The following is a 144,179-nucleotide window of genomic DNA, read 5'->3' as shown; positions in this document are numbered from 1 at the left end:
ATGAGGTCTGCTCTGGGATTCACCCTGACCAAACCTGCATTATACTGGGCAGGAAGATTTCAGAGAGTCTCATCCTCCTCAGGGATACAATCGCCTATGTGCAGGATACTGGGAGTGGACCCCTGTCTGGACCGGAAGGAGGCATTAACAGGATATCACACACTTCCACAAGACATATGCTCTCCAAAATGGACTTGGGGGAGGGAATCCACAATTGGATCTAACTGCTGAACACAAACATCAATGCAGTCTCCATGAATGGGTGAGGATCACAAAGCTTCCCAATCAGATCTAGAGTCAGGCAGGGCTGCCTGCTCTCTGTCTCATTTGTGTGTTGCATAGATCTCTTTGCCAAGTCCATTAGGACGGATGCAAGCCTGAGAGGCCTGACAAAGCCTCCTTGGACATGAATGGTGTCTCTGTTTTCTGCTTGGATCCACTGTCAGTGCACAAAGTCATAAGCAACTGTGAGTAGTTCAAACTGGCCTTGGGAGCCAAGATAAATTGAGGCAACAACGAGGCCATGTTCTTTGGGAATGACTGATCCTTTATCCCCTTCACTGTTAGGTCAGTCTATCTGTGTTTATGGTTTGGAGGGGTGGGATATGTGCTGAAAATTGGGAGGTGTATATCACCAAGGTGAGGCAGAAACTGGGCTTGTGGGAGCACTGGTCACTCTCCATTGCAGGTAAAAAACCTGGTCACCAGGTGGAAAGTACTTTCAATGTTGCTGTATGTGGCGCAGGCGTGGCCTATTCCATAAACATGCATCTCAGCAGTCAACCAACCTTTATTAAAAAGATGATCTGTGTCCACAGAGATACCATGTATACAACTCTGAATAAGGAGGGGGGAAGGATGGACCTCATGCCACCCTTACCCTGATGGCCACCTTGGTGTGTGGCTACATCAAGCTGTGCATGGACCTTCAGTACATAAACACCAAGTCTCACTATGTACTGAGGTTCTATCTGTCCCTGATGGTTCAAAGGAGGGGTCTGGCCCCATTGCCAAAGAATGCTCCAAATAGTTAGACCATTCTGTATCTCCTGTCCTGCGTGGAAAAATTTGCAAACCCCTTTGACCACAATGGTGAGCCTTCTAACTCCTGCAGGAAAAGGAGAGTGTTGATCCTGTCAGGTGGTTCCCTGAGCAGACGTTCAAAGCCATTTGTTTGAATGATGATTAGATTAGATTCCATAAGTGTGGAAACAGGCTCTTTGGCTCAACAAGTCCACACCAACCCTCTGAAGAGCAATCCACCCAGAACCATTCCCCTACATTTACCCCTGACTATTGCACCTAACACTATAGGCAATTTAGCATGGCCTGCACATCTTTGGACTGTGGGAGGAAAACAGAGCGCTCAGAGGAAACCCACACAGACACAGGGGAGAATGTGCAAACTCCACACAGACAGTTGCCCAAGGTGGTCCCTGGCACTGCGAGGCAGCAGTGCTAACTACTGAGCCACCGTGCCACCTCACCACCAGAACTTTCCAACAACACCAAAACACAGAAAGGTGGTGAGAAGGACACTCCTCGTCAGATTGTTCATATATAACCAGCCTCTATGCACTACTACATGCTGCCCTTGAAACGGATGCCAGGCGGATGAAACTGTCACATATCACCTTTTGGAATTTGCCTTTTCAAACAAAGTCTGCAGTTTTTTTTTGTCAAGGATCATGCCAAGCAGCTCTGTGACACAAGACCCTGTGCTCTACGAGCTGATCTCCAGGAGGCACACAGAGACAAGCATCAACTGCACCCGGAGGGCCATCAACTCAGTGAAAGATACTCTTTAACTGTGAAGAAATTACCTCAACCAAGTGTTGCAGACTGGCACATTCCAAGTTCCAGGACTAATTGCTGAGGGACGCAGTAAAGCTTGGGGCAGCTGATGCCAAGATGCAGTGGGGAAAGGCCATCATCTCAGGTCTTTCTGCCAAAGTACAATGAGGATCTGTCAGTTGTTAGACACTAGTTGCCTCAAAATGGATGTAAATAATTTCCTGCCTGCATAGAACACTCCTGTTTTGCAATAGAGGGAAGCTCTGAAGAATGTCAAATTCCAATATGTTGTTCGTGTTTTTCTCTGCAAAGACTGTAAAGAACTGCACGGGTTTCCTTCGGGCACTCCAATTTCCTCCCACAGTCCAAAGATGTGCAGGTCAGGTATTGGCCATGCTAAATTGCCCATAGTGTTAGGTACATTAGTCAAAGGGAAATGGGTCTGGGTGGGTTAATCTTCGGAGGGTCGGTGTGGACTGGTTGGGCCGAAGGGCCTGTTTCCACACAACAGGTAATCTAATCTAATCTAATCTAAACAGTTTTAGGACCTTTTGTATGTGCACATAGGAAAAAAAGATATTTTGAAATAAAAAGGATAAGGGCAGGGGAATTCTCCCTGATCTTCTGACCAATATTTATCCCTTACCCAACACCATGAAAACAGATTGTCTGGTCATTATCACATGTGACAGTTTGCAGCATTTAAATTGGCTGCCATTCATCTTATATTATCGAAATGACTCACTTCAAAATAACTCAATTATTGTGAAGCACTTTGGGAAATCCTGAAGTTCTAAAAGATGACATCATTTGAACTGTAACCCAGAATGAATTACAATCTTGATGAACACAGATAAACAGAAAGAAAGCAAGGAAATTATTTCTTCTTCAAGTAACAGTCATAGGAACAGCTTCATACATTGGTTACAGTACATAATAATTTGGATCAAATAACTCTGACTTCAAGTTACACAACCTTTCTGAGAAGCTGTTCCAAAACTCAGTTGTGAAATCTGTCTCGTGAAGCATTAACACAAACAAACCTGTTTGGCAGGATGTCTTAAAGTCGTGGGTGCTAACTTCTGACCTCCTCACTACCTCTTTATTTCTCTAGCTTTTCGCCTCCCTCCCAACCACAGCACAGAGTAAGGGTAACTCTATAGAGATCAATGAGTGGAAACCGTATTCTGGCCTGATCGGTTAACGCTAAGTTCATCAGCCACGTGGCATTCCAAATAATAGCATCCCCAAATTGTAGAAGCAGGCCATTTGACCCATCAAGTCCACACTAATCCTCTGAAGAGCAGCCCACCCAATCCACCTCACCCTACCTTATCCCTACAACCTACATAACTGTAACCAATCCCACGGCTAATCCATCTCCCTTACACATCCCTTGACATTATGAGCAATTTAATACATACTAACTTGCACATCTTTGAACTGTGGGAGTAAGCTGGAGCATACTCATATAGACACAGAGAGAATGTGCAAACTCCATACAGATAGTCACCTGAGGGTTGAATCGAACCCAGTGCTAACCACTGAGCCAACGTGCCACTCCTATATTTAATAGTCTCTGTTGTCAGTGTTTTTTTTGTTATCTGCCTCATTGAAGGTAAGCAGGAAAAGTAAACCCAGACTCTACAAAATATGAAGAATTCCTCCATGTATGTGGTTAAAAATCACACAACACCAGGTTATAGTCCAAGAAGTTTAATTGGAAGCATTAGCTTTCGGAGCGCTGCTGATGAAGGAGCAGCGCTCCTAAAGCTAGTGCTTCCAATTAAATCTGTTGGACTATAACCTGGTGTTGTGTGATTTTTAACTTTGTCCACCCCAGTCCAACACCGGCATCTCCAAATTATGACTTCCATGTATGGGGCTTCATATCAGTTGAAACCCTGTGGAGCTCAGGAAACTGTTACAAAATATATCGAAATATATCATGTGGTTACAAAATGGAAATCAACATGACCTTTTCCCACTCTAGTGACCAAGCAGTTCTCCATGTGGTAAAACAATCCAGCAACTGGGTGAATGGATGTAAAAATCAATCGTGGGTTACAAATTCAGGTTTGTTGCGTGTGTAGGCTGCCTGCCTTGCATTGAGTGTAAAAAGTTTCAGATGGCAACACGTGTCAACATATTCACTCATTGGCAGTAGACTGCAACTGATGTGGAAATGTCCTCAGCAATTTCATTTTGAGGGTCAACTGCTATTACTCCTTTTCCAAAGTAAAATACTGCAGTTGCTAGAAATCCTAAATTAAAACAGAAAACGCTGAAAATGCTCAACAGCATGGACAGTATCGAGGGGTGAACCGATTTTTCACTTTAGGTTAGTTCATCAGGACTGTTACAAGATGTAATAAGTTTTAGGTAAGTGAAAGGTGGAGGATGAGAAAAAGGAGCAAAAGGGAAGGTCTAGGAAGGATCAGGGCAGGGAGATTAAAGCCAAAAGTGATGATGGTGCAAAGAAGTCCAAAGAAAGTGGTAATCGGACCGAGAAAGGGACAAACTATAATTCTAGAGGTTGGGGTGAATGACAGATCATGAATAGCTATAATCCAAAAGCAAAGAAATTGTTCATAAAACAACAGAGAAAAATCAAAACCAGCAACCTGCAAAAGGAAATAAAAGGAAAGGGTAGAAATTAAAAACTGAAATTGTTAAACTTAGCATTGATTTTGGAAGACTGTAAAGTGTCTGACTTTGAGATGAAATTCCATTCCTTAAGGTTATGTTGAGCTTCTCTAATACAGCGAAAGGGATCAAAGTTGAAGAGGTTAAAGTAGGAACAAGAGTGAGGAATAAAATGGTAGGCAATTAGAAAGCTCAGAGTGGCACTTACAGAAAGAAAAGAGTTTTCTGCAAAGCTGTCATCCAACCTGCCTGCACCCTTCACTGTACAGGCGATTGTACAATGTGTATGCATTAAGGACACTACAATGAAGAGTTAAAGTAAATTGCTGATTCAAATAGAAGACATGGTGAGAAGGGCAGAGGTAAAAGGACAGGTATTGCATCCTCTGTTCTTGCATGGAAAAGTGTAATGGGATTGGGAGGAGTTTTGAGGGCGAGGTTGTGGGGAGTTTAGAAGGATGAGGGCAGATCTTATTGAAAGTTACTGAGAGCCCTGGATAGGGTAGCAATGGAGAAGATTCTTCCACAAGTAGGAGAGGATGGAACCCAAAGGCACAATCTCAGAGTGAAGGGTTGATAGTTTGGAACTGAGAAGAGGAGGGTTTCTTCGGTCAGAGGGTGGTTAATCTGTGGAACTCATAGCCACAGAAGGCTCTGGAAGCTAAGTCATTGAGTGTACATAAGGCAGAGATAGTGAGGGGTTCAAGGGTGACAGGGAGAAGGCAGGAGAATTGGGTTGAGAAACATATCAATCCTGATCAAATGGTAGAGCAGATTCAATGGGCCAAATGGTCAAATTCTGCTAATATATATTAAGGAACTAATGGAGTTGCTGGAGAGGTGATTTATAAAGTGTAAATTACTGGTGCCAGGGGTTCCAGGCTCAAGTCATCCTTTTCTATATAAAAGTCAATGCCATGTTAATTATTTAAAAGTAAAATGTTATTCCCTATCACTTTTCGGTTATCTCCTCTGCCAGTGATGACTGAGTGTGAGGAGTAGAAAGCCACAGAAAGCATAGATAGGGAAACTGTGAGTTATCATTGGTCTATGGCACTGTCCATCAATCAAATACCTTCACTGATTGGTTGGACTGGTGCAACAGGTTCCCAGCAGGCAGAAGTGTTAAGGACTAGGTCCACAGCATGTAGCACAGGGAAGGTTAGATGTTACCATAAGTCAATAAAGCTGTTAACTAAAGTAACATTTGAATTAATATTATTAAATTAAGGATATACCAGCTCAGTTAAGGGGGGTGGCAATACAGAGACAGTGGAGCTGTAGTGAGAGTTGGTAGAGAGGACACGGTTGCTTAACTTCTATATACATGTTTACTAATGTCCTTCAGGGAAGGAAATGTCATCCTTGTCTGGTTTGGCCTACATGTGACTCCAGCACCCTTCACTGTACTGGTGATTGTACAATGTGTATGCATTAAGGACACTACAATGAAAAGTTAAAGTGAATTGCTGATTCAAATAGAAGACACAGCAGTATGGTTCACTCTGATTAGGGACCAGGCCAGACCCCCTCAAAACATTTCAAGTTAGTGGCTTAGGCTCTAAAAGGCATCTGAATAAGAAGGGTTTGGAGAAATATGGGGTGGGTGCTGGCAGGTGGGACTAGATTGGGTTGGGATATCTGGTCAGCATGGACAGGTTGGACCGAAGGAACTGTTTCTGCGCTGTACATCTCTTAAGACTCAATAACTCTGAAAGAGAACAGAACATGGTATAACTTAACCTATCCTTGGCAAAAAAGGAAATATTAAACACAGGTTCTTACAGGAGAGAGAAAATGGCAGAGAGATTCAATATGGAACACCTTCTTCCATGTAGCTGTTTCTTTGACCAGCAGCCTCAAAAAAACTGACTGATTAGCTGCTCTCTGAACACCTAGACCAAAACAGACCAGAGAAAAGCTGGGCTGGGAGAACTGGCCACTCTCCTTTCATTGTACAAGTGTTTTTTTAAAACTTAAAAGCTCCCTCAAGTAGATCAACCCAGACATTTCAGAGCCTGAAATGTCTGGGTTGATCTACTTGAGGCAGCTTTTAAGGTGTCTTTACAAGCTCTTGAAACAAAAAAACCAGGACAGCATAACCTTGTTAAAGGAGTAGCATCAGCATAGATTAGATTACTTACAGTGTGGAAACAGGCCCTTCGGCCCAACAAGTCCACACCGACCCGCCGAAGCGAAACCCACTCATTCCCCTACATTTACCCCGTTTACCTAACACTATGGCAATTTAGCATGGCCAATCTTAACTGCCCACTGGGCAATTAGGTATGGACAATAAATGTTAGCCTAACCATATCCTATGAGTGATTTTTTTGAAAAATGTGAAAGCTGATATGTGTATGAATAGGAAGTCACTGTAAGCAAAGCTCTGTCTGTGATCCAATAGGAAAGACTGGGACCAAGTAAAGGAGACCTCACTGAGCTGGATGGCAGCAAAGATGAACTAGAGAAAGGATGAACTGAAGGAACCATGTCAAAAGCTGCAAGAAGATCAAGGCCAGGTAATCACCTTTGTCACAGTCACAAAGGGTCTCACTGTGACTTGGCCAGGAGTGGTTGCAGTGCTGTGGCATTGAAAGAATTCTGTTGGAAAAGTTTCAAAAACAGTCCTAAGGGAAGAATGGAGGCAACAACATGTTGAAAGGAAAGCGACAATGGAGACAGAGTGGGAATTCGTAAGGAAAAAGGAGTTGAGATGAGACTTGTTTTCTTTCAGAGAGGAATTTCAAATGTGGAATGAGACAGTACCTAAGGATCGTGAACTTTTTAAGACACTCCAGCTAACATGGGGACCAAGAAAGGATGTCAGGTGGTCTGAGATGTGCGGAATAAAGTGTGAAAGTCAGATCAGTGGGTCTGGAAGCAGGAGAAGCAACAGGTTTCATGATTTTTCTCCCTACCCCCAGTTGGAGATGAGAGAGAATCATGAAATCATTACAGAAAAGAGGGAGGCCTGTGCTGAGTTCTGTGCTGATTCTATGCAAGAGGGACTTGCTTAGTTCTACTTCCCTGCCTATTTCCCTAGCCTGTATTATTATTCCCTCACAGACTTCTTGAATTCCCCTTTGAAAGACATATTTGAATCTGACTCCAGCAGACTCTCAGGCAGTCCATTCCAGCTCGCAAACCTTGCTCAATAAGATATAATTTGCCAGAGATTTCATTCATACCTTATCAGGACATGCTGCAAGAATCCAAATCCAAGGGGATTATCAGCATTTATAGTGCATGAAAGGAGAATAGAGTCATCAAATCATATAGATGTACAGCATGGAAATAAACCCTTTGGTCCAACCCGTCCATGTCGACCAGATGTCCCACCTGCCAGCACCCGGCCCATATCCTTCCAAACGCTTCCTATTCATATACCCATCCAAATGCCTCTTAAATGTTGCAACTGTACCAGCCTCCACCACATCCTCTGGCAGTTCATTCCATACACATCCCATCCTTAGGTCTCTTTTATATCTTTCCCCTCTCACCCTAAACATATGCCCTCTAGTTCTGGACTCCCTGGCCCCAGGGAAAAGACTTTGTCTATTTATCCTATCCATGCCCCTCATGATTTTGTAAACCTCTTTAAGGTCACCCCTCAGCCTCCGACGTTCTAGGGAAAACAGCCCCAGCCTGTACAACCCCTCCCTGTAGCTCAGATCCTCCAACCCTGGCAACATCCTTGTAAATCTTTTCTCAACCTTCTCAAGTTTCACAACATCTTTCCGATAGGAAGGAGACCAGAATTGCACGCGATATTCCAACAGTGGCCTAACCAATGTCCTGTACAGCTGCAACATAACCTGCCAACTCCCGTACTCAATACTCTGACCAATAAAGGAAAGCATACCAAACGCCTCCTTCACTATCCTATCTACCTGCAAGTCCACTTTCAAGGAGCTATGAACCTGCACTCCAAGGTCTCTTTGTTCAGCAACACTCCCTAGGATCTTACCATTAAGTGTATAAGTCCTGCTAAGATTTGCTTTCCCAAAATGCAGCACCTCGCATTTATCTGAATTAAACTCCATCTACCACTTCTCAGCCCATTGGCCCATCTGGTCCAGATCCTGTTGTAATCTGAGGTAATCCTCTTTGCTGTCCACTACACCTCCAATTTTGGTGTCATCTGCAAACTTACTATCTGTACCTCTTATGCTCACATCCAAATCATGTATGTAAATGACAAAAAGTAGAGGGCCCAGCACCGATCCTTGTGGCACTCCACTGGTCACAGGCCTCCAGTCTGAAAAACAACCTTCCACCACCACCCTCTGTCTTGTACCTTTGAGCCAGTTCTGTATCCAAATGGCTAGTTCTCCCTGTATTTCATGAGATCTAAGCTTACTAATCAGTCTCCCATGGGGAACCTTGTCGAACGCCTTACTGAAATCCATTTGGATCACATCTACTACTCTGCCCTCATCAATCTTCTTTGTTACTTCTCCAAAAAACTCAATCAAGTTTGTGAGACATGATTTCCCACGCACAAAGCCATGTTGACTATCCTGAATAAGTCCTTGCCTTTCCAAATACATGTACATCCTGTCCCTCAGGATTCCCTCCAACAACTTGCCCACCTCCGAGGTCAAGCTCACTGGTTTATAGTTCCCTGGCTTGTCTTTACCACCCTTCTTAAACAGTGGCACCATGTTTGCCAACCTCCAGTTTTTCGACACCTCACCTGTGACTATGAATGATACAAATATCTCAGCGAGAGGCCCAACAATCACTTCTCTAGCTTCCCACAGAGTTCTTGGATACACCTGATCAGGTCCTGGGGATTTATCTGATGGATTGGCAAATAAACTCTGATTGGTAGAATATTGCCTTGAAGAATGCAACAATAAATGATGACTAACACTTTACTGTTGTTATGGACCAGATCAGACCCAGTCAATATTTTTTTTAAAAAGTAGTGCTGTGTTCCAGATGCAATGTGACTGGTCAAACTACTCCACGTTAAGCAAAATACTCTTTATTTAAACACTACAGTTAAAATACAAACAAAAGAAAGAGAAATTTAGAATAATGTAACTATAGGAAAACGTAACTGAATAATAGATCCAGTTCCTATTTCTAATTGACTACTCCAATACAGTCTCATCCCATTTGCAAAAAGGCAAATTCTCACATGCAGTTCTCTAATCCAGGAAGAAAAAACATCTAGAGAAAAATCAGAGAAAGTTGCAGCCAGGAAAGCTTCCAATTTATTTGCGACCCCAAAGGCTACTGCTTAAAACTAAACCTAAAAACTAAAAACAACCAGACTGCCTGGTCTGTGAGACCTGGCCACATTGTTCCACATGGTTCCTGTTTCCATTGTTCCAACTTGAAAAAACCTAACGCCTCACAGAATGTTTACATTCTGAGAGACAGCTCCATACCTCTGCCTTAAAAACTCTCTTCAAAGAAAACCAGGACAGAGCAACCTCTTAAAGTGACAGCATTGTCTCACCATCAAACTTAAATTTAATTTTAAATTAGACAGGGTTACCCTTATTTGTAAAAGCATTATCTGAGAAATTAACCAGTGAATGCTCCCACCTATTTTGTTGAGTTGAAACAGTTGCAGTGTGTGTACATGTTCTCTCTGTCTGCAATGCATGCAATAAATTCACCAAACCTCAAGCTAAAGTGACAATTCTAAATTGATTTTCAGCATAATTCTTCATAAATCCAGGATTATTAAGCAAATATTGTCCAACTGCAGAATCCAAGGGCGGACACTGTGCTGCGCTGTTTGCTGGTTGGCTACAAATATAACCTTGCATGTTGTGAAAAGCCATTGTTTGATCATAAACATTCACTGCATAAAAATGCTTTGCCTTCTTTCTGCTTTGGTATTTTTGCCATTTGCCTTAATTTGATGTTACCCAGTTCTTCACTCTTCTGCCTTTGCGAATGGGTTCTTTCTATGCACTCTCTGGAGAGGCTACTTATGACTTTGAACATCAATATTAAAAAAGGGTGCAAGTACATTGCTTGATGTAATCTATAGAATAGCTCAGATGGTAAAGTTACCATAGTCTGACTTACCATTGGACTACCTTCTCATTAGAGAGAGGTGACTGGTGGTGGTTTAACCTGAGGGTCACCATGCCTCAGGCAAGGGGAGAAATTGAGAATGACAATCAGTCTTTTTAATCTCTCAATTGCTCATTAATGAGAAAGATGTAGTGGAATAAATTTTCAAGGAAAATACAGATAGATGCAAACGTTGTAGAGTCATTATAATGGGGGATAATGGTAAAAGGCAGTGAGGGACATGTATTCTTAGACTGTGTTCAGGAGAATTTCCTATAGCAATATGTTTCCAATCCAAAAAAAAAGGAGGCACTTCTGGACTTGGTCCTTGGGAGTGAGGTGGGTCAGATAGATCAAGTGTCGATGGTGGAACATTTAGGGGGAAAGTGGTAATCATACGTTAAGGTTAAGGATATCGGTGAAAAGTGGCAATGACCAATCCAGAGTAAGAATAAGCAATTAGCAGAGAGTGTACTTCATCAGAGAAAGAATAGTGCTAAGCCAGTTAAACTGGAAACAAAGGTTGATGGGAAAATCAGTAGCTGAGAAATGGGCTACCTCCAACAGCAGATGGATTGGGCACAGTCAAGATTTTACACTTCTAAAGGAAAGGATAGGGCACACACTGGAGCTCTCTTGATCAGAAAGGAGAGAAAAAAAAGTTAAGTTAAAGAAGAGGAACAAGTTCATGAGAGGTGTAAGGTACAAACACAATTGAAGACAAAGCTGAATACAAAATGTACAGAAGGGAGGTGAAAAAGCAAATAAGAAGCAATGAGTGATTATGAAAAAAACACTGGCACATGGGAATTTTTTGGGCTGAAGGAGTGTTTGTACTTGGGTATTCCAGGGGTCATTACTGTCTGCGATCTTTGTTTTTTTGCCATAGAATGATCAAGATCTTCAAGTGCAGGGAAAAGTTTCAAAGATTACAGGAGATACAAAACGTGAGTGCATTGTAAACTGTGAAGACAGTATAGAGTTTCAAAGAGATATTGAAAAGTTGTTGGAGTGAGTGGACAGGTGGCAGATGATATTCAATGCAGAGAAGTGCGATGTGATACGTTGTTATACAAAGAACAAGGAAAGACGGCATAAGTAAAAGGTGATCAGATTAACCTGGCTGTATATGTCTATAAGTCAATATATGTGGCAAGACATCAGAGGGAGCATTTAGTAAAACTTGCAATACTCTGGGCTTAATTATTATGTACTTAGCAGATAAAACCCTGAAGGCTATGCTATACTTATACAGGATATTAGTTGGACCTCAGTTGGAGTGTTGTGTACAGTTCAAAGTTTGCACACTTCAGGAAGGATAGAATGCATGGAAGACGGTGCAGAAGAGTTTCATGAGAATAGGTCCGGGAATGAGGAATTTCAGTTACGAAGATAGACTAGAGAAGTTAGGTTTGCTTTGCTTGAAGAGGGGAAAGCTAACTGGAGATCTCATAGAAGTTTTCAAAATCGTGAAGGGTCTGGACAGAGTAGATCGGGAGAAGTTGTTCCTGATCAGAAGAGGAATAGAGTGGCACGGTGGCACAGTGATTAGCAGCACCAGGGTAAAAAGTGAGCTCTGCAGATGCTGGAGATCAGAGCTGAAAATGTGTTGCTGGTTAAAGCACAGCAGGTCAGGCAGCATCCAAGGAACAGGAAATTTGACGTTTCAGGCCAGATGAAGGGCTCTGGCCCGAAACGTCGAATTTCCTGTTCCTTGGATGCTGCCTGACCTGCTGTGCTTTAACCAGCAACACATTTTCAGCAGCACCAGGGTACCGGGTTTGATTCCAGCCTTGGGTGACTGTCTGTGTGGAGTTTGCACATTCTCCTCGTGTCTGTGTGGGTTTCCTTCAACAATCCAAAGATGTGCAGACAGGTGAATTGACCATGTTAAATTGCCCATAGTGTTAGGTGCATTAGTCAGAGGGAAATGGGTCTGGATGGGTTACTCTTTGGAGGGTCGTTGTGGACTGGTTGGGCCGAAGGGCCTGTTCCCACACTGTAGGAAATCTAATTAAAAACCAGAGAGCATGGATTTAAAGTGTTTTGCAAAAGAAGCACATGTGAGGTGAGTAAAAAGCTCCTTTACCCAGTGAGAAGTTGGGAATTGGAATGTACTGTCTGAAAGTGTGCTGGATGCAGGTTCAATTGAAACATTGAAAAGGAAATTGGAGGAATATTACATAAATACAACATACAGGTCTAAGGGGAAAAGGCAGAAGATTGACACTAAGTCAATATGCTCAGAGAGCCAGAATGGGCCTGGTGGCCTCCTGCACAGTAACAATTCAGAACAGAATCGAAAACCAGAGGGCTTGGATTTAAAGTATTTTACAAAAGAAGCAAATGTGAGGTGAGTAAACTCCTCTCAGCTTTCTCTTCTCTAAGGAGATCAGCCTCCTTCAATTTGTCCATTTAGCTGAACTCTCTCATCCCCAGAACCATCCTCTCAAATGACTTGTGATCAGCCTTTCTTCAGTGGGTGGGGGAAACAAGCAGAAATTCCCATCCCAAGTTCCCACCCTCCCAAGCCCAGCACATGCAACAGTGAAATTTAGCCCATGATCAAGACAATTCTGGGGAATCCACTTGTTCCAGGCTGAAAATTATTAGATTTCTGAATGGACCTCTCAAATTTAAAATTTAATGTTGATCCTGCTGTTTGTGCAACTTCTCTGCAGCCGTAATATTGTCTTCTTCATTCTGTTCTGTTACCCTAATAAACATTATATGGTATGATCTGCCTGTACTGCATGCAAAACAAATCATTTCACTGTACCTAGTTAGATGTGACAGTAATAAATCAAATCAAATCAGAAAATCTCCCATCTCTCCTGTACTCCTCCTGGTATGTGTCCCTTTCATTTCACAGGGTGTAATTTTGCTGACAACCCTGTCATGTGAACTTTATCAAACACGCTTTGGAAGTTCATGTACATGGGCTGCTGTAGCCTCATCAATCCTCTCTATCACCATATCAAAAAGCTCAAGTATGCTATGTAAACGTGACCTTAACAACTCTTTTATTAACGCCAACGTCATGAAGAGAATAGGCTAATCTGGACATGGAAAGGAGCAAAGAGGGGAAGAAGTGTTGATGGCTCCATCACACTGGAGGTGGCAGAAGTGGTGGGAGTTGATACATTTAATACAAGGGCTGGTTGAGTGGCAGGAATTCTGTATCAGGCTGTAGGGGATATATCAACCAAAGTGTTTGAAATAAAGTTAATATACTCGAGAGCCCTGTTAATCAAGGTACAGGGAACCCTTGGTTGCGCAGAAAGGAAATGTACTGGAAACAGTGGTGTGCAAGGCAGCATCATTAAAACAGATGGAGCAGTGAAATTAGAAGAATGGAATATAATTCTTATAGATACAGGGTGTAAGGAAATATAGACAAATAGTAGCTGAGGATGTCAGTGAACATATAGTGAATATTAGTTGATAACCTATCCTCACAAATAGATACTGCAGTACAGGAACGGAAGTGAGGGGACCATGTGAAGGCAAGAGAGGGACAATAACTGCAAGTAATGAACCGTTCTCAGTTCTAGACAAGAGCAGGAAATGTCATTTGGACAGTCAGCAATGGAACAGAAAAATTGAAGAGAGAGAGGACCTGAATAGGACTAGAACAGGGAATATACCACATATCCCACAAAATGAAAGGACCCATGAAGGTTCCAATAGCAACATCTTTGTTTGGAGGATGTGAGTGGGGTTAAAGGAGCTGTTTTTGAATTGGAGGATGGTGGTTAATGGTAACCCTTTGGGCCTACATTTAGGGAGAAGGAGAGGGTATTCAGACCATCATGATGCTGATGGTGTAGCGAAATTAGAAATTCTAGTGAAAAGAAGAAGACTAGGACTAGGAAAATGAAAATTACTAAAGTGACAGAGGCATTGGAAGACACCTAGATGTAGATGGGAAAGGACTGGCTGTTGGGGAGAATAAAAGTCAAAGTAGGAAGAAATTAAGTCATTGGGGCAGAAACAGGCTGAACTGATAAATCTACAAGGGCTGTTCTATTACAAAAACAGATATTGCCAGAGAAACTCAGCAGATCTGGCAGTATCTGTGGAGAGAAAGCAGAGTTAACATTTTGGGTCCAGTGACCCTTCTTATTTTAGGACAGTTCTATTTGTGGTTCTTGGGAAAGAGGTAGAATTGAATTATGTGGGGCTTGGGAGACATGTCATTGGCCGATTATTCTTGTTCTGTTTTCTCTCACAAATTCGTAAACTGACCACCTTTCCCCAGTGTAAATTGAGCTTCTAATTTCTTTTAAAAAATCATGAGATATGGGCATCGCCATCTGTGCCAGGATTGATTGTTCATCCCTTGAGAAAGTGGTTGTAAGCTGCCTTCTTGAACCACTGCAGTTCAGGTGCTGTAAGTTGACCCACAATGCTATTAGGGAGGGAATTCCAGATTCTGACCCAGTGACACTGAAAGAACACATATTTCCAAACCAGGACTGTGAGTGGCTTGGAGGGGAACTTGCAAGTGGTTGTATTCCCATGTACCTGTTACCCTTTTCTTGAGTTTAGAGGGTGCTTCTAATGAGCTTTGGTGTATGGAGATTAGATCGGCCATGATCTTGTTGAATGGGCTTGAGGGGCTGAATGGCTTGCACCTCTTCCTATTTCCCTATGTTCCTAGGAATTTCTGCAAAGCATCTTGCAAATGGTACATAGTGCTGCTACTGAGCAACGGTGGCAGAGACAGTAACTGTTTGTGGATGTGGTGATGATTAAGTGAACTGCTTTATCCTGGATGGTATCGAGATTCTTGAAGGATTTTAGAAGCTGCATTCATACAGATAAGTGGAGAGTATTCCATAACACTAATGCCTTGTAAATGGTGGACAGGCTTTGGGGAGACTGGAGAAGACCTACTTGACATAAAATTTCCAGCCTTTGACTTGATCTTGTAGCCACAGTATTTATATGATTAGTTCAGTTCATTGGTTAATCCCAGGATGATGCCAAAAAGTGAATGTGGGTGATGAAAGCCATTATGAACAATTCTCGGAGTCATAACTAAGCCATAGGAAGATGGTTGTTGTTGGCCACCAGTCATCATCTCAGCTCCAGGACATCTCTGCAGGAATTCCTTAGGATAGTGTCCTAGGCCTGGCCTTCCAACTGCTTCATCAATGACCTTCCCTCTGTCATAAGGTCGGAAGTAGGGATGTTCATTGATGATCACACAATGTTCAGCATCATTTATGTCTCCTCAGATACTGAAGTCGTCCAAGTTCAAATGCAGAAAGACCAGGACAACATCTAGGCTTGGGCTGACAAGTGGCAAATACCAAGCAATGACATCTTCAGTAACAGACAATTGAACCACCACTTCTTGACATTCAATGGACTTACCATCACTGAATCCCCCACCACCAATATCCTTGGGATACTTTTGACCAGAAACTCAGCTGAAATACACTAAACAGGACTGGGAACTCACTGTGGGAAAACCAGACCCTTATATTCCTCAATAACATCTAAAAGCTATATACAACATGTAAATACAGTGGCTCCAAGAGCGGGACAGATGCTAGGAATACTGTGATAATTATTTCATTTCCTGACTCCCTAATGCGTGTCAATCATCTACAAAGTACAAGTCAAAAGGGTGATATTCCTCATTTGCCTGGATTAATGCAGCTCCAAGGAAACCCAAAAGACCTGACACCACTGAGGACAAAGCAGCCTACTTGGTCAGCACTACACACCACAAACATCAAAGCCCTCCACCAATACTCAGTAGCAGCAATCACACTGCAGAAGTTCACCAAATATCCTTCAACAGCATCTTCCAAACCCACAACCACTTCCATCTAGAAGGACAGGAGTAGCAGACACATGGGAATACCATCACTTGCAAGCTTCCCTCTGAGCCACACATCATTGTGACTTGGAAGTATATCACTGTTCTTTCAGTGTTTCTAGGTCAAAATCCTCTAATTCCTGGATGTAGTTTGCTCACTGAGCTGGAAGGTTCAGTTTCAGACATTTTGTCACTATACTAGGTAACATCTTCAGTGAGCCTATGGACGAAGCACTGCTCATGTTTCCTGCTTTCTATTTATATGTTTGGGGTTTCTTGGGTTGGTGATGTCATTTCCTGTGGTGACGTCATTTTGTCCAGAGGCCCACTGAAGATGTTTACCTAATATGGTGATGAAATGTCTGAAAATGAACCTTCCAGCTCAGCGAGCAAACCTACATCTAGAACCTCAACCTGAGCTACAAATCTTCTCAAAACTTGCTAACCTCTAATTCCTTCCTAACAGTATATGGCCTACAGCAGTTCAAGAAGGCAGCTCACCACGACTTTCTCAAAGGCAACTAAGGGTGGACAATAAATGATGACCAGCCTGCGACAACCACATTCCCTGAATGAAGAAAAAATATTCTTTCCAGTCCATACGAAAATGCTTGCTATCAATTATTGATGTTAAGACTATATCGGATTAGTTTTCTATGTATAACTTTACAAATGTCATGTTTTCATATCAGTTACAGAGATATCCTTCACATTTTTGCATGAGACCGGCATTCTGGAAGAAGAAAGAAACACTTGAGGTAATTGAACTAACGCTCTTTGTTCGTTTAAACAATTCCACTCACAGATTAGCCTAGTATGTTAATGAATTCTACAGCTCACAGTTGCAGTTAGAAACTGTGTTGATGACTCCATTAGGTGGAACTTTACAGATTAGAGGAAATCTAATAATCATGATGAGCAGAAGTTCTGTGTAGCTGTAACCCATCTTAACTGATTTTACCAGGAGCAGTTTCTTAATTATTCAGATCTTGATTCTGATCTGACTATTTGGAAACAGGGTCTCCTCTAATCACAGCATGCAAATGCGAATTAATACACTGGGATTTTAATCACAAGACACATCTAACTCCCATATCCCTCCGTGTCAAATGAATATTCAGTGATGCTGAGGAGAAGCTTCAGGCCATGGTGATGGATGTAAGACTATAGTTCTCACACTGAGTTCCTAATCCTGATGACAACATTGCAGGGAGCATTGAGTAGAGGCAAAACACTTCCCAGATATTAAAAGGGAAGTATACTGCTAAGTAAAAACTTGTACTTAAGTTCTGTCTTTAGTACAAAGGAAATTCAGAAATTGTTTCACATTTGAAGAAAGAAATAGAAGAACCTTCTGTGGGAGATTCAATTATCTGACTGAAGAGTGGATTGAAGAGATGAGTTGAAGGAGTCAGAAAGAAAATGGAGCTTCCGACTTCAAGATTATCTGTCTTCTTGAACAACTGAGCTCTCTTCAGTGAGCTTCATTCTTACCTCTGTCCTGAAAAAGGGATGAAAAAGGTATGTTTCGAAATACCCATGAATGGAAGCCATCTTTAGCATTGGAATTTGCTGGTGGGTGCCCTTTGTGAACTATTCTCAACATTTAGCGCAATGAAGTTGCGATTTTGATGGTTCATCATTCCTTTAGCAACAACAGCATACTGATCAAATTTATGTCAGCGGTGATTCCCATTGATCAAGGGACTACAAATAAGTCAGTGAATAAGCAGCAAGGTGAGAGATTTTCATGACACTGAGCATTTCATTCATTGTAAATATTCCCTTTTAATCAGAATTATATTATTGGTCCTCAGTATAAGCCAAAGATTGCCAATTCTTCTCTTACTTCAAGCCTACAATTCCTCACCTGCTTCTTGAACATTCTGATTTTAGACATTGCAAAACAGAGACATGAAGTCAGAACTTTTTTGTCTTCCACTTATTAGGAAGGATGCTTAAGAAACTAAGCTTTGTGAGAGAGCACTGATTTACACAGCATTGAGGACAGGATGCTGATTGGTTAGCGCATGGTTGGCATTGAGATGCAGAAGACGCTGTTAACTGTCAATCTTTGCCGAAAAGACTCAGACCACGAGACTGGACTCTGATTGGTCAGGGTGTTGTCTTGGAGAATACAGCAGAAATTGACACCCTCCATGTCCCTTTCCTGAGTGAGAAAGGTATCCCATATAGACAAATGCCTAAAAAAGAACATTGTCCTGTGTATTAAGTTCTATCAAATGGAAAAATACATGAATAGTGTAGGATAGATGGGCTTTGGATTGGTTTAACAGGTCGGCACAACATCAAGGGCCAAGGGGCCTATACTGCACTGCAATGTTTTCTGTTCTAAATGTTAATATATGTGGTTTCTAGCATGCAAAAATGGATCAAACTGCAGACCAACTGGTAATCTTATATTGGTTTCTGGTGTACATACTTAGCACAGGTGGGATTGTTTAGTAAATGTTATCCATTAACAGGATCATATCAAGGACCCTGTATTTTAATGTCTGCAATTGTAGGGTGGTTGACCATGAACTGGAGTAATGTGTATGGTACTGGTCATCTTGTTTAAGAAATGATGCTATTGCGTTAGAAGCAGGTCAGCATAGATTTACGATGCCTGGAATGGATGGACAAGTTTTGCTTGTATTGGTTGGAATCTAGAAGAGTAAGAGGAAACTTGATTAAAATGTATAAGATTTTGAGGGGTCTGGGCATGGTGGATATGGAAAAGTTCAGAGAATCTAGAACCAGGATCACTGCTTAAAATTAAGGAGTCACCCAAATAAGTCAGAGAATAGGTGAATATTTTACCCATAGAAGAGTGAGTCTTTGGAACTGTCTTCCTGAAAAAGCAGAGGCTTTGAATATTTTTAAGTCACAGATGGATACACTTTTGGTAAAGATGGGGTTGAAATGATATTGGAGGCAGGAATGTGGATTTGAGGCTATAATTAGATCAGCCGTCATTTTATTAAATGGTGGAACAATCTGAGGGATCGAATTAGTTACTTCCTACTTCTTGTTCCTATGTTTGTATGGTCAGCACACTGCCCACAACAAATGATCAAAGCAGCATGTTGTTTGACGCAGTCCTCCAAACCTTGATGAAGGGCTTTTGCCCCAAACGTCGATTTTGCTGCTCCTCGGATGCTGCCTGAACTGCTGTGCTCTTCCAGCACAACTAATCCAAAATCTGGTTTCCAGCATCTGCAGTCATTGTTTTTACCTACCTTGAAATGTTACAGTCTACATTACACTGGCACTCACTCAGATATCACTTGTCTGGTCAGAGAATATCATTCATGTGTCCATTGCAAAGTAGCAGCATGATTAGCTAGCTTCACCTGATGCTCATATAGATGAACATCTTTCCCTTCCAGAAGAATTTAAAACAGACTGAGTAGTTTTAAGGAAACAATTTGAAACCATTAGCCCTTTCATGAGTTTGCACGATATACAGAGAGTGATGATATGATCAGGGTAACCATTGTCATGCAGTCCAGTTTCGATACACCATACCTCAGCATTCAGCTTGTACAGTGACCACATAGCTAGACTCCTAATCATTAAGTTGCCAGTGAAGTAGACCTTGTAGCACATGTAGAACTGTAGAATTTCAACATACATATTGACTGGCAAATATGGAGTTACAGTAGATGACCCATTGGCAGATTTTTGAACTAAATATATTGTGGAAAGGGAATCATTTTGATTGCTCCATTTCAACAATAAAAAGGTTATTAAGATGCATATGGAAATTATTTGATACATCTGCCCATACAAATATTATAATATGTATCAGATATATACAAGGGCTGGGAGGTTAGTGGTTATTCTATTGGAGACACATTTCTCGCTTAAAGCAATTAAGATGTAAGAACTGGGTCTCAAAGGGATCCCCTCATGGGTCATTGGAACTGAACTCAACTGCATGAATTGCTAAGTTCAAGAGTTCACTAAAGACAGATTCAGACGCGATTGCACATCTGGCTAGCTTTTGACGTAATTCGAATGTCAATGGCTTCCTTGAGTGGTACATTGATGAATAATCAGCAATGTTGAGACAGCATTTAAACATAGCATTAGTCTTGATGTATAAATCTTGCATTGTTTTCGTGAAAATACTTCTTCACAGTTATGTGGATGACTAAGTTAACACTGGTAGCAACAGCTCACTCATTCCAATTCATTTTGTGCAGAGCTAACACTAGATAGAACAGAGCAGAAAGGGACATTGCTTCTGTGGGTCTTAGACTGGCCAGACATGTGTCGAAACAGTGAGAAGTGAGGACAAATCTTGTCATGTATATCACCACTCAGGTAACCTGTCTTATCCAAGTCCAACAAAACACCTCATGAAAACGTGAACAACCATCCTTTCTTCTCTGTGTTTGTTGAGAAATTTGCCAATGTGTTCTCTAATATCATTTACTGAAAGCTTGCATTCACTGGTCGATATACACATTGGAATGTTGATGGTTCCACTTTCAATCAATCTTAGTAATAACTTTATGAAAGAGCTCTAGCTATTTACTCAGCCTGTAAGCTTAAAAGGTTGGTGGGAAGTTCCTGTCCAGAACATAATTCAGGTGGATGGGTTTCACCCTTCCAGCCTCCAAGCAGATGTATCAAATAATTCTAAATGGATCTTAGTAACCTCCATCTGCACTCAAATATATTGTTGAAATGGAGCAATCAAAATAGTTTCCTTTCCATCATGTATTTACTTCAGAAAACTGCCAATGGGTCGTCTATTATAAGCAAGAGCAGAGGGTTCCAAGCAATGTTTCAGGTTGATGATGACCTTTCAACAAAATATTAAGTGTTACTCTTCATTGATTTTCACGTGGATTAATAAGGTGGCATGGTGGTTCAGTGGTTAGCACTAGTGTCTCACAGTACCAGGGACCTGGGTTCATTTCTACCCTCTGGCAACTATCTGTTTGGAGTTGGCCCATTCTCCCAATGTCTGTGTTGGCTTCTTCTCAGTCCAATGACGTACAGATTAGGTGGATTGGCCACGCTAATTTGTGCAGGTTAGGTGGGTTAGATATGGCAAAAATGTGGAAATAGGGTGGGATCCTGTTCAGAGGATTGGTATGGGCTTAATGTCTTCTTTTTCCACGAAATTCGATTGGGTTTTAAACTTAATTCCTGATCAGTGGGTTTGGGTAAAATTGGCTCCCAGGATTTGATCTAGAAATGTTCAAAATCTGCAAAACCAATTTACACTGACTCTGACAGCCACAGTGAGGGAAAGACCAAGCTGGGCAGCACCGATGTGAGGTCCAGGGAAAGAATGAGCTTGAGTAGGAAGTGATCGTGATGATTTCAAAGAGTGAACCAGATGTCACACAATAATCACAAAGCCTGCACATTCCCTTTCGTCACATTCAGAACTCAATGACAGAACAATTTCATTTTTAGTTTCTGTAGTCCTGTATTTGCATCTCATAGAGGAAAGAAAAAGTGCAAATAAAATGATGGCTTTGCTAGACAAGCTTTTTTTCCCCTAATGACAAAGGTCTTATGGAACCTAACTGCGGCTGTTACATTAGTTGTAGTGAAAGAAAAACTTGATTCACTTGAAATTGTTTCACTTAAAAGAAATTCAACCAGAACTTAGTGAAGAGCTGGAGTGTAGAATTCATGCCTAATGTTAAAATGTTAAATGGCACCATCAAGTGGCAGAAGTGAGTATTGCCACACCACGTGTTTAAACTCACTCTGCTCCAGATATTGCCCTTTGCTACCAGAGAAAAATGGGATAAAATAAGGATAAATAGAGAGATTAAAAATATGTAAGAATACAATCCTGCCATCTAAATTATATTTTAGATTCCAAACAGATGAATAGTTTGGTAGTGTGCAACATTTGCATTTATTTGATGATCTCATTGTAGTATTAACTTCAAGAGAGTCAAGATGTTTCTCCGAACTTCTTTTAAGATATACAAACAAAAAGAATGTAAAACTTCAAATGTAATCAATGGTCAGCCTCACAAGCTTCTGTACGGTACTTACTCAAAGACATCTATAAACATGAGCAGACCCTCACACTACCTGCACTTGGATGGAATAGCTTTTGAGATATTACTCAGTTCAAACATTTTTAGTTTCGTAGAATCATAGAATCCCTACAGTGTGGAAACAGGCCATTTGGCCCAACAAGTCCACACCAGCGCTCCAAAGAGTATCCCACTCAGACCCATTCCCCTACTCTATTACTCCACATTTCCCATGACTAATGCACCTAACCTGATTGACAGATTACATCCAATAAAATTGCACACAGTCTGGGATGTGTATTCATCAGAATTTGCTGAACCACTTCAATCAATTGTAGCCTAGTCTGATACTACTAAGACTGAAAGCAATAAATGATGCATCATAAATAAAGAAAAAAGTAATTTTCCAACAGCAGTGAGCAAGGATGCTAAATTCCAGGATGAGAACTTGCAGTTTCAAAAATAAGATACTAATCAAAGAAGTGTGCATTTTATTCATTGAACAAGTGAGGACAGAATGGTCAGTTCTTTTTATTGATTTTTGTTAAATCTTTTATCTTCTTTTCCAAAATCTTAACATAAAAATGTGACCTACTTCAGAAGCAAAATAATATACAAGTGTTTGGATTTTAGATCAATCAGGACAAATGTTTGATAGGGTGAAGTAACTGTCCCTGGCAGAGTCTACCTAAGTTGTCCTTAAGCTCCAATCAAAGCCGGAAACTGTCTAGTTATGCTTATTCTTGCAAGGATGCCTGTCTTGAAGAAGTTTTCCTCCTCTCTCTACAAGAATCTCAGGGAGTCCCTCTCCCACTGCAACTCCCAGGTCATTTCTTTCTCCCCACCCCCCCACCCCTCCTCTAGCTTATCTCTCCACGCTTCAGGCTCACTGCCTTTATTCCTGATGAAGGGCTTTTGCCCGAAACGTTGATTTCGCTGCACTTTGCATGCTGCCTGAACTGCTGTGCTCTTCCAGCACCACTAATCCAGAATCTGGTTTCCAGCATCTGCAGTCATTGTTTTTACCTGGTTAGAGGAAGCAGCCAATTGTGTATGATCTGGCCACATGCTTCCCTGTGTGATATAAGGCTGGGTTTATGACAAAACCGGCACTAGGTGGAGCAGTGAACACATGTGTGCAGTAATACAGTGCGTCACAGCAACATTAACAATTACATTCTGTCTTGCTTCAAAGCAAAATCTTCCCTAACAACATACGGCATGTGCAGAGAGTTTTGTAGGGGAAATTTATCAGACTGGCATATCCAAGTTTGTTCATGTTCTTGGTCTTGAAGATTGGCAAAGTTCCTACTGAGCGAAACATCAGTTCATTTAAGTCCATGTCCTTGTCATCGTATGCGATTTGTAAACAAAATTGTTTTCCTCATGATTATGAGGTTGGGTATTTTGGCTATGAGAGGCAGGTTCTGAACAAGAAGAATATGTGTTTGTACTTGTTAAAGCTGCATTGCAAGTGTATCTGTGTATGCTCAGACAGATTACGGTGGTCATTTTTAATGGTGCTGTGCTATTGTGTGCATTAGGGCACACTGTCTTGGTATAATGAAAGAATTTGCATTGATATGGCACTTTGATTGACCTCAGGACATCCCAACTGGCTTTTAAGCCAATGATGTATATTCCCTTTTGTCATGTAGGAAACAAAGCAGCCAATCTGCACACAGCAAGGTCCCACAGGCAGCAATGATTTTTAGTTATACTGGTTGAGGGATAGATGCTTGTTAGGGGCAACTCACCAGCTCTTCTAAAAATAATTCCATGAAATTGTTTCACATCAACCCAAGAGAGTTGATTGACATCTCATCTAAAAATGGTAGCTCCAACATTTTATGTTCACATTCCTGAGCGACATTGAGATCTGTAAATGTCTGACTTGGAGGAGAAAGTGTTTCCCAAAGGGCCACAGCTGTTATGCATACAGAACAAAGAGTATGGGGACAAGTCACTTGGACCAACCTGTCTGTGTTGGAGCTGTGGAAAGTGGATCAAAGGCAGGTAAATGTGGTTGAGGTCCAGACTAGCCAAGACCTAACTGAATGGCAGACGGGCTCGAGGGAATGAGGAACTTTCTCCAGTTGTTATGCTCCCAATGAAACTCACTGCTGTGGTTTGTGCACTAGTCAGTTGCTGTTGCATCAGCTGGTAGCCAGGCCAGTATAGCTTATGTTATACTGGCTCCATATAAGCAAACAGCAGTCCCCACAGAGGTAGCTTTAATTTAACATCACTCTCAAGAAGTCTGTCATGTAAATCATTACCATCATATAACAATAATAACTTGCATTTATATGGCTCTATTCACTTCATGAAAGGTACTTTTAGAGGATCACAATCAGACAAAGGTCAAATTAGGACAAAGAAGTAAGCAAGAAGATAGGTTCTAGAACAAAGAAAATTTACAGGAACAGGCCCTTTGGCCCTCCAAACCTGAGCCGATCCAAATGTACTGTCTAAACCTGTCGGTCAATTCCTAAGCATCTGTATCCCTCTGCTCCCCACCTACTCATGCATCTGTCCAGACGCATCTTAAATGAATCTACCGTGCCTACCTCTACCACCTCTGCTGGCAACGTGTTCCGGATGCCCACCACCCTCTGTGGGAAGTACTTGCCACGTGTATCCCCCTTAAACTTTCTACCTCTCACCTTGAAAGCATGACCTCTCATTATTGAATCCTTCACCCTGGGAAAAAGCTTGTCTCTATCCACCCTGTCTATACCCTTCATGATTTTGTAAACCTCAATCAGGTCCCCTAAGGAGCATCTTCATAGGGAGGGAGAGATGGAGGGTACAACATGAGGAGTGACTTCCTGATCCTGTACTGCCAGCAGAAAAGCTGGGCTCACACGACCTGTTCATCAGAGATAGAGTGACTACAGTGAAGCACCAAATCTCTGAACCAGGAACACTGGGAATGTAGTAGTTAGCGAGACTGCAGGAACACTGATTGATGTACTTTATCTACAGCTGGCATTTTGTGTTGAGATAAATTAAATTAACAGAAATAAAATAAGACCAATATCGTATATTTTACATTCTTTTCCAATCAAAGAAAATGGCCTTCAATTTGTCCTGGCACTTGTTGTACTGATAATTCTTCATGGCTTGCCTGAAGCAAGAAAAAAATAAGTAATGTTGGTCTGTTAGCATTTTTGGAATCAGATAAAACCATAAGGAGGCTACAGCTTTCAGAATCCGTCCAAATCAGCTTAAGGGCAAGTGAATGGGCACTGGATCTTCATTTAAGTACACCACAATCTAAACATACACAGAACAAATGGCAGAAGGTCTGTCATAGCAGAAATCACTTGTGAGTCAGTAATTTTCTCTTTTATATATATTCCAAAACAATCCCCCCCCCCCCCCCAATCCATGTTGATCTCCTTGGCCCAATTACACAAAGAGTATGAGTGGATGGGAGAGGGTAGACAGGGCAATGGGAATGTAATTAACATTTTCACTCCTTTACTCATGTGGCACACACTATGATATACTCGTGAGAGTGGCTTGATTCAACATGCTGACAATTTTTGTTCTTTCTTTATGACAGTGTACTTACTGGGTGAAAATATTTGGTTATCAAACTGTAATTCGTTGGTACACTTTTCTTTATTATAATCTAATCAAGGAGTCACAGAGTCATACAGCACGGAAACAGCCCTGCCAGTCCAATAATCCCAAACTAAACTAGTCCCGCCTGCCTGCACTCAGCCCATATGCCTCCAAACATTTCTTATTCATGTATTTATCTAAATGTCTTTTAAACATTGTAACTGTACCCACATCCACCACTTCCTCTGGAAGTTCATTCCATACACATACCACTCTCTGTGTGCCTCTCATGTCTTTTTAAAATCTTTCTCCTCCCACCTTAAAAGTATGCCCCCTAGTTTTGCACTCCCCCACTTTAGGGAAAAGACCTTTACCATTCACCTTATCTACGCCCCTCATGATTTTATAATCCTCCATAAGAGTACACTTCGACCTCCCGCGCTCCAGGGAAAAATGTCCCAGCCTATCCAGCTTCTCCTTATAACTCAAACCCTCCATTCCCTGTAACATCCTGGTAAGTCTCTTCTGAACCCTGTCCAGCTTAATAATATCCTTTCTACAACAGGCTGACCAGGCTGGACTCAGTACTCCAGAGGAGACCTCACCAATGTCCTGTATGACCACATTGTACCACATTCAGAGTCATACAGTTTCAAATACCAACTAATTTTTCAGAGATTTTTGATATCCATGCTGGCACACGCACCCCTTGATTCAGACAGTTTTGAGTTCAAATTCCACCCTCAGATAACTGAACACAAAATCCAGCCTTATGTTTCAGTGCAGTACTGTGGGAGTGCCACATAGTCAGAGCTGCTGCTGTTCAGATACAATGTTAAATTAAAGCCCCAACATCTCTCTGGGATTGATGTAAAAAATCCCATGGGACCATGTGAAGAATGAATGGCATTCTTTCCTGAAGAAGAGCTCATGCCCGAAACATCGACTCTCCTGCTCCTTAGATGCTGCCTGACCTGCTGCGCTTTTCCAGCAACACATTTTCAACCATGTGAAGAAAACCAAAGGAGTTCTCCTAAGTTTATCAATTAACACATATCTTCAATCAATGTAATGAAAATGAACAATGAGATCATTCCTTCTTTTATGGAAGTTTGCTGATGTAATTGACTACTGATGTTTCCAATTTTACATCAATGCCCTCATATCCAAAGTCAGTATTCTACTGAATGAAAATTGTTTTGGAATGTCCTGAGTTTGTGCAAGGTGCCATATAAATGTAAGCTTTAGATTATTTTCTGAAATTCGTTTGTGGGATGTGAATGTTGCTGGCAAGGCCAACATTTATTACCCACTCTCTAATTATCCCCAAGAAGGTGACGGTGAGGCACTACCTTGAACCATTGCAGTTTCATGGTGTGGGTATAATCTCAGTGCTACTCAGCAAGGAGTTCTGGGGTTTTGTACCAGCAATACTGAAGGAAGGCCAATATATTTCCAAGTCAAAACAATGAGTGTTTTGGAGGGGAAGTTACAGATGGTGGTATTCTCATATATCTGCTGCTCTTGCTCCCCTGGCTATGAGAAGCATGGGCTTTGGTAGGGCATACTGGAGGAGGCTTGGCAGGGTGCTCTAGGAAAGACCAAAGACTAGGAAGAGAAGTCAGTCATTCAGTCCATTGAGCCTTGTCTACAATTCAATGGGATCATAGTTGATCTGATAATCCCCAGCTCCGCTTTCCTACCTTACCTCCATAATCCTTGATTCCCTTACTGACTAAAAATCTGTCTCTCTCAGCTTGAATATACTCAATGACACAACCTCTATAGTCCCCTGTGGCAAAGAATTCCACAAATTCACCACCGTCTGAAAGAAGAAGCCCCTCCTCCTCATTGTTTTCTGAAATGTGCGGGCCCTTATTCTGAAATTATATCCTTTGGTCCTAGTCTCTGGCACATGGAGGAACCAATCTACCTCCCCCTCCACATTTACCCCATCAAGTACCCTAACAATCTTCCATGTTTCCATGGGTCAACTCTCATTCTTTTAAACTCCAATGAGCATAAGCCCAACCCACTAAACATCTTCTCAAAGGAAAGAGTCAAACTATCAATCCTTCTTTGGACTGAATCCAATGCCAGTACCTGTTCATCTTTTCTTAGGTATGGGCCCAAAAACTGTCCACAGCATTCAGCTGTGGTCTGATTAGCGCATTGTATGGTTTTGGCAAGACTTTCTATTTTTATACTGCACTCTTTTTGAAGTAAAGGCCATTGGTTTACTTGTCTTCGATTAGCTGATCTTCAATGTTAATTGTTTGTGATTCATTCACGAGAATCTCAAATCCATCTGTGCTGCAACTTCCTGCAGTCTTTCGCCATTTAACTAACATTCAGCCCTTATATTCTTTCAGTCAACATTATATTCCATCTATGTCATTTGAAAATACAGCTGTAGTACATCACTTGCCTCATCCACATCTTTAACATATATTGCAAATAACTGTTGCCTCGGCACTAATCCCTGTGGCATTGTTGCAAGTATTGGATAAAGTGTCATTTTAAGGTGGTCGATGGGATGCCAATCCAGCTGTCTGCTTTGCTCTGGATAGTGTCAGAGTTCTTGGTCTGTATTTCTTAGTTGTGCTCATTTGTAGATGTAGAATGGGAAGGCTTGAAGAGGCAGGTAGTGAGTTTATTCACTATGTAGTTACCAAAGTTCCTGGTCTTCTAGTCCTGGTATTTCAATAAATAGCGGTCAAAATTAGTTTCTGGTCAACCACCAGAGGATTGAAGAGTAATTCAGCAATGTAAATTCATTAAGTTCTTTCCTGTTGGTGATGATCATGTCCTGCCAGTTGTTATAGACCAGACCTACCCCCCCGAAAATATATTAATAAGAAGGTAAGTGTAAGGCGTTGTGTTCCGAATGCAACTTGATTGGTCATGTTACCAGGCTTGCAAAAAAACACACTTTATTCATACACTTTAATTAAACTACAGACAAAATAAAAAGAAACAAATTGGTGCTAGATGTCTTGAAATGGGTAACGGTAGATAAATCAGGTGTACCCGAGAACTCTGTAGGAAGCTAGAGAAGTGATTGCTGGGCCTCTTGTTGAGATATTTGTATCATCGATAGTCACAGGTGAGGTGCCAGAAGACTGGAGGTTGGCAAACGTGGTGCCACTGTTTAAGAAGGGCGGTAAGGACAAGCCAGGGAACTATAGACCGGTGAGCCTGACCTCGGTGGTGGGCAAGTTGTTGGAGGGAATCCTGAGGGACAGGATGGACATGTATTTGGAAAGGCAAGGACTGATTAGGTATGGTCAACATGGCTTTGTGCATGGGAAATCATGTCTCACAAACTTGAGTTTTTTGAAGAAGTAACAAAGAGGATTGATGAGGGTAGATGTGATCTATATGGATTTCAGTAAGGCGTTCGACAAGGTTCCCCATGGGAGACTGATTAGCAAGCTTAGATCTCATGGAATACAGGGAGAACTAGCCATTTGGATACAGAACTGGCTCAAAGGTAAAAGAAAGAGGGTGGTGGTGGAGGGTTGTTTTTCAGACTGGAGGCCTGTGACCAGTGGAGTGCCACAAGGATCGGTGTTGGGTCCTCTACTTTTTGTCATTTACATAAATGATTTGGATGCGAGCATAAGAGGTACAGTTAGTAAGTTTGCAAATGACATCAAAATTGGAGGTGTAGTGGACAGTGAGGAGAGTTACCTCAGATTACAACCTCAGATTGACCAGATGAGCCAATGGGCTGAGAAGTGGCAGATGGAGTTTAATTCAGATAAATGTGAAGTGCTGCATTTTAGGAAAGCAAATCTTAGCAGGATTTATACACTTAATGGTAAGATCCTAGGGAGTGTTGCTGAACAAAGAGACCTTGGAGTGCAGGTTCATAGCTCCTTGAAAGTGGAGTCGCAGGTAGATAGGATAATGAAGAAGGCGTTTGGTATGCTTTCCATTATTGGTCAGAGTATTGAGTACAGGAGTTGGCAGGCCATGTTGCATGTTGTGGCTACAGGATATTGGTTAGGCCGCTATTGGAATATTGTGTGCAATTCTGGTCTTCTTCCTATCAGAAAGATGTTGTGAAACTTGAAAGGGTTCAGAAAAGATTTACAAGGATGTTGGAGGAGTTGAGCTATAGGGAGAGGCTGAACAGGCTGGGGCTGTTTTCCCTGGAGCATCGGAGGTTGAGGGGTGACCTTATAGAGGTTTACAAAGATATAAGGGGCATGGATAGAATAAATAGGCAAAATCTTTTCCCTAGGGCAGGAGAGTCCAAACGAGAGGGCATAGTTTTAAGGTGAAAGGGGAAAGATATAAAAGAGACCTAAGGGGCAACTTTTTCATTTAGATGGTGGGACATTAATGGAATGAGCTGCCGGAGGAAGTGGTGGAGGCTGGCACAATTGCAACATTTAAGAGGCATTTGGATGGGTATATGAATAGGAAGGGTTTGGAAGGATATTGGGTTGGGATATCTGGTCGGCATGGACAGGTTGGACCGAAGGGTCTGTTTCCATGTTGTACATCTCTATGACTCTAGGCTTAGCTAACTATATAAAAATGCTTAACAAAATAATATATATATTCGCTCCTACTTAATAAGTGTTTGGATATAGTAATGTCCCATAAACACACCATTGACAATGGCAAATTCAGTAAAACAGATTGTCTCACATACAATTCTAGCAGCAGAAAGAGAACCCCAGTTTTTAGCTGTAACCGAGAGAGCATTATGAGCTTCTACATCCAGCTTCAAGACCCCAGCAACCGCAGAAAGCTAAAACCAAAAATCCTGGTTCTCGACCCCACACATTCAGGCTGCTTCTGTTGTTCCAACTTTAAAAAAAAGCCTAAGGTCTCACAAGCTGTCTACTTTATTGGCTTTGAAGTATACGGTTCGATCCCTCTGTCTCAACTTTTCTTCATAAGAGAAACCAGGACAGAATACACGTCTTAAAGTCATAGTATTGTCACACACGAGTGTCACTGGCCACTTACCGATGTGAGCTTGATTGCTGCATGCACACACGAACTGCTTCGGTACCTCAGGAATCGTAATGGTGCTAAAATGTTGTATAATAATACAATAATCAGCAAACATCCCCACTTCTGACCTTATAATGGAGGGAAGGTCAGTGACAAAGCAGTTGAAGAAGGCTGGAGCTAGGATACTGCGGTAATCCTGCAATGATATTCTGGGCTGCATTATTATTCTACAACAACCACAGAGATGACCCCAGCCAGTGGAAAACTTTCCCCTTGATTCACATTCACAGAGGAACCTCAATTATTCGAACGAGATGGGCAGGCACTATTTCGTTCGGATAATTGATTATTCGGTTAATTGAATCAATGCCTCTCCTCTGGGGCTCGGAGTTTTCTGTTAAGTCCACTCCCTGCTCAGGAGACAAGACAGCAGCAGACCGCGCGCGAGCCCCCGCCCGCCCTCCAACCCCATCCAACACTGCCCCACCCCATTCCCCCAAACCCATCCAACAACATCCCCCTTCCACCCCCAACCCCATCCAACCCCACTCCCCCTGTCCTTGGAGTACAAATATTCACGACTTGTTAATCTTTTTCCAACATCTTGTATGTTGTTTGTTGATATGCCACCAGGAGGTGTGTAAAATCAGGTCAGAGCAGGTCCCAGGTCTCAGGTCCCAGGAGCAGTTGAGGACTCTGGGTCTATACTTGATGGAAGTTAGAAGGAAACGGGGGAGTCTCATAGAAACTTACAAAGTACTGAGACACCTGGATAGAATCAACATGGAAAAGAGGTTTCCACAAGTAGCAGAGCCTGGAACCCAAAGGCACAACCTCAGAATGAAGGGATGGTCTTTTAGAACTGAGATGAAGAGGAATTTCTTCAGCCAGAGAGTGATGAATCTGTGGAACTCATTGCCACAGAAGGCTTTGGACGCCAGGTCATTGCGTGTATGTAAAACAGAGATAGATAGTTTCTATATTAGTAAGGGGATTAAGGGATATGGGAAGAAGGCAGGAGAATGGGGTTACATAGAAACATAGAAAATCTGAGCAGCAAGAGGCCATTCGGCCCTTTGAGCCTGCTTTACCATTCATTGTGATAATGGCTGATCGTCCAACTCTATAGCTTAATCCTGCTTTCTCCCTATATTCTTTGATCCTATTCGCTTCAAGTGCTATGTCTAGCTGACTCTTGAACACATTCAATGTTTTGGCATCAACTACTTCCTGTGGGAATGAATTCCACAGACTCACCATTCTTTGGGTGAAGAAATGTCTCCTCATCTCCATTCTAAATGGTCTACCCCGAATCATCAGATTGTGACCCCTGGTTCTGGACACACCCACAATCAGGAACTTCTACCTTGTCTCGTCATGAGATTGAGAAATATCAACCATGATGGACTAATTCTGCTCCTATATCTTATGGTCTTACAGAGTGCAGGCCCCCACTGCTGTCTCAGTCAGCCATCAATGTGTGGTGTGGAAACGTGAAGAGCAGGGAAAATGGAAAGGGATTTTATGAGGATAAAGGAAACACAATCATATATACTACTCATTACGAACAAAACCTTCCTTAAACTCCTGTAAACTGAATTTAATCTTCCCTGAATGCTATTCCCATGAACAGAAACACTGTCCCTTTAAATTCCAGCAAAAGAAAAAGACCTTTCCTGACTTGTAAAGGATTAGAAGTTGTAAGTAATGACAGGATTCAAGTGATATTTATAAATGGCCCATGTTCCCCTTTCACTAATTCTGATTCTACTACTCTCTTACAATTAGGCCACATAGAGAAAAATTCAACAGCTAAATCTGAACAATTTATCACTGTCACAACAAGTTATGGATCACCCTGGACTGACATCACAGTGCTGTACTGAGGGAGTGCTGTCCAACTGGCTGCATTGTTTTTGCATGAAATATTAAATCAATCTGCCCTCTCAGGTGGACTAGAAAGATCCCATGGCTCTATTTGATAGAAAGACAGGGGAGTTCTCCATGATATCCTAGCCAACATTTGTCCCCTCAATCAACATTACTGAAGCATTTTCCAGTTATGATCGCATTGCTCTCTGGGGAATCTAGCTGTGCACAAATTGGTAGCTGTACTTTCACACTGCAACAGTGACAGCTTCTAAAATAATTCATGCTGTGGGATATTCTGAAACTATGAGCAGCAGGTTGCAAACAAAAGATGCCACCCTGGACCTGTCAGTCGATGTCCAGCATTGGATGAGGTGTGGGACCAGTGCATCATGATGGTCTCCAGCTCAGAGCTGAACATGCAAGTGATGGTACTGGTGGCAGCAGCAAAGGAGCACAATGCCAGGACCTCTGCTGACAATGTCAGACAGAAGTGAATGGAGGAGCAGAGAGGGTGAGAGAGAAAGATGAACTTTTGAAGCTGTTTCAGCTTTAGTAATATCAATTTATTCAGTATCCTACCATTTAGACATTAATTTATTCTGGAATCCAAGATGGCACCGGAACATTGTGACATTATCCACTTCTCACTCCAAGTGACAATATATTCAATAAATCTACTGAGAAAATGGAAAATAAATCCATTGATTGGGAATCCTCTGCATATGCAAATTGTTTCTTGCACCTCTTCAATACTGACCTTCTTTGGTGTAGTGAATGATTGATTTTTTTTTGAAAATGGCTTTTTCAACCTGACATTTCAAACACATGATTCGGTTGGAATGTGTAGCTAATTTTTGTGTGTCCAAAAGACCAATAATGTTTGTGGTCACTGGGTTATCAACAAATCCTGCAAATGATATGGAGTCAAATGCGAACATTTTAAAGAACACTGCTGTATTCTTATTACTAAAATTGAAGATGTTGGGACAATCCAAAAATTTTCATTCGAAGAATCAAAATCCACAGTGATATTGCACGGAAAAGTTATCCATGAATTTGGATAGAGTTATCGCAGAGCACAGATATAATTTCGGTCCGTGGACCATAATTTATAAGGACTCCAATACCACTTCGTTACGAAAGGGTAACAAGCGTTTTTGAAGGCATCCTGATTTCAAAGGAAAATCAAAAGAGGATCAAAGTGAAATGAATCTGCCGGTCACCCAGCCACTCCTCGCTTTAAATAGCGGTTCAGATCTGGTCCATTCTATTCTAACAACCCTCCCGCCCCCCCCCCCCCCCCCCTCACAATCCCCACCTTCCGTGTGTGTTTTTTTTAATAGCTGGTATTTAAAGTGACCCATTTATGGGAAATACACAGGAAGGGATGCTATCCCCGTACGGTTGCGATACATACAAGACTTCCGGATCAACATTAAATTGTGGAGAAATGTGCTGATTTCTGTCCAGTCCAATTTCTCCTTAGCAACTAGCAGCAAAAAGAATCTTTTGGAGGATGGAACAGCGCGGCTAAAGTCCATTGTGTCTCTGCACAGATCGCCCTGCAGCATTCTCTGGAAAACTGTTGCTTGTTTTTTTTATTGTGTTTTACTTTCAGCTACAATTGGTAAGTGTCCAAACCCTGAGACCTTTGTACGACACCAGATTTGCAATTGAACAAATGTAAATTTTGTGTTTTGTAACTAACAGTCTGGTTACTTTCATTTATAAAACAAATGTTATTAATCTTGACCGAAACAGTGGGGATGTCCATCTGGGAACAGTTGTCAATATGCTCAGTTTTAAAAAAAAGGCTTAAAAAAAATCACTCGGATGTGATATCTCAAACTGTATTTGCAGGGAGGGGGTACACCGGACGGTGTTTGAGATATCAGAGCTGGAGGGAAGGAGGAGACGGAAGGGTCTGACCGGTATTGAGCTCCGGAAGGTGGACGCGATGGAACTGAGAGAGCAGGTACTCCTCAGTCTGTGAGGAGAGATGCTGAAGGCAGTACACATGCTGCTCCATTCGGTACAAACCTCAAAAATGATGAATTTTCGGAAGACCAAATTTGCAAGGTAACATGATTTTGGAGTTAATTGTTGCTAAGGAATGACAATGCCTGAGTGTTCAATGCTCATTTAAATGGTGATCCGTTTTGCAGCTCTCTTTGTTTGTAAAACGTACTGCTTTGAAAATATTGCAAATGAGAAGGTATATGTGTAACCATATCGTTTGTAAAGGTAGAACCTGACCTCAACACTTCTAATAGAAAGAAAGCAGCTTCTTCCTGAAGCACCTCCCAGAGCATCCCCAAGTGTTTCCCTTTCCCGTACGTGAAACTGAAGTGGTCACTGTTGTAAGCTTGGGAACCAGACAGCTAGTGTCTGTAGAGCAAACTTTTACAGGCAGCTGTGTGACCATCAGCCTGTATGATGCTCATGGAGGGATAAATATGGACGGGAACAACTCTTGTTCCAAATAGTGGCACAGGATTATTGGTGCCAAAAGTGTAATGCTGGAAAAACACAACAGGGGTCAGGCAGCATCCGAGGAACATGAGAATCGACACTTTGGGCACAAGCCCCTCGTCAGGAATCTTGTAGAGAGAGGAGGAGAATTTATTCAAGGTGGGCATCCTTGGGAAAGGCTTCACAGTCAGATTGAAATCAACTCGGAAAAAGTGAGGACTGCAGATGGTGGAGATCAGATGTGGTGCTGGAAAAGCGCAGCAGGTCAGGCAGCATCCGAGGAGCAGGAGAATCGACACTCTGGGCATAAGCCCCTCATCAGGAATGTTTGAGATTATTGGTAACAATTTGGTAAAGAGAGCAAATGGAGCCTCAATTTAAGAAAGATAGCAAGGCTAACAGTGTAGCACTCATTTAGATTCCCTACAGTGTGGAAACAGGTCCTTCGGCCCAACAAGTCCACACCGACCCTCCGAAGAGTAACCCACCCAAGCCCATTTCCCTCTGACTAATGCACCTAACACTATGGGCAATCTAGAATGGCCAATTCACCTGACCTGCACACCTTTGGACTGTTGGAGGAAACCAGAGCACCTGGAGGAAACCCACGCAGACACAGGGAGGATGTACAAACTCCACACAGACAGTTGCCCAAGGCCGGAATCAAACCTGGGTCCCTGGTACTGTGAGGCAACAGTGCTAACCACTGAGCCACTGGTATGGTACTGGAGTAGCAGCTGATATTGTGCTCAAGTCCCTGGTCTTTTACGGAGTTGAAATCCACAACCTAATAACACTGAAGATAAGCGTGGTTTCTAATGAGCCAGTGTTGATGGATAGATAGAATAATTATGTGGCATAACAAAGAATTTTAGAACCCAGGTTCAATTCCAGCCTTGGGCGACTGTGTGGAGTTTGCACATTCTCCCTGTGTCTGCGTGGGTTTCCTCCGGGTGCTCTGGTTTCCTCCTACAGTCCAAAGGTGTGCAGGTTAGGTGAATTGGCCATTCTAAATTGCCCATAGTGTGAGGTGCATTAGTCAGAGGGAAATGGGTCTGGGTGGGTTACTCTTTGGAGGGTCGGTGTACACTTGTTGGGCCGGGGGGCATATTTCCACACTGTAGGGAATCTAAAAAAAATCTAAATTTTCCATTTCCAGCACCAACAGGGACTGAAAGTAGTATATTCACCATGAAGATTCATTCTCATGCCTGCCTGATTTCCCATCTATTTAAAATAATGTCTGAGAAACCTGGCTTTGCAAAATGGGCATATTACTTTTGCCAACCACCGAGCAATCTGTACATTAACCCAACCTTGCACACCAGAATACAAAACTTAAAATTACCCCTGTTTTCCTTCCTCTGAAAGACATCAGTAAGCCAGATGGGATTTTAAAACCATCTATGTTAGTTTCATGGTCACTGTTACTACGACAAGCTTTCCACTCTAGATTTTTATTTTAAAAGATTAATTGAACTTAAATTTCTTCAGCTGATGTGATGGGATTTGAACCTATGACCCTCAGCCAGTGGAGTATTAGTCCAGGGACACTTCCGTTATGCTATTATCTTCCCATGTAAATGAGCCCTGAAATGAAATGAATGTAATTTTATATTCATCCTTCCATGGGTTCCAATTTTGGTGTGCTTTTTCATCTCTAAATATCATGTGTCATTCATGAAACTTATTAAGTTACTTTTCAATTCAATTATGACAACACATAAAGTGCCTTAAATCTCTCTGTTTAAGTACATTATATATAGCATCGTAGCCTGATTCCATTCACAATGCAGGTTGCTTTTATATTTACAGAACAAGTAAGTATTTTCTGATACATTCTGAATGAACCCAAGAGATTTTGCTCTGTTTCCAGCAGCTTGGAAAGGTACTACACTGTGACCCTTCCCAGTCGAGTCTTTATGGTAGCTGCCCCAAGCTTCATTGCTTTCCCCAACATAAAGTCTTGGATGTAGGTTTGCTCGCTGAGCTGGAAGGTTCATTTTCAGACATTTCGTCACCATAATAGGTAACATCTTCAGTGAGCCTCCGAATGAAGCACTGGTGGTGTAGCCCGCTTCACATTTATATTTTCGAGTTTTCTAGGGTTGGTGATGTCATTTCCTGTGGGGACATAATTTCCAAAACATATAAATAGAAAGCGGGCTATGCCACCAGAGCTTCATCCGGAAGCTCCCTGAAGATGTTACCTAGTGTGGTGACGAAATGTCTGAAAATGAACCTTCCAGCTCAGCGAGCAAACCTACATCCAGAACCTCAGCCTAAGTTACAAATCTTCTCGAAACTTGCTATGAAGTCTTAGACTTTAAAATATACCAGACTGTAATATTTGGCTATGAACAGCTCCTTGCAATGGGAGACCATTGATTTGATGAATATCCAACAACAGTTGATATTTATCTTTGTGTGTGACCCTCAGAACAGGGTGTCAGACACAAAGTGCTGTGTTATGGAGCTGTTCTGGTACAGTTACAACACTAGCATCCTACTGACAATGTAGAAAATTGCCCAGCTATGTCCTGTACACAAAACGCAAGAAATATTGAACCCAGCTAATTCATGCCCCTTTGGTCTACTCTTGATCATCAGTGAAGTGATAGAAGGGGTCAGCAGTGCTATGAAGCAGCACCTGCTCAGCAATAACCTGCTCACTGACTCTCGGTTTGGAGTCCACAGAGGCCACCCAGATCCTGACCTCATTTTGGCCTTAATTCAAAGATGGAAAAAGAGCTTAATACCAGAGGTCAGGTGAGATTGACAGCCCTTGACTTAAAGGCTGCATTTGCCGAGAGTGACATCAAGGAGCCTGAACAAAACTTGACTCAAGGAGCATCAGGGAGCAAACTCTCTGCAGGTTAGAGTCGTACCTGGCACATGGACAGATGGCTGTGCATGTTGGAGGTCAGTCATCTCAGCTCCACTACATCTCTGCAAGAGTTCCTCAGGTTAACGTCCGAGGCCCAACTATCTTCAACCCTCCCTCCATCATAAGGTCAGAAGTGGAGATGTTCACCGATGATTGCACAATGTTCAGCACCAATCACAACTCCTCAGATACTGAAGCAATCTGTGCCAATGCAGCAAGACCTGGACAACATTCAAGCTTGGTTTGGTAAATAGCAAGTAATAATCACGTCACACTAGTGCCAGGCAGTAATCATATGGAAAAGAGAGAATGTAATCATCTACTCTTGATATTCAATAACATAATTTTAATCACTTTAACTCCCAGTATCAAAGCCTGGGGGTTACCATTGACCAGAAACTGAATTGGCCCAGCAATGCTTAACTGTGGCTACAAGAGTAGATCAAAGACTAGGAATCCTACAGCGAGTAACTCACCTCCTGACTCCCCAAACCCCTCTATAAGGCACAATCAGGGGCGTGCTGGAATGCTCTCCCCTTGTCTGGATGATACAGCTCCATAGCACTCAGAAAACTTGGTGCCATCCAGAACAAAGCAGCCTGCTTGACTGGCACTACATCCACAAAACCTCACTGTCTCCAACACTGATATTCAGTAGCAACAGTGTGTAACTTCTACAAGATGCACTGTATTAACTCACCTGTGCTCCTTCCTCAGTAGCTTCCAAAGCCATATCCTCTACTATCTAGGACATGTACAGTCTTTGAACAAATAAATAGAATAAGATTTACACATGGCACAGTATTACGTTCTTGGTTTTACAAAACAGTATGTTAAATCCTTGGAGTTGTGCAATGGGAGATCTAGTAATATTGAAATGTTTTGCATTAGTCTGTGGCCATTGCACAACAGATAATAAGTTTGCCTTTGTCATACTTTGTTACAAAGCCAAAACAATCTTTTAAAAAAAACACAAGAAAACTACTCACTGACCTTGAGCCTGAAAGTTACAGTATATTACAACTGCTTAGTTTAGGCATAGCTGCAATTGCCTAGATTTACCATCAGCCACAGTTAGTTTAGCATTTCAACATCACAACCATCAAGTGTCAGAGGTACCAGATGCAGTATTTCTCTGATCATTTCTTATAGCTGGCATTTATCATGCATTCAAGTTGTCAGAAGAAAAGTATAATCCCATAAATATCTTCAACTTCAATTATGTAACATCTACTTTGTAGGTGAGCTGGATTGTGGTGTACGATACAGGCCGCAAACATATCTCTGATCTGAAGAGCATAGAGGGAGAAAGATGAGAGGCTGAATATGAGAGTGGTGGAATAGTTAGGTTGAAAGTGACGAAAACATGACTTAGGGTTTCAACTGAAACAATAACAATGAAGGGCAAAGTTGTGCATGTGGAACGATGTGGTCTTTGCAGTGGTGATGAAATGAGGATCAAGAGTTCAGGTCTAAGTTGAAAGTAAGATGCTGAAGTTCGTAAATTGATTTAGTCTGACACTATGGCCATAAATGGGAATTATGACGATGGATTCCTTAGCAGGGACTGAAGACAGTGTTTGATTGGAAGAAATTAGGGCTTCTTCATGACTGGATGTTGACCAAGCAGTCAGACAACAAGGGGGCAGAGGCAGTTCCTGTATTATGCATGGAGAGGTAAAGCTGGGTGTCACCAACATTAACATGGACCCTGGTTACATGTCTTCAAATGGTATCTGCAAGGGGCTGCCTATGTAGTCAAGAAAGAATTGATTGATTGTCACGTGTACGAAAGTACAATGAAAAGCTTTGCTTACAGACAGATTGTAGTAAGCAAGGAAGTACAGATTCAAAGTTGTAAGAAAGACCTAGACAGAGGCATTCAGGTTACATTGCACAAGGCATGCACTAGGTGACAACGACATTAGCAAGATCAGCATTATTTGAGGTGAGAGAGTCCATTCATCAGTTGGAAGAAACTGTTTCTGAACCTGCTAGTGCATGTGTTTAAGCTTCTGTAACTTCTGCCTGATGGAAGAGGTTGTAGGGGAGCTTTACCAGGTTGTGATGGGTTTTTGGCTCGGTTGGCAGCATTTCTGTGGCAATGAGCCTTGTAAATAGAGTCCATGGATGGAAGGTTGGCTTCCATGATGGTCTGGGCTGTGCACACAATCTTCTGTAGTTTTTTTATGGTCCTGGGCACAACAGTTGCTATACCAAGCCATTATGCACCTGAACAGTACGCTTCCAGTGGTGTATCTATAGAAGTTGGTGAGGGTCGTTATGGACATGCTGAATTTCCTACGACTCCAGAGAAAGAAGAGGCATTGTTGTGCCTTCTTGATTGTCGCATCTACTTGGGAAGTCCAAAATAGGTTGTCAGTCTTCATCACTTTGAGGGCGGCACGGTGGTACAGTGGTTAGCACTGCTGCCTCACAGCGCCAGGGACCTGGGTTCAATTCCCACCTCAGTCGACTGACTGTGTGGAGTTTGCACGTTCTCCCCGTGTCTGCGTGGGTTTCCTCCGGGTGCTCCGGTTTCCTCCCACAGTCCAAAGATGTGCGGGTCAGGTGAATTGGCCATGCTAAATTGTCCGTAGTGTTAGGTAAGGGGTATATGTAGGGGTATGGGTGGTTTGCGCTTCAGCGGGTCGGTGTGGACTTGTTGGGCCGAAGGGCCTGTTTCCACACTGCAAGTAATCTAATCTAATCACTCCGGGGAACTTGATGCTCTCCACCATCTCAACCTCAGCTCTGGTGGGGTCGGCATGGGAAGCAGTTAAGGAGATAACCATGGAAATAAGAGACTGGAATGCTGTGGACATGGTCTTGTTGGTAAGAGTGGAATCAAACAAGGGCAACATCACTGAGCTGGATCATCGAGGATAGACGTTGGTGTGGTCAACCTCATCAACAGTTGCTTATGTATTGAGAAAGGTCAGGAGTCGTAGTGCAGCACAGGCACAGCTATTTGTGCTGTCAAATGGTAGCATTTTTGCTTTTGAGGCTGAATTTCTGAACTGAAGTGCAAAATCAAAAGCTGAGGTGCAGTGTAGTGCTGCACTGTCAAATATGTGTCTGTGGATGAGATGTTAAACTGAGGCCCTGTTTGCCTTTATAGGTGGATATATTCGATCCTATGGTACTTTTTCAAAAAGACTGAGGGAGTTATCTCTGAGTCCTGACCAATATTTATCTCTTAATTGACATCAGATTTTCTGTTTAATGTCTCCTTACTGTTTGTGGGAGCGTGCACATCAATTAGCTGTCATATTTCTTACATTATTACAGTAGCCACACTTCAGAAACATTTCCTTGGCTGTAAAATTATTTGAAACAAGTGGTGGGCCTGAAAGGTGCCTTATGAATGCAAGTCCCCTTTGTTGATTTGTGACTTTGAGTAATTTTAGCAAAGGACAGGACACTTGGTTTGGAGAGATTCGAATAATCCTGCAGGAGAGATATGCACTACAACAACACATTCCAGGACTTTGAGAGGAAAGGGAGGTTGCAATGGGAGTAGTAATTTTCAAGTAGACAATTGTGGAGGTGGGTTTATTGAAATGATGACAACAGTTTTGAGTGGACGAGGATAAAACATTCAGGGAGGGAACAACTTACAGAGTCAGCGAGCATGGGGATCGGGTTGGGTGGTTGGTCATTCAGTGGAAATTGGGTCAAGGGAGCAGGTAGTGGATTGTGTGACCAAGCTAACTCCAAAGATGGGAAGAGAGACTAAAAACGTTGGAGGATGATGCACTGTAAGGAACACCCTTAAGTGTTGCGTGGCTTGTTGGGAAAGGGAAAGTGGGAATGCAGGAAAGGTTACTGAATAGAACCAAGAGTTTCCACAAGCTTAGCTCATTTTTTTGCTGGAGAGGACGGGGAAGGGGGTCTCAGAAGATGGTAGGTAATAGCGAAAAGAAGCTGGAGATTGGTTTTGCTCTTCAGGATGTTTCTGAAGTATCATAGAATCATATTGTACAGAAGAGGCATTTTGGCTCATCAGGTCTGTGCTTGATCGAGTACATCAAGCAGTCAAAATATATCACAACCTATACTAATAGATTTAGTGAGCAGACAGGAACTACAAATGACAACTTGTTGTATATTAAGGGGCATTTTTTGATAAAATCTTCCTGTTGTGCAGGCTGTTGTCTCCCTAGCTGGTTGAGTAATGTTGTGATCCAGAGCTGTTTGTCATTGTGCCTCTGTTTGTATGACATGAATAGTGCTTGCTTCGTTGTTGACTGGTTCAAACCCTGACAGGAAAAGTCAGATAAATTGTTATGAAATGTTTACATATAGCAGATGTCTCAGCCATCAGTTTATGGTGCCAAGGATGGAGAAGCAGTGGGTTCCCCTGGGGCTGTATTTCACTTTGGTCTGTAATTTGTGTGAAAGGTCAGTCTGTGTTTAAAACAGGAAAACCTTTCTGGTTATCCTTATACCAACCTTTTCTGCTGATGTTAGTGACTAGATTAAAATGGACCATCTCGGGTAGAAACAGAGACAGGACCTGTACCAAATAATGACTGCTGGTTTCCATGATTTGGCAAATGTTACTGATTTAGTAATCCAGAACATGGGCCAATAACGAGAGAACACACAACTGGTTTGGAAAGAGAGTCATACCAGTCTTGAAACGTTAACTCTGTTTCTCTCTCCACAGAGGCTGCCAGACCTGCTGAGTTTCTCCAGCGTTTTCTGTTTTTTAATAGATTCAAATTCTAACTTCTGACACTTTGAGAATTTTACTTGACTTTAAAGAGTTTGGAAATAAAAATCTGACATCAGTTACAATAGAATAAAGTGGCCATTAAATTGTGCAATTGCAACTAAGGACCCAACATTTTCAACAATGTCCAGTGATGTGCAACATGACTCCGACCCATAATCACCCACCCAATTAAATGCCCGCTGCACCACCTAACTTGACATTGGGCACAAAATTCCACCTTGTGTTGCTGAAACATTAGGTCAGGAGCAAAGAGTTCCAACATTGCCTTTTACTCAACCTCAAATCCAGAGCAGTCAATTTTAATTCAGAGTCAGTTGAGATATATTCGATTAAGGTCATCCATCTATTAGTCAGAGGTAAGCAATCCTGTAGCATGTAACTCACCTTCTGACTTCCCAAAGCATATTCGCCATCCATAAGGCACAGGTCAGGAGTGTGGTGGAACATTCCCCATTTGCCTGAATGGGTGCAGCTCCAACAATACTCAAGAAGCTTGACATCATCCAGGACAAAGCAACCCATATGATTGGCACCACATCCACAATCATTCACTCCCTTCATCATCAACAATCAGTAGCAGCAGTATATACTATTTACAAGATAAACTGCAGAAATTCACCAAGTCTCCTTAGACAGCACCTTCCAAACCCACAACCACTTCCATCTGCTGCACAACAAGGGCAGCAGATACATGGAAATACCACCATGTGCCAATTCCCCTCCAAGCCTCTCACTGTCCCTGACTTGGAAATATCATTCCTTCAGTATCACTGGGTCAAAATCCTGAAAACTCTGTCCCTAAAGACAATGTGGAGGTACCTACAGCACCTGGACAGCAACGGTTCAAAAGGCATGTCGCCACCTCACTCTCCAGGTCCATTAGTGGTGGGTAATAAATGCTGACCTGTAATACCCACATCATGTGAGTGAATTAATTTAAGAAATCTCTTCTCAATTGTTTTTTGGAATTATTTTGCATTTTAATATGAATTATAAACTCATGGTGTACTTTAATTCCCTGGAATTCTATGTCCCTGGAGTGTTTTTTTACCATGTCAGCATTGACAAGACTTTACTTTGAACCACTCTCAAACAGGGAGATCATATCAAATTTAACCCAGACCACCTCAGCGCAAATAAAGCTTGATTAAACTGATGGATCACAGAGCCAGGTTATATCATTTCTCCAGCATACTGTTCTATCAACACAAGACAACAGGAAGTCTGCCAAAAGTCGTTCAGCTAATCCTCTTAAATGAAGCTGTCAAAAGAGCTGTGGGATTTAAATAAAAAGAACATGTTCATGGGATACAGGCATCGCTGGCTAGGCCAGCAATTATTGCCCATCCCTAGCTGCCTGAAGAAGATGGTGGTGAGCTGCCTTCTTGAACCACTGTCGTCTTTGTGTTGTGGGAACACCCACAGTGCTGCTGGGAAGGGAGTTTTGATATTTTAACGCAGCAACACTGAAAGAACAGCAACATATTTCAAAGTCAGCATGGCGAGTGGCTTGGAGGGGAACTTGGTGGTATTCCCATGTATCTGCTGCCCTTGTCCTTCTAGATGGATAGATGTTGAGGGTTTGGAAGATGCAATTGGAAGAGCCTTGGTGAGTTACTACAATGCATTTTATAGATGGTACACACTACTGCCAGTGTGTATCAGTGATGAAGGGAGTAAATGTTGAAGGTATTGAATGGAGTGCCTATCAAGTGGCTGCATTGTACAGAATGGTGTCAAATTTCTTGAGTGGATTTGTAGGAGCTGCTCCCATACTCCTGATTTGTGGCTTGTAGCTGGTGGACAGGCTTTGGGGAGTCAAGATGCGACTCTTTGCAGGATTGCTAGCCGCTGACCTATACATGGATGACATTAATTAAACATATCTCAAATGACTGTGAATTATGATTGACTGCTCTGGATTTGTGAATGAGTCATAGGCAATGTTGGAATTCAATCGTCCTGACTTGTTCAGCAACACTTGGAAGAATCTTGTACCCTTCCGTGTGGCAAGTTAGGTGGCTTTTCTTAGTGCTGAGTGGGGACCTGATTGAACTGCAAAAAATTATAAGGAGCACAGGTAAGGTAGATAGGAAGAACCTTTCCTCTCAACAAAGGGACTAATAACCAGGAAACATTGTTTTAACAGTTATGGGGATGAGAGGGGTTTTGAGAAAAATCTTTTCACCAAGTTGATCAGAGTTTCTACAACTCAGTGCCTGAAGAAAGTTAGAGATGGAAACCCTCACAACATTGCAGAAGGATTTCGATGAGCATTTGAAATATCAAAGCACACAAGGCTGGAGAAAGGGATTGAGTAGATAATCAGTGTAGAGACGATGCTGCAAACCTATGACTCTATGACTAATCTCAACCATTTTCTTTTGTGTTGGGTATGGCTCCAGTCATTGGATTTTCCCCCGATTCCCATTGATTCCAGTTTGCTAGATCTCCTTGATGTTATATTTGACTAAATGCTCCCTCAATGTCAAGGGCAGTGACTGTCACCTCTCCTCTGGAATTTAGCTCTTTTGTCTATTTGGGATCAAGGCTGCAATGGCTTCAATAGCCAAGTGGTCGTGCTAGAACCCAAACTGAGTGTGCATGAGCAGATTATTTCATTTCAAGTGCTGCTTGATAGCATAGTTGAAGACCCCTTCCATCACTTTACTGATGTCAACAGTAGACTGATGGAGTGATGATTGTGAGTAAAGTAGTAATTGGCTGGGTTGGAATTATCCATTGAGCACAGGACATACCTGGACAGTTTTCCACATTGCTGTGTAGATGTCAGTGTTCAGTTGTGTTGGAATAGCTTAGCTAGGGGCATGGCTAGTTCTGGAGTGAATGGGAACAAAGCTGGAATCCAAGAATGGAAATTATTTGCGTACATGTGTAAAAATGGTTGAACTTCCTGCATTCAGTTAAGCGTATTAAGATAAAAAATGAAGTTATTTGCTCACGCTCCCTGCATTACACTTTCTGGTGTAAATATAATGTTAAAAGATACATGCATTGATTGAGGAGAATGTGAGGACTGCAGATGCTAAAGATCAGAGTCGAGAGTGTGGTGCTGGAAAAGCACAGCACATCAGGCAGCATCTGAGGAGCAGGAGAATCGACGTTTCATTAGGAATGAGGCTTGTAGGCTGGGGGCTGAGAGATAAATGTGAGGGGGGTGGGGCTGGAGCCTTCTATACTCTTTATCTGAGCTGCTTGTTAAATCTTTTCCCGTAGTGCATGGGCATTGTCCTTGTTATATCTTTTTAATATTCTACAAGAGTCGTTTCTAGAAATTAGCAGTAATTATAATTCATGGGTTTCAGACTATTTTGAGACAAGACGTTTCAAGCATTTACCTACAAGCTGTTGGAGGATCCAAAGCAATTAAATCAGCTGATTTAGCTGACTGAGAATTTTTTATCATATAAAATACATGATATTCTTGTTCTGTGAGGGAATGCTCTGCAGCTATCAATCCCACAAGAGGTTCCCTGAGTTAGACATCGGCTGTTCTACAATGTTCTTCATGCATCTATTTCAATGCCCTCTTTAGCAGCCTCTCCACCTTGCACCCTTTGTAAATTTTTGTTCTTTTGAAAGTCTGTTGCCCATATCCTAATTTGTATTTAAGTCCCTTTCACTCCGTCTCAGGGTTCTTTGGCCAGTATTAACTGCCTGCCCAGCTGTGCTTTGCCATTAAGCTTCTCAACCAGATTCAAATCCTTCCATAACCTTGCTCCTCCTGCTTTCTGGAACCTTCTCTAACTCTACAACCCTCCAAGTTCGCTGAATTGCTTTAAGTCAGGCCTGTGGTCATTTTCTATGCTTTGTTTTTAACTAACCAGTTCAGAGATGTTATGACTTGAACCTGGGCCTCCTGCTTCAGTGGTAGGGACATTACCACTGCATCATAAGACCCCTTTTTGTATTCATCATTGCTGGCTGTGCTAACTTAACTCTCCTTAACTCTGACCATATTTTTATTTTGCTCCTGTTTTAAAACATATCTCAGTTGATCTAATATCTACGTATGCCCCTCAGTATTTTGTTTGTTAATGGCCCTGCGAAGCTGCTTGGGCCATTGTACTACATGAAAGCTGCCATATTATTATCCTTTTGGCTAGCTTGGTCTTGACATTCTGAGCTCTAATATTTAAGGGTCGAACCCCACATCATTGATGAAAGCAACCCATGAGTTTGCTGTCTCTAAATACTAACTCAAGAAGTCCTCCGTCATGCAGAATCTCGAGTGTAACCATTTATCAGTGTGATCATTCTGGCCTTTCATTTGTAAAATTCTTCACAATAATTTTAATTATTAACTCATTCTTCTTTGAATGCTGCCAAGATCATCCCCCTTTTCTACCTGTCATGGTCCTGAGATTATTTTCAGGTGATGAAAGTCATTGACTGAGTAAGCAGGAAGTGCCAATACAATATGACAGACAAAAAAAAACTTGCTTGTATCAAAACGTATCACCACAAGGAACGATTCATTTTTAATTCATGGGAAACCATTGTGATCTCCATTAGTGAGGAGGTTGAAGTGATCCATTTGGTAAACTGACTTCCAGTTACCACAGCACCTACCTGAGGACAGCTATTGGATATCAGTCATTTCTGTCTGACTTGGAGATGCAGCTTTTGATAAGCATTACCATAATTTCAAAGCAAACGCCTCCTTGCTGAACATCCCCCAGCCCTGGGACTTTCATACCAGCCCAACCGCATACCGTTGTATTTCCAGCCTAAGTGGCAGGTTGAACATTTAGCTCACCAATAGCCAGGAAAGAAAGCAGGTTTTCCTACCAGTGCCTGAATTGCTCTTTACTGCCAGATGTGCTGCAGTTTCTGGATGCGTAGGTGAAAATCACTCAGCCTTCCAATTACACCATTTTGTTTATATTATAGCGCAAACAGCAAGTCACGACAGCTGCAGTCTGAGGATTTCGGTTTCCTCTTATCACAGCACATATCACATAGCAACACAGAAAAAGGAGCAGGAGTCAGCCATTTGGCCCTTCGAGCCTATTCTGCCATTCAAAATGATCATTCAACTCAGTACCTTTTTTCTGCTTTCACCCCCAATCCATTGATCCCTTCAGCTCGAAGAACTACATCTAACTCCTTCAATTAAATTATCTGTTACTCTTCTGAACGCCAGCAGATTATAGCTAAGCCTACCTAACCTTTTCCTCTTAAGAAAAATGTCATTCCAGGTGTTAGTGAGGTAAACCTTCACTGAATGGCCTCCAACACATTTATATTAAGTCGTACGAAATATGAACAAGAATAGGCCATTCTGGCCCACAGGCCTGCTGCACCATTCAGTATGATCATGGCTGATCTGACATTCCTCATATCTGCTTGCCTGCTCCTTCCCCATGGTCCTGATTCCTCGACTGAATCATGCCAGCAGAATGTTGGGTTTACCTGAATATTGATACTCAGCTTAATCTCGGGATACTTACCACAAAATATATGTGCCATGGTACCCTTGGCACTTTGGAGAGTATTTAATTGATTATTTCTTTAGCATTGGTGTGAAGAAAGTAACCCAAAGCACTTCAGAAATGAGATCCCCAAAACTATGATATCCTTATCTCATGTTTGGTTTTATTGGAGACCCATTGGTAGAGGTTAATTGGTCAATAACTGTCGTATTGGGGTTGATTAATATCTGCTTGGGAAGCAAATCTGAACTGATAAATCCTACATGTGGTTCCAGACCTGCAGTAATGTTATTTATTCTTGACTGATATGATCCAGCAAACCATGCAGTTATATTCAGGAAAGCAGCTGACCCCAACTTCTACAAGGGCAGTTTGGGATGGGAAAGAAATGTTTGCCTTGCCAATGACATGCTACAGCCCATGAATGAAATTTTAAAAATGTGCTTTCTGGAGGGGTACCGGATGAATCTTGGTCTATTTTTCATTAGCAATCCCTATATTTGGTTTTGAGAGTTCAAGCAACACATTACAATAATGTGACAGTATGACATTATAGGGAGCAGTGTACTCTCGCTGTTTGTGTTGGCCTGAACTGATGAAGTGATTTGCTGTGCTGAGCAGTGCAGTGAAAGCCGTGTATTGAAATTGGCAGCACAGCGTGTAATTGCACTCCAAGAAAGAAACGGCAAGATTTTAGTTTAAATGTTCCTGCAACCTTTATTTTGCAGTAGTGCAGGGCAAGGAATGGGTACTGGTGACACAGGTCATTCATGATGTATTACCTCCCACCTGTTAATTAGCATCAAGCAACTAAATTATTACAGGCTGGGGCAAATGCTAACAAAGAGCAGGTCAATTGCTGTCATAGTATGTCTTATTGTGCACTGCTATATCCATTTTTGGACCGGTTTGAAGTTATCTATCTTCTGAACTACTACCTAGTGACACTTAAGTGAATATCACCTGCATTGAAACTACTATTGTGTATCATGTGTACCATATTCCTGATCTACTTTGCCAGCGACCAGGTCCCGCTCTCTGCTAGTCGAAGTAAGTTGGAATATTATCTACTTCGTCTTTGTTTTGTGTTAAAAATCAGAAGAGGATTTGACCGGGCAGAGCTCTGGGGAAAAAACGCTGTTGTAAGTGAAGCCCCATCACTGAGGTCAAATGGGCCTTCACATTCCTGGATTCTCTCGATAGCTCCACCTGCTTTTGGGACTCACAAGGACTATGTTCACTCCCCTTTTAAAATCGGGCAATGTGACAATTGTACAACTTCAGGTTCAATTACGAAAGCAACAAATAAACCTCTTTTAACTAATAGATACTTACAACAGTCTGCAAAAGAAAAATGTAAAAAAAATGAGCTGCTCGGACCCTCCTATATTACTTCCATCTATGTAACTACATTTATCCACTGATACCTGATAGAGATGATTTAAGGTGCAATTTACCTTGATACAGGCCAAAACAGAAAGAAGCTGTAATTCCTTGAATAGATAAGTTGGCTACTGGTGTAATACCAGAATGTTAGTGGACTGACATTGTGCTTTCTTGGGGGTTGAACTTTTGGCATTTATCTTTTGGGACAATTATTATTAAACTCAAAACAAAATTTATAAATGTTTATTATCAACAAAGTATACTAAACAAGTCAAACTGATTTCACCTTCTGTCCTTCCTTGATTCCAACTGCTCTTTGTGGAAGTCCTGGCAAAAGCAGCTTACCCTTCCTTTTACCAGAAAGAGAAACCATGTTTACATTGTGCTGGAACCCATTAGAAAGGCTTTAATTGCCTTTTACCCTCTAGCAGGCAAGATAAATAATGGCTGCTACTAATTGGAGCAGCAGAGTACCTTAATCCATTCATACTGCGCTAATACTATTTTAACAATGACTTGTAATGGGAATAATTTTCTGTTTGTGATGTATTATCTAACTCAGTGCCCATAGTTGATCAGGATTAGATATACTGTGTATTTTATTGGAGCAGAAATCTAATTGATGAGTTGGAAAGTTCACCCAGACAAGAGAGCAATAGCTGTACTGTAAAAATTGTGAAGTTATTCCCCATCCTGGAAACAAAAACCTTCTCTGGATTTACGTTCACTGGCATTGCACTTCAGTACAAAAGGGCTTCGGAAGGGAAGCATTCTGCTCTCTTGCATACTGAGAAAATACTGCTGATGCCAAGCACAAAATACTTGGCAATTGGCACAATTTGTTACAAAGCATCCGATCTCCAACTCCTGATTGTGTAAGAAGCAGCATCAACTGAACCCCAGTGGTCTGTGCCGATGTTGGTATCACCACCATGAGGTGTCTGTGGTGATGAGTCTGCATTCTTCTGTCCTTATGCTTTCTGCTGACTATGGGTGTGGGTTTTGGGTGGGTTGTACTGCACTCTTGAGTCTGCTCTATTGAGTCTGCTGTATCTCTGTCTTTATATTATCTAACAGTAACTTGTCTGAATCCCATTAAGTGTTACCTTTATTAACATTGCAATTTACAGAATACTGACAACTGCCCTCTCTGTCTCGTACAATTCTTCTGATGCTCAATAACATATGACTGTTGAAGTTGTATCATTATCATGTACATATTCATTCCCATTAAAACACAATGAGGAGAGGCCTGTTATGGGGTGGTAGTGTCCTACCTCTGAGCCACGATGCTGGGTTCAAGTCCCTCCTGCTCCTGAAGTGTGTAATAACATCTGAACAGGTTGACTAGAACATATCTGCCAAACCCTGGGGCTGCTATTTGATTCCGCACACCCTCCATACAGGAGGTGAGTATTACATGGTGGGCAACAGATTACTCATCCACCTGAAAGATAAGTCCATTCTCAGCTCATTGACTGTATAAAGGGCAGCATTACGTTGAGGAGCAGCGTTAACAAAGTGAGAGTGGGACATTTGTCCCCTCAGGGGCAGGGAGACCCTCTCTATCCCTCTGACAAGACAGCTGCCAGCTAATTTGATTGGCCAATGCCAGCAACAACACCAGAAAATAATAGTGGCCACTACTGGAACTACAAGGAAACCCTGAGAGCTTATTGATTCTGGACTGTGAAGTAAATTCAAGGTTTTGGGCTGGTGAGGGATTGGGCCCTGGTTGGGATGGACATGAGGTTGGGGTAAAGAGAAGGAAGGAGGCACAAAGGGTGGTATCCCATCTTACATCTGTCACATCAATTAACAGCATGACAGTACAACCTTGGGCCATTTTTAAACTAATACATCTAATGGGATCAAGTGCATCATTGATTTTATACCTGGTTTCCTCAACACTATTATGCCACAGCAAAATGGAGAAATGTAAAACTCAGTATTCTACCCAGCCCTGTGGAATTCCCACCGAGGGAATTAAATGCCTCCCCGTCCCTCCCCAGACTGACTGCAGTGGGTGATCTGGGTGTGATAGACAACATGCACCCCAACGTGGCCCGGGCCTGTGACACTGTCTAGCTTGCACACTGCACACTGCATAGAGATGTATCTACAGGCCTACAGTAGGGCAAGCTGCAGGAAGACAAGACATTTGGTGAGAGAGAGAGAGAGAGAGAGAGAGAGTCCATAGATCTTATGAACCATTACAGTCATACAAAACTGCCTGTGGTTCCTGGTTTGGATTCTGAAAGCAGGGGCATCTCTGTATACTTGAGTAAAATCAAAGGGGTAGCTTTCTAACTTGCTCCTTGGGTGTGTAAATCTGGGTTGTCAATTAGCTGGTAGAAACTACCAGATTTTCATTTTTATTAAAGTCATAAAGACTATTTCTAATGGTCAGCCAATTCAATGCAACAGCAGCAGACCTGGGCAACAATACAGTACTTTATCTTACATCAGGGTTCATGAATTTCACACCTTATAATGGAAGGACTCAGGCATTTACACCACATTAAAATAAGGCTAAACACTGTGGTTGCTGGAGATCTGAATTTAAAACAGAAAATGTTGGAGAAACTCAGCAGGTCTGGCAGCATCTGTGGAGAGAGAAATAGAGTTACTGTTTTGAGTTTGATATGACTATTGTTCAACTCCGAAAACACAGTCATACTGGACTTGAAATGTAGACTCCATGTCTCTCCCTCTGTCTCTATATCTCTGTCTCTCTCTCTCCCCAGATGCTGCCAGACCTGCTGAGTTGCTCTAGCAATTTCTATTTTTATTTATACGATATTCTTTTATATAATTCATTCCATAAGCTTACTTAGAAACTAGGTGTAAGTGGGGATAACTCCTGAATGGTATCCTATGGTGTTTTCATTGGAGCTGCTGTAAAGGAGTGAAGGTTTTCACACTATGTCTGGTTGAGCTGTTAGAACATCCAGCAAATGCAATTATAGGTTTTGCCCTTTCAAACTTGGCTTATGTCTGGAAGGAATACCTTAAGCTGTATTACATCAGAGTAAAGTGCTAATGGTTGGTCATTAGTACGTTCCCCATTTTAACTACAGATTTTTATCAAGCGTTGTAATTCGTAACACCAAAAAATATCATTAAATGTCAGCAGCTTTGAGAACAGAGAAATGTTGATTGTGCATGACCTCAGAACATAGCTGAAAATAGCTTCTGATCTATATATATATGATGCAGTTAATATAATTTCATGTTAGCCTGCGGAAGCTATATTTAAATACTGCTAAAAATATTTCAATTCAATATTTCCTTTCACTGTCAGATATCCTAAAAGGAAAAATGGATCAGACTAATTTTCTTAAAGGCCCTGTTCACATGTCCTACCTCATTATAAGTGAGGAAGATTCATATCTGAAGCAGATTGGAAATTGTTTAGGTTTACAAAAGCAGAAATTGCTGGACAGAACTCAGCAGATCTGGCAGTGTCCGTGGAGAGAAATCAGAGTTAATGTTTCAGGTTCAGTGACTGACTCTTCTTCAGAACTTAAAGACTTAGGCTTAATGGATCAAGCCATTTCTTCATGTGCTTGATTTCTGAATATAGAACAGGCAAGAACCCACATAATCAGAGCTCCTAGTTTGGTGGCAAGGTTATGCTATACTAATGTCCCTGACTAGTACTCTAGAACCTAAGGTTCATGTTATAGGGACATGGGTTTGAATCCAACCATGGTAGACAGTGACATTTAAATTTAAATATTTTTTTAAAACACTGGAATACAAGCTAGCTACTGTTGATTTCATTAAAAACTCCTCTGGTTAACTAATTTTCTTTAGGGAAGGAAATCCACGATCCTTACCCAGTCTGACCTACTTGTGACACCATATCCACAGTAATGTGGTTGACTCTTAACTGCCCCCTGTGCAATTAGAGAGAGGCCATAAATGCTGGTCTAGCCAGTGATGCCCACATCCAATGAATGAAAAATATTCAGGCCTCACTGATTGCATTCTGTGGTTTCAAGGTAATAGCAGCATTCTGAGGAATTTTCAATAATTCTTGCCCTTTCTAATCCCTACAACTTCCAACATGAACTCATAAAGCTACCTACCCAACTTCTTGGAATGACAATATTTTTTGTCTGATTGAGTCAGCACATCTCAGTCCTTTCACATTTGTGTCCCGCAGCACAAAACACAAAGTCCTAATCATCCTCACGGCTGCTGACACTTGCTTATACCTCTGCTTTAGAATGATGGAAATATGTCACAAATTTGCTGAAAGGCTCAATTAATAAAAATTGGAACACAAAATGTCAATGCTAATCATTTCCCCAGCTGCATTATGTAAAACATAACACTAACTTGCATTCAGATAGGGACGCTAGTCTAAGTATTAGGGCCAGAATGTTCAGGAGAGATGTGAGGAAGCACTTGTACACACAAAGAATTTGGAACTCTCCTCCATAAATGTCAGTTGTAGTGAGATCTGTTGTTAATTTTAAATCTGAAACATATACATTTTTGTTAAGCAAGTGTACAATGGGATCTGGTCCAAAGGCTGGTACATGGATCAGCTATGATCTCATTGAATGGCTCAAGGGACTGAATGACTTACTCCTTTTCCTATTGTTCGTAATGCTGCTTTGCTCTTCTTCTTAGGTAGCCCCTCAAGAGCAAGGATAACATTTTCCTATTCTGGAGTTGTGGCTCCTGAGGTGCTGGGTCACATCTGCAGATGGTGCGATGTGAGGGAAGGATGTGTGTCCGAAGAGCCCGGAGTGTGGAATGCTCAGGTCTTCACATTCCTGCTGCTCTTTGCGCTCAGTCTCTGCCTGGGCCTATTGATTGACACCTTCTCCTGTTCGGATAGCCTTGGCTAAGAACTTCCCATGAGTCAGTGGGCACATTGTATATTTCAGGGAGAATTTGACAACCTCCTCGAGGTGTTTTCTCTGCCCTCCTGGTAACCACTTGCCATGATGGAGCCCTCAGAGAGGAGAGTTTGGACATTACATGCAAGATGATGTGTCCTGTCCAATGCAGCTGATTGACCATAACCAGTGCTCAGTGCTGGGGGCATTGGCCTGAGAGAGGCCACTGACGTTGGAGAGTCAATCCTGCCAAAATGTGTAGGATTTAGAGGAGGCATCGCTGCTGATATTTCTCTCAGGATTTGATTCGATTTATTTTGTCACATGTGCCTAAGCAGAAGTTTTGTTTGCTTGCAGTACAAACAGATCATAAGATTCAAGGCTACAGAAATCATAGGGTGTTTAGACAGAGCAAGGCAAATGGCTGCACAAAAGCAAGATCAACATTAGATTTGAAATTAGAGAGGTCCATTCACTAGACTAATAATAGCAGGAAATAAGCTGTTTTCGAACCTATTGGTACGTGTGTTTAAGCTCCTGATGGAAGAGTTTGGAAGAGAGTATAACTGGGATAGGAGGGCTCTTTGATGATGTTGACAACCTTTCTGCAGCAGTGAGAAGTTTAGATAGAGTCCATGGATGGGAGGTTGGCTTGTGTGATGGTCTTGGTTGTGTTCACAACTTTCTGTAGTTTCATAGCAGTTGCCATGCCAGTCCATTCCACGCCTGGGTAGAATGCTTTCTGTGTTGCGTCTGTAAAGGTTGGTGAGGGTCCTTATGGACATGCTGAATTTCCTAAGACTCGTGAGAAAGAAGAGACGTTGTTGTGCCTTCTTGACTGTCACATTTACTTAGGAGGACCAGGACAGCTTGTTGGTGATTGTCATTCCAAGGAACTCGAAGCTCTCGACTATTTCTGCCTCAGCTTCATTGATGTAGATGGGGATGAGTCCTCCTCCTTTCTTTCTGAAGTTGATGATCAGTTCTTTAGTTTTGCTGACATTCAGGGTGAGATTTTTATCTTTGCACCATGACACCAAGCATTCTATCTCCTTCCTGTATTCTGTCTTGTCATCATTTGATATCTGGCCTACAATGATGGTGCCGTCAGTGAACTTGTGAATAGTGTTCTGCCAAAATTTGGCCACACAGTCGTGAGTGTCCAGGGAATACACTAGGGAGCTGAGTTCACAGCCTTGTGGAATGCCAGTGTTGAGGATTATCATGGAGGAGGTGCTGTTGTCTATCTCGTATATTGTCCACATCTGACATGAATAGAAGGGCAGGTGACACTGCTGCCTTGCAGAATGTGAGCTTGATGCTAGGTTTGACATTCTTATCATCAAACATTCTGTAATATGTATGGTCAAAGGCTGCACTGACACACTGGAGTTGAAGTCAGGTTTGATCAAGGTATGAGAATTGATCTATATTGTGGTTCACCGTGGGTCTAGTCAGGCGATAGTGTTGTTGAGTGGGAGCAAGCTGGTAGAGGATGTTTGTCTCCCCGTCTTTCACCTAAGGCTCAATCTCTCATTTGTATCTGTGGATGGCTTGACAATGATTTGGTGCTCAACCTCTGAGTATGGAGACATTCTGTACACAGCATGTACACAAAGGTGGTCAAACATCCTGAGGCGGTTCCCAGGAGTGGTCATTAAACAAAATTTGACATCCAGTCACAGGAAGGAAACATTTGGATGGAGGCAAAAGTTTGACCAAAGATATGGTTTTTAGGGAGACTCTTAAACAAGGAGACTACGAAGAGGTTGAGGGGGGAGTTCCAGAGCACAGTCCAAAGGAGGGAAATGATTTTAGCATTCAAAATTCAGGTACACCATCACTTATGTAAATAGAGGATTCAATGCAGTTTGAATTCAATTGTAGATTTAACTGGAATTTTTTGTTGTATTTCAGATCCAGACAAAGGCACGCCGCACAAAAGGGGGCTTGTGGGAAAAAAAGAACACCTTGGATTGGTTGCTATAGCAACAATAACAGCAATTCAGAATTTGCAGCACTAGAATAAAAACTTGAAATGAAACTGAGGCATGGCCTTTCCAGTGGTTGCTCAGCAACAATAGAGCAGATTGAGAGGCTAGTGAGTAACTGCGGTACAGCCTTTGTGCGAAACAGATAGACAAACAGCTATGTGATTAGAATGTAGATTGGCAGAAGGATAGCAGCCTGAAATTGTGGTGTCGATTCACTTAACTGCTGGCTGGGGCTATGATCTGACTCCAACTGGCTTCCATAAGAGGCACTGGGATCATTTAACCACAGCATATTTTTAACGTGTTAGGGGGAAGATGCAATAATTATATTAATTTTCTTTACAGCCTTGCTCCATTTACCTCATCGTTCGCCTCGCCTCCACCACCCACAGGGTCCCTTGCCTGTTCTTTCGCGATTCATTAGTTTTGGCTGTCTTCCATTTTTTTTTCTAGTTGTTGTGTTCATTATTCCTGACGGTTCTGCAAATCCTCTCTAAAAGCAGTGGGAGCAGACAGCATTGTCCTGTGCCTATCCTCTGGCAGCCCACAGCCTCCTCATCCAGCTCCCACCGAAACACAAGAGTGGACGGGATTTTCTTCTGTGTGCAGGGATCAGTGCTCTGTGCTTTGGAATTTCCTCAGTATACCTTGGAAAGTCTCGTGTCACATGTTCCTTAAAACCTGTTGGGCCGTTTTTAATGGGTCTCTGCTACTGAGCTTGTAGGTGTTGGGAAGTGGGAAACCACAAAATTAATAAATTGATCTTCTTTTGTCAAAGAAGCTTTGGCAACTTGCTTCCCTGTATCTTGTTGATACTACAATCATGGTGGGCCAGCTTTGGACGAGATTAATGTTTCAGATTGGAGATGGGGTACCAATCATGGGGACTGCTTTGCTTTCGATAGCTTTGATCTTTTCAAGTGTTTTTAAGCAAATGGACAGCATTCCATCAGACCACAAGCTTGTGCCTTGGAGATTGTGGACAGGCATTGGAGAAAATAAGGACATGAACTACTTGCTACAGAATTCCCAGCCTTCTGACCTGCTCATGTAACAATCATGTGGCTGATTCAGTGACATTTCTGGTCAGTGGGTGATGCCCGAGTTGTCAGTGGTCCAACACCGCTAATACCATTAATTGTGGGGTTCAGTTAGACTTTCTCTTGTTGAGTTCAACTGTGAAGTTCCTATTTGGGAAAAAAAAGAGACCTCTTTGCAGTTGTTTTGTTTGACCTCACAGCCTCATGTTGTAATAGCCACCCCGTGTAGAAGCAATCCCACCCACTGCACTGGTATTGACACCATTTGATTTTCCTGCTCCTCGGATGCTGCCTGACCTGCAGTGCTTTTCCAGCACCACTCTAATCTTGACTCTGATCTCCAGCATCTGCAGTCCTCACTTTCGCCTAGTAGATTTCAATTTTACTGCGAATCTTGAAGAAGTTCTCCTCCTCTCTCCACAGGGATTTCAGTGAGTCTCTCTCTCTCTCACTGCAACCCCCAGGTCATTGACTAATTTCTCCTCCCCCCAGTTCCAACCTGCCAGCTCTACACCATCCTCATGACCTGTCCTATCTGCCAATCTTCCTTCTCACCTATCCACTCCACCCTCCTCTCCGACCTATCACCTTCATCCCCACCTCTATCCACCTAGTGCACTCTTAGCTACCTTCTCCCCAGCCCCGCCATTTATCTCTTCACCCTGGAGGCTCCCTGCCTCATTCCTGGTGAAGAGCTTTTACTCAAAATGTCGATTTTCCTGCTCCTCGGATGCTGCCTGACCTACTGTGCTTATCCAACACCACTTTAATCTTGACCATGAACAAGTGACCGTAGCATGGTCACGTCAAACTGAGTTGCAAACTTGTAATGTTTATCATCATCTACCAAAATCCAGGTTCTTAAAAGAAAATCTAATTCACCATTGTTATTGTACACAACAGCACTGCTGCTTTTGTACAAAACGTGCTTTTCTCTGTTTAATCACTGCGGTCTTTTCTTAATAGTCCCTCGTTGCTTTTGTCTGAACATATTCGGAGCCACCTACTTTGTCATGAACACCTTTCCTGTTAAAATTGAGGGTAATTATCAAAAGTATAAGCTTTGCAGAAGTCTCTGAAATAATCTTTGGGGATCAAAATGCAGGGAGGCAGTGACGTAGGCTCATGGACTTTTTATTGAGCAGTAGGACTTTTCTGGGACATTTGATTTCCACATTTGACTCTTTTTGAAGTCATTCCGAACTTAACGTGGGATGACAGACACACTAGCCATTATTAATTTGGTTTCAAACAAGGTAGATTTTCCTAAATGAAGCCATTGGGTTATTTGGCAGAAATCTCAGAGTTTTAGTTGGTGGGGATGGCCTGAGAACCACTAAAGTAGCCATTTTATTGAGATGCCTAACAGACAAAGGTTGGCCTCATGCTCCATGTAATGTTGTCTGAAGTTTATTGTTCTTTCCAACCAGAATTATACAAGGAAACACAGAGGGGACGGAATGAAAGGTCTTTTTTTTTTGTTACTGCATTTTCTTAATTCTACAGCTGTGAGCTCTCCTGTCAGATAATGGATTAATGGCCTTATTCCTATTCCTTACCATCCAAATGTAACTGACAAGGGAATACCCAGTCAACCAGCATTTCTCCAGCAACACTCAAGATATTCAACACCATCTAGGACAAACGGGTCCACTTAGTTTGCACTCCACCCACCAGCTTAAACATCCAATTGATCCCCACCATTTCATCAGAGTGTACCACATACCGGATGCTTTGTAGCAATGTGCCAAAAGTATTTTGTACCACCTCTCGAACCTGCAATTTCCCACCATCTAGAAAAGCGTGGAGTGTATGGGATAGCCATCATCCTAGCTCCCTAAATCTCAAACCATCCTGAGCTGGAGACATGTTGTCATTCCATCATCGTGCCCATGTCAAGGTCCTGAAGACTCTGCCTAACAGCTGTGTGGGCATAGTGGCATCAGAAGAAAACCCAGCACCACCCCCTCTGGGAATAGGCAGTGAATGCCAACATTGTCACTAATGCCCATATGCTAACATTGAATTTTTTAAAAAGTTGATTTAATGTAACTCTGGTTCATTATGCTCTGATGCCTTGACTAAAACTTCAAATTCATGTTTGCTCATGCCTGCTAATAGTTAGGAACAGGAGCCACAATCAAACTTGGCAACTGTGAAGGTTGCCAGTTCCATCAGAAAGCCAATGGCTCCTTGTCATGAAATGCGACACAAGACAGCTCTCAGAATGACTGGGATAGTAAATATTGGTTACTCATGGCAACACTGTCACTGACCAGATGGATGATTAAGAGTAGAGTGTGGACAGGAAGAGAATCATTTGGAGGTCAGAGTACTCCTGTGCTCCTAATGGGTGGTCAGAAGTTGCAGTGAGCTGAGGTTAGAAATTTGGTGCAGAATAATGACCATCCACAACTTGGGCTTCTTTGGAATATGCCCTCTGCTGAGAGCTAAACTTCACCCTTCTAAGGGGTTGCTGTAGAGACCAAGGAGTTAATGATTTTCTCTGAGCATGGTTTTTAGTACATGAGCAAATTGAACACAGATGGCAGGGAGGTCCCTGAAGGAAAATTAGCTTCTGTTTGGACACATATATGTATGCTGTGGTAGCTCTTAATTCCTTGGAGTGCAGAGTTTCAGAATAGCCTCTGATATGTACATTGTGCCAACATTATTCCATGTAACAGCAGGTGTGAACTCACCGTTGCAGTAATGCCTTTAGTGTTGCCAACTCTGGTGAGATGTATTACTGGAGACTTTATCATATGATTTCTCACTTCTAACTGCCCTTCCCAGTGAAACGGCTTTTAATCCCCAGCCAAATTATTAAGTCTAATAAATACAAATTTGTGAAGATAGTGAAAGAAACATTTTTTAAAATGTCTATATGATTTTTTTTCTCAAGATTTCTTGCAGCAGAAATTGAGTCTACTTTCTATTTGATTTGAGCCATACACTGGAGTAATTTGATGCTTTACACAACAGCACATCTTTTCCTGTTATTGTCAAGCTTTTTGTCTGTTGTTATCTTTTAACCAAATCAACAGCACACTAATTGACTTAATGAGAGGGTATTTGGGAAATGACTGCAATATTCTATCGCTAAGGGATAAATCTTAAGAGTTTGTAGTCGTTGCCCAAGGGCCTTGCTAAATGGGAAGATGTATTGGACAATTAGGTGTGGAGATTAGTGCACTCAATCCAATTTTCTGCTCATAAAAATTAATGGCCGGTAAAGCTGGAGGGCTGTGAATTGATGTACTGCTTTGTACAGCAAATAGTCTCATATACCGTGTGTCAAGCAAGGCAATATAAGTCCCATTTATAAGATGCACCAATATCCTTTCTGGATCTTTTCTCAGACTGAATGGAAAATGAGGAGCTGGAAACAGAGGTCTATTTTATCTGGTCACTAAATACATTGGAAGAGATAGTAGCAATGTTCTGCACCCAAGGATTGCCTTGACAAGATGTAAGATGTACAGCAATGTATGCTCAGATATTGGGTATGAGAAAGGTGGGAAGGAGTTATTCTTTTACGAATGAAGGTCCTGACTCAGGCAAAAATGGCTGTTTGCTCCAGTTTTACAAGAGACGATAGTTCATGACCCAGAATCGAACCCATCTCTCATCCCCTGCAGGAAAATCCAGCCCTGATTACTTCCAAACCCCAACTTCTCTTTCAGAAATATAGTCTGTACCAGAAAGAAATGGTGGACATAACTCAAGAATCAGGGAAGTATTTATTCTTTAATGTGGAGGAGCTAGGAAAGCATCTCCCAAATGCTGCAAAGTTGTATTTGATTCTTGTAAAAATGTTTGCACAACAGAATATGCTGTTGTCCCTCAGTTTCAGGTCAGCTTCTTCAGGTTTCTTCAGATCAGCTACAAGCACAACAGCAATTTTGTGACAGTTTTCAGACTTTGTCTCTTATTACTTTACAGTCAACTATTTATACATTCCAGTCTTGTAACTGACTAAGGATTCCAATCTGTCTTGTTCACTATATTCTCTCCCATGGGTAGTAAGCAAAATCCAATTTGCAAACTGATTTCACACAAGGTCATAGTTCTGGGGTTCATTCCTTTATCTTTAAGAAAATTTATTCTTTTGCCAAGCCTAACTTTTCTTTCAAATCAGGTACTCAAGTTTGTATGGAAAAGTTCAAAATGCTTCAGTGTAGATGGCCAAAGTTGTGCTGTCAGGCTACTGCAGCTGCCATGGAGAAATACTTTATCAAACGTATTTAGTGATCTGTTTCAACATTCAGCCAGAATTTGAATTGTTGGTTTCTATGTGTGTGTTCTTGTGTAGCCCTTTGTATTAATAGTGATGTTGTTATATTTTGAGCCTTTGAGATGAAGAAATAGTTTCGATTCTGTATCTGAATTAATTAACTGTGAGACATATTACAGATGAATAGGTGCTGGATGTCTTAAAACACTTAAAGATAGAAAAATCCCTGGGATCTGATCAGGTGTACCCAAGAACTCTGTGGGAAGAGAGGGAAGTGATTGCTGGGCCTCTTGCTGAGATATTTGTGTCATCGATAGTCACAGGTGAGGTATTAGTAGACTGGAGGTTGGCTAACATGGTGCCACTATTTAAGAAAGGTGGTAAGGAAAAGCCAGGGTAGTATAGACCAGTGAGCCTGACATCAGTGGCGGGTAAGTCATTGGATGGAATCCTGAGAGTCAGGATTTACATGTATTTGTAAAGGTAAGGATTGATTAAGGTTAGTCGACATGGTTTTGTGCATGGGAAATCATGTCTCACTAACTTCATTGGGGTTTTTGAGTAAGTGACAAAGAGGATTGATGAAGGCGAAGTGGTGGACATGGTCTATGTTGACTTCAGTAAGGCATTTCACATAGCTCTGCATGGTAGGCTGGTCAGCAAGGTTAGATCACATGAAATACAGGAAGAACTAGCAATTTGGATACAGAACTGGCTTGAAGGTAGAAGACAAAGGGTGGTGGTGGATGGTTGCTTTTTAGACTAGAGGCCTGTGACCAGCGATGTGCCACAAGGATCGATGCCGGGTCCACCTCTTTTTGTGACTCATATTAATAATGTAGATGTGAACATAGATGTGGCTAGTAAGTTTGCAGATGATACCAAAATTGGTAGTGCAGCAGACAGCAAAGAAGGTACCTCAGAGTACAATGGCATCTTGATCAAATGGGCCGATGGGCCGAGGTGTGGCAGATGGCGTTTACCTTAGATAAATGTGAGGTGCTGCATTTTGGCAAACAAATCAGGGCAGGGCTTATACACTTAATGGTAAGGTCCTATGGAGTGTTACTGTACGAACAGACCTTGGAGTGCAGGTTCATAGTTCCTCGAAAGTGGAGTCCCAGATCGACAGCGTAATGAAGAAAGCATTTGGTATGCTTGCGTTTATTGGTCAGTGAGTTGAGTATAGGAATTGGGAGGTCATGTTACGGCTGTCTAAGACCATTGATTCGGCCACTTTTGGAATGCTGAGTTCAATCTGGTCTCCCAGCTGTAGGAAAGATGTTGTGAAAGTTGAAATGCTTCAGAAAAGATTTAAAGGATGTTGGAGGGTTTGGAAGGTTTGTGCTACAGTGAGAGGCTGAACTAGCTGGGGCTGTTTTCACTGGAGTGTGGGACACTGAGGAGTTTCTAAAATCATGGGGGATGTAGATAAGGTGAACAGCCCAAGATCTTTTCCCCAGAATAGGGGAATCCAAAACTAGAGGGCATAGATTTAAGGTGAGAGGGGGACGATTTAAAAGGGACCTAAGGAGCATCTTTTTCATGCAGAGGGAGGAGCGTATATGGAATGAGCTGCCAGAGAAAATGGTGGAGGCTGGTACAATTACAACATTTCAAAGGCATCTGGATGGGTACATGAATAGAAAGGGTTGGGAGGGATATGGGCCAAATGCTGGCAAATGGGACTAGATTAATTGAGGTTCTCTGTTCGGCATGAACGAACTGGATCAATGCATCTATTTCCCTGCTGTACATCTCTATGACTCTATGATTGTAACTAAAACAACAGAACAACAGTCAAGGACAAAAAAAGACCACTGATCCATTTGAAATGTTACCTACCCTCTGTCTGTCACATAATGGTAAACAGCAGCATTTTTCTTAAATCTGGTGGAGTTTTCCCCTCCATAATTCTCAAACATTTATCTAATATCCCAATACCAGATTTCAAGTAATTGCTGGATAAGTTAAATTCTTGTCCTAATATTGGCTCACTTACCCCGCTATGGAGAAGGATGCGCCATCGCTTTTTGTCTATGTTGATGTGCATACGAGAGTAAACAGCTACTATACATGTGCCAACAATGTTGGCACTTCTGGACACAAGTATGCAACTGAAACAAAGAGGGAAGGACCATCTTGTCCACTGAATTAGAAAGTAAGGATTAAACAAAGCAGTCCACTTGATTGACTCCCCATCCACCATAAGCTCTCACTCCCACTGTCACAGGCACTGCACAGCAGCACGGTGCATCATCTACAATTTTCCAAGGCTTTAATAATAGCATCTCCAAATCTCATGACCGTTGCCGCTTGGAAGTTAAGGGTAACAGGAGCAAGGGAACACCACCACCCTACAAGTTCCTTCAAGCCCCGCACCATCCTAACTTAGAAGTATATTGCTGTTCCTCCACTACTGCCAGGTCAAAATCCTGGAACTTATAATCAAATAGCACTGGGGAAGTTTGTTGTGCAGAGTCCATCAGTTCAAGAAGGCACCAACACCTATTCAAGGTCAGTTAGAGACAGGCTGTCTATGAATGAAGGAAGATCTTAAAAAATGGTGATGATTTATTTATATTTTCCACTTCCTTGAAGTTGCTGTTTGTGCTAAACAAAAGTTCAACTCATTGATACCCCTCAACCCATCAGCATGAGTGTACCTTGACGATGGAGGGTCTCAATCAAATCCAACATTACCTCACCAAAAACCCTACTCGCCCATGATTGCAACACCCCAATACACACATGTACACACTCCAAACTGTGGATACTGAAACCAACTGCAGCTCTATCACCAATGCCTCAGTTGAATTGAGCTCGCTCAGCACAGACTGAAAGGCTGCCTTGCAATATTTTGGATCTGCTTGGTGTACCACGAGTTGAATGCCAGACTGTGCATGTACAGTGGCCTGGCAGCAACATACCAATGAAAGGTGACAGTGTGCTCCAAGGAGCAGCACCGGAGTGCAGACCTGTTCTAAATGAGTCGGGAGATGTGCCATGGGTGCGTGGTGAGGCTGGTACATGTCCGATGCCAACCTCCATGGATGGAGGCTGGAGGTGGTCACTTTCCAAGCAGCATGCCCTAAGAGACAGGGCACTGCTGTCCAAAATGCACATACACTACATGGATAACACCTTTGTCATTACATAATAGAACAAATTGGAGGAAACCTACTACATCACCAACAATATCCTTACTGGCATAAATTACAAAACAGAGGAGCAGAACAACAACAGACTCCCTTCCTAGATGGCACAGTGGAACGAACAGCTAATGGAGAACTGCAGACCAGCATCTATATGAAAGCAACACACACAGACCAGATACTTAACTACAAAAGCAATCATCCCAACACCCACAAATGGATTTGCATCAGGACATTATTTAAAGGGCCACAACACACTGCAGCACTCAGGAACTACGAGCAGCAGAAGGAAAATACCTATACAGCATATTCAAATAAAAGGGTACCCAATAAACACAATCTGCTGATTCTTAAACAACAAACCCAAACAAGTCAACACCCCACATTCAGAAACTCTAGACACACTATCATACATCAAAGACATCTCGGAGATGACTACCAGACCACTCTGACCCCTTGGCATCGTGGTAGCCCACAAACCTATCAGCACACTTAAGCAGTGGCTGATGAATCTAAAGGATCCTTTTACTACAACCAGCAAAATAAATATAATTTACAAAATACCATGCAAGGACTGAAACAAACACTACATCGGACAGACAGGCAGAAAACAAGCCACCAGGATACACAAACACCAACTAGCCACCAAAAGACATGACCCACTATCACTAGTACCCTTACATACAGGCAAAGAAGGACACCATCACGACTGGGACAACACATCCATCCAAGGACAGGCTAAACAGAGACATGCACGGGAATTCCTAGAGACCTGGCATTCAAATTGGAATTCCATCAATAAACACATCGATTTGGACCCCATTTACTGACCTCTGAGAGAAAGATCCAGAAGTGATATCACCCACCTTAGGAGAACAAAACACATAAATAGAAAGTGGGTCAGAACACCAGTGCTTCACCGGAGGCTTACTGATGATGTTACCTAGCATGTCTGAGAACAAACCTACCAGCTCAGCAAGCAAACTTACAACCTGAACCTCAACCTGAGCTACAACTCTTTTCAAACATTGCAAATCCCAGGAATAATACAAAAATAATTCTGCATGAGGAAAGGACACTTCTGAATGGCATCACAACCAATGTTCTGCCCTCCAGATATAAAACTTAAAACCTAGAGAATGGAATGCTCAGGATATTCAAAGTCATGACTTTGTAAATTTATCAAAGATCAGCCTCACTTTATGGTGACCCATAGCCATTAGGCAGTCTGACTATTGACTTATCAGACCAATAATATAAACTGAGAGGTGACTTGATACATAGAATAATGTCAGTGTCACTACCTTCAGCTCAAGCAACTATATCTCATGATAATTGAGTGAAAAGGATTTCTTTCCCATGGGAAGCATTGAATAAGCCTCACTGGATTTACCATCTAGAGTATTTCATTTCATTTGGTCCTAATCCAGAAAAGCTCTTGGTTTGTCTGCTTCAAATAACTTGTGAAAGGACTTAACCTGAATGCTTTGCATCTTTGCTTTTGGGACTCTTTCATTAAACTTAGTAAAGTGTGATTGGGTTAGGATCCTTGCCTGTTCCTTTTGGGAGTGATAGAGCTGGGTAGGCCCTGTCTTTGCCAAAGTTAAGAGCTTTAATATGGTGAAAGAAGGCAACAATATGGAAATTCCTTGTGATTGCGTTTGCTTCAACCAGAGGTATACAGAAACCTCATTTGTGTCCCCTGTGGAGGAGGAAAGAATAACTTGAAGAGAATTCAGTAGGAGAGCCATGTTAATGCCTGATCTTCCATCTCTCAAGTGAGATGTTAAACCAGTAACCCATCCACCTATCTGATCCCATGGTACCTTTTTCGAAGAGGAGCAGGGGGAGTTCTTGCTTGTATCCTGGACTATATTTTGCTTTCACCTAACATCATTTTTAAAAAACTGGTCATTATCTCAGTGCAATTTGTGGGAGCTTTCTGTAAGCAAATTGGCTGCAGTGATTCTGAGATTCCAAAAGTGACCACACTTTAATTAGCTGAAAGAGTTTTTCGGGATGTTTTGTGGTTCTGAGTCTTTTCTTTATTTCTTCCTCGCATTGTAAGCGAACATCTCTGAAATATCTCCACATTGTTAATTAGAACACTTCAGCAGTAAGTCAGTGCAATAGCGCGGAAGTTTGTTCAAAGGACCTGAGGAAATCCTACAGTTCTGCAACACTTTGCTGAGACAATATATCATATGGAACCTTTAACATAGGAGAATGTTTCAACTGCAATAAAAAAACAAAAGGGACCTGAACCACCAGAACTGGGACAAACAGGTCCTCAGTTTGAGAATCTCAGTTCTGCACCTTGCTACTGAAACATTAATGGTCAATAACAATGGAGGCCAGCTTGTGCTCTCATATTTTGTAATGCTATTTCATCATTGGTCTAGCCAACATTTGTTGCCCATCTCTAATTGAACAGTGACTGCTAGGCCACCCCAGAGACCAGTTCAGTGTCAATCACATCACTGTAAGTCTGGAGTCACATGTAGGCCAGACTGAATAAGGATGGCAGAGTTCCTTCCCTAATGGACATTTGTGTGTCACACTAACACATAAGCCAGCTCCATTAACATTGAATCTGCAGACAGTTTCAGCATTACTGAACAAAAGACAACAGAGAAATGTGTAAAGGGAATTTGAATGCAGAAAACAGGGTTAAAGGTAGGATTCTTGGCAATGTGAAGGAACAGAGGGTCTTTGGGTCCATATCCATAGATCCCTCAAGGTTGCTACCAGGTCGATAGTATTGTTGGTCTTCATTAGCAGAGGAATTGAGTTTAAGAGCTGTGAGGTTATGCTGCAGCTCTATAGAGTCCTGGTTAGACCACACTTGGAATATTGTGTTCAGTTTTGGTTGCCTCATTACAGGAAAGATGTGGAAGCTTTAGAGAGGGTGCAGAGGAGATATACCAGGATGCTGCCTGGACTGGAGGACATGTCTTACAAGAAAGGTTGAAGAGCTAGGGCTTTTCCAATTGGAAAGAAGAACGATGAGAGTTATTTTGATAGAGATATACAAAATGTTGAGAGGCACAGGCAGAGTGGATAGCCAGAGACCTTTTCCCAGGGCATAATTTTAAGGTGATTGGAGGAAGGTTTAGGGGAGATGTCAGAGGTAGGTTCTTTCCACAGAGGGTGGTGGGTATGTGGAATGCACTGCCAGTAGAGTCAGACACATTAAGGACACTTAGATAGGCCATGGAAGTCAGTACAATGAAGGGTATATAGGTTAGTCTGATCTGAGAGTAGGATAGAAGGCTAGCACAACACCGAGTGCCAAAGGGCCTGTACTGTGTTTCCTGTTCTGTGTTCTGTGACAGCAAACCAAACAGATTGTAAAAGCATCAATAGATATATAGAAAGGAAGTGATTAACAAATGTGAGTCCATTCGAGGCAAAGACAAAAGAAATTACAATGAGAAATAAGAAAATTACAGAGAGAATAAAGAAATACTTTGCCTGAATCTTATCAAGCAATGAGCGAATTTGGCTGTGGCAAGATGGTGAGATATTTGAGGTCCTTGCAGTTATATACTTTTCTCAAGTGGTGTGGTGAGTTTCTCACTTTGAAGTGGCAAGTTCACAAATGATGGTCATTATTGTTTGTTAAATGCCTTATTAACAGCCCATCTCGCCAAGGGTTGCAATCTTTCCAAACTTGCAGTCGGGATGACGCACCATGGAAGCAGGAATGGGCTCTTGGTGGGTTTGACTTGCCACTTGGGGGTGACCTCAGTATCCCCTCCTTATATGGGGTTGTTATGGACTAAGCCAGACCACTCAAAACATTCTTAAGCAGGCAGCCCCAGACCATAACTTTGCAATTTGTTTTGGTAAGTGTACAGTGAAAATTACCTGAGTAAGATAGCTAGGCTGATTACTAGATTTTAAAACAGAATAAATTTTAAAAAAATGTATTCACAAAATTACACAATGAAGCACAAAGAACAGAATCGAGAACCCCTACAGAACTCAACCTATCCAACTAGAATTAATTATGCTTTTCCGAATATACACATCAGTCTCAATAAGCAAACTCCCTTTAAAAACTAGTATCAATGGTACACATGCTGACAGGTTGAAGTTGAAGGGCAGAAAGTGAGAGAGAGATGTGCCACACAGCTCCCTGTTGAACCTCTCACCTGTATAAGACTCAACTAAAACTGTTCAGCTCAGTTAGAGAGCTGGCTGCTTCCCTTTCATTATACAGATCACTTCTAAACCATGGCATGAAGTTTCATCTGTTTATATATAAACAAAAGGCCTTTCAGAATACTTTTCATCTCTGTACCAAACCAGACTGATTGGAACCCGGCCCGGTATATTGCCCCTCTGTAAAAAACAGGGACAGAGTCTCCTTGAGCCAAGGAACAGTTTTTAGGATAAAATGGGACTAGCTTCGTGACACCTCCCTCCTTTAAAACAATGAACCATCAATTCCAAAAGATGGCTTCATTTTTAACCCTTCAAAACCCGGTTACTAGTCTAAACACCCATATACATTATATTAACTATAAACATGCAAACATGCACAACCACGGGCAAATTCAGGCCGTGGAACACCCGCCACCGTATGCCCATGTATCTCATTCGTGTCTTGATAATACATCGGCAGTCGCGTTTTCGCAACCTGCCACATGCACAATTGTCAAATTGAACGGCTACAACAACAAGCTCCATCTAAACAGTCTAGCATTTTTGACCTTTAAATCTTTCCACAAATGTCAATGGACTGCGATCAGTGTATACAATTGTCTCAGATGCATTGCTGGTAATATAAACACTGAAATGTTGTAATGCCGATACCAAGATTATAGTCTCTTTCTCCACCATTGAATATTTCTCTTGATGAACATTCCACTTCCTGGAAAAATACCTGATGGGTCTTTCTATTCCCTTGTCATCCTCCTGTAGGAGCACCGCACTGACATCCACATCACTGGCACTGATAGCCACTTTGAAAGGCTTTGTGTAATCCACTGTGGCTAATACTGGGACAATGGATAATACAGTTTTACGGCTATCAAATGCCTTTTGACAGTCCACTGTCCACTGAAACTTCTTGCCCTTTTTTAACAGTTTGGTGAGTGGAGCAGCCACACTAAGGTTTGGCACAAACGTTCGGTAAAATCCACTCAACCCTAGGAAACCGTAGTATTGCTTTTTTGTCGACGGTGTGGGAAATTCCCCAATTACTTTCGTGTTTGTATCCTGGGGCCATTTGTCCATGTCCAATAACATGGCCCAGGAAGGGGACTTGGGTTTTGGCAAATTCACTTTTAGCTGGGATTATTACCAAGCCTGCTTTCCAAAGTCGACCAAGCAGGTCTGATAAATGCTGTAAATGTTTCTTCCATAAGTGACTAAAATTCACCAGGTCGTTAATATACACCACACAGTTGGGTAATCCAGCAATGACCTTATTAGTCAGTCTCTGAAATGTGGCTGGAGCATTTTTCATACCAAATGACATGACTTTGACCTGATATAGTCCATTTGGCATTACGAAAGCCAAAATTGCTTTTGCTTTCTCTGACAGAGGTACTTGCCAGGAACCTCTGAGCAAGTCCAACTTAGAAATGTAAGGTTTGCCCCACTTTTTCAACACAGTCCCCCAACTGTGGAATTGGATATGCATCAGTCTTTGTAACGCCGTTGAGTTTATGATAGTCCACACATAACTGTTGGGTGCCATCTGGCTTTGGCACCATGACTATAGGTGAGCTCTAGTCACTGTAACTCACTTCAATTATGCCATCTTGGAGCATGCGCTCTTTCTTCTTCTGAACCTGTGCCAACCTTAGAGGGTTATGTCTATAAGGATGTTGTTTAATTGGAACAGCATCTCCTATAGCTACATCATGCACAATTAGGTTAGTACTTCCCAGTTTATTTCCGCATACCTCCCCATGTGATAGTAATAACTCTTTCAGGTTATTTTGATTTTCTTGTGGAAGGTAACTCAATAATTAATTCCAATTTTTGACAACTTCCTCATGGGCCAATTTAATTTAAGGAATGTCTAATTCAGATTCCTCTGAACTTGGTTCTTCCTTCTGTGCTGTAATCATTAACACCTTCCACTCTTGCTTTCCTCCCCTGTCAAAATACCTCGAGTATATTCGCATGACACACTCTGTGAGATTTCTTCCTGACTGGAGTCCTTATCAAGTAGTTCACCTCACTCAATTACTTCTCAATTTGATAAGGTCCACTAAACCTTGTTTTTAAAGGCTCACCTGCCACTGGAAGTGACACCAATACCTTATCCCCAATTGCAAACTTGTGATTTCTTATCCACTCCCTGTTTCCTTGTATGCTGTGATACTTTAAAATGCTGTCTTGCCAACTCTCCAGCTCTATTTAATCATTCTCTAAAATTCTGGTCTCTGAATTCTGACTTACTAATTTCTCCTTAATCAATTTTAATGGTCCTCTTAATTCATGCCCCAAAATTAATTCAAATGGACTGAATTTGGTCAATTTATTTGTTGCATCTCTGATCGCGAAAAGTACAAATGGAATTTCCTTATCCCAATCATCTGGATAATCCTGACCATAAGCCCATCAACATGGTTTGATGGCATCTCTCTAGCGCTCCCTGCAATTCCGGATGGTAGGCAGTAGATTTGAATTGCTTTATTCCCAAGTTATCCATAACCTCCTTGAAAAATTTGGATGTGAAGCTTGATCCTTGATCTGACTGGATCTCTATTGGTAGTCTGTATCTAAGAGACAGAATTAAGTAATTCTTCTACAACCCTTTCAGCCATGATGTTGCATAAGGGGATTGCCTCTGGAAATCTAATTGATACATCCATTATTGTTAATAAATACTTATTCCCACTTTTTGTTTGAGGTAGGGGACCTACTCAATCAAGACTGTTGTGAAAGGTTTCTCAAATGCTGGAATAGGTAATAAGGGTGCAGGTTTTATTCCTGCTTGTGGTTTTCTGATCAGCTGACATGTATGACACATCTAGCAAAATTCAACAACATCTTTATGTAGTCCAGGCTAGTAAAAATGTCTTTGTATTTTACCCTGTGTTTTCCTCACCCCGTAAATGACCTCCAAGTGCAGCTCATGTGTCCCTCACAGCATCTGCTTCCTATACCCTACTGGCAAAAAATGATTTGATGAATGTCTGCCCATTTCTCATCTGCTTAATGCGTCCATTTCCTCACTAAGACATCATTTGTTAAGTAATGACACACAGGAATGCATTCATTTTCTTTCTCAGTAAGTGCCTTTTGATATGACTGTTTTAACTCCTCATCTTTCTGCTGTAATTCAGGTTAGTAGAGCTAAAGATATTGGTATGTTTACCTATTTGCTCCTTCTCTGTTCCACTTACCTGATCAAAGAAAGTTTCGGATAACTCTAAGTCAGCTTCCTTATTTGTGCCTTTTGATGTCTCCTGCTTCAGCTTTTGCCTCTGTAATCTTGTGATCACACAATCTGGGAAAATACCTGGATAAACATTCTCCATATCTTCAGTTGCCTGCGTCTCCACTGGCTTTTCAACTAGAGTAGGCAGCACGCCTACTGGTGAAACAGCTATATCATCTGCAAGGACAAATTGTATTCCTGGAGCTGAGAATTTGTCCAATACTCCTACCACAAATTCTTCACTCCTCTCTGCCACACTTTACATAATTGAGCACTTTTTGTCTCACCATGAATTCCTGTGACCAGTACCTTTTCTGGCAATAGTTCCTCAGGAGTGCATATCTCCTCATCCTTCAGCATTACAGACTGAGAGGATCCTGTGTCCCTTAATATTGTAACCTCCTTACCTACTATTCCTGGCCTATGTGAATAAACTTTACCCTTGCATATATATTTTTTAAGCAGATCTGGCACTTCCTCCTTAATCAACCTCTGATCATCTTGTACACTCTGAGGCAGTTGTCTAACTTCCCTTCTGTTTTTTGTTACTAGGCCAACAACCTTCCAGGCTTGTCTCGTTTTCCTACATCTGGCTTTCTCCTAGTCTACCAACACAATGATTTTGTTTGGCTCACTTTATTACAATGAAAACACCAGAGCTTTTTAATTTCTTTATTCCCCTCAAGGGTTTCTTTTTTACCCTGTAGTAAGCCATCCTTCTGATCTTCACTGAGATCTACTTTTCCCCTTCCATGTGAGGATTTCTCTTTGCCCCGATTTCTATCCCTCATGGACTGAAATTGATGGGTTCGCACTATTTCAAGCAGTGAATTTTTGACTTCCTCTAAAATAATTACCACTCTAAGGGCATCATAAATTTGCTCGATTCTTAAAGCTTTTATCCATCTATTGAAATTACTCTGTTTGATCCTTTCAAACTCAGTATAGGTTTGACCGGATTCCTGAAACATTATCTATAGGCTTCTGTACAAGTTCATTCGCACTTAAAAAGGCTTTTTTCACCTCCTCAATACACCCTGGATACCTCCTCTGATAGGGATGCAAATACCTCACTTAGCCCTACCAACAAGTTTCGTTTGGATCAACAAAACCCACATTGCCACTGGCCACTGCATTTGTTTATCCACCTTTTCAAATGAGGTGAACAATTCTTCCACATCCTTCTCATCAAGTTTAGGAATGCTTGAACATACTTTAGCAGTTTCTCGCTACGTTTCTGACTACCAGGGGCTTGCTTATCCTCCCTCTCTTACTAAGCTTACTCTCAGCCTTTATCTCCAGCTTTTTAAGCTGACTTTCCTTTTTCAGTGTCAGTTTTTGAACTTCAAAAGCTCTCTCTTTTTCCCTCTCTTCTGCTTCTAATCATAACTCAAACTGTTTCATTTCTGCTGCCCTTTCCTTATCTCTGCCTCTAACTCAGCTGCTTCATTTGCAATTGAATTCTTGCTATCTCTATAGATTCTGATGGTTTCTCCGGCATGTTTAAATGCTGACCTACTGCTGTAATTATCTCTCCTTGCCTCAAGGAAGCAGGCAGTTCTAGTTCCAGCTTCTCTGCTAATTGTTGCGGCTTGGTCTTATTCACTTTTTGCAAAACTTGCAAAGTCACCGCATCCACTTCCAGAAAACTTTTGGTGACTGAAAGAGCCATTACTATCCCAAGCTTTGTCTACAAAGCCAAACCAACACCCGAAATAAAGACACTAGCACCTACCCCTCATTGTTTAAAATCCCGGATGAACCCCCAATCTGTTGTGGACTAGGCCAGGCCACTCAAAACATTCTTCAGCAGGCAGTCCCAGATCATAACTTTGCAATTTGTTTTGATTAGTGTACAGTGAAAATTACCCGAGTATGAAAGCCAGGTTGATTACTAGATTTTAAAGCAGACAAAAATTTATTCACAAAATGAAACATAAAGAACAGAATTGAGAACCCCTACAGAACTCAGCCTATCCAACTAAACTTAATTATGCTTTTCCAAACATACACAACAGTCCCAAGAAGCCAATTCCCATTAAAAACCAGGATAAATGGAACACATGTTCACAGGTTAAAGTTGAAGGGCAGAGAAAGATACAGAATGTTTCCACACAGCTCCCTATTGAACTTCTCACCAGCTCAAGACTGAACTAAAACTGCTCAGCTAGAGAGCTGACCACTCCCCTTTCATTATACAGGTCACTTCTAAAACATGATCGCTTTGGCCTGAAAACTCATCTGTTTGCATGTAAATAAAAGGCCTCTCAAAATCCTTTTCGTCTCTGTACCAAACCAGACTGATCAGAGCCCGGCCCGGTTTCTTGCCCCTCTGAAACAAATCAAGTACAAAGTCTTCTTGAGCCAAGGAATAGTTTTTAGTAAGAAAAAGGGACTAACTTTATGACAGGATGTGGAGCCAAATTACAGCAGCACACTGAGTCTCCTCAATTGTGGCCTTATGGAATGAGGAAGAGACAGCTATTACAGAAGATCAAAGTGGGTGGTACAGCTCATACCATCAGCACAAGTGGGGAGGTGTCCTAGTGGGTGTTCTAAGGCAGTGCAGAAGGCATGCAGGATCAGTGGTGTTGGGAGATGGGATTGGTGAGGGCAGGTGAGGAAGGTGTTGCAGTAGTAGAGAGTAATAGGGCATGAGCCTTGGTAGAAGGTGAGTCCAGTAGCAGAGATAGAGTGTGTGAGAGATTGAAGCTGGTGGCACTTAGGGAACAGGGCACTGACGATCGTCCTACAGTGCTGGGCATTTCTCTAGACAGCTGAGAGGTGCATTCCTCTGAGGCTGTGCAACCACATTAATTGCCATTTCAGCCCTGGCAGTGACTATCAGGTCTGCGCTCTGCTCATTCTTACTACCCACTGTTCCCAGAATGACCTATCACTGGGTACCGTGGAATTCACCAGCATCCCTTGTTAAGATACAATGAGAAAAGCCTCTGAGCTTTGCAGTGACAATCACTCCACCAAACTTGACATGACTCTTGCTTAGCCAAAAAATGCATAAGATTCAACTCAATGTATCGGTCTTCATCGTAAAAACCATTCTCCAAATATTAGGTGAACCAACAATCTAGCAAAAACAAGGAACTTCAAAAACAAAGTATTAGTGAGGAAATTAATGGATGAAAAGTAGATAAATCCCCTAGTCTTGGTAACCTACTTCCTAGGTTTCTGAAAGTGGTAGTGACAGAATAGTGAAAACATTAGTTTTAACTTTGCAGAATTCCCTAGGTTCTAGAACATTCTGTGTTGATTAGAAGGTAGTGAACAAAATTCTACCACTAAAAGGAAAGATGACATAGAGAACAATAGGTTAGTTAGCTTGGCAATTAGGTGCAAGGAAAGTGCTAGGAGCTATTATAAGAGGATACTTAGAATCATGCAGTATGATTAGGCAGAATCAGTATAGATTTTTGAAGAGGAAATCACATTTCATAGATGCGTTAGAGGTTTTTTGATGTTGTAAATAGTGGAGTAGACACGGGGGAATTTTCAAAAAGCATTCGATAAGGCAGCAAGTAGAAAGGTGGCAACTTTCCAGGGAAGGTTTGAGCTGTGATGGTCAATCTGTGGTAAGCATTGTCTGGTTTGTCTCAGGAGCCTTTCGGATATGACAGTCTGTGTTGTATGTACTGCAGAGGAAGATAATGGGTTGGGAAAGTGCATAATTGGGGGCAGGTGGTCTCTGTTACCTCTTCTTGGTCAGTCGAGCTTTTCATTTTCGCTGACGTCTTCCAATGACCTTTCAAAAAGTCAGCCTCCAGAGATCGCAGCCATCAGGGACTGTTAATATAGAAATTGTCAGTGTCAATATCCACTAACCTCATATTGCATTTCCAGGTGTCCTTGTGACAGAGGATTAGATGCTCAGGAGGTTGTGACCCAATTCATCACACAAAGGTTCTTTGGATATATGGCTGTCATTCATGTGATGTATATGGTCGAGCCCCCAGTGATGGCTTGATAGTGAGTAATTACAGATGGAATTAGGTCACTCCAGGACCTCTGATTTGGTGACTCTGGCCTGCCAAAAGAAGCAAGAATCTTGCCTAGAAATATTCTCCAGGTTTTATGATGCAGAGGAGTGCACTAGGCATGCAGGCATGATAGACCTGCAGAACGGAGTTCTCAGTCAGTTTCCTGCTATTCCATACTCTCTTACCCATTGTATACATTACAACTGCAGCTTTGGCAATGTGCGTGCTGATTTTAGCATCAAGGGGCAGACTGCTAGCGATTGTGAGGTCTAGGTGTGTGAAGTTACCTATATCCCTCCAGTGTCACAAAAGGGTATCATGCAAAATTATGGCTTGTGGGCTGGACTAATATATTAGTACAGATTAAGCATTAATAAATGGACAGAAAACAGAGAGCAGAATTAACTGGCTATTTTGTAGGTGCTAGGTTGTAGCTAGTGGAGTGCCACAAGATCAGTTATTGGGCCTCAGCTGTAACAAGATGAAGGTATAATGTACCCAAAATGCTAAATAATACTATGTTCGTTAGGAGAGTAAGCCGTGATGCGGTGAAGAGACCATAAATAAATGTAGACAGGTTGAATGAGTGGGCGCAAACATAGCAAATGGAATATTATGTGCAGAAATGCAAAATTTATTGACTTCAGTAGGAAAAATAGAAAACAGAATATTTATAAAATAGTGAAGAACTCAGAAAATTAGCAAAACTGGTGTCAGTGGGAATCCAGGGAAAATCTCTCCCCTGATCGAAGTCATAATTGGCACGTAGGTACTTGGTTGTAGTCATTGGAGGTCAATCATCTCAGCTCCAGGAGTTCCTCAGGGGAGTGACCTAGGCCCAACCATTTTCAGATCCTTCATCAGTGACCTTCCCTCCAGTGTAAGATGTTCGCTGATGAACGTGGCTTAGGCTAGAAATGGCAAATGGAATTTGTGCAATACAGGTTTAGGAAATGACCATCTCCAACAAAAGAGCTCTAACCACCACCCCTTGCATTACCATTACTGAATCCCCCACTATCAATATCCTGGGAGTTATCATTGACCAGAAACTAATCTGGACTAGTCATATATATTCTGTGGTTACAAGAGCAGATCAGATCCTAAGAATCCTGTAGCAAGCAACATATCTCTTGACTCCCTAAAGCCCGTCCACTCTCTCTAGGGCACAAGCCAAGCCTGATGGGTGCAACTCCAATAAAGCAGCTGGTTTGATTAGCACCACATCCGCAAATATTCTCTCCTTCCAACAACACTCAGTAAGAAAGGCGTATACTATCTACAATATATAGTGTCGAAACTCACCCATGTTCCGTACACAGCACCTTCCAAACCCACAACCATTTCTGTCTACAAAGACAAAGGAGCAGACAGATGGGAACACCTGCCACTTCCCTTCCAAGTCACTCACCATCCTGACTTGGAAATGTTCCTTCAGTGTCACTGGGTCAAAATCCTGGAACTCCCTCCCTAATGGCATATGGGGCACACACGCAGCAATTCAAGAAAGCAGCTAACCTGTTTCTGAAGGGCAGCTGGGAAGGTGCAATAAATACTGACTCAGCCGGAAATGCCCACATCCTATGAATGAATATAAAATAAATTTAAGGTACCTGGGTCCTTTTGCATGCAAATCACAGAAAGTTAACCTGCGTCAGCAAGCCATTTTAGATTTTTCGAAAAAGAGACTGGAGTACAGGAGAGAAAAAGTTTTATTGCAACCATATAGGATTTTGGTGAGACCATACACCTTGGGTATTGTGGGCAATTTTCATCTCCTCACAAGGAAGAATATCTTTGCCTCAGACGGAGTGCCACAGAGGTTCAGAAAACTGATGACAGTACTTAACTGGGAGAATTATAAAGATTGAAAAGATTAGGGCTACATTCACTAGAAGTTTGAAGAAAGAAGGTGCTCAATGAAACTCATGCAAGATGTATCCACTGGAAGGGGAATCTAGAACTGGAATCCACCGTTTCAGTAAGGAATAGGCTTTGCAGATTGAGGTGAAGAGCAGTTCCTTCACTCCAAACGTTGTGAGTATTTAGAATTCCCTTCCCACAATGCTCTATGTATGTTCCGATATTGATTATCATTAAGGCTGACCTTAACCATTTTAATGTACACAGGGAATCAAGGGCAATGGAGATAGAGGGCAAAGGTGCAGTGAAGAGATTTGCAATGATCTTACTGAAGGGTTTGGAAAACTGAATGGCCTACTTCTGCTATCCCTACGTCACACCAAACAGGAGAATAGGTCATTTATGAAGCAAACAGCAAGTTGTTGGAAAAACTTAGGTCTGGCTGCATCGTAATGGCTTGAGTCCAGTCTGACTCTCCCACTTGCTGCTCGGTTAATGGATGAGTCCATCTCTGTCATTTTGAAGGGAAACAGTCCTGTAGTTAAAAGGAGGACATAAATGGAAGCAGGTGGGAAATGGCAAAAATGCAAACTAATAAAGGTCAGAAAAAGCCACTATCTACTGAGAAGACATGTCACAGAACAAGACTTATTTCTCTTTACAGATTTATGAATAACAGAGTGCCTGCCAATCGAAGATATGAACCCACTGAGTATGAACATGCGGCAAACTGTGCTACCCATGCAGTAAGTTACCTGAATGGTGCTGTATCAATGAATGTGATATAAATGATTTAAGAAGAAGGATTTTTAGTTGCGAGATTCAGTTGTGTGATGGTGAACTGACAGTAAGTCAATTCTGAAGGGTAGAATCAGTGCTGAAAGAATAGACAGCTCCATTAGCGAACACCTTACTCTGTGTGGCCAGCATTTGTGGGTTAGAACCCAATTTAGACATTTTAATCCATAACCTCAGCCAATGTTCTTGGTGCCAGCAATGGCAGAGGTGCTGATTTTCAGATGAAACACTTAAACTTCTCTCCCAAGTGGATGCAAAGGATCCCATGCTGCTCCAGTATGAAGAGGAGAGGAATTTCTTTGGTATCCTGTTGGCCAGCATCACTACAGAACAAATTATTCAGTCATTATTTCATTATCTTTTATGACACATTGGTTGCTGCATTTACTACATTACTGCAGTGACTACAAGGAAATTGGCTGTAAGTATTTATGATGCGTTGAGGTTGTGAAAAGGAATATGTATAATGCAATTTTTTTCTTTGTATGCTTGATTCAATAATTTAACATTTTTGACGGTGAAGTCTAGAAATAAATGGCAAAATAGGTGAATCCCAGAATTTTTTTTTGTCAAATAACCTTCACAATTACAGGGTTGCTGTGTGTAGTTGCTTTTTAACAAGAATAACAACACATCCATTCACAGTTAGGGACACTGATAGGAGCAACAAGAAAAGCAATAGGCTCCGCTGTTAATACTGCTTGTAATCTTTAAGATGTTCTTCTATTTCTCATCCTGGCACCATAGGGAGCCGACATTCAGCATTCATTGATGCAGATTAGGCTGGGCAAGAATTAACAAGAGTGGTTTTCATTAAGAAAAGGATGATGATTGCCATATAGTGTATTTCTACCTCTGTACCCTGTTCAAATTGAGCCTAACAAAATAAAAATCTGCACTATTCTTTGTTATGCAAAGTGAGTCCAAACCTTGTTTATTGTTATACTTACAGTACCGAAATACATCATAATTATTCATGATATTTTTATTAGTTGTTGGCTCAAGAGGCAAAGCATGTCGCAATTGGCAACTTCAGGCAGAGGTGTCACAGGATGGTTGGCTGTTGCTCAAAACAAAGAGATGTAGCCTTGACTTTTTATCTTGCATTCAGGATAAATGCTCAAAAGTCAACTTTCAAACAATCACAGCATTTATACAAGAAGAGTAAAGGTGCTGATTGGTTGGCAAGTGAATTCTGACTTAACCAGTGTGCATTTGCAACACCCTAAACTGAACCTTTCCTGTTGGATGTGATTTTATTATTGGGTAGCACTTGCTGAATAATTCTCAGTCTGCGAATGACCAATTTGTAATGTGGCTGATGTAACAGTGCTGGAAGTGTCGTATATTCATACATAGGGACCTATTCTCTGTAACTGCCACAAAAATGTGTAAGCTTTGTCATTTTTAACACTTATCTGGGGAGCCTGGGGTTCGCAGTAATTTCTGCATTGCATTGCCTCAGCCATCCAGAGTCCACCTGCCAACCAAGCAACACCTATTCCTCCCATCATATCAACTGTGATCATTTGAAATTTGCCATTCTTACATTTAACTACAGTCCTGGGGAGTGTTGCTGAACAAAGAGACCTTGAGTGTGGGTTCATAGTTTCTTGGAAATGGGGTCCCAGGTAGACAGCATAGTGAACAAGGCATTTGGTATGCTTGCCTTTATTGGTCAGTGCTGAAAGGTGTGGCACTGGCAAAGCACAGCAGGTCAGGCAACATCCAAGGAGCAGGAGAGTGGATGTTTCGGGCATAAGCCCTTCATCAGGAATGTGGCCGTGGCAAGGGGGCTGAGAGATTATCAGGGGTTTTGGGGTGGGGTGGGGTGGGGGAAGGTAGGTGGATGAAGATAGCTGGATGTAGGTGGGGGATAATTGTGATAAATTGGTGGCCCCACCTACATCCATCTATCGCCAGGTCACACACTGTTCCTCGTCCCACCGCCCTATTTATCTCTAACCCCCCCCCCCCCCACATTCCTGATAAAAGACTTAAACCCAGAACGTTGACTCTCCTGCTCCTCAGATGCTGCCTGACCTGCCACACGTTTCTCCAGCATCTTCAGTCCTCACTTTCTCCTTTACTGGGCAGAGTATTGAGTACAGGAATCAGGAGGTTATGTTGCAGCTGTACAGGACATTGTCAGGCCACTTTTGGAACACTGTTTTCCATTCTGGTCTCCCAGCTGTAAGAACGATATTGTGAAACTTGAAAGGGTTCTGAAAAGATTTACAGGGATATTGCCTGGGTTGGAGAGTTTGAGCTATAGGGGGAGACTGAATAGGCTAGGGCTGTTTTCTCTGGATTGTCTGAGGCTGACCTTAAAGAGGTTTAGAAAATCATGAGAGGTATGGATAGTGTGAATAGCCAAGGCCATTTACTCTTGATAGGGGAGTCCAAAACTAGAGGGCATAAGTTTAAGGTGAGAGGGGAAAAATTTAAAAGGGGCCTAAAGGGCAATTTTTTCATGCAGAGGGTGGTGCGTATATGGAATGAGCTGTCAGAGGAAGTGGCAGAGGCTGGTACAATTGCAATTTTTAAAAGGCATCTGGATGGGTACATGAATAAAAAGGGTTTAGAGGGATATGAGCCAAATGGGATTAGATTAATTTAGGATATCTGGTCAGCATGGACAAGTTGGACCAAAGAATCTGTTTCTGTGCTATACTGCTATATGACCCTATGACTCTCAAACTTGAAGCCCTCAATGTATCTTTCTTTTTTGTCATATTCAAATCTGTACCACCAAGTGAATGGGAGAAGTTACACTGGTGTAGCAGGCATCCTTATTTCAGTGTGGGTTTTGTTGTTGAGTCAATGAGGAGGACGATTGGTTCTGAAGCTTAAGGTGTTCACTTTAACAGGCCTGTTAAAGCTACCTGATAAAGGAGCAATGCTCCGAAAGCTTGTACTTCCAGATGAACTTGTTGGACTATAACCTGGTATTGTGAAATGCAAATCAGACATGGTATAAAGGCAGCATTGCATCCAACCTCATGAGGTTCAAATTACCCTTTGCCAGTTAGAAGAAGTTGCTGTCCTTATAAAGAATCTAATTGCCCCTCTGATCTTTGGTCAATTAGCCATAGTCTCCTTTTTAGCCCTCTGCCATGCCTAACAGACTTTACTTGTTTACACCATCAATGTCAGGCTGCTTAATAAGATGAGCATGCATGCCAGTGTTGGAGGTAATACATTAGCATGGATAGAGGATTGTCTTCTATTAGATAGGCAAAGAGTTCACGTAAGGGTGGCATTTTCAGGATGGCAACCTTTTATAATGTTGTGTTACAGGAATCAGTTCTGGGGCCACAATTATTTACAACATATATTAATGACTTGGATAGGCAAGTTAAGTTTGCGGATGACACAAAAACAGGCATAGGCAAGTGAGGATGAAACAAAGAGTCTGCAGAGGGATATAGACAGGTTAAGCGAGTGGGCAAAAACATGGAAAGTGGAAAATGATGTGGGTAAATGTGAAGCTATGCGCTTTGGCAGGAAGATTGGAGGAGCTGAAAATTATTTAAATAGACAAAGACTGCAGCAAGCTATAAAATAGAGGGATTTGAGGGTCCTCATCCATGAATCACCATAAACAAGCATCCATAAGACAAATGGAATATTGGGTTTTATTTCAAAGGGAATGGAGTATAAAAATGCAGAGGTCTTGCTAAACCTATACAAGGCAGGAGTCAGACCGCAGCTGGAATTCTGTGAACAGTTTTGGGCTCCTTATCTAAAGAAAGATATAGTGGCATTAGAAGTGGACCAGAGAGAGTTCATTAGGTTGATATCAGGTATGGAGAAATGTCTTATGAGGAGAGATTGAGTAGATTGTCCCTGTACTCATTGGAATCTAGAAGAATAAGAGGTGATCATATTGAAACATACAAGATTCTTAGGGAAGTTGGCAGAGTAGTAGGGGAGAGGTTGTTTCCCATTATGGGAAAGTCTAGGTCCAGAGGGGACAATCACAGAATAACGGGTCGCACATTTAAGACAAAGATATTGGAAAATTTCTTCTCTCAGAAGATAGTGAAATTCTTTACCACAGAGAGCTTTTGAGGCTGAGTCATTTAGAATAATCAAGTCTGAGATAAGGTCAGAAGTCAGACAAAACCAGGTTATAGTCCAACAGGTTTACTTGAAACCACAAGATTTCAGAGTATTGTCCCTTCATCACTTCACCTGACAAAGGGGCTACACTCCAAAAGCTTGTGATCTCAAATAAACCCATTGGACTATAATCTGGTGTCATCTCATTTCTGACTTTGTCCACCCCAGTCCAACACCAACACCTCCACATCAAGTATGAGATTTACAATCAATAAGAGAATCAAGGGTTATGGGGAAAAGTCAGGAAGGTGGATTTGAGGATTATCAACTATGATCTCATTGAATGGGGGAGCAGTCTGGAAAGTTTGAATAGCCCAGTTCCGACCCTTTGTATCATGGTCTTACTTTTTGGTTTCAAATACCTTATTAAGGATCTCCTTAACTTCATCTCCTCTACGTACACCTCCTCCAATCTCTCAACATAACCAAAGTCACCAATTCCAGTTAATCCCCCCACACCTTCTCCAATTACGTAAAATCTCCTTAAAAACTGGTAACTCAAAGAAAAATAAAAGGCATTGCATTAAGTAAAATCACAAAGAATGACATGCCTGATTAGGGAATCAAATGTATTTGTTAAATTTGCTGACAATTAATGTCAAGGTCACTCTGAACAGATGACCTTTTGAAAAATGATGTGGTGGACATTCAAAGTACAAAGAAGATGCATCATTTCCTTCAGGAGGAAAGGGAGGAAGCAGTTTCTGCCTGTCCAGGCAGTCCCTGCAAGCTTGTAAAAAAAAAGTAACCTTGATGTGAAATGTGAATTATGCCAACAATGGAATCCTTCATAGCTTAGTCGTGATAAATGATATGGAAACTATCAATTTTGTAGGTGTAATATAAAACTTGTTAAGTACAATGTTCTGGTAAAGCCATCACATGTCATATTTCAAGAAGTCTAAAGCATTTCATTTAAGGTTTTGACTTTTCAGGGTGAGGCAGGGAGGAGGGGAATGATCTGAATTAACGGGTGGAATCAAATGGCAGGAAATGTGTCTTCAATCAAAACTTACAATGCAGTTATCAATCTTAGTATTGTTATCCTGGTATTCCGATCTTTTCATGGCATTATTCCTCCATATCCGAATAGCCCTTAGAAGTTTTTGCGGCCTTCAAACTCTGGTCTCAGCAGTTCCCTTTATTCTAAAATTCCTTTTTAAAATCTCTTGGCCATACTCTCCTCCTGTTAATCGATCCTTACATTCCACTTTTATGACTAAACTTTTGGACACCAATTCAGTTAAAATCCTGGGGTGTTACCATTGACCAGAAATTGAGCTGGCTTAGGAAGATGATTGCAGTTGGGACGTCAGTCATCTTTCCTCCAGGACATCTCTGCAGGAGTCTCTCAGGGTAATGTCCCAGCCCCAACCACCTCAGCTGCTTCATCAATGACCTTCCCTCCATCATAGTGTCAGAAGTGGGGGTGTTCACCGATAATTGCACAATGTTCAGTACCATTTGCAACTCCTCAGTTACTGAAGCCGTCCGTGTTCAAATGCACTGAGATTTGGACAATATCCAGGCTTAGGATGACGTTTGCACTACACAAATAGCTGGCAATGACCACCTCCAATAAAAGACATCTAACCACTGCCCCTTGACATTCAATGGTGTTACCATTATTGAATATCCCACTATCAATATGCTTGGGGTTACCATGGACCAGAAAGTCAACTGGGCTCACCACATAAACATAGTGGCCACAAGAGCAAGCTAAGAATACTATGGCAAGTAACTCACTCCTGACTACTCAAAGTCTGTTCATCATCTGCAAGGCACAAGTGTGGACTGTGATGGAATGCTTCCCACTTGTCTGCCTGGCTTTGAAATATATCACCATTCCTTTGCTGTTGCCAGGTCAAAATCCTGGAATTACTAGAAAACATGACACCATCCAGCTCAAAACAGCTCACTTGTTTGGCACCACATATAAGGTGTGGCCTTTTTGCTGATACAAACCAAAGCAGGTTTTACACTATTAATGGTAGGACCTTGGGGAGTGTTTCGAACAGAGAGCTCTAGAGGTACAGATACATAGTTTCTTGAAAGTCCATCACAGGTGGACAGGGTGGTAAAGAATGCGTTTGACACATTGCCTTCATCAGTCAGAGCACTGAGTACAGGATTTGGTGTACTGCATACAGTTCTGGTCGCTCTGCTATAGGAAGGACATTATGAAACTAGAAGCTTGCAAAGAACATTTACAAGGATGTTACCAAGACTGGAGGGTTTTAGTTATAAGCAGAGACTGAATAAGTTGGGAGTTTTTTTCCCCAGAGCATTGAGGCGTGACTTTGTCGAGGTTTATAAAATCATGAAAGGCATAGATAAGGTCTTTTCCCCAGTCCAAAAGTAAAGGGCATTGGATTTAAAGTGAGAAGGAAAAGATTTAAAAGAGATCAGAGAGTGGTGTATATATGGAACAAGTTGCCAGAGGAAGTGGCAGAGATGAGTACAGTTACAACATTTAAAAGGTGTTTGGACAGGTGCATGAATAGCAAAGGTTTAGAGGGGCCAACTAGTGGCAGATGGGACTGGTTCAGTTTAAGAAAACTGATCAGCATGGATGAGATGGGTGGAAGGGTTTGATTCCGTCGTGTTTGATTCTATGGCGCATCCACTCCCTCCATCTCTGACGCTCAGTAGCAGCAGTGTGTACTATCTTCAAGGAGCACTGCAGAAATTCACCAAAGGTCCTTTGACAGCACCTTACACATCCACAAAAAACTTCCATCTAGAAGAACAAGGGCAGCAGATACCTGCAATTTCCTCTCCAAGCAAAGCACCATCCTGACTTTGAAATATATCACTGTGCCTTTGCTGTTGTCACGTCAAAATCCTGGAATTACTTTCCTAAGAGAACCAAGATACACCTTAGAACTGCAGTGGTTCAAAAAAGCAGCTGACCACCACTTTCTCCAGGGCAACTTAAATGGATAATAAGTACTGGGCTACTCAGCAATGACCACAACCCATGAGTAAAAGAAAACCTGCCTTAAGATTGCTGCATGTCACTCAATTCCAATACCGCTCTTGCGAAGTGCTTGTTCAGTTGTACTGCACTATAGGAGCTATATAAATGCAAGCATTGGCTGTTGTATTTAGTTCAAACTTTTCAGACATCCCTATAACACATCTCAAAGGCAGCTGAGACTTGAACCCAGATCCTCTGGTCCTAAGGCAGGGTCACTGCCCCTGTTTAATTATTGTGTTTATTCTGTGTCTTGTTACAGTGTGTCATGTCTCAGTATGACGTGAGTGCTGTGGAAGACAAAAAATAGAAACTACAGGAAACCATATGCCCCTTAAACCTGCTCCACCATTTTATCAAATTGTGGATGATCTTTGACCATAAGTTCATTTTCCCATCTGATGTCCCTTGATTTCTTCACAGTCAAATCATACGACAGGGAATGGTAAGACTTGTGCACTCAATTTTGGCTGCACAATACACCAAAGCTAGAAGCAGTTTGAGGAAAAAAGATGAATTAGTTAAATGAGGCTGTTCACTGTGAGACACGGTAAAAAGGTTACAAATTTTCAAAGCAAAAAAAGAATATTAGTATAAATGAATTAATCTTACATATTCCCCGCACTGACTGATAGACAGTCAGCTAAAGCCTGGATCAATTTGTTATGAAACTGAAAAGATATTGGAGACATTTAACATTAGAGCCACGCTGTTTCCCATCTGGCAGCTGTTTATACTTTAGAATTCTGAACAAAATTAGCACTGAATAATTTATTAACCTTGAGAAGCAACAGAACAGATCTGTTTAAAATCTAAAGTAAATCAAGCGATTTAATATTAATCAAGTGGATTATATTTGTCAGGTTAGAGCAAGTGAAAGCCGAAGAAAATAAACAGCAGACCATCAGTATTGACCTTATAGTGACGTCCTTTTCTTTTCGTCTGCTCTGTATCATTGCATAAACGGTTGCGGTTTGAATAATGTCATAAATTGTCTGTGGGGGATGGGGTTAGGGTTGGGCAGGTGGACAAAGGGAAATGGTAACTGCTCTGTAGTTATTGCTTCAGACAAAGAAACAGAAGATAGCCTACAGTTCCTTCCTCTCTATCGTTTTTAATGAATCCATTTTTAGGTTTATCCGGGAGATCAATGAATAGTACATTATCCTTTGTGTCGCCTCTTGTACTAGCTCATCGACTTCCTGCATCTCAAAGCCACAGCATTATTTAGCTTGCCCTGGTTTCCTTGTTTTTCAAGTCAATAGGCTGTTAACATTCAAGCAACATCAAATATCTACCTAATTTCCCTCAACATGTTCCCTGCCGTTTTTCTGTCTAAGCCAACTCTGTCATCTTGGATCTCAATCATTAACTTGTCTTCTCGTTTTAGAATCAAATTTTTACAACTCTGCAGGTTCGAAACAAATGCTTGTGACTTGGAATACTTGATAGGTCAGTTATTGGTAGCATTTATATGCACTAAGTTAGGACTGGGAGTGCTATGTGCAGTTTAGTCTCCTTACCTAAGGAAGGATAAACTTGCCATAGTGAGAATGCACAAGACTGACTCCAGGGTTGGCGGGATATGTCATTTAAGGAATGATTAAGAAGAATAGGCCTGAATTCATTAAAATACAGAAGATTGAGATACAATCTCTTAGGAGCTCCGAAATTCTTGGTGGGGTTGAAAATGTGGATGCAGGAAAGCTGGGGAGTCTAAATCAGGGAACACAGCAACAAGATAAAGCACAAATCATTTAGCTCTAAGGTGAAGAGGAATTTCAGCACTCAGTGTAATTTTCTCTCTCAGCATGCTGTGGAGGCTCAGAGTTTGGGTAAATTCAAGATAGAGATTGTTAGATTTCTAGATAATAGAGTTTTCTAAGAATACAGGGGATAATGCGGGGAAAATGGCATACAACTAGACGATGAGGCATGATCTAGTTGATTGCTGGAGTAGGCTGAATGGGCCAAATGGCCTATCTGTAGTTCCTGTGATCCTCTGTACAAGGTTGTGGGTTCAAATTTCACCCATAGACATGAGTACAACATCTGAGCTGCCAACCAGAACAGTAAAGGGGTAAAGAGAGATTGATTTTTGGGGAAGAGGTTCAACCAGAGCCCTGTCGACACCTCAGGTGGCTATGAAAGATTGCAATTCTGAAGGGGAGCAGAGAGGATATCCCGCTACTGTCCTGGCTAATATTTATCCCTCCCTAAATCATCATGGAACCTTGCTGTGTATGTATGGATAAGATGAATAGCAAAGGTCTTTTCCCCAGTTTGGGAAATTTAAAACTAGAGGGCATAGTTTTAAAGGTGAGAGGGGAAGGATTTAAAAGGGATCTGAAGGACAAACCTTTTCACACAGAGGGTGGTTCATGTGTGGAATGAACTGCCACAGGAAGTGGTAGATATATATACAGATACAACATTTGAAAGATATGTGGACGGATACACAGATAGGAAAGGGATATGGGCCAAATGCAGGCAAATGGGACTAGTTTAGTTTTGGAAACTTGGTTGGCATGGACGAGTTGAATGGAAGGATCTGTTTCCATGCTGTGTGACGCTATAATTAGTTAATGGGTTTCAACAACATCATGTGTGTTTGTATAAAATAATATGTATTTATATGCTTATATGATGTATTTATAGAAGATATAAATGATTTAGTTACATTGTGTATTCACTTTATGTATTTACAGAAATATAATAAAACATATCAAGGCGTTGTGGCTCATTGGTTAGCACTGCTGCCTCATAGCACCAGAGACATGGGTTCGATTCCAGCCTCGGGCGACAGTCTGTGTGGAGTTTGCACATTCTCCCCGTGTCTGCGTAGGTTTCCTCTGGGTGCTCCAGTTTCCTCTCACAGTCCAATGATGTGCAGGTTAGGTAAACTGGCCATGTTAAATTGCCTGTAGTGTTCAGGGATGTGTAAGTTAGGTGCATTAGTCAGGGGAAATGTAGAGTAATAGGGTAGGGGAATGGGTCTGGGTAGGATACTCTTCAGAGGGTCAGTGTGGACTTGTTGGGCCGAAGGGCTTGTTTCCATGCTGTAGGGATTCTATGATTCACTTTATGAGTGTATTACCAAACAAATTTTGACATTAGTAGGATAGATGCCCAAACACCTAGTCCAAGAAATAGATTTGAAGGAGCATCTTAAAGAAGATGAGAGAGGAGAAAGAGAGACAGAGTTTAGGGAGGGAATTCCAGAAATAGGGTCTCAGCAACTAAAGACATGGTCACCAGAAAAGGATGAACATTGATAGCCTGGAGGATTGAAAGGCTAGAAGAAATCACAAGACAGGGAGGAGCAAGGCAAAAAAGGGATTTGAAGATAAGAATAAGTGGCTTAACCGTCGGTCCATGAGCAGCCGAATGGTAAGTGAGCAGGACTTAATGTAAGGACGTAGGCAGCAGGGTTTTGGACACCTGCAATTTTATAATGAGTGGAATATGGGAAGCCAGCAAGGAATGTGATAGATTGGGCATGAGAAGTAACAAAGGTATGGTTGAGCTTAGATTTAGGCAATGTCTGGTGATGATACTGAGATAGAAATAAACTACTTAGTGGTGTCAGCAGCTCAACATGGGGGTTATATACAGGTTTTCAAGCAGTCGACCTCTGCCCCAGATGACTGCCAGGAAGGGGGAAGGTGTCAGTGGCTAGGGACCAAATTTAAGGAGGATATGTTGGCCTTTCCAGTACTGGATGTCTGACAGACAGATGATTTAAGGAGAGTTGAAGACTCAAGATTGGTGAAGGGGAGGTAAAGCTGGGTGTTGTCAGTATATATGCAGAGACCAATGCTGAATTTTCAGATGACATTGAAGCAACAAGTCAATGAATGAAGAGGAAAGATGAGGGGGACATCTTAATTATGTCACAGTCACACTGGAAGTGAGTTGTGGTTTTGATGAGAGCTCTGTAGAAGAGGGGTAATGATGGTAATTTTGAAGAAAATGTTTGATGTGGACTGATTGGACCACATCTATGCTGTGTGACTTAATGACACTGTAAGAGAGGACAATGCCTGAAGAATATGAAATGACACTGGGTCAAGAAGGGAAGTTGTACAATGATCAGGTGTTTAATGGGTAGAGAGTAGAGGAAGCAGGAGTCAAACCTCATGGTCAGAATAACCTTGTACAGAGTATGGGGGAATGAGAATGATGTAAGTTCAGAACTAGGGTGGCAGAAAATTGGAGAACATTAGAGTAGATGGGCTGGGTTATAGAAGTGGCAGAGACAGCTAAACAGAGGGTCTTAATCTTCGTGGCACAAAGACTTCCTGGAGCTTCTACTTATTATTGGAGTGAGGAGATGACAAAGGAGAGAGTTTTAAGAAAATGATTTGTGGTCATGAAAAGAAAGAGGGATCTTGTTTTTACACTCCAAGATGATCCTGGAACAGTGAGCTGTTTGTGAAGACAAAGCAGGGCATCCTGTGCATAACATTGTCCAATCAAATTTGGTGGCTGAAGGCACAAGTATATGCCTGTGCCCCCTGGACTTGAGAATGTGGTGATGAGCCATACCATGGGCGATGACCAGGGTGAGAGAATGTAGGGGCTTAATCTGACAAGAAATTTGATAAGTGTCACTTTGGCAAGTTTTATGGAGGGTTTCTCTCCAAAAGGCCAAACTGATTGTCTCGCACTATCACCTAAGCTCCACGTCCATGTAGTGTCCAGTTGTTGTATACTCTCACTCACTTGTTGATACAGTGAGTACAGGCAATTGATACTGGCAGGACATCCTCAGATCCCTAGCACCAGCTCCATATTTAAAAGGCAGTCATGGACTCGGTAAAACACAGTCAGTCCAGCGCTGCCCAGCACAGTCCACGTTATTTATCCTGGACATGGCAGGTAAGGGAATGTTGGCTTCATATTTTGCAGACAGGGATCTGGTGGTACTGCTGAATGGGATGAAGCAGAGGAGGCCTTCCTTTATCTCCAAGGACTGGCAGAGAAGGTCACACCCCAGACCCTGCCAGCCAAGGCAGAGGTTTACCGCCCAGGACTGTGCAGTCTCCACGGTCTGGAGAAATGTGTACCAGTGTAAGACAATGGTTACTGACCCTCTCTCAACTCCTCCAGGGTGAGAGCTGCCGTCTTCTCTCTGTTACCTCACATTCACTCTATCTCTGTCATTGCATCGACCTGTCAGCAAGTCATGTGGTCTACCACTCTCACAAATGCCTGCAAAGGTTTTGTCACTTACTTTTATCCACCCGAACCTCCTCAGTCTAACCAAGAATGTGAACCGTGAATCGTAAACCGTGTAGAGCATAGAACATAGAACATAGAAAAGTACAGCACAGAACATGCCCTTTGGCCCATGATGTTGTGCCGAGGTTTAATCCTAATGTAAAATATAATAACCTAACCTACGCAGCCCTCAACTCACTGCTATCCATGTGCATGTCCAGCAGTCGCTTAAATGTCCCCAATGACTCTGCTTCCACCACCACAGCTGGCAATGCATTCCATGCATTCACAACTGTCTGTGTAAAGAACTATCTCTGATGCCTCCTTTATACCTTCCTCCTAATATCTTCAAACTATGACCCTTCATACCAGTCAATCCTGCCCTGGGGAATAGTCTGCCCTGGGGAATAGTCTGCCCTGGGAAATAGTCTCTGGCTATTGACTCTATCTATTCCACTCAGTGTCTTGTATACCTCGATCATGTCTCCTCCCTTCCTCTTTCTCTCCAGAGAGAAAAGTCCGAGCTTTTTCAACCTTTCTTCATAAGGCAAGCCCTCTAGTCCAGGTAGCGTCCTGGTAAACCTTCTTTGCACCCTCTCCTGCACACTCACTTGTTGGAGACACCTCACCACCTCTCCCAGGTTCCCATTGCCTGTGCCAGGTGCAGGAGCTGCTCACTTCAAACCTCAGACATCAGGAAAGACGGCTGTGCTGGGCTCCTTCAGTTGGGCAGACATTCCATCACACAGCTGAGGAATAGCGAACATATTGTTACAAATGTGATGGCATATTTACAACGACACGTCACCTCTGCCACTTATGTACCCTCAGAAAGTCTTTTTCTTCTTCACTAATAGCTGTGCTACCCACTTTTATCTCAGCCAGTCTCTCCCTTACTTCATCCCGGGAGAAAACAACCCTTAATAGTGCAGAGAGGGAGCAAAGACAGGCAGTGAGGTGCCTGACCTTTGGCCTCTCAGCCCCTATGAAGAGAGGGTTCTGGTGCTTACCAGAGGAGATTAGGACTGCTCCTCTGGAGATGCCAAAACATCTATATCCCAGTCACCAGGTGAGAAATTGTGTCCATTGCTGAGCTTCTCTTCCATTACTGCTGCTGTAAATGTATTCTTAACATGGCTGAACCTCTGCCCTCAGTGGCGATGCACTTTCTATTTTACCTCCTGCAGTGGTATCAACAGAGCCTCAGCAGCCAGGACACTAACACCACAACCCATCCCCTCCTCCCCTTCCGAGGGAGAGGGGATGGATACCTCAGAGGATCCGCCAGCAAGGCTTCCCTGGTGTCCTCCACCAGTCCAGGCACTGATACCACAATGGGGTATTTGTGAGTGGGCAGCACATTCTGATGAGCAGTTCACTGCCGTGTGACTGAGGAAGAAATGCCCCAGGTCGCTTGGAGGGACTGTTGGACACCAGGCGTGTGCTCAGCCCCAGGTAGGAGAGGAGCCTGTGGTGTTGGCCCATTAGCATCCTCATTGAAATGCACAAGCAGATACAGCAGCAGTTGGCAGGTTAGTTGGAGGCACTTGGCGACCTGACACAAAAGTTGCAGGACTGCAGCATCAACACTACTGGGACTATGCTGCCTCTGGCATGGGAGTACCTGACTGCTGACATGGAGAACCAGGGTTCAGCGCTATCAGAATCTGCTGGATATATACACAGTACTGCACTCCATTCCTCTGGCCAATGGAACAAGGAGCTCATCCTCACTGCAGGCTGGCCAGCAGTATCTGCTCAGGATATGTCTTTCGAGAGATCCAAGAATCAACTGGAACCTACTGGAGGGCTAAAAGAATCCCAACAGTGTGGAAACAGGCCATTTGGCCCAACAAGTCCACACTGACCCCCTGAAGAATATCCTGCCTAGACCCATTCCCCCACCCTATTACTCTACATTTCCCCTGACTAATGTACCTAACCTCCACATCCCTGACACTATAGGCAATTTAGCATGGCTAATTCACCTAACCTGCAAGTCTTTGGACAATGGGAGGGAAACCAGATCACCCAGAGGAAACCCATGTAGACACAGGGTGAATGTGCAAACTCCACACAGACAGTCACCTGAGGTTGGAATCAAACCTGGGTCCCAGGTGCTGTGAGGCACCAGTGCTAACAACTGAGCCACAGTGCCACTAGTATCCCAAAGGTGGGAAAGAAGAACCCTAATATTCCAGTCAGGAAATAAAAATTACCCAAGGTGGTTTCTGCATTGAATGTTCCTAAATGGGGCTCCTATAAGACTTGGCATATGGTTCCGATGCACAACTCGAATTATGCTACATGTATGACTCATTAGAAAATTAAGCTGATCGACATAGAACAAGAACATTCAAAGACTTTTCAGCTTTTCAGCTCCAGAAATTCATGAGTAGGAGAAATAAGTTGTAAAATTCCTGCCCAACTTATCTGATACCAATGAGCCATTAGGTGTGCTGTTATGACAAGACATTAATGGTATTGGAAGGAAGCGAAACAGGGATCTTGAGAAAGTCTTCTAGAAGAAGAAGGGCTCATGCCCGAAATGTCGACTCTCCTGCTCCTTGGATGCTGCCTGACCTGCTGCGCTTTTCCAGCAACACATTTTCATCTTGAGAAAGTCAAAAAGATCCTGATATCCACTGATACTTAGCTCACTGTGACCCACTATCATTGCTGAAGATTCAACTTTGACTTGATTGGGAGATGGGTGGAAAGCTGAGTTACAACACAATCCATACACTGGTAGAAGAAACAAAAAGCATGAGTTACCACATGGGCTTGTTAAAAAAAAATCATTGATTATATTCTCAGTCTCCAATCCAGCCCTTTGTGATACTCTTCCATGACTCAGATTAAGGATTGTTACGAAACCAGCTGATGGTAATATTAGATAAATCATGCTTCAGACCGATACTGGGTTGGACAGGTCATAAGCTTAATTTTGCGGCTGGTTACCATTAAATCAATGAAGGAGGCCACCAGTGCTCTCTAAACCAAGGACGCAAACTTTATTACATAAAAATAAAAAAGCTTTATGCACACACAGCATTGTATAAAGATCTTAATATCAATGACAAAAAGAATAATTCAACCTTAGTGCCACCGCCATCTATTTTGTGCCCTCGGAAGATTTGTTTTGTCCATCCCACTTTGTCTAGGTGCATTGCTGGGGTCTGCAGCTGTGGTGAAGGGAGCCCCACCCACCCCAACAGCAGAGACCACTGTCCTTGAAGTTATGGTCGGGGAACCCTGTAGATGTCTGCGGCTTAAGGCCCCGACATGCTCAGTGTGTACTGTCCACTCCTTGGCTTGATCTCCCATCGGTGTGGAGAGGGCAGGCATTGTGCAGGAGGATTGTAGAGCCACATTTCAAGGATGCTGTCACGTTTAGAAGGCTTTCCTTTGTATATATTCTGTACAGGCTTGTTGTTGCAACTTGCAGCCTGGAAACAGCCCTTTCTGTATAAATAGCAACTGGTGGGGCAGTTCCCATGCCTCTGTTTTTCCCTGCTGTCCCAATCACAGTTAGCAGGAGCTGTGGGTTGACCCTTCCCCTCCTGCTCTTGCTTTCTCATGATCATGTCTTGGTTTTTAAATCTAACATGCTTAACTAAGTCAGTTGCTTTTGAGACGATGCTCCCTACGAAATCGCAAATCAGTCATTTGTGACCTCTACTTGTCTGCTGGGTCAGATTGTCTTTGAAAATGGGTAGATCATCTCTCAATAGCAAGTGGTTAAAACAGGCTCCATTCAATGGTCCTGTTGTGATTGGAGCCAGGTATATCTCATTGAGTATGAGTTCCCTGATTCAGGCTGTTAACTTGCACCAATCAGAGAGCCCTGGCTGACAGAAATAAACAGGAGATTCAGAGACCTCTCAGTCGAGGAACTGGCTCCAAGCTGACTGGTCAGAGCCCATGTACTGTGCACATGTAGACAAAGGGTGACTTGATGACTGATACTGGCCTCTGTGCAATTATTTCAGGTGCAAAGGGGGCAGCACGGTGGCTCAGTGGTTAGCACTGCTGCCTCACAGCACCAGGGACCAGTGTTTGATTCCCACCTTGGATGATTATCTGTGTGGAGTTTACACATTCTCCCCATGTCTGTGTAGGTTTCCTCTGGGTGCTCCCACAATCAAAAGATTTGCAGGTTAGGTGAAATGGCCAGGCTAAATTGCCCACAGTGTTAGGTGCATTAGTCAGGGGTAAGTTTAAGGGGGTGGGTTAATCTTCAGAAGGTCGTTGTGGACTTGGTGGGTCAAATGGCCTCTTTCCATGCTGTAGGGAATCTAATCCAATGGTAAGGGTCTGTGTCAGAACAGTTTATCTTTCCAGCTGCTATATTCACAGCCTAGGGAGCTCATTTATATTATAAATATATTGGCATTTTCCCCTTGATGTTGGGTACACATGTTAAATTTATCCCATCAACAGTGTTATTCTTTCTCAGGTTGAATTAGATATTAAGTGCTTTGATTACTTCTTTGCATGTGGCATTTTTTTTCTCATAGATGTCAGATCTGTAGACCCACCCATCGCATATGACAGTGAATTAACCTAGTCATTGTTTGCCTTTACAGCAGAACCGAAATGGTGTGATATAGACTTATATGGAGCCTGTAGTCTAATACAAGCTCTCCATTAATGTCATGATTTGGAGATGACGATGTTGAACTGTGAAGGATGAAAGAGCAGTTCTCTGAAAGCTAGTGCCTCCAGATAAACCTGTTGGACTTTAACATAGTGTTGTGTGATTTTTAACTCCATTAATGTCAGAGGCCTTACCTTATTTGTTTTAGTATCTTATTCCACCTTGTTGTATTCTTAGTATTTGAGTATTGCTGATAAAAGACATGTTTAGTCAAAGTTTCTTATCTTACACTCATCGGAACATTTTGCAAGAATACGCATTCAAAGGGAAAACCAGCATTTCTACAGCATGAGAGAAGACTGCTAATTGTTTGGCAAGTGGATTCTGACTGATAGAGGCGTTGCCATGGAGAGTGTATCTACTATTTCTCATTGACAATTAACAGGTAGACAAGCAGGAGGCTGAAAGAACACAGCAAGCCAGGCAGCATCATGAGGTGTAGAGGGAGCTGAAGATAAGGGGGGGAGGGGCAAGGTGGTGAGATAGGGATAGGTGAACCCAGGTAGAGGGTACGATCTGGTTGGTCAATGGGAGGAATGAATCCAGTTGGTAGCTTGAAGGAAGGGTCAATCAGAGGAATGGAAGGGAGGGGGAGGGGCTGGAGCAGGAGTCAGGGATGAGAAGGGAGGTTACTTGAAAATTGGAGAACTCAATGTTGAGTCCTCCAGGCTGTAGGCCGCAGATGAGGTGTTATTCTTCCAATTTGCAGTCTAATTTGCTGTGGCATTGGAGGAGGCTGTGGATGGTCATGGTGTGGGAGTAGGAAGGGGAATTAAAATAAGCGGTGACTGGGAGGTCAGGATGGTCCCTGTGAGCCTGGCTGAGATGGTAAGTAAATCATTTGCTAAGTTTACGTTTGGACTCCCTGATGTAGAGAAGATCACATCAGGAGCACCAGATACAGTAAACTAGGTTGGAGGAAAGGCATGTGAACCTCTGTCTCATCTGGAAGGACTGTTTGGGGCCCTGGATGGAGGTGAGGAGAATGGTGTGCCAGCAGAGTTTGCATCTTTTCTGGTTGCAGGGGGAGGTATCTGGGAGTTCGGAGGGCTGGGTGGGAGGGTTGGTAGGGGGAGTGGCGCAAACCAAGAATTGGTGAAGGCAGTGGTCCTTGTGGAAGGCAGAGAGGGGTGGGGAAGGGAAGATGCTCTTGGTGGTGGTGTCGATGTTGAGTTGGCAGAAGTGTTTGAGGATGGTGCATTGGATGAGGAAACTGGTGGGGTGGTAGGTGAGAACGAGAAGGACTCTGTCTTTATTGCATTTAGCAGGGGAGGGTTAGAGCAGTAGAGCGGGGAATGGAGGTGGTGCAGTGGAGGACTGTCTAGATGACAGAGGGGGGAAAATAAGTGGACATCTGCGATGTTTGGGAGTGAAATGTCTCCTCGTCCGAGCAGATGCGGCAGAGTCAGAGGAATAGGGAAAACAGGATGGAGTTCTTGTAGGATACTGGGTGGGAGGAGGTGTAGTCTAGGCAGTTATGGGAGTCTGTGGGTTTATAATAAATTGTCGCCAGAGATGGAAATGGAGAGGTCAAGAAAAGGGAGGGAGGTGTCCAAGATGGACCAAGTGAATTTGAGGGCGGGGTGCAAGTGTGAGCAAAGTCAGTGAATGCTCCGGGACAGTCTGGGTGCAGGATGCTGCACCGGTGCAGTTATCCATGTAACAGTGGAAGAGATGGGGCACAGTGCCTGTGTAAGTATTGAAGAGGGACTGTTCAACATAGCCAGCAAAGAGGCAGGCGTAGGAGGGGCCTATCCGAGTGACCAGTTAGGTTTTTTTAAACTTTCTGACAAATATGCTTGATTTTGATTGGTCAGGACATTGCCATGACAAATTAAATCTTGGTATTGGTAGACAGATAAAGAGTCTCTACAAAGTCTGCCAAGGTAAGGGAGACACTAACTTCATAGGTACATGGCTTTGTGCATGGGGAAATCATGTCTCCCTAACTTGATGGAATTTTTTGAAGAGAAAAAAGAGAATTGAGGAGGCCAGAGTGATGGATGTGATCTATGTGGTCTTCAGTAAAGAGTTTGACAAGGTTCCTCATGGTACACTAGTTAACAAGGTTAGGTCATAGAGAATACAGGGAGAACTAGCCATTTGAAAACAGAAGATGATGGTAGAGGGTTATTTTCCAGACTGGAGGCCTGTGACTAGTGGTGTGCCACAAGAATTGGTGCTGGTCTTCTGCTTTTCATCATTTGTATAAATGATTTGGATGTGAACCTAGGATTTATGGTTAGTAAGTTTGCAGATGACACCAAAATTGGAGGTGTAGTGGACAGTGAAGAAGGTTACCTCAGATTACAATGGGATCTTGATGAGAATGGGCCGGGAATGACAGATGGAGTTTAATTCAGATAAATGTGAGGTGCTGCATTTTGGAAAGGAAAATCAGAGCAGGACTTATACACTAAATGGGAAGGTCCTGGGAGTGCAGGTTCATAGTTCCTTGAAAGTGGAGTCACAGGTAAATAGGATAGTGAAGAAGCATGTGGTCAGAGCATTGAGTATAGGAGTTAGGAAGTCATTGCAGCTGTTCATACACGGTGAGGCCACTTCTGGGATACTGCATTCAATTCTCATCTCCCTACTCTTGGATGGATGTTTTGGATGGATTCAGAAAAGATTTGCATGGATGTTGTCAGTGTTGGAGGGTTTGAGCTACAGGGAGAGGCTAAAAAGGCTGGACAATCATCTTATAGAAGTTTATAAAATCATGGGGAGCATGGATAGGGTGAATAGCCAAGATCTTTTCTCTTGGGTAGGAGTGTCCAAAACTATACAGCATAGGTTTAAGGTGAGAGGGGAAAGATTTAAAAGGAGCCTAAGGAGCAACTTTTTCACACAAAGGGTGCTGCTTGTATGGAATGAGCTGCCAGAAGAAGTGGTGGAGGCTGGTATGATTACAACATTTAATAGGTATCTGGATGGGTATCTGAATAGGAAGGATTTAGAGGGATATGGGCCAAGTGCTGGCAAATGGGATTAGATTTATGTTGGATATTTGGTTGTCATGGGCGAGTTGGATTGAAAGGTTTGCTTCCATTGCTGTGATTCTATGACTCTACGACATCTTACAGTGTGGGCTACATCTTACCACAAGATGGTACGAGAGTGCAAATGTGGGTGACATTACATCACCTCCTGTAAAAATATACATTTTTCCGATTAACATATTAAACTGCTAGTATTATGTCTGTACACAATAATGACCTCTGTGCAGAGGTGGTATTGTGAATTACAGCCAGCTTTATTAAACCATGAAGTTCAATATGACAATGGAACCTACTTTAAGTAAATTCATTCTATCAAATAAAAAATCCTCTACTATTTCTGAATCATAATCTGTAACAGGTCCATCCAATACATTGAATGCCTCAGATTCCTGCACCTTATAATATGACAAGCAGGGACCCAGCATGACAATATTGACCCCATTAAATTGCTGACCTAGGTACTTGTCAGATCTGACATTGCAGACATTGACAGAAATTTATTAATAGTTAATAGCTTCTAATTTACTTCTGTCCTATATGATGAAGGTAAATTAATAAAAAGTGCTGTGCATAGCATGGAAATGCAAATTTAACTTTTCAAAGTTCCACGGTACTGTAATAGAACACACTTTGTGCTATTCTTTGCTGGTGTTCTTGGATTTGCGCCTACCTGTCCCCTGTTCCATAAATTCCTCATATCAAACAGAAAGTGAGAGGATTAATTGAATTGAAAATGTAAATGAGCTCAGGCTGATTTCCGTGCACTTTTGAATAGCTTGTTCAGGAGACACATTGACATAGGTGAAGAACATGGAGTTCCGTAATGCTATAAGATTGCAGAAACACCTAAACAAAGAGAAAAGGATAAAACATGGTATGATTTTGGAAACAGTGGTGGAGAATCATTCCTTGAAGGTTAAAGTGAATCAAAATAAATAAGAGTGCGAAGTGTGACTCAGTCATTGCTATCGCATGCTAAATCAGGAGATTGTAGGTACGAGCCATACCTAACGCACACCCAGTGCAGTACTGAGGGATTGCTGCATTGTTTAATGTTTCATCTTTCAGATGCAATCTTCAACCAAGGTCCCGTCCACCATTTCAACCAATGTAAAAGCTATCTGTGAGCCTATTTGAACAGGAGGAGAAGAAATTGGTGTACTGCCAACATTCAGACAATATCTCCAAAACAGGTCAACGTCACAGTGAAACTTGTGGGACCTTGCAAACAGTTTGCTTTGTTTGCTATACGAGGAAAGAAAGATGAGCTGACAGCCCAGTATGGGGAAGGAAATCTATGAGATGTCTTTGACCTTAATAATTTGATTATATTCATAACTGTCGAACTGATTGTAGACAGCAATGGGAGCAGCTCAGCAGTCAGATCCTTTTGTAAGAGCTGTGATAAACCCCATCTCTAGTTTCAGGCCAGTATAATGGAATACATTGTGGGTAATCCTCTAACTTGATTAAAAGGAACTTTCATTTGCACTCAAAATCTAATCCAGAGGAAAATAAAGCTGCAAACTTGTAATGGAAAAGGGACCTGGCAACAGATTCTGAATCGCTCAGGAGTTTGCAAAAATGTTGCAGTGTAGGATTTTAACCTGGCATGCTGTAAATTTCCTACCGGAGATTTTCTTTTATGCAGTTGCTGCAACTTGCAAGTAGTCCCAGTCCAAATGACACCCTGACTGCAGGATTACAGATCAGAGGCAGGTGGCAAAAAAAATCTTACAATGAAATGGTATCTTTAGACTAAATGTGTGAAATGAAATAACACTTTGAATGTGTCAGTTTCTTCAGGGAGAAGTTTTGGGATATAGAGTACTCACATGGGGAATTCCTGCCAACAAAAATAGCCACATTATGGTCTTGCCTATGGGAGATGCATTTTGCTGCTTGGAAAAGAGGAGGTGGTACTTTCTAACAAAATCGGGGGATAAATTGAAGGAAAAACCATTAAGACAACTCCTGATTGAGTGTAATCTTACACTTTAAACTATTCCAAAAGTGCCACAGCTGCACATATCTAAAATCACAGCATGTTGTATAGCATGTAACATCCTCGCAAGAGTATTGTCTCACATGTAGAACATGGTAATAATCTCACATGTGACACGTGCCAACCTGCACGTTATCTCACATATAACATGTTCCAGTTTGTACATAATTTCACACTGAAAACATGCCAACCTAAATTTGTGATACATTTGATGTGAAACATTGTTATTGTTAGAAATACATAAATATTTACAGACTATGAAACGCTGGACTGTGGAACTGTTTGGATATGTGGTTCAAATGTTAACTCTGTTTTTCTTTCCACAGATGCTGCCAGACCTGGTGAATTTCTCCAGCACTTTGTGCGGGTGTGTTTGAGATTTCCAGGATCTGCCAGATTTTGCTTTTATTTGAGTATTTGAAAATTTCGTGTTGAAGAGGCTTTGTCATATAATGTCTTGCAGATAAAACATCAAAAGTTCAAAGAACCGTGAATTAGCCATTGTATATGGGAAAAGCTGGTGATCTTGGGAGAAAAAGTCCAACTAAATCAATTATCAAGAGAGATAAAGCTTTTTTTAAAAACAGATTAATTGTTGGATAATCCCTAGGATCCACGTTGTTCATTGCCTTAGCCTCTGAACTGAAATCACTTTTTCAGTTCACATACCTAGATGTGAGATGTTGAAGAAGTTGGCAACCAAAAGCTCTCTCTCTCTCAGTTAGTAAGAGACACACCTTCCAGAAAAAAATATCTCTCTCTCTCTCTCTGAAGTTGCTTGTAAACCTGGTATGGTTAGCACTGCTGCCTCGCAGTGCCAGGGACTTGGATTCAATTCCAGCCTCAGGTGACTGTCTGTGTGGAGTTTGCACATTCTCCCCATGTTCACGTGGGTTTCCTCCCCACAATCCAAAGTTGTGCAGGTTAGATGAATTGGCTGTGCTGAAGTGTTCAGGGATGTGTAGGCTAGGTGCATTAATCAAGGATAAATATAGGGTAGGGGAATGGGTCTGGGTGGGTTACTCTTCGGAGGGTCAATGTGGATTTGTTGGGCCAAAGGGCCTGTTTCCACACTGTAGGGATTCTAATTCTAAAAATTCTGACGGAATTTCAAATATCAGGGTTCCTCGCTGTTTCCCACCTGATTCTGAAATATGGTTTGAAGATCTTCCATCATGCTGGAACTGCCTAGATATTTGATACTAACAACAAGAAACCAAAGGAACTGTAAAAGGTGAAGCTATCCTTGATCCACAATGCCTATTTTAGCCAATACCTTTTAAGCTCAAGTTTTTGCTGCAGAGCCGTATTTTCTTGTCTATGACTGAATGTATTTGTTTGGGATTAAGAGGATACAGTTTAATACACTGTAGTAATAATTTGGTTGAGAACTAGTATTGCTGTTTATTTAAAGAAAAAGTTCATTTTGAATAAACAATTTATTTTTGAGTTTATTGAAGAAACCTGGTGGAGGTCTCTTTTGTCCTGTATAAAATCATACAGAAAAACAGAGTGATCATTTTGCTGAAAATAAAACCTTAACAATTTTGATATGTTCTATGAGTAGTGAGGCTTGATTACCAGTCCAATCCTCCCATCAGAGTTGTAACACTATTTTGTTCACATTTATCCTAACAAGGGACAGACATAACCAAAACATTTATTCCTCGGTCCCCATTTTAAAACAATTCATAAGTAATTACAACTTTACAAAACTGAAACCACTTTCAGTCTGTTTTACATGAGTTATGCAATAACTGTGGCTCGGTGGCTCAGTGGTTAGCACTGCTGCCTCACAGCACCAGGGACCCGGGTTTGATTCCAGCCTCAGGCAACTGTCTGCATGGAGTTTGCACATTCTCCCCATGTCTGTGTGGGTTGCCCTCTGGGTGCTTCAGTTTCCTTCTGCAGTCAGAAGATGTGCAGGTTAGGTGAATTAGCCATGCTAAATTGCCCATAGGGATGTGTAGGCTTGGTGCATCCTTTAGGAGAAATGTAGAGGTATGGGGGGGGAAGTCGGTCTGGGTGGGATGCCCTTCAGACTTGTTTAGCCGTAGGAATACTGTAGGAATTCTATGAAATACAATATAGAAGTAAAAATATGTTCACACTTATGAAACAATTTAATTGAGTTTATCTGAAATGCCAAATACTAAGTTGGTGAACAAAAGTCCATTTCTCTGTCGGCAGGTAAACCAGTGAGGATATAGAGGGCTGCCTTTAAAAAGGAGATGGCTCAGGAATGATTGAAGTACAAATGGGAGAAACGTAACACACACATAGCCAGAATGATGAAAGAGACAGGCACTAAGATGAAGCAGAAAATTAGATCAGATTAGAATCCCTACAGTGTGGAAACAGGCCCTTTGGCCCAACAAGTCAACACCGACCCTCCGAAGAATAACCCATTCCCCTACCCTATAAGTACCTCTGATTAATGCACCTATCACTATGGACTAAATTGTGGCCAATTCACCTAAACTGCTCATCTTTTGGATTTGAATTTGTATGACAGGTGTCAGGTCAGTACTAAAAGTAATAACCAGGCTGAGTGTAATAAGTTCAGAAAGAAAGTGAAAAAAAGTAATGAGAAACAGAGAGAGAAAGACCAGCAATTAAAGAAAGGTATACAAAACATCTTTCATAGGCATATAACTAGTAAAATAGGGGCCAACTATGAATCAATTACGCACAGAGACAGAGTGCTTAGCTGTGGTACTAACTTTGAATCTGACTTTAACAAGGAAGAAAGTGCTGCCAATGTCATAGTGAAAGAGGAATTAGTTGAGGCACTGGGTAGGAAAAAATTTGATAAAGAAAAGCTATTAGAAATTCTAGCTTACCCTTAAAATTTGAGAAGTCACCAGGAACTGGATGGATGCACCAGAGGATGCTGAGGGATTATAGAGTGGAAATGGCAGGAGAACTGGCAATACTCTTCCAGTCCTCTTTAGATTTAGAAATGGTGCCAGAGGTCTGTAGAATTATAAATGTAGTTGTTCAGAAATGTGCGTAAGGTTACACACAGCAGTTACAGACCAGTCAATTTAACTTCAATGGTAGCCACGCTTTAAGAAATGATAATCTGAACAAAATCAACAAACTCAGGAACAAATGTGGATTAATTAAGGAATCCTGTGCAGATTTGTTAATGGCAAACCTTGTTCAGCCAAATTGATTGAGTCTTAAGATTATGCAACAGAGAAGATTGATGAGGAAAATGGAGTAGATATGAACTTCCAAAAGGAACTAGATAATGTGTGACATGGCAGGCTGATCAACAAAGCTAAAGGTGGAATAAAAAGAACAGTGGCAGGCTGGATATTAAATTGGTTGATTGACAGGAAACAGTCAGTAAATAGTTATTATTTGGACAGGAGAAAGGTTTACAGTGGGGTTTCCCTTGGGTTCATCGTAGAAACATTGATTTTCTCGATCCATTTTAATGACCTATGATCTATATCAAAATTAATGAGTTGGGTGCGCAAGATACAATTTCAAAATTTGACAATAACACAACCTGAAAGTGGTGGGAACTGTGTGGAGGGCAGTGATAATTGGTGATAGTTTATTCAGGAAGGTTCCAACACATTGCAGAGGTAAAGTCACAAGAGAGCAGGAGCACACATCCCTGCAAACACCTCACCTTCCTGTTCCTTCAAGCAGTCCTGCCCTCACCTGTCCTTGCAGAGTCTACAATTTGTACTTTGGACTTCCTATCCATTTCAGAACCCATTAAATCCAAAGAAGAACAAGCCCTCCTCAATCCTGATGGACTGCCTAAGAAGTAGAAAAAATTAATATATTTCAAGAGGATAAAGGCAGTCTAGTGGAATGGATAGACATATGGCAAATGAAATTTAATGCAGAGAAATGTGAAAACTTTTGCTGGTAAGAATTAATGGATACAATGTAATAGTCCAATTCTAAAACTGCACTGAACAAAAGGGATCTGGGAGTATATATTATTAAATGTGGGAATAAGTGGTTGCTATGGCATTCTGGACTGTATAAACAGAGGCAAAGAGTACAAAGGCAAGGAAATTATGATTAATCTTTATAAAATACTGGTTTAGCCCTATCTTGAATACTGTGTCCCATCTTGGGCATCACACACTTTAGAAAGTAAATGAAGGCATTAGATAGGATGTAGGAAATGGTTTTGGGGTGAGAAACTTCAGTTATGCAGGTTGTTCTGCTATTACGCATGTTTCTTTAATGTAAATTTCACTGTGACGTGATTGCCAGGTTGGGGACACTGTTTCTAAAGCTCGAACTTTTAAAACGGTGTTGGCTGTAACGCGATTACATTGCCAACACTTTAAGCACTGGTTCTAAAGTGTGATTTTTCTATAATGCTGGGTTGCACAACAATGCAACCAAAATAATTGTGGAAGAAATTCACCGTAGAAACTAGAGCTGTTTTCCTTAAAGGTTGGGAAGAGATTTGACAGAAGTGATCAAAATCCATAGTGGCGTAGATAAGGACAAACTGTTCTCATTGGCAAAAGGATCAAGAAGTAGAGAACGTCAATTTATGGCAATTGGTGACATGAGGAAAATTTGCTCTTGTGCTGCAAGTGGTTACGATCTGGAATGTACTGTCTGAACATGTAGTATACATGAATTCAGCTGTGGTTTGTAAAAGGGAATTGAATTATAAACTGAAGAGAAAAGATTTACAGACCTGTGGGAAAGCGTGAGTGAGTGGGACATGGGGACTGGCTGAGTTGCACTTGCAGAGAGACTGTACAGAGACAAAGGCTTGAATGGCTTCCCTCTGTACCATGACCATTCTATGTTTCAATGACTGTGAACAAAAATACAAAAGAAAAAGCCTCCTCAGCCAACTTTCACTTCAATAGAAAATCCTGGCTTTGTTTCTGCATGTTAATCACTCTGCTAATATAATGGCTGGGCTGCAATTTAACTCACAGGCTTTGAAATTTGTTTTTCTTTCATAGAAGAAATTTTAAAAATAATTTTACAATTTCCTGGCAATTTTGGATGTGGCAATTAGTTACAGTTTGCAGGTTGAAGTTTCCCTTTAAAGAAGTAACTTGTTTATACAATGACTGTTGATCTCTAAGTTTAATTGTTATTGGAATGTATCAGCTCATTCTGAGATTGAGCACTGAGACAAAAGGTGGAATTAAAAATTAACAACGACACATTGTTTAAACTTTTATTTTCTATGTCCATTTTTCTATCATAAGTGCTTTGAGTTGTGGAGAATGTCTCGACCTTGCTGTAATAGGCTAAATCAAGTTAATTTGCTCCAAACCTTTTATTGTGTGCTAGTTAGTATGTGAAAACACTTGCATTATCCATCAGCCTGGAGGTTATAGACATGAGGTTTTCTGCCTCTCCTAGCCAATCCACTGAAGTTGCATCAACTATAGTACTAATTGGGATTTACGGGAATCTAGTTTGTTAATTCACCTGTGAGTTATAATTCCTACAATATGGAAACAGGCCATTTGGCACAACAAATCCACCCTCCGAAGAGTAACCCACCTAGACCCATTAAATTTCCCCTATCTAATGCTCCGAGCCTGCACATCCCTGAACACTATGGGCAATTTAGCATGGCCATTTCACCTAACCTGCACATCTTTTGATTGTGGGAGGAAACCAGTGCACCCAGAGGAAACCCACACAGATACAGGGAGAATGTGCAAACTCCACACAGACAGTCGCCTGAGGCTGGAATTGAATCCGAGTTCCTGGCACTGTGAGGCAGCAGTGCTAACCACTGAGGCACTGTGCCATCCGTGTCTAATTGATAGAGAATAAGTGCTTTGATTAATCATCAATTCCATCATTGTTGTGTCAGGCTGTTGTCAGAAAAGGGGAAGATGAACTGAACATGGTCTATTTCTGCCTACACATCCAATCAACGTTACAAGACCCTCCTCTCTGACCTATCACCTTCTCCCCCCACCTTCATCTATCTATTGCATTCCCAGCCACCTTCCTCCTAGCCCCACCCTCTTCACATTTATCTTTCAGCACCCCCAGCCCACAAGCCTCATTCCTGATGAAAGGTTTATGCCCAAAATGTCAATTCGCCTGCTCCTCAGATGCTGCCTGACCTGCAGTGCTTTTGCAGCGCCACACACTCGACTCTGATCTCCAGTTTCTGCAGTCCTCACTTTGTCCAACACGACAAGTCATTCTGGTTTAAGAAGATGCCCCAGGTTTTTCTTTGAACACCAACAACTTCAGGTTGTCATAGGCACCTTTCCAATGTGTCTGATTGATTGATCGACACAATCAGGTCAATAAACCTTTAGACCTGAGGTTAGTGTTGCTTCAAGGGGTCTTACCAATGGCAGGAAATAGGAACAGGAGTGGACCTTACGACCTCTTGTGTCTACTGTGCCATTCAACATGATCATGGCTGATCTTCTCCCTCAACTCCACTTTCTCAGCCGCTGCATGTATCCCTCAATGCCCTAAGCAACCAAAACCCATTCATCTCAGCCTGAACTACACTCAGTAACAACCCCCTGAGCTAGAGAGTTCCAAAGATTCACAATAAGACTGAGAACATGGGTTGGCTGGAACTGTTCCCGAGAACTAGTGAAACTCTGATGTGAGGCAGGTCCTGAGTGGGTGGGTTGTGTAGTTTTTAGTGTTTCTGCAGAAATGGGGGAGGAGAAGGGACAATTTAAAAGTTCCTTGCTCTTCCCAACAAGCTTCCTGTATCCCTTTTACAGAACAACTTCAGAAGAAGTCATTGAGTATTTCTTGCTTTTGGGGAAGGTCCAATTAGAAGAACGAATAAAGTAACAAGGAGTTGCAAAAACAGAAGATTTTTTTCAGAATGCAATTAAAATGTTATGTTCAATTCTCACTGTCTTTTATGAGCAACAGTGCTAGTTTCTGACTGCCCCTGTTTTTGCTTTCAGTTCTGGATTATTCCCAGCATCCTCGGCAGTTCCATCCTGTGTGGCCTTTCAGACGACCAATGGGAGATGATCTCAGCATGGATCTATGGGTTTGGGCTGTGTGGTCTTTTTATAGTCTCCACTGTTTTTCACACCATCTCCTGGAAGAAAAGCCATTTCCGGTAAATGCTTCCTTGTCATAATTTGAAAACTTCTTTAATGATTTTGGTCTTCAGGCTATCAGGTACAGAACATAGAACAAAAAGATTTTACTTTAGGGGTGCTGATGAGGCTGGATACTGCTGGATAATACTGTGTACACTGTTTAACAGGCCAATATCCCTATGTAGAATTAGGCAGCATAAGAGATTCCCAAGGGTTGTATTATAAATCTATAAATTATCACAAACACTAGTTTCCACCATTTCCTTCTAGACCCTTTCACTGCCCAGAAGCTAAATTGCCACTAGAGAAGAACCCAGCTGTTATTTCACCTTTGACAATCCGAAAAGTCAATCACTCACAACCGAAAGCTTTTCCAATCGCTGAATCTCTTGTAGCAATGTTCACCTATTAATGGCCACCAATAAATTGCGCCCACGTTTCCAATTGAATACCTTATGTGCAAAGCCCATTAAGTGCACTGCAGACCATCAAAGGTGAGGGAAATATGGGAGAGGTTAATCAAAATGGAATTGGAGGGGGAGATAAAGCACTGCATCTTCGGAAGTGCCCACTTCTCTCTAAAGGCTTCAAGAGTATTAGCGTATCTGGTCTGTCCCTTCTCCCAGGACACCTAGGCATGAACATAGCTGTGGAAGAGGGGCAGACAGCTAACAGCTAAGACACCCCCTGGACAGCCTGCTGCCTGGATCTGCTAATGGCTAAGTCGGCCTAGAAACCAGTTTGTAAATCTGGAGGCCAATGAGCAGCAACTGCTGTCAATCATCTCTGGAGCTGTTTTGCTTGCCCTTTAAATGCCCATGCACTGATGTACAACACTGTTCTTACACTTCCAAGAGCTGGGCAAACCAGTCCAAACCGAAAAGTTGAAAGCCTCCTCTTTGTATAACTAAGAGTAAGCTACACAGGTACGCCATGCTTCCACTTCTAGGTTAGATTCATTGCGGACAAAGTTTTTCCCAAAACTCTCCACTGACCGACTTGATCGACATTACGTCTCAGTGGGACGGGGTAAAGGGAAGAGGGTTGTTTGTTGCTTGGAGATTTTGATGTGACAATGGAAAATGCAGGCCCCACCCACACTCCTTCAATTGCTAATGTCACTGGCGGTATAGCATTATCCTAGCCACAGTGTTAATGAGTGGAACCCAGTCATTGAACTTAATGGTATTTTTAGCCAACATCCCTCAATCAAAGCATAAACCATCAACTCACAAGGAAATAAGTTCAAACGATGACTGCATTTAATTTAGCTGACGAAACAGCCATTTTATTGATTTTTATGTAGAAAGGACCCCTGATAAACTAAATTAACATAGGGCAGATGGAAGAAACATAGACTATAGTTTATTTGGTAACAAATATCTAAGTTATATGGATAAAACAAAAGTACTGAGAATGCTGGAAATCTGAAATAAGAACAGAAAATGCTGGAGAAACTCAGCAGGTCTGGCAGTGTCTGTGCAGAGAGAAACAGAGCAAGCGTTGAGTCAAACATGACTTTTCTTCAGAACGGGACAGGAGATTCAGAATTCAGAACAGAAAATTGTATTGTTTGGTGGGATTGAGGTGAGGCTTGGGAGTTAAAGTAGCCAGATTTCTGGAGCAGTACGTACATTTCAAGAAAATAGCTGTCATCCTGACTGACTAAATCCACCTGAATAAAATCATAGACAATGACTTTGAATCAGTGGACTGCATTTTACTTGGTCCCTGTGCATAAAATCAAGGAGTATGCTCATCTCCAGATCACAGGCTCACACTACAGTTGTTTAATTGGTCAGGTTTGATGCAGGTCCTCTGTTTCTCTACAAGGTTAGGTCCCACCTCAGACAGCTAACCTGAGGCGAGCAGCAGCACTGGGAGTGATGGCCACTGCTGGTACTGCAGTGAGGCTGAAGAGGAAATGTGCTGGACTGGAGACAAATCTGGGTGTGTCATCAGGAGAAAGTGGCAGGGCCCTGCTGAGGTGGGCTGCAGAGCTGAGGAAGGGGCCTCTAGTGGGCTCAGAGGTTAAAATGGTAGCAGCATAAGTGAGCAATACTTAACCTCCTTGTGGATATGCCACCTGGCAGTGTTCCCATCCCCAAGAGGATTGTAGGCAGGTTTTGGGCACAGTGCATTGCATTTTACAACGCATCCTACCTGCCAACGGTGTGCCTGTGTGTGTGTGTGTGTGTGTGTGCGCGAGTGTGTGTGTGTGTGGTTTGTATTTATGCCCTGTAGTCTGCTTGTCTCTACGCCAGTTGAAGCCACTCAAAGGCCACCTCTCACCAATGCTGGTATTATCATAGAATCCCTCCAGTGTGGAAACAGGCCATTCGGCCCTACAAGTCAACACCGACCCTCCGAAGATTCACCGACCCAGACCCATTCCCCTACTACTCTACATTCACCCTTGACTAATGCAGCTAACCTACGCACCCCTGAACGCTATGAGCAATTTAGCAAGGCTAATTCACCTAATCTGCACATCTTTGGATTGTGGGAGGAAACCGGAGCACCCAGAGGAAACCCACACAGAAACGAGGAGAATGTGCAATCTCCGCACAGACTGGAATCAAATCCGGGTCCCTGGTGCTGTGAGGCAGCAGTGCTAACCACTGCTACACTGTGCTGCCCTGGTAGACTGGCAGTGGGCTGAAAGGTCTGTTTGGACACCTCGTGCCAGGGTGAAGCTCAATGGTAATCACTGCTCCCAACCACTCCTGCACCATCCCTCCCTGGCCTTCCCCCCCCATCATAGCCTTCCTAATACAGCCTCCCATTTGCATTAGTCAGAGTGAAATGGGTCTGGGTGGGTTACTCTTTGGAGGGTCGGTGTAGACTGGTTGGGCTGAAGGGCCTGTTTCCACACCGTAGGGAATCTAATCTAAAAAAAATCACAGTGAAGCTGGTCCAATGTAGCTCAGGATCTGACCTTCATCAGGGCTCCTGGTGGTGGATTGGCTGCAACATCTACTCTTCCCAATGACAGGAAAGCTGCCAGAGGAGTTGGGAGTGGGGTGGTGGTGGTAGTGGTTGGGGGAGGGGTTGCTGCTGTCCAGTTAGAATGTCTTCCCAGATGGGACAGAACTTGCAGCGTCCATAAGTGAATGTCTGGAGCGTAGTCATTCCAAGCGCAGACGGAACCCCTGACATTGCTGAAACGTGTGGCCAAAGCCATCACCTCTGTGGGAAAGCTGTCAACCTCTGCATCTCAGTTCAGAATGCCTAACCTAGTTACCAGGCTCAACAACAGAAGAGCCTGTCCCATATTTGTTTTTGTCTGCGGATGTGGATCTGATTACAAATCACTTTCATCTGAAATATTCCAACTAGAGCCAACAATACAGCTCGAGTGATGCTGTCCAACTTGCTGTCCGTGTGTATTAGAGTACAATGTAAACCTATGCTGTTGGACTGTACCCAGTGTAATTCTATCCAACTGTTTCCTTCTTTATCTAGAACAATAGAGCATTGCTTCCACATGTTTGACAGGGTGGTGATCTACTTCTTCATTGCTGCGTCTTATGCCCCCTGGTGAGTCAAACAAAGAACTGCTGAGACATGAATTTGTAACAACACTGACCGCTCAGGCTTGGAAAACAGAAATCTCAAATGCATTTCCTTCATGTCATTAACATTAAGATATGTCAAAGGCCTTCGCATCAAGTGAATTCTTTTCTAGGATGTTGTTAAAGAGGTGAACACAGCAATTAACTAGTTCCCCGTCAGCAAAACAAAAATGTAAAAAGATAATGGTCAATCTGCTTTTAGTGAGATTGGCCAACTGAGTCAGTGCGGCAGGGGAAACCCTTATCTTTCATCATGAGGTCTTTTTCAGACAGCACACCATCTACGTGCTGCATTAGAAGGTCAGCAACTTTTAAAAATTCGTTCATAGGTTCTGGGCATTGCTAACTAACCAGCATTTAATGCCCTTTGAGAAGGTGGTGGTGAGCTGCCTTCCTGAACCACCGCAGTCTGCACGCTGTAGGTGGACCCCACAATGCTGCTCCGGAGGGAATTCCAGAATTGTGACCCAGCGACAATGAAGCAACAGCTTCAAGTCAGGATAATGTGTAACTTGAAGGGGAGTTTGTAGGTCTGCTGCTCCCCCCATGTTTCTACTGCCCTTGTCCCTCTAGATGATAGTAGTCAGGGGTTTGTAAGGTGCTGTCTAAGTGGTCTTGGTGAATTTCTACAGTGCATTCTGCAGAACACACTGATGCTCTAGAGCATTGGTGGTGGAGGGAGTTGATGTTTAAAGGTGGTGGATGGAACGGGGTGCCAATCAAGTGGGCTGCTTTGGCCTGGATGATGTCAAGCTTCTTGAGTGTTGTTGAGCGGCCCCCATCCAGGCGAGTGGGGGGTATTTGAAATAAAAATAGGTTCTCTAAGGGCCAGGATAATGTGCTGAGGGACGCATTGAAGCTTGGGCCCCTGTGCAAGGTGTCTGAGGTTCTTCCTGCTGAAGGTAAATGGGGGTCCGTTCAGGTATCGGACCCTCCCAATGCCTCAACTGTGTGTAAATATAGTCTTGTACAAATCAAAAAAATGCTTTGGGTTTGTTTGTTTCTTCATATGCTACTGTACAGAACCAAACTGCTTTAGTAACTATGTATGTATTTAAAGGTATTTTTATGAATAAAGTATATTTTCAAAATAAAAACATTCCACATTGTTGGGTAGATATCAGTGTTGTAACTTCACGGGAACAGCATGGCTTGGAGGTGACACGTTCTGGAGCACAAGTCTTCAGTACCAGTCCCAGAATGTTGCCAGGGCCCTAGCTCTGTCTCTGGTATCCTCATTCATTTTTTTGATATCGTATGGAGTGAATTCAATTGGCTAAAGACTGTGCTGCTGGAGACTTCAGGATGAAGCTGAGATGGATAATCCACTCAGCAACTCTGACAGAGGATGAGTGTAAATACTTTACTGCTGCATTATATATTTACGTGCTGGTCCCCCCATCATCAATGACGGAAATATTTGTGGAGATCACATTTCTTGTCAGTTGATTAAATGTCCACCACCATTACTGAGCTCTGATACTGCTGAGACTACCAGCTAAAATCTCAAGGGTGGGACGCCCCATCCAACCAGGGCTGGAGGTCCAACCCTCAGTCTGTTTATATTACATCCAGTGTGTGGTTCCATGGGCCATGCTCACCTAAAGTCTGTCCATTTGGAACAGCAAATCCTTGGATCACAGCCCTGATCCCCTTATAGCCAGGTCTGTGTGATACCCACCATATTGTACCTGCCAAATTCAATCTGCACTTCAAGCTCATTTACCTTGTTGTGTGTATTGTGTGCATTTAAATACTACAGCCTCAGTCCTGTGTTGACTGCCCAGTTGTCCCGTTATCTACTGTGCCTGAGGTTAAATTCCCGATCCTTTCCATACTCTCTGTCCTCTTGATTGTTCTGGAAACTTTAATAACCTCTGACGAGCTTTCTCCTCTTTAACTTTTCCCATAATTTTCCATGCCTCTGCATTTACTAATTTCTAAGTTTGGTTTCAGCCTGATGTTGAATCATCCATAAGGACCTGAGCCCGAAAGACCAGAAAGTTTCCATGATCTTTACTGAGTTAACTTACTTTAGCCGGGACAGCATTCGGGATCATGCAGTTGATCTGAATCATTTTGGTGGCCCTGAATCTGGGCGAAACCCTTCATCTTTGCTACAGCCCCTGGTTGCTATCTGGTAACTCTTGCTGGAAATGTGTTTGTGCATTAACTGTAGGCAAGCAGTGAATGCAGCTTAGGTTGCGGTGTCATAATGGCTACTATCACTCACTATATGGTTTCACTCAGGGATTCGAAGCTGTGAAACGCGTAGGAGGGAGGTGATATGGGTAGAGATTGAGTGGAGGAAAAGCAGCAGGACGAGAGCCGTATTAAAGATTAATGGAGTAGTAATGGCATGATTTCTATGTGCAAAATGCACATGGATGAGATTCCACTGCCTGATATTGTGGGGCGGATCTTTGTCCAATGGGACGAAAAATGTATTGTGGTTCAACAGTCTGCTTCACATCTTTCCTGATTGACTTCAATGACAATAACAATGGGGGTGAAGTATATAACAGCTTACTAATTCACTATTCCATTGTCCACTGCTTTACTTAGTCAAGACCTATTCTTTAAATAAGCCAGTAACTCATTTAAAATCTTTAGGAATGCCCAGGTTTACACTCTGATTAAAATATAATTTCTCATTGCTGTGTATTAAATATCTAACAGCTTCCTTTTAGAACAAACTGAACCATGTAAAGTGAATTGTGAGGACAGGTTTGTGCAAAATATAGCGCTCTCCTTATTTTCTCCATCTACTTTGAATGTTGACTGAACTCAGTGAGTGAGCGGAAAGAGACTTTTTTTTCAATGTGTGAACATTCTCTGTTTATAGAGCAGTCATCAGTGGAAAGAATGCATAATTCATCAAATTGATATCAGTAAAGGTTTCAGGTTAAGTTCACAATTGCATTGAATTTACAGGAAGATTTGGGAGTCCTGTTTTGCAGGGGGGTTAGTGTTCCTTCCTCTTGGTCAGGAACTCCAGTTTCAAGTGCCACCTCAGCATCTAATGGCAATGGAGGTCTATCACAATGCAGTCAAACAAGTTGATTATCGATTTGTAAATTCCTCCAGTACGCCTTTGGCAGATGTTAAGAGTGGAAGAGTTTCCTGGTCAGCTAGAACCATGTGATAGCAGCATTGCAACATCCTCCCCAAGTTAAAGGACTCCATGTGCAGATTTTTGCCATCAGCAAGTGTCAAAGAACCACCAACACACTGGAGGATTTCTTCTTTATCTCTGATTTATTTAATTATTCACAGGACAATAATGTATGCACTGGTATCCAAGGAAATGCAAATGGGATTCCCTCCCTAAGGGCATTGTGGCTCTACCTCCAGCACATGGACTGCAGCAGTTCAAGGAAGGCAGCTCATTACCACCTTCTCAAGGGCACCGAGAGACGGGCAGTAAATGCTAGCCATCCAGTGATGCCCATATCCCATGAAAAATTGTTAAAAATTGTGAATGAATTTGCTAAATAAAGAAGGATTTACCTTATCTGCTCAGCACACTTCAGTTCTGCGCTGTGTTCAGCTTTTAACTTTGTTCTCAGGGATGAGTTTCTTGTACAGATATCATGAGACTGAGACAGATGAGATGGGCTGATCAATTCAGCACAGCTTATCTCATCTGAGTGGGCACTTTGGCTACCTTAAGAGAGTCAAGGCCCAGTTAAGATGGCAGTGAGAATGGCATGGAAAAAATAGGATATGTTTAGAGACAATTTAACCATTCAAGGTGAGATGGGTTAAGAACACCAGCCCCAGCCACAATCTTGGTGTTTCTTACATAATTCCATGGCCTTTGTCTCTCCTTTCCCATTCCAAAAGGTATTATTGGGATTTTCCCACTGTTCATGACTTAATTTGGAGGTACAGATTTATTATTTCTGGCCATCTCTGTTAATTCCATCCGAATGGCCATTATTTCACCTGACAACCTGTGTGGTGAGCTTTGTGATATTCAACTGTGGAAGACATCAAAGCTGATCCCAATCCCATTGAATCTCAGTATCTCAGTTTGTACTTTCTAGCTGAAACTCCTGGATTGTGAAAACACTGATTGTCTCCGTCATCCAGGCTGAGATCAGCTAATTCATAAAAGAACAGGGATTGAACCTGGGATCTTTCCAACTTCCTACATTACAACAGTGACTATAACTCAAAATGCATTTGTTGTAAAGCGGTAACAGGAGGCACCATATAAAGGCATGTATTTCTTCTGTAACAATTGTGTGCCTCAATACTGCCACCAAGTGGTGCATTTGCCCACTCTAAATAAAAGGAGCCAGAGGGGGATAGTGTGAGCACTGAGATACTGCCAAACCAACTGCTGTCTTAAACCATGAAAGGCAACAAAAATAAAATCATTATAGGGCCACAATGTTTTCAACACAGCAAGTTATTAAGCCCATCAGATCTATGTCAGCTCTTTATTGGAGCAACCACACTAATGTGCATTTGTCCCACTTTATCCTTCGATGCTTCACATATTGACATACAATTCTCCAAAATAATACATTGCTATTTGTCTGAAACACTGTGTCCAAGAGTTCCAGAACACTCCAAATAAAAATACTCATCATAACATTTCTCTTCACTTCCACACTGACAATTGAATAATTAATGCTTTAATAGATCTGGGTTTAAAATCACACAACACGAGATTATAGTCCAACAGGTCACAACCACCTGCTGAAGGAGTGTCGCTCTGAAAGCTAGTGCTTCCAAATAAACCTGTTGGACTATAACCTGGTGTTGTGTGATTTTTAACTTTGTACACCCCAGTCCAACACCGGCATCTCCAAATTTTTAATAGATCTGGTGTTTGCAGGTTATTGAAGATAACTTTTCTTACACCTACTACTTACAACCACCCTAAAAAAAGCCAAAGGAATTGCATTCAACCTTTATCCTATCATTGACAGACTTAATGCTATGTGCAGTCAGAGAATGCACAATAACACCCCAACCCTGGAGCTCTGAGTAACACCCCGGTCTCACAGCAGCCTCTGAAGTAAATATCCAATCCATTCACAAGATCCTGCCTTTGCCCCTTTTATCAAAGCGAACCCAGTTAATGTGCTGCTGTTCCCTTCCATAGGCTGAATCTTCGCGAGCTGGGCCCCTGGGCATCTCACATGCGCTGGATCATATGGATAATGGCCTGTGTAGGGACCGTCTATGTGTTTCTGTTTCATGAACGGTGAGTACCTAGACTGAAACTGAAACAGAAATAAAGGACATACTGAGGAAGAGCTGGTATGTACTTATAACTGCACTAAAGTTATTACCTATTTGGTTAAAACTAAACCATGGAATGCTGGATATTGATCCTAACTCCAGTCTTAGCTCATTTATCCCTGTAATCCACTATTCCTTAACCCAAGTGTGTCCCGCAGGAAGAGGCAGTAGGTAACAGCATAAACTGACAGTCATGTTAGTTTAGCACTTAACAGGGCCTAGAACACCTTCTCACCTAGTAAATAGTTCAGGTTCCACTTGGTGGGGGAGGGTCAAGTGTGCAGTATTTAAAGGAGTTAAGATTTTAAAATAATTATTCTGTTAATGTTTCAGAATTTTGTTTTATGTTATAGTCAAGCCAGGTGTTAATACTATACCAATATCTGAACCTCTGTTTGGCAATGTCAAGTAGGACATAAAGACAAAATGTGGATCAGGAAACATTGTAAGTGCAAACAGCTCCTCTCCTCCCTTGCCAGAATGACATACACTGATGTCAATAAACACTGGCTGATGGAGTTGCCTGGAGCAAAAAGAACATGAGCTGAATTTCAATAGAACCGGGTGTGAATTCTGGCACTGGGTTACAGAACATTGGGACAGAAGGAGGCCATTCAGCTCCTTGATTCAATTCTACCATTCAATCAGATCATGGCTGATTCATTCCATTTACCCTCCTTAGTTCCAATCCATCAACACACTTGCCAAACAGAAATCTATTAATCACAGTTTTCAAAATTTTCGATAACCATCCCTCCTGCTCTAAAACCTTTTGAAGAGGTGAGTTTCAGGTTTCCATTATCTTAATCCCTGAAGAATACATTTCCTAATTTTATGTTTCTGTCCCTTTTGTGTTGAACTCCCCACAAGAGAAAATAATTCCTCTTCATCGCATCTAGCAGTTCTTTCAATCATCTTCAACACATTGATTAGATCACCACAATTTACAATACTCAAGGGAATACAAGCTTCGTCTATGAATTGAATTATGCAACATGCCATCATTGTAAATCCAGCATGCCATTATCCTGGTAAATTCAGTGCCACTCCTTCTCTAGCACTGATATACCCTTCCTAGAGTTCAGTGTCCAAAATTGGATGCAGTTTTTCAGCTCAAGTTTAATCAGATCCTTTACATGACTGTCACTAAGTCACTATGATTAAGGTTCACTTTGTGAAGAGTTGGACTAGGGTTTAGAAAAGGCAAACTGTCAGTTCTCAGTCATCAACAGTGAAGCATCTGTACAGGAGAAGGTAGTTGTTGCAACCATTTCAGCATATACAGTACAAAATGGCCAGGTCTTTAAAAACTTTATTGCAGTCTAACAGAATATTGAGTTTGTTGCCATAGCAGTGTCATTGCTGGGGATTGGGAATACATTTTTACATCTGCCATCCAGTATTAAAATGCAAGTTCTCCCAAGTCTCATGGTATAGGCAGGAGAAAGTGAGGACTGCAGATGCTGGAGATCAGAGCTGAAAATGTGTTGCTGGCAAAGCGCAGCAGGTCCTGCAGCATCCAAGGAGCAGGAGAATCGACGTTTTGGGCATGAGCCCTTCTTCAGGATTTGGGCTGAAGAAGGGCTCATGCCCGAAACGTCGACTCTCCTGCTCCTTGGATGCTGCCTGACCTGCTGCGCTTTTCCAGCAACACATTTTCAACATGGTATAGGCAGCAGTGCAAATCTCTTCATTTTATGCTGTTTCTGCTTCAACAAGCATGATGCTATTCCTTGTACCCAACCGTCAACAGGGATAAGGGTCAACTTTTTCACATGGAGGGTGGTGCGTGTATGGAATGAGCTGCCGAAGGAAGTGGTGGAAGCTGGTACAATTGCAACATTTAAGAGGCAAATGGATGGGTATATGAATAGGAAGGGGTTGGAGGGATATGGGCTAGGTGCTGGCAGGTGGGACTAGATTGGGTTGGGATATCTGGTTGGCATGGACGGGTTGGACCGAAGGGTCCGTTTCTGTGCTGTACATCTCTATGACTCTATGTGGTGCTGTGTGCAGGATCATTCCCACTCTAACCCTGCTCCATCCAGCCTCTCTTTTACTGTTACACATTTGTGAAGGAAAGAAATGTTTGGAACTGAGAGTTTACTTTGTTCATATCATCCATTGTGTTGATGGGATATGTGAAGTTAGTGAGCAGACTGTACAAATGGGTTTCCTCACTGTCCCATCCAATGAAATAATGATGATCTGACTGAGCTGCTGCAATTTGGCATCTACTTATACCAACACTAGTCATGCTCAGGAACCAAAGTCAGGCCCAGGAAGAATAATATGCAACCAACATATTGGCAAAGTGCACATCCCATGAGAGAAAGTCTTGCAATTCCCTTAAACAGTGAGACATTTAAGATTTTACTGAGGCTAAATTCTTTTCAGTGCTAATTAATCACTATCCATGTCTTAAGAATACTTGAAGATTTTATGGAAACCATTCTCCATTTATTCCTACAATTTATTTTGTTTTGTGATAAAGCCATTTTAGTGGTGTATTTTCAGGGTTAACGTACCACAGATGCAACCAGCCTGAATTTAACATACCTCAATATGAAATACTCTGAAGCCTCTTTATGCATCATTTAAATGTGAATTTCACTATCAACTTTCCCATTCACAGTAAAATATGAACAACTCTAATCAATAAACCCGTTCCTTAGTGTTCTTTACTCTAACCTTTCCAATCATGTCTCAGCTCGCATTTTCTTGCAGTCTCTGAATGGATGCCTTCCATTGTTTGAATTTTATGTTAATTTAATAATGGATTTTATAATTTTTATTACATACCTCTGAAAGAATATTACACAGGAACAACAGGAGGTCATTCAGCCTCTTGAGCCTGTTCTGTACATGGTTGTCTCCAAAGTAGAGAATGGAAAATTCTAGCTGAAAATGTGTTGCTGGTTAAAGCACAGCAGGTTAGGCAGCATCCAAGGAACAGGAAATTCGACGTTTCGGGCATAAGCCCTTCATCAGGAAGGGCTCCTGATGCCCCTCCTGATGAAGGGCTTATGCCCGAAACGTCGAATTTCCTGTTCCTTGGATGCTGCCTAACCTGCTGTGCTTTAACCAGCAACACATTTTCAGCTGTGATCTCCAGCATCTGCAGACCTCATTTTTTACCCTAATGGAAAATTCTATTCAAGTTGCATTGATCCCTTTTAAATTTGACCTTTTCTGCTGCTGATCTTCAAGTAGGTCTTAGTTGTCACAAAGTTCCAGGTGGAGTGGCCAATATAAATTAGAACTTATCACAGATCCAGCTTTCTGCCACTGTGTAAGGCTAGATCAAGTTAAAGTAATACAGATAATGAATAGGTGCTCTCTGTCATAGGATCTCAAAGTCATAGAGCTCTTGTTGCACTGAAGAAGGTTACTCAGCCCATTCAGTTATGCTGGCTCTCTGCAGAGCCATCCAGTCAGTTCCATTCCCTGCTCTATCCCATATTCCTACAAGTTTATTTACCTTTTGCCCTTCCAATTTCCTTTCAAAATTGTTAGTCATTTCTTGTTTCCACCACCCTACATTTGATTGATGTTAAATCCTGGTTACACAGTAATTAATGACCAGTTATGATATGAAGAGATAGACATAAAAGTTTGATCTTTTAAAAACTGGGGACATCATTGTAATCTTAAAAGTTGCCCTTAAGTGGGATTGTTGCACCTTTCTTAACCATGGCTCAATGCTGCAGTGAGTGTTAATGGCTGACCTGAGGGAGAATTCTATCCTGTTAGATCCAACAGAGCGACATGGTGTTAAACTTGAAAACCCATCTAACACCTGGGAGCTAGTTCTTTCAGTGAGATGACCCTTATATTCTGGTTGGTTCTGATATTAAAACCAGTTCATGCTGGTTAATTAAAAGAAAGAGCAAGGGTGGTGCAAGTTACTAGAGCCAATGTGAGAGATAGCTGCACATTCACAGATAAACGTCCAGCCTTTTACACCCACAGCAATGAGACACATATGGTCTGGGGACACAAGACAGTCTTGTTTCAGAACACAATGATTAAGATACTTTAAGTCCAAAGAGATGTGTTAAAACCTCATCCAATTCAGAAAGCTGAACAGATCTTAATCAGATCTTAAACATAAGGCTGTGTTTTACAATTTAGCAACTTTTCCCAAATTGCCTACATAATATTGTCAATTCTGGACTACTAGTGAGAGTCTAAAACATTCAGATAAACCACTATTCTCATATATTAATAAATGGTTCTGATGTGAAACTACTTCTGAATGGCAGAGAGTGTTCTGATTGCTAACTATCTTCCACTAGATTGCTTGTGATGATTAAAGAACAGCCCAAGAGACAGACAGTGAAAGGTGAAACATTGGAGCCTAATATTTCTACACTTGCAAGTTTGTACACAGTCACATATTACATTGTCAACTAACAACCCTCTTTCAGCCTGTCTCAGTGTTCCTAACTGAGCAAATTCATCTTGTCTCGCCAGATAGTTCTGCTTTCACAAAAGTAACAGAAGACACATGACACTAGGTTATAGTCCAGTGCTCCTGACAAGGGGACTGCACTCTGAAAGCTTGTGTGATATCACATTAACCTGTTGGGCTGTAACCTGATGTTGTGTGACTTCTGAATTTGTTCAGCCCAGTCCAACACCGGAGCCTCCACATCTTCACAAAATCGAATTCTGGTCATAACTGAGGACAAATGAGCGCACATTTGTACCTGTCATTGGAATTTAATTAAACATCCAAACATTAGAAATTACATTGTGTCCTTATATTAAAAAGAACTATATAAAACCAACTGAAATTTTAACAAAGTTAAAGACTTCCATACTCTGTAAAAAACCATTACATTGTCAACTTTCCTCCAAAATCCCTATTTCTATTTAAAACAATCTGACAGTAGATGGCTTGAGTCTACTTGTTTAAATTTAGAGATTTCCTTTTTCCCAAGTTCAGCCCCTGTTTCATTCCTGGAATCTTCATTATCCTACAGTGAAAAATTATATAGAATATATATAAAGGGGCATATTACCTTCAATATGGTCCATATACAAAAAGCCATTCTCAGTTATGAACAAATAGTATGCTATTTATGAACCCAGGTTTTAGCAACCAGAGTACTTTTAACAGTCCTTTTTGTTTTCTTAACTTCTCAAGCTAAAAGATATTTTCCTTTCTCATCCTTAAGGTAAGGCTGCCATGGAATACACTTAGGGGAGGTTGACATGTCATTAACATGTCTGGATTGAACTGTCCTCCTGGTTTAAGTTTTGAGTCTTTAGGTTCTAACCTGCACTTCAGAGAGATTGGCTATCTTCGAGTCTTACTGTCTCTTCTGGTTGTACATTAGCCTAATTGTTCCTCCCATGTCTTTGATTGACTGATGTCTGATGCTGTAAAGGCTTTGCATCCCTTTGCTTTACAATATCCACATTTATCTATGTTGGATATCTTTTGAATGCACATTGTTTCATCCTTTCTTCACTACCCCAGCATGTGACTACTGATGTCACTATTATCATAACCATTCCCACTATGCCACTGTGTCCATCATGTTTCTCTCAATTTTCATACTAACATCATTTAACTATTTTTTTAGATTGTTTACATTTGTCCAACTTCTCCTCCTCTAAAGTCTGAACTACGTTGGCTAAATCTGTGGTAGTTGTGCCATCCTGACCTTGATCTCATCACCATTAACTGAAAATGATGGGCTTTAACCATTTCTATAAGACAATTATCATTCAGTGCGGTATTTGATGTCGTGATTTTCACATCACCCCAAATCTTTGTGGTCATTATACTCACTCATTCTCATTGCCTTGAGTAATGTTAATACCTCTGTATTCCTTCCATATGTTCCAACTAGAGTTTGAGCAAGTTAAGAACACGGGTGCTGTGTCTGATTGAGCACTGCACCATCTGATTTACTATCTCTGGCCCAACTCTTGCAGCCTGGTACCAAAGCTGATGAGATCATTAGTCCATGTCTGGAATTATACCAGTTCGTTCGGTTCTGTTTTGGTCATTCTCAGTTGTTCTTGCTCTCTCGTGGTCTTGAGGTGTGGCATTTGGTTGAGGTCTTGCTTTAGCAAAAAAAAATTGTATTTTTAGCCTTCTGCCAATGAACACCTCTGTCAGTGAAAATAAAGCTGAATCACAATCACTAATCTTAGTCTTTAATATCTTCACAGTTTTCACTGCTCCCTCAGCTTTCCCAACTGGCCTTTGGATGAAGAGGAGAACTCTTAACATAATTAATTACAGATTCTGTTGTGAATCTTTTAAAGTCTTCATCCACAGATTATGGACCAATGTCTGAAACATTCTCATTTGGAAATCCATATGTGAAAATGATTTTCTTCAGTCATTTAATCATTGTTTCAGTTGTTGTAATGGGAGGTCTGCTAATGTCTAGTCACTTGGCAAAGCGATCTACCGTAATCAAATATGCTTTCCCTTGGAAGTCGAAGAGGTTGCAACCTTTGTTTTGGTTTGTTTGGGAAACTACAAGATAATAGGTGTTTCAATGGATTTTGTGAAAAATATCTTCCCTCATAGCATTTGATATTAATATTAAAAGATAGTTTAATATGGTCAACTGGCTTCCTTTGTTCATGATGCTTCAGTAAGAACTGATCATTTGGACAGTATTTTGGCCAATTTCTGAGCAGAATTTTCTGATCTGTGTGTGTGATACCTTTGCCTTTATAGATTTCATGTAACTTCTCAGAAGCTGGTGAAGAATTTGTTATGACTGAGAAAATGCTTTTACTCGCAAAATTAAAACTAAATTTTCAGATTCAGTTTGATCCACTGGAGCTTCAGACAACATACCAGCTGTGGTCTGATTTTTTTTTGCAATACAAAGATTGTTGCATGAACTTTAGGATTCGCGATGACATTTTAACTATCTCTCTGGAATTCGGTTGTTTAACTGAAGATTTGTGGCCTGTCTCAATCTGAAAATTATAGAAGATGGTTTGAGAATTGTTCACATTACTGGCAATGTCTCTTTCTCTGTGGTTGCATAATGTTGCTGTCATTCACTTAACACTCCGAAAGTTTAGGAAACTGGCTTTCATCTAACCAACATCCTGGACCTGAATAAATACTGCCTCTTAGCCTGTTGAGGATATATCTGCTGCCACCACTGTCGGCTACTTGAGAATATAATGTCCCAGAAAGCCTGGAGAGAGTGATCACTTTTTTTAATCGATTGAACTTTTCTGGTTTGCTCATTCTCCAAAATTGCTGCGAACCTTTTCTCAAGAGATTGTGTGGTCGTAGCCAAATTTGGAATGAATTTCCCTACCCGGCTGAGTATTCCCAAAAATCTCTGGTCATCATTGACACTCTTTTATTGTGGAAAAATCAGTGCTGACGTTTGTTTGTTGAGGATCTATCTTTATCTCTCTCTGTTGGATCGTATGCCCCAAGAATGACTGATTCTTGTCCTTGCAAATGCACATTTCTTGTTCAATAGAAAATCCATATTTGGTCATGCTCTCAGACCCTCACAAAATCTGTGCTCATATTTTTGGTTTGTCGTTCTAAGTATATCATCCCAATGACACATGACTCCTTTTTCTTCATTTTAAAATGTGTGACAATGTGTGCTGACATGTCTGAGATCTAATGATATTTCAGAAGGAAGATGAATAAGAAAAAATGATTAAAAGGCATGAGAAGTGTTTTTAAAAGCCTTGACTTGTAGTCTAAGAATATTTGCCGAATGCTGCTGTTGGCTTTTAGCTTGGTGAAAAGCATGCTATTGGCAAGGTTTGCCAGACTGTCATCCTCTGAAGACTTTGGGTGGTATTTTCACCCGACTGCTTTACAGTATGAGGTCAACACATCACCACAGCTTGCGATTTGGTTTGGGAACTATTACAATCCATGAACACCATCTTGTTTGCTCTGCAATAGGTGACACTGCTCGCAATGTGGAGCACACTGTCAAGTTGAGAGCTGTTGTGGTACTGTCCCTATCTCTAGGCCATGCAGCCTGTGTTCAAGTCCCACCTATTCCAGACGGTGTACCACAACATGTCTGACAGATTAACTAGAAACTATCTGTCATCAAGCTGCTTTTTAACATTCTCCAGCAGTGGATATCTGCATCGTGAAACAACATGATTTTCCAGACCTTACCTAGATCTTTGAAGATCTGAACAACTTTTGTCCAATTATCTTGCCATAGAACTTCATCATTTCTTTCCAGAGGGTCTTGTTGTACCCTATTCTGTTCAATAAAGACCTTCTTTGAATCTTTAAGACTTAGAAAGTCTTGTTAAAGTCTTTCCCCTTATGGCTAAGCGTGGTTCTTACCTGACCTGAAGCTCAGTGTTCCCTTACCTAGCAATTTAATTCTTTGTGCTGGATATCTTTGACTGCATTGCAAATGCTCCGCTAGGATTCTAACACGTGCTGCTGTTCCTTGAACCCTTTGAAACTGAACAAAATCTCATTGCTTTTCATAATGCCACGTAAGAAAGTGTATTTTCTGTCTTTCCTTTATCATAGAATCGCTGCATTGAGGAAGCAGTCCATTCAGCCACATTGCGTCCTCTCAGAGCCTCCGAAGAGCACCCCACCCAGACCCATCCCATCCCTGTCATCCTGCATTTTCCATGGCTAATCCACCCAGCCTGCATATCCTTGGACACATGGGGAATTTAGCATGGCCAATCCACCTAACCTGCACATAGAGTCATGTCCAGCACTGAAGCAGACCCTGCAAACCAACTCGTCCATGCCGACCAGATAGCCTAAATTAATATAGTCCTATTTGCCATATCCCTCTAAACCCTTCCTGTTCATATACCAATCCAGATGCTTTTTAAACTTTGGAATTGTACCCACCTCCACCACTTCCTCTGGCAGCTCATTTCATACATGTACCACCCTCTGCATGAAAAGGTTGCTCCTTAGGTCCCTTTTATATCTTTCCCCTCTCACCCTAATCCTATGCCCTCTAGTTTTGACTCCCCACCCCCACCCCAGGGAAAAGGCCTTGACTATTTACCCTATCCATACCCCTTATGACTTTATAAACCTCTATAAAGTCACCCCTCAGCCTCCAACGCTCCAGGGACAACAGTTGCTCCTTATGTCCTTTTTAAATCTTTCCCTTCTCACCTTAAATCTTTGCCCTCTAGTTTTGGATGCCCCTATTCTGGGGAAAAGACCTTGGCTGATCACCCTATCTATGTCCCCCATGATTTTATAAACCCCTCAGTGGCCAACATTCCAGGGAAAACAATCCCAGCTGATTCAGCCTCTGCCAGTAGCACAAACCTTCCAAACCCTCCAACATTCTTGTAAACCTTTTCTGAAACCTTTCAACATTCTTCCTATAGGAGAAATACCAGAATTGGACACAATATTCCAAAAGTGGCCTAATCAATATCGTGTACGGCTGCAACATGACCTCCCAACACCTATACCCAAAACTCTGACCAATAAAGGAAAGCACACCAAATGCCTTCTTCACTATCCTATCTACCTGTGACTCCACTTACAAGGAATTCTGAAACTGCACTGCAAAGTCTCTTTGTTCAGCAACACTCCCCAGGACCTTACCTTTAAGCGTATAAGTCCTGCTAAGATTTGCCTTTCCAAAATGCAGCACTTCACATTTATCTAAATTAAGTTCCATCTGCCACTCTTCAGTCCATTGGCCCATCTGATCAAGGTCCCGTTGTACTCTGACGTAACCTTTGCTGTGCACTACACCTCCAATTTTGGAGTCACTTGCAAACTTACCAACTATACCTCCTATGTTCACATCCAAATCATTTATATAAATGATGAAATGTAGTGGACCCAGCACCAATCCTTGTGGTACACCCCTAGTCACAGGCTTCCAGTCTGAAAAACAACCCTTCACCACCACCCTCTTTCTTCTACCCTTGAGCCAGTTCTATATCCAAATGGCTAGTTCTTCCTGTATTCCATGAGATCTAACCTTGTTAACCAGTCCACGATGAGGAACCTTCTGGAATGCCTTACTGAAGTCCATATAGATCACCATTCTGCCGTTATCAATCCCCTTTGTTACATCTTCAAAAAATTCAATCAAGTTTGTGAGACATGATTTCCCAAGCACAAAGCCATGTTGACTATCCCTAATCAGTCCTTGCCTTTCCAAATACATGTACATCCCGTCCCTCAGGATTCCCTCCAACAATTTGCCCATCATCAATGTCAGGCTCATCAGATCCCTGGCTTTTACTTACCAACTTTCTTAAATAATGGCACCATGTTAGCCAACTGCCAGTCTTCTGCACCTCACCTGTAATTACTAATGATCCAAATAACTTAGCAAGGGGCCTAGCAATCGCTTCCCTAGCTTCGCACAGATTTTTAGGGTAGACCTGATCAAATCCTGGGGATCTATCCACTTTCTTGCATTTGAAGACATTGAGCACCTCCTACTTTGTAATATGGACATTTTTCAATATGTCACATCTCTGGACTGTGGGAGTAAACCAGAGCACCTAGAAGAAACCCACATTGACATGGAGAGAATGTGCAAATTTCACACAATTATTTGAGACTGGAATCAAACCAAGGTCCCTGGGGCTGTGAGACTGCAGTGCTATCCACTGAGCACCGTGTTGCCTTAATTTGTGGAATTTATTTCTTTCAGGAACTACCTGTTGTCAGAAATGCTCTGCTATGCAGGGATTTTCTCCTGCTTCTTTGCTTATTGCTGCATTTTAAATTTGCAAACCAGCTTGAAGTGTCCAAAGTTCCTGCATTTGGAAACAAGCCTGCTCCCTCTGCTGGGCATTCAGAGCACCTGCGGTGATGCTTACTCAACAAGTCTGCTTCATCTGAAGACTCTCGGGTGCCTGATTAAATAGCTGTCACTTCGCCGCAGGGTTCTGCATCCGGCCGAAGAATTTACTGACGATGGCTGGAAATTCTGCAATGGTGTCTTCTAACCCCGTCTCATGAGAGTGCCATCAGTGAGAGGCCCAATGAAAGGACTAACCCGATATTTCTCCTCTTTGGCATGCAAACCCAACACTGTTTAGTGTCCTTAGAATTGTTTCTTCCAAATCTCAAAACAGCAGCCTCTCTTTTGCCCTTCTGATTTAAATAAAGTCTATCAGGTAGTGGCTGTACAACTGGTGCTGCAGCTCTGACCCAGGTAAGTCTACTAATTTTTCTTCTGTTTTATGTCCCTTCTAAATTTGTGAATGAATTGGAGCCTCTATTGCTGCCACCTGTTTGATCTATCCTCACAATTTGAGCTGACATGACATTTGACACCCTGGGTTTTATTTTGCACTAAGAAGAGGTTCCAAAGTTCTGTTTAATCTTTTCTGAAGAAGGGTCACCGTACCTGAAATGTTAACTCTGCTTTCTCTCCACAGATGCTGCCAGACCTGCTGGGTTTTTCCAGCAATTTCTGTTCTTGTTTCTTAAAAGAGGTTACTATCTTGGGTCTTTACTGTACCATCTGGTTGTATGTCATAGAGTCAGAGAGATGTACAGCACGGAAACAGACCCTTCGGTCCAACCCGTCCATGCTGACCAGATATTCCAACCCAATCTAGTCCCACCGGCCAGCACTTGGCCCATATCCCTCCAAACCCTTCCTATTCATATACCCATCCAGATTCCTTTTAAATGTTGCAATTAGACCAGCCTCTACCACTTCCTCTGGCAGCCCATTTCACACACGCACAACACTCTGCGAGAAAAAGTTGCCCCTTAGGTCTCTTTTATATCTTTCATGTGACCTTAGTGGTTTTTCCCTTGTCTATGAGTCACTCTGATGCCACGATTACCACATGCCAAACATCATCATCACATTATCATGCTCAATCTTGTATCGCAGCTTCATGTTCTCTGGAGTTGAGAAGAAGGGGAGGGGATCTAATTGATCTAATAAGATGCTAAAGAGGATTGACAAAGTCGACACAGAAATGAAGTTACCTCATGTGGGGCAATCTGGGACGAGAGGTGATAGTTTTAGGATTAAGGGTTAGCAGATTTAAACAGAGATGAGGAGAAATTGCTTCTCTCAAAGGGTCATGAATCTTTGGAATTGACTATCCCAGAGCATGGTGGATGCTGGGAAATTGCTGAGTAAATTAAGGAGGAGATAGATTTGTAATTAGCATTGGCTTGAAGGGTTGTGGTGAATGGACAGGAAAGATGGGTTGATGTAAAGATGAGATCAGTCATGATCACATTGAATGGTGGAGCAGCTCAAGGGGCTAATTGCCTATTTCTGCTCTTAGTTATTAAGTTCTTACATTCATTGGTTAATGTAAAGATGAAAACATAAGAATACATCTCTCCAAGTGTAATTTCAATAATGTTTTTATTGCGTTAAATCATGCTAACACTTCAATTATTTTACTAATGCACAACTGGTGCTGCCACCACCACCCAGGTTGGTCTTCTAATTTTTCTTCTGTTTTATGTCCCTCCTAAATTTGTGAATGAATTGGAGCCTCTATTGCTGCCACCTGTTTGATCTATCCTCACAATTTGAGTTGCCATGAGGTTTGACGCCCTGGGTTTTATTTTGCACTAAGAAGAGGTTCCGGAGTTCTGTTTAATCTTTTCTGATTAAAACAGCAAAACTAGCGTGGGGTCTAGTCTTGAGTGGCCAACTAGTTCAACTGATCAATCAAACTTCACGTTTCCTCTCTATGTATAATATCATTTTTCTGTAATAACCTCATATGATGGCTGTGATGGGACTAAGACTCTCTGAATAGGAATGACTGGGACAGGAGTAACACTCACTGCATGGGATTGACTGAGATGGGAGGAACACTTTCTGAATAGGATAGCTAATTTAAAATTATATAAGATCAACCTTGTTTAATAACTTTAAATAGTCCAATTTTAAACTCTACTCTAATGATGTTTTACCTTGAATTCTGTAGCATGATCTCATGAGAAAGTATCATCTGAATCCTAAAGATCCCTGAAGTTGGTACCATAAAGGAAGCTGATAAATACTGGTGGATCTGCCTTTAGATGAATATAACCTACTTCCAACAAAACCAATTTCACCAAAACTGAAGCCACTCTGGACATACAATTCAGGCCATTTTATTTTGCACAATCATTGTCCCATATCTGCTTCCTCTATCACTACTTGCATGGAGTTTTATTGCTTTCCACACTTTCTCCTTATTCTCTTGGTCCATTAGATCTCACTACTTGGCCATCACCCTCACAATGCAAAAACAAAATAATCTTAACAGTGGTATTTCTGCACAATTCTCCCCTCCCTCCAGCCTTTAGTCTGTTCTGGGATATAGTCTTATTGCCTTAAATCATCCCAGAACTTCAATTATTTCATTGATCTACTTACCTGCAAAACAGTAAAACTAGCATGGGGCCTAGTCTTGAGTGGCCAACTAGTTCAACTGACCAATCAAACTTCATATTTTTTCTTTCTTTATGTAAAATAGAATTTTTTTATCATAACTTCGTATGATTGTCTATGATGGGACGAACACTCTCTGAATATCATTGACTGGAATAGGAGGAACACTCTCTGAATAGGATTGACTGGGATTAGATTAGATTCCGGATTAGTGGTGCTGGAAGAGCACAGCAGTTCAGGCAACATCCGAGCAGCAGCAAAATCGATGTTTCGGGCAAAAGCCCTTACCTTAGCTTAGATTCCCTACAGTATGGAAACAGGCCCTTCGGCCCAACAAGTCCACACTGATCCTCTAAAGAGTAACCTGCCCAGACCCATTTTCCTCTGACTAATGCACCTAACACTATGGACAATTTAGCATGGCCAGTTCACCTGCACATCTTTGGACTGTGGGAGGAAACCGGAGCACCACAGACACGGGGAGAATGTGCAAACTCTACACAGATAGTCGCCTGTGGCTGGAATTGAACCTGGGTCCCTGGCACTGTGAGGCAGCAGCGAGCCACCATGCCTACCCATGGATGGGAGGAACACTGTCTGAACCCAACCTGACCACCTGTCCTGTGTATCATAATTGCAGTCCAGTCCTTGATCACCTTCATTCGGGAGGCTCATCACAAAACACATGGGCATATGAGTCTTGCTTAATTCATAAAATGTTTAGAGTCTGATTTTTTATATAACTAACTGCAAGTAATAGCCCTTAACAGTTGACTGCCATGTTTGACAAGTATTAGCTTAACATCATGCCCTTTCAACTTACCACAACCTCACCAGGCCACTATCAGATATTTCTCTAATCACCCTGTTCAGTGCTGTTAGTACACACCTTCAGAGCAGGGGGGACCTGAACCCAGCCTCTTGGTCCAGGGATAGGGACACTTCCACTGTGTCACACAGGCCCTTATAACTCCTGTTTTATGGTAGAACAATTAATATTCTGCATCTGAATACATGAACCCTCAACTGATAAATAATTAAAAGCTTGTCCTTGTGTGGAAGATTTAATTTGTATTTAATTTCATCCATGATGGATTATACTCTTTTCTCTTTCTCTCTCATGCCTGATGCCCTTCTGATGTTTCCTGTTGTAGGTATAAAATTGTGGAGCTGATCTGCTACATGATCATGGGCATCTTTCCTGCACTCGTCATTCTATCAATGGTATGGATGTTTTTCTTCCAATTCAGTTCTAATACATATGCATAGTATCTGTGTGTCTATGTTTCTATGCGTGTGTGTGTGTGTGTGTGTGCCTATGCTTCTATGTGTATAGGAGTGTGTATGTTTATACTTTTGCGTGTGTGTGTGTGTAGGTAGGTGTGTGTGTGTGTGTGTGTGTATGTATGTGTACACACATGCCATTTGTTATTCATTCTTGGGATATGGGTATCATTGGCTAGCGTATTATTTATTACCCACTTCTCGAGAAGATGGTGGTGAGCTATTTTCTTGAAACATTGCAATGTGTTTACTGAAGGTACACCCACAATGCTGTTAGGGAGCTTAGTTCCAGGATATTGACCCATGAAGGAAAGGCAATGTATTTCCAAGCTAACATGGTGTGTGTGGCCGGGCAGGGAGCTTGCAGGTATTCTGTGGATTTAGAAGGTGCAATCAAAAGATCTTTGTTGAGTTACAACAGTGCATCTTGTGGATGGTACACACTGCTGCCACTGTGCAATAGTGTTGGAGGGAGTCAATGTTGAAGGTGGTGGGTGTGATGCCAGTCAAATGGGCTGTTTGTCCTGGGCGGTGATGAACGTAATGAATGTTGTCAAAGTTGCACTCATCCAGGAAAGTGAGATATTCCATCACACTTCTCATGTGTACCTTGTCGACAGTGAGTGGATAGGCTTTATGGAGTTAAGAGGTGAATTACTCATCACAGAATTTCTAGTCTCTTATCTGCTGTTGCAACCACAGTACTTAGGAATTGGGGAGTCCAGTTTAGTTTCTGGTTGCTGGTAAGCCCCCAGCATGGTGAAAGTAAAGGATTCAGCAGTGGTAATGCCATTAAGTATGAGGGGGAGATGGTATGATTCTCTCCATTAGGGATAAGGATTGCCTGTCATTTGTGTCATTACTCACCACTTATACATAACAGATGTACAGAACATAGGAGCAGGAGAAGGCCATTCAGTATGATTATGGTCGATCACCCAACTCAGCATCATGTTTCTACTTTCTCCTCATACCTTCTAATCCCTTTAGCCTGAAGTACCACACCTAAAAATGAGCAAGTTGTTGCTGAGCAAATGCCACTGAGTAGAAATATCGATGACTCCTTCCGTCACGTCATTACTGATCGAGTGTAAGCTGATGAGGGAGTAGGCACTGATTAGTTGCTTTGGATCTGTCTTGCTTTGTGTGAACAGGACATACCTGGGCAATGTCAGTGTTCTATTGGTATTAGAACAGCTCATCTAGGCTACCACTAGAGCACAACTGTAAAGTTATCAAGGGACATAGTGTTTCGGGTATCCAGAGTCCTTAGATGTTTTTCTGATATCGTGTAATGTATCAGATTGGCTCAAGACTGGTATATTTGATGCTGGAGACCTCGGGAAAGGCCAAAATGGATCATCCTTTTTTTAATTCCAAAAATATACTTTACTCATAAAAATATCTTTCAATATATACGTAGTTACAAATGCAGAGTTGAGAGTGTGGTGCTGAAAAAGCACAGCTTGTCAGGCTGCCTCTGAGGAGCAGAAGAATCAATGTTCTGAGCATAAGCTCACCACCAGGAATGAGGCTTGTGGGGATGGGGGTGAGCTGAGAGATAAATGTGAGGAGTATGGCACTGGGGGGAAAGTAGCTGGGAATGTGATAGGTAGATGAAGGTGGCACGGTGGCACAGTGGTTAGCACTGCTGCCTCACAGCACCAGAGACCCGGGTTCAATTCCCGACTCAGGCGACTGACTGTGTGGAGTTTGCACCTTCTCCCCGTGTCTGCGTGGGTTTCCTCCGGGTGCTCCGGTTTCCTCCCACAGTCCAAAGATGTGCAGGCCAAGTGAATTGGCCAAGCTAAATTGCCCGTAGTGTTAGGTAAGGGGTAAATGTAGGGGTATGGGTGGGTTGCGCTTTGGCGGGTCGGTGTGGACTTATTGGGCCGAAGGGCCTGTTTCCACACTGTAAGTAATCTAATCTAATCTAATCAAGGTGCGGGTGGAAATGATAGGGTGGAGAGGAGGTAGAGCCAATGGGTGGGAAGGAAGGAAGATGGACAAGTCGGACCAGTCAAGGGGGCAGTGCTGAGTTGGAAGGTTGGGACTGGGACAAGGTGGGGGAAGGGAAATGAGGAAACTGATGAAATCTACATGGATCCTGCGTGATTGCAGGGTCCCAAGGTGGAAGATGAGGAGTTCTTCCTTCAGGCATTGGATGGTAAGGGTTTGGCGATGGAGGAGACCTATGACCTGCAATGACCAGACACAGTACAACAAGCCATAGATATTAGACAACGACAAACACAGAAAATGAAAAACGCTAGACCTGCAGAAAGAAACTAGACAAACTTACACAGAGTAACAACACCGACAACACAGAAGCATAGATAAAAAACTTATGTGACCGACCATTAACAGACACTGAAAAAGCCGTCTTAGTAAACGTAAGAGGATTAAATTACAACTGCCAAGATGCGGACAAGAAAGCTTTCTTAGCAGCATTAGAAACAACATTAAAATACAACCACCTCACAGAAGAACCCCAGCAAACTATCAGACATGTGGTTGCACCAACATTAAGCAGAAAAAAGGAAGGAAACACACTCAATACACAAGAAAGAAAAGCACCAGAAAGACTAAAAACAGATAACAACATTGTTATCCTATTTGCAGACAAAGTACACCTGACAGTCATTCTAAATCGAAGAGACTACATTGAAAAAGTGAACACTTTACTTACAGATACCAACACTTACCAACAAGTGGCGACAGACCCAACCCTACAACTAGACAACGGAATCATACCCTACTCAAAAAACTTCAGAAATCTGGAGAAATAGATAAGACCGACTTCCAAAAACTGAAACCAGACGGATCCAACACACCATGCTTATATGAATTACCCAAAATTCACAAACCAGTAGCCCCCCCTCAGACCCATAGTCTCACTACCTGGAACACCAAGGAGCTACACCAAAGACTAAAGCACTTAGTAGAAGACTCACACCACCCCATCCACTCCACCCAAGAATTCCTGAAGACCAAAGACACAAAGGTAGAAGAGGATGAAATAATGGTCTCTTTTGATGTAACAGCCCTTTTTACATCAATCAACATTAACCTGGCCAAGGAAACACTGACTTCACTATTAGAAGACCCAAAGACACATACACCAGCCACCACTAACTTCATCAGCAAGGACAGTACTGTCAAGCTAGTGGACCTCTGCCTTACCCTTCAGAACAAAACCTACAGACAAACCAATGGAACACCCATGTGATCTCTGATATCATGGTTCTTAGCAGAGGCAATAATGCAGAGATTCAAACAAACATCTCTGCCAACCATTCAATCTAAACTTTGGGTTGCTACGTGGATGACACCTTCAAGAGCATCAATAATACCCTTACTCACATAAAATTCACTAAAGAGGAGGAAAACAACAAACAAACTGCCATTCCTGGATGTCACAGTGGAGTGAACAGCCAATGGGGAACTTCAAACCAGCGTCTACAGAAAAACAACACATACAGACCAAATATTGAACACCCCAACATCCACAAACAAAGCTGCATCAGAACATCATTCCAATGAGCCACCACACACTGCAGCACAGAGGAATTACGCAGAGCAGAGAAAAATTACCTATACAGCGTATTCAAAAAGAATGGGTACCCAATGAACACCCAGTCCGTAGATTTCTCAGCAACAAACCCAAACAAGCAGACAAAACACGTCCAGAAACCCTAGCCACTCTCCCCTACATCAAAGACACCTTGGAAATGACTGCCAGACTACTCAGGCCCCTTGGCATCATACTGGCCCACAAACCCACCAACACACTAAACCAACAGCTAATGAACTTGAAAGACCCTATACTGACAACAAATAACCAATGTTATCTACAAAATACTGTGCAAGGACTGTAACAAATACTACATTTGACAAACAGGCAGAAAACTAGCCACCAGAATACATGAACATCAACTAGCCACAAAACGACATGGCCCTCTTTCACTAGTATCATACAGATAAAGAAGGACACCACTTCGACTGGGACAACACATCCATCCTAGGACAAGCCAAACAGAGACGTGCATGAGAATTCCTAGAAACATGGCATTCTAACCAGAACTCTATCAACAAACACATCGAGTTAGACCCAATCTACCCCTCTCTCAGAAAAAGAACAGGAAATGACCGCCACAGGAAATGACATCACCAACCCAAATAAACCCAAATATATAAATAGAAAGCAGGAATTATCAACAATGCTTCGCCTGGAGGCCTACTGAAGATGTAACCTAGTAGGGTGATGAAACATCTAGAAATGAACCTTCCAGCTCAGTGAGCAAACCTACATTCAGGTGTATGTGTCTATATGTGTATGTGTGTGTATCTGAATGTCTGTATCTATGTGTGCCTGTGTGCATCTATGTGTGTGTCTGAGTGTGTGTTTGCATGTACATGTGAGTGTTTGTGTCTGTGTATGTGTGTGTGTGTGTATGTGTGTGTCTGGTTGTCTGTCTGTGGGCATGATATTCTGCTCCTGGAAGTGATAAGCTGGGAGCAGGGAAGGGACACCTAATTAAGTGCGATAATGGCATACCCAAACCCTGCCACTCTCCCACCTCTACCCGAATTCAGTTCTGAATGTACCCAGGTCTTCTAGTAGCAGCAACAGCCTCCTCCATGGCCCTGCTAGACTCTCATTGGCTGGTGGCTCCCATTGGTTAGCCTGACTGGAGATGAAGACCCACTGGTAACTTGACCAATGCCTGATTGGCACTTGATGTATCTTTGCTGAAAGGAGCAACTAAATCTCTCACTGACAGATGGCCCTGTGGCTTAAGACATCTGCACCGGTCAAAAACAACCACTTAAATATTCTAATCATATTTCCCAACACTTGGCCCATAGCTTTGTATGCCTTGATGTTGCAAATGTTCATCTTAAATGTTATGAGAGTTTCTGTCTCCACCACACGTACAGGTAATGAGCTCCAGATCCCACCAGGCTCTGGGTGAAAAGGTTTTTCCTCACATTTCCTCTAAACCTTGTCCCTTACCTTAAATTGATTCCTCTTGGCATTGCTCCCTCCATCAAGGGGAAATGTTTGTTTCTGTCTTCCCTATCAGTGCCCATCATAATTTTATCTCAATCATGTCCCCCTCAATCTCCGCCTCTCTAAGAAAAACACAGGGCGGCACGGTGGTTAGCACTGCTGCCTCACAGCGCCAGGGTCCCAGGTTCAGATTAGATTAGATTACTTACAGTGTGGAAACAGGCCCTTCGGCCCAACAAGTCCACACCAACCCGCAACCCACCCATACATTTACCCCTTTACCTAACACTACGGGCAATTTAGCATGGTCAATTCACCTGACCTGCACATTTTTGGACTGTGGGAGGAAACCGGAGCACCCGGAGGAAACCCACGCAGACACGGGGTGAATGTGCAAACTCCACACAGTCAGTCGCCTGAGTCGGGAATTGAACCCGGGTCTCTGGTGCTGTGAGGCAGCAGTGCTAACCACTATGCCACCGTGCTGTTCAATTCCAGCCTTGGGTGACTGTCTGTGTGGAGTTTGCACATTCTCCCCGTGTCTGCGTGGGTTTCTTCCCACAGTCCAAAGATGTTCAGGTCAGGTGAATTGGCCATGCTAAATTGCCCAGAGTGTTAGGTGCCTTAGTCACAGGGAAATGGGTCTGGGTGGGTTACTCTTCGGAGGGTCGGTGTGGGCATGTTGGGCCAAGGGTCTGTTTCACACTGTAGGGAATCTAATCTAATCTAATCCTCATTGTCCAATTTCTCTATAACTGGAACTTTCCAGCCCAGGCAACATCCTGGTAAATCTCCTCAGCACCCTCTTCACTATTGTCCCTTCTATAATTGAATTCCAGAAATGCATACATACATGTCTGTGTGAGTGTATGTGCATGTGTATGTACGTATGGGTCTGAGAGCTGGTTTGTGTAAATACAAGTTATAAGTACAAGTTTCTGTATCTCACAATGATATCACTGAAGTGCTCTGCCAATAGAGTCAGGATGCATGTGGATTTTTGTTGCATTTTTCAGGAGTTCAGGGCATCCTCAAGACTTTCACAGTCAATGAATGATTTTTTTTGTGTATGCAATAATATGGGAAAATGTGGCAGACATTTCTGCACAAAGTGAACTTCCTGAACCAGCAATGCAGTGAATGACCAGTTAAGGGATCTAGGATGACATTAGAACATGCTCTTCAGAAAATTGTGAGTGTCTCTGGAGTGAAGATACGGCCACAGCCATGAACCCTCACCACTGTTTATTTTGTGCCTTATAAGTACGGCCAGAAAAGTACAGCAGAAAGCACAGTTTAACTTTGACACACAGTATGAGTACTTGGGGTTCAATGAGCAAAAGAAAATCTACTTCTATGAAATGGCTTGACTGGAGAACAAGCACCGTGAATTTTAGAGTAAGACTTGCGTCTATATAGCGCCTTTCAAACAGCCAGTGAAGTGCTTTTGAAATATAGTCACTTTTGTAATGTAGATGAATAGGTTGTTAGGTTGCGTAGAGCAAGCCCCCACAAGTAGCGTTGTGATAATGACCAGATCATTTGTTTTATTGATTGGAGAAGAAATATTGACCAGAATACCAGCAAGAAATTATTTCTTCAAAGAATGGTATGGAATCTTCTGTGTCATTCAGAGAGGGAGATAGGGCTGAGGTTTAATATCTCTTCCAAAAGATGGGATCTCCAAGATCATGGAACTCCCTCACCCAGAATGTCAGTCTAGACCAGGGATTGGCAATCCTTTGATTATGAAGAGCCTTTTAAAAAAAAGTTTAATATAAAGTCTATTAAGAGTTGCAATACAAAAATTCAGTATTTCGTAATCAGTTATATTGGCAAATTACTAAGTGTCTTTGGTAAAATACATAGTCATTGTATATTTAAAAAATACACTTATTAAATTTACCGTTCGGCATAAAAAATAAATAAAAATCAATCTAACATTAAATTATCACTTGTTAAAACCATTTTTATTATAACTTTATCAATAAAATCATCTTTAAAACAAACTGTAAGATGTAGAGAATTAAGACAATTGTTTTGGCTGTTGATTCTTGTAATTTCAGTTATTTCTATTAATTCACGGGATGTGGGTGTTGCTGGCTACGCCAGCAATTATTGCCTGTCCTGAATTGCTCAGAAGGCAGTTAAAAGTCAACCACATTGCTGTGGGTCACATGTAGGCCAGACCAGGTAAGGACAGCAGATTTTCTTCCTTAAAGGACATCAGTGATTAAAAATATACCTTGTATAAGCACATTCAGAACAACAGTAAAAACAACAATAGTTTTAAATGTAAAAACCTGTGCAATGAACCAAAACTATAACTCCGTGACTCCACTATCATGACTATAACATAGCTAAACCACTCAAACTGGTTCATTTAGAGCACAATGTTTTTTTTTGTCAAAATGATCATCTGAAACTAAAAGGTGCAGCCCAATTATTAAACCTTTCTCCTCAGAATAATTATACGGCTCATACTTTTCTTGCTGCATTTTATTTTAGGCTTTCGTCATGTAGATGCAATCTAGAGTGGGAGCTGCAGTCACTTGTGCATCTGGACCCACTGATTTCAGACCCCTCATCTCAATTGTGTCCAAATATTTGGGTCACTAGGTCCTGCAATCATCTGATTGTGGGGTGAGAGTGCTCCCTGCTGAGCCAAGTCTGTCCACCAGCTAAAAGAGAGAGACATTCACCGTTGTGCTCAGCTGCTGAAGAAGTCACAAATTCAAGCAATTGAGAAACAACTTTCCTGAGATTTTCTTTTCACGTCAGCCATGGCTCAGAATACAGCACCCTTACCTAAATTGAAATGCAAAACGCTTGTTAGATCTCAGCTTGTTAGATCTGGAGTCTTCTGTGGGAAGGATGTGAATGAATTGGAGAGAGTGCAGAAGCAGTTTGCAAGAATGGTTCTCGGTTATAAAAATCGGTTGAAGACGTTGAGACTGTTGAGCTTGGAGAGAAGAAAGTTTAAGAGGAGATTGATGAAGGCTTTTAAAACCATGAAGAGGCTGGATAGAATAGATAGAAAGAAAATGTTCCTGATTGTAAAAGGCACAAAAGGATTTAAAGTGTTCTGCAAAACAAACGAGGACAAAATGAGGATAAACCTTTTCACTCAGCAAAGATTACAGAAAGTTAGGTAAGAATTTAGAAAGGAGGTCCTCGAGAATAGTAATATCTGGATTATCCCAGTGCTATGAACTAGTGAGGGCAGGAATAGAAGGATGGAGCAGATGAATGCATGGCTGAGGAGCTGGTGTATGGGAGAAGAATTCACATTTTTTGGATCAGTGGAATCTTTTTTGGGGTAGAAGTGACCTGTACAAGAAGGACAGATTGCACCTAAATTGGAAGGGGACTAATATACTGGCAGGGGGATTTGCTAGAGCTGTTCAGGAGGATTTCAACTAGTAAAGTGAGGGGGTGGTAGGACTCAGGGAGATAGGAAAGAGATCAATCTGAGACTGGTACAGTTGAGAACAGAAGCGAGTCAAACAGTCAGGGCAGGCAGGGACAAAGCAGAGAACAAGATAGGACTGATAAATTCAACTGCATTTATTTCAATGCAAGGGGCCTAACAGGAAGGCAGATGAACTCAGGGCATGGTTAGGAACATGGGACTGGGATATCATGGCAATTATAGAAAAATGGCTCATGGATGGACAGGACTGGCAGCTTAATGTTCCAGGATACAAATGCTACAGGAAGGATAGAAAGGGAGGCAAGAGAGGAGGGGGCGTGGCATTTTTGATATGGGATAGCATTACAACTGTGCTGAGGGAGGATATTCCCAGAAATACATCCAAGGAAGTTATTTGGTGGAACTGAGAAATAAGAAAGGGATGATCACCTTATTGGGATTGTATTATAGACCCCCTAATAGTCAGAGGGAAATAGAGAAACAAATTTGTAAGAAGATCTCAGTTATCTGTAAGAATAGTAGGGTGGTTACAGTAGAAGGTTTTAACTTTCCAAATATAGACTAGGCCTGCTATAGTGTTAAAGGTTTAGATGGAGAGGAATTTGTTAAGTGTGTACAAAAAAAGTTTCTGATTCAGTAGGTGGATGTACCTACTAGAGAAGGTGCAAAACTTGACCTACTATTGGAAAATAAGGCAGGGCAGGTGACTGAGGTGACAGTGGGGGATGCACTTTGGGGCCAGCGATCATAATTCTATTAGTTTTAAAATAGTCATGGAAAAGGATAAACCAGATCTAAATGTTGAAGTTCTGTTTTGGAGAAGGGCTAATTTTGATGGTATTTGGCAAGAACTATTAGGGGCAGCACGGTGGCACAGTGGTTAGCACTGCTGCCTCACAGCGCCAGAGACCCGGGTTCAATTCCTGCCTCAGGTGACTGACTGTATGGAGTTTGCACATTCTCCCCATGTCCCCATGTCCGGTTTCCTCCCACAGTCCAAAAATGTGTGGGTTAGGTGAATTGGCCATGCTAAATTGCCCGTAGTGTTAGGTATGGGGTAAATGTAGGGGAATGGGTCTGGGTGGGTTGTGCTTCGGCGGGTCAGTGTGGACTTGTTGGGCCGAAGGGCCTGTTTCCACACTGTCAGTAATCTAAACTTTCAAAAGCTGATTGAGGGCTAATGTCTGCACATAAAGGGGCGGCTGGAAAATGGGAAGCCTTCAGAGATGAGATAACGAGAGTCCAGAGAAAGTATATTCCTATTAGGGTAAAAGGGAAGGCTGGTAGGTATAGGGAATATTGGATGACTAAAGAAATTGAGGGTTTGCTTAGGAAAAAGAAGGAAGCATATGTCAGGTAAAGACAGGATAGATCGAGTGAATCCTTAGAAGAGTATAAAGGCAGTAGAAGTATACTGAAGAGGGAAATCAGGAGGGCAAAAAGGGAACATGAGATAGCTTTGGCAAACAGAGTTAAGGAGAATGCAAAGAGTTTTTACAAATACATGACAAGAAGGTAACTAGGGAGAGAATAGGGCCTGTCAAATAAGGGAGATACTAAACAAGTATTTTGCACCAGTATTTACTGTGGAGAAGGACATGGAAGATGTAGAATGTAGGGAAATAGATGGTGACATCTTGAAAAATGTCCATATTACAGAGGAGGAAGTGCTGGATGTCTTGAAATGTGTAAAGGTGGATAAATCCCCAGGATCAGGTGTACCTTAGAGCTCTGTGGGAAGCTAGAGAAGTGATTAATGGGCCCCTTGCTGAGATATTTGTATCATCACAAGTGAAGTGTTAGAAGACTGGAGGTTGACTAACGTGGTGCCACTGTGTAAGAAAGGTGCTAAGAACAAGCCGGGGAACTATAGACCAGTGAGCCTGACCTCAGTGGTGGGCAATTTGTTCGAGGGAATCCTGAGGGACAGGATGTACATGTATTTGGAAAGGCAAGGACTGATTAGGGATAGTCAACATGGCTTTGTGAGTGGGAAATCATGTCTCACAAACCTGATTGAGTTTTTTGAAGAAGTAACAAAGAGGATTGATGAGGGCAAAGCAGTAGATGTGATCTATATGGACTTCAGTAAGGCGTTCGACAAGGTTCCCCAAGGGAGACTGGTTAGCAAGGTTAGATCTCAGGGAATACAGGAAGAACTAGCCATTTTGATATGGAACTGGCTGAAAGGTAGAAGACAGAGGGTGGTGGAGGGTTGTTTTTCAGACTGGAGGCCTGTGACCAGTGGAGTGCCACAAGGATCGGTGCTGAGTCCACTACTTTTCATCATTTATATAAATGATTTGGATGTGAGCATAAAAGGTATAGTTAGTAAGTTTGCAAATGACTCCAAAATTGGAGATGTAGTGGACAGCAAAGAAAATTACCTCAGATTATAATGGGATCTTGATCAGATGGGTCAATGGGCTGAGAAATGGCAGATGGAGTTTAATTCAGATAAATGTGAGGTGCTGCATTTTGGGAAAGCAAATCTTAGCAGGACTTATACATTTAATGGTAAGGTCCTAGGGAGTGTTGCTGAACAAACAGACTTTGGAGTAGAGGCTCATAGCTCCTTGAAAGTGGAGTCGCAGGTAGATAGGATAGTGAAGAAGGCGTTTGGTATACTTTCTTTTATTGGTCAGAGTATTGAGTACAGCAACTGGGAGGTCACGTTGCGACTATACAGGACATTGGTTAGGCCACTGTTGGAATATTGCACGAATTCTGGTCTCCTTCCTATTAGAAAGATGTTGTGAAACTTGAAAGGGTTCAGAAAAGATTTACAAGGATGTTACTAGGGTTGGAGGGTTTGAGCTATAGAGAGAGGCTGAACAGGCTGGGGCTGTTTTCCCTGGAGTGTCGGAGGCTGAGGGGTGACCTTATAAAGGTTTACAAAACCATGAGGGGTATGGATTGGATAAATAGACAAAGTCTTTTCCCTGGGGTGGGGGAGTCTAGAACTAGAGGGCATAGCTTTAGGGTGAGAGGGGAAAGATATAAAAGAGATCTAAGGGGCAATGTTTTCAAGCAGAGGGTGGTATGTGTATGGAATGAGCTGCCAGAGGAAGTGGTGGAGGCTGGTACAATTGCAACATTTAAGAGGCATTTGGATGGGTATATGAATAGGAAGGGTTTGGAGGGATATGGGCCGGGTGCGGGCAGGTGGGACTAGATTGGGTTGGGAATCCGGTCAGCATGGACAGGTTGAACCGAAGGCTTTGTTTGCATTCTGTACATCTCTATGACTCTATAAGTAATTAGCGTCTGGAGATCACTGCCCAGAAGTGCGCCGGAGACTGGTTCAAATAAGGCATTTGGAAAAACATTGGATGATTATTTGGACAAAAGAAATAATGTGCAAGGGTGTGGAGAAAAAGCAGGAGATTGGCATGAGGGGAATGATGCTCCTTTAACGAGTTGGAGGCAGGCACAATTGGCTGAGTGGCCTCATACTATGCTGCAATGCTTCTGCAATTCTGAGATGATCTGGTCAGCAGCACACTGCTTTTTGTGAGACCTTGCTGTGTGCCAATTGATTGCCATGGTTCCTCGTGTTACCGCTAAGAGGAAAAATGCCTGTTAACATGAAATTGTCTTTAAGTTGTTCAGGATGTTATGGGATGCAGACAGTCCAATTGCAGCATTGGTGAAATGTTAAATAGCCAACTACTTTATTGAATTGAATGTGTTTTTCTTACTCTCTTGACTCAGCCAAACACCGCTGGACTGTTTGAATTGCTGGTGGGTGGTTTCTTCTATTGCCTTGGAATGTTGTTCTTCAAGAGCGATGGTCGGATTCCATTTGCACATGCCATCTGGCACCTCTTTGTGGCGATCGGAGCAGGCGTCCACTACTATGCCATCTGGAGGTATCTGTACCGTCCGGCCATGTTGGAAATGAGGACTTCCAAGTGATCCGATTTCAATCTCTGAGGAAATAGTGCACAAAGTGATCAATAAGGAAAAGAATGCAGCAGACAAAATGGCTCAAGAATATTACAGGGATCTCAACATCATGAGATAAAGGTGTAAAAATCAAAACCAGATACTCCGGGATCTGCTGTAAGTCTTTTAGCACTGAATCATCAATTCAAAGGCCAGTATTAAACAGAGAGATGCACATGTGCGCACATACACATGCATTCAGACACAAGCATACAC

General features: G+C 42.1%; 1 protein-coding gene across 1 annotated transcript; it reads left to right on the top strand.

Annotated features, from left to right (window-relative positions):
- The first annotated feature begins 34,753 nt into the window (after positions 1–34,753).
- On the top strand, positions 34,754–143,933 carry mmd2a (monocyte to macrophage differentiation-associated 2a). The gene is made up of 7 exons (XM_060840337.1): positions 34,754–34,833; positions 78,906–78,987; positions 107,946–108,106; positions 111,555–111,629; positions 116,784–116,885; positions 131,439–131,508; positions 143,730–143,933. Exons 1-7 carry the CDS (start codon positions 34,754–34,756, stop codon positions 143,931–143,933), a joined length of 774 nt encoding a protein of 257 aa, XP_060696320.1.
- The last annotated feature ends 246 nt before the right edge of the window (positions 143,934–144,179 follow it).

This window comes from Hemiscyllium ocellatum, chromosome 20, assembly GCF_020745735.1.
Source record: "Hemiscyllium ocellatum isolate sHemOce1 chromosome 20, sHemOce1.pat.X.cur, whole genome shotgun sequence".
Taxonomy (NCBI): Eukaryota; Metazoa; Chordata; class Chondrichthyes; order Orectolobiformes; family Hemiscylliidae; genus Hemiscyllium; species Hemiscyllium ocellatum.
This window is presented reverse-complemented; position numbering and strand designations above follow the sequence as displayed.

What these genes read in the sequence shown, in the direction of transcription:
- mmd2a (XM_060840337.1), top strand. Translation starts at nt 34,754, where the DNA reads ATGCTGAAGGCAGTACACATGCTGCTCCATTCGGTACAAACCTCAAAA. An exon ending in TGGAAGAAAAGCCATTTCCG is followed by an intron (nt 108,107 to 111,554) that starts GTAAATGCTTCC and finishes TTCTTTATCTAG; the next exon opens with AACAATAGAGCATTGCTTCC. An exon ending in CACTCGTCATTCTATCAATG is followed by an intron (nt 131,509 to 143,729) that starts GTATGGATGTTT and finishes CTCTTGACTCAG; the next exon opens with CCAAACACCGCTGGACTGTT.